This window comes from Notechis scutatus, chromosome 1, assembly GCF_049901735.1.
Source record: "Notechis scutatus isolate UNSWTSFEM ecotype Mainland chromosome 1, rNotScu1.2, whole genome shotgun sequence".
NCBI lineage: Eukaryota > Metazoa > Chordata > Lepidosauria > Squamata > Elapidae > Notechis > Notechis scutatus.
In genome coordinates, this window is record NC_142009.1 from 84,302,415 (window position 1) to 84,446,593 (window position 144,179).

Genomic DNA, 144,179 nt, shown 5'->3' on the forward strand with positions numbered 1-144,179 from the left:
GAGTGATTTCTAGATGTTGATATGGGCCATTTCTCACTACAAAGGGAATACAGAAGCTCCTATTTCTCTCCCTGCTCCCAGCAAACAATGACAGCAGCAACCACACATAAGGGGAAAATATGGAGATAAATGTTGATTCTCCAAAGGCAATTCCAGACAAAGCTTGGGCATATGTGTCTGTAATTGCACTGTTTTCTTTTTCGTGTATTTTGAAGAGTTGGAGAAATATGAATTTCTTTCTTATAATTTTTCCCTGCAACAGTTTTTCCTGTCTTTATGGAGAAAAAGTTCAAATGTTCAAACTAGAAGCACCCCAAAATAACGCTCAAATGAGCTTCCATTAAAATTGAATCCTATCCAGAATTTATCTTTCATTCTGTTCTGTCCGAATTATCAAAAGCTGACCTTATAGAAGAGATAGAATGGGTGTCTTGATGGATTGAAGTGTGAAAATGACAAAGAAAAAATGAACTAAGGAGCTTCCCTGCATTTGTTAGCTGAAGCTCCCTGAATTCCCTGATCAAAAGACAAGCTCTTACTTTTATCTCTCTTAATCTTCTACTACATAGATTGCAATTCCAATCCTCACTCAGATGAGGCGGCTCTCAGCCCAGTTCCAGGGAATATATCAGCATATGAGGGATATCATATGGAAGTGAAGTAATGATGAATTATTTTTCTAGCCCCAAAAGGTGCTTTTTCAAAAGGCAACTGGACTTTGTTTATCATTGAAGATGTTTTGCTTCCCATCCAAGAAGCTTCTTCAGTTTGAAAAAGCACCTCTGGGACAACCATGACCTGGACAACTGAGAATCTCTGTAGACAATTATTCCTTATATTCATGAGAATTCAAAGGAATTGTTTATATTAGCAATTGACTCTAAATGACTGCTACAGCCTTGGTATATCTTTGGTATTCAGAACTGCACAGAAGGATATGTAGAATAGAATAGAATAGAATAGAATAGAATAGAATAGAATAGAATACTTTATTGGCCAAGTGTGATTGGATACTCAAGGAATTAGTCTTGGTGTAAATACTCTCAGTATACATAAAAGAAAAGATACATTTGTTAAGAATCATAACGTACAACACTTAATGATAGTCATAGGGTACAATCAGCTATCAAATCATACTAGGAAACAATCAACATAAATTGTAAGTATACAAGTGACAAAGTTACAGTCCTACAATCACAAGTGGGAGAGGATGGGTGATAAGGAGTGATGAGAAGATTAACAGTAATAATAGTGTAGACTTTGTAATAGTTGAACAGTGTTGAGGGAATTATTTGTTTAGCAGAGTGATGGCTTTTGGGGAAAAAATGCTCTTGTGTCTAGTTGTTCTGATGTGCAGTGCTCTATAGCGTCGTTTTGAGGGAAGGAGTTTAAATAGTTTATGTCCGGGATGTGAGGGGGCTGTAAATATTTTCACAGCCCTCTTTTTGACTCGTGCAGTATACAGGTGAGTAGTAATTGTTTTTTCTGCAGTCCTAATTACTCTCTGAAGTCTGTGTCTGTCCTGTTGGGTTGCAGAACCAAACCAGACAGTTATAGAGGTGTAAAATAAAATAAAATAAAATAAAATAAAATAAAATGTAAAATAAGAGGTTGACAGAATGGAGAAGGCAAATATCATTTCACATTTTGTCATGTGACCTCCCAAACATACAAAATATATTTATTATGAGGGGTCCTTGGTGTTCTATGAGCTTGCTTGTTTCCTTGCAGACATTTCAATACCCTAACTCTTAGAAATCCCCGAGACTGCCCCCATCCACACAGACAGGCAAGACACCAAAATATAAACTGACAGTATACAGCACTTCTTACTAGCACTGATGATATTACCTAGTTAGGGCAATGAAACATCTGCAAGGAAATAGGCAAGCTCAGAGAGCACCAAGGATCCCTCATTTCAACCCTGAGCTACAAATATTCGAGTTTATTGGTGTACTCATTATATAGGTGATAGATGGGGGGTCTGGGAAAACTACCAGGTAAGGATTTTTCCATATAGATAATGCTTCATGGAAGGTGAGAAATTGAAACTGGACTGGGAAGCTAGCAAAAGGTTATTGTTCATAAGTTAGAGACGGAGAAAACAAAGGAAGTCTAAGGCTGCTAAGAGACGAAGGTTGCAAGGTGATTTAAGATTTAATTCTTCAAGGTGATTGAAGAATTAGCATTGAAGTCTCTGAAAGAATGGGATCTGCCCACCTGTCAGTCTTTCAAGGAGAACCAGATCAAGCAACAGCACAGCAGAGATGCCAGGAATGATTTTTTTTTTAAAAAATATTGTAGGGTTAAAAAAAGAGAACAATTTCTTTCTTTTTGCCTCACCAATATGAAGGAAGGGATGCTTTGAGTTTCTTTCTCCCAGACTCCTCTTTATCGGGACTAAGGAATCTTCTCCGAAAATGCCCCCTTCATCTTGTGCTATGTAAAGCTACATTTTAAGATGGGCACGTGATCATTTTAGTAGAGGTGCTACTATTGCTGATGAGCAGAGTTCCTTAATCTCAGATGGGCAAAGCATTTAGGATATAACAAAACTGGCTACATTTTATGGACCTGTGAGGATAGACACCAGGGGGAGGCAAAGGGTAAAAACTGTAGGATTGTTTGTGTGCATTCCTGGATTGTACTTGCATAGTTATATAACCCGAGCAATTGCAGAAAATACTGCCTTTGCTATACTTAGAAAAAAAGGAGGCATTTATAAAATGGTTTATAAGAAAGCACTTTTATGCTGCATTCTGTCTTCTCACTCCTGAGGCCAGGAGTGATGAAAATCAGTAATGTTTTAATGCAGCAAGAGACCAATCTAATAGTTACTTGTCACACTGCCATATCCTCCCGGCATCACGACACAGTGGGATTAGTTAATGGGATACATTGCATGCAAGACACCTAAAAAGTGGATAAGTTCAATGTCTGAAAGATCAAATTATTTAAATCTGAAGAATTTTCATTTAGGGTGCTTTGCACACATAATTGAGCAAACAGCTGAAAATGAATTTGAGAAAGTTATGAGCACAAGTTTTTGTCCCAAATTACCTGTTTTATTGTTGTTACTGTTGTTTACAAACAAATGGATCATTGTTAATCTAAGACACTAAAATGGAAGTAATCCTCTCTTTTCATTATGAACATGCGGAGAGGTCTGTGATTATTCATTTTAGTGCTGCCAGAGCTAGATTTGAACAGTTGTATTGCTACAGCTGTATTTTCCCTTTTCAAGGCAAAGCCAAACCATTTCTACAAATATTTGCTGCCATTGCTAATAGACAAGCTTTATTTAATTATGCTAGTCCATATGCTGTAGGATGTTTCTTTGATAACTAAAAGCAAATATATTAATCTGTTGTCTGTGATTATCGTGGGGTTATAGGACATATGTTAGGGGTTTAATGTATATACATTAAAGCCTTGTAGCTTTAACTAAGATGAAGGTCAGTAAATTTGATCTGGCACTATAGGAAAGTTATTCTTGAACAGCTTCCACATTCTAATTTTCAGAGCAATACAATCAGACCTTGGTAGATTGAAAAGTCAAACTTTGCTCCCAGCAACCACAATTTTTAATTTAAAACATTACATTTTAATTTTAAAATGCTTCATCAGAATTAAACACTGAAGTACCAGTTTTATCTCTGTGAGTTGTTAACAATGCAATGTTATAATTTAAAACAGGGATCCCCAACTTTTGGACCAATGGCAATGGCACCTTTTTAAGCTGGGAGACCACGTTACATAAGCACTGTCATCGAATGGCTGCCATTTTGGTGATGGTCAAGCATGACACATCCAGTTGCACCACACTGTCTACTCTTGCACTCCAGATCCTCTATATAGGTAGCCCTCAACTTATGAAGGTCATTGAGCCTGGAATTACAGTTGTAAGTTGTGCCAGTTGTTAAGTGGCTGACTTGATTTTCTGACTTTTTTTGCAGCAATCATTAAGCAAATGCTGCAATTCTTAAGGAAACATCACAGTTGTTAAGTGAAGTCATTGTTCACAATGGGCATTTTTTGTTGAAAACCAGTAAAAGACTTTGCAAATTTTGGTCATGTATCTGCAGGATGGTATAAATGCCGTAAATGCAGGCTGCTTGCTGAGGACTCAAAATGTGATCACATGACTGCCGAATAAACTGGCTGTTGGAACTTTGAATTTGAGTCATAAATAACTTTTTGGGTGTCCATTGTCACTTTGGACAGTTGCTAAGTCATTAAGCGAGGACTATCTGTATTGGTGTTTCTCCACCTTTGAAACTGGAATTCGTGGGTTGAGGTCCACAGATTTGAAGTTGTTTAAGGTTAAGAAACATTGTTCTACTCCACTGGCACATTTTTCGGTTCAGTTGGAAACACTTCCCACAAAACACTGGATTTCAGCCTCCACAAATTGTTTTCCACAATACATTTGAGATGCAGAAGGGACCCAGAATTACCGCTGGCAACAGAAAGAGAACTTGAGGCTGATCCTTGCTTTACTGTTTGATTTTTAAAAAAGGAAAAGAATGTAAGAACAATACTGGCAGGTGGAGTTGGCATTTCAGTAGGCATCAAAAGAGAGAATTGAGGCTACATTGTCTTCAGACATTGTCATACTAGAACTGAATCTTCCCATCCAGTGAAAACATCTCAGGACATTCTGATAAGAGTCAAATCAGATACCAAAATTGGCTTTATTTCAGCACTAATTTAGGATCCAGCTACCTATTGAACTCTTAGGTTTATTGATTATGAAATTATCATTTGATATTGTGGTTTTGTTGTGTTATGGCTTTAGGTCAACTGATTTTAATCTCCTGCTCCTATGTGCATTAGTTCCTGTATACAGTAATAATTTAATCTTGTATGCTTTGCTTTTCACTGCGTCCTACAGTCCTCAATGAGTTGTAGATCTGAAGATGTTTCAGTTCCTTGTATAACTGTACAAAGACATAGATATTATGTAATCTTAATTAAGATCAACCTGAGTCATCTTAGAATTTGATAAACAATTTGACTACCAATCAATACTACCTGCTTCACTTTTTTATGGCTATTTGGAGTTTGCAAAAGGAATGATATAGTTGATTTCAGAACATTCTGTTAGAAATTCTGTTTATATAAAATTCCACACAGAACAAACAAAGAGTACAGTCACCATGTATTTTACTGCTCAGCTATTTAACTTAAAAGAAAAATAGGAAACTATTTAGAACAAAGAGGATAGAGCAGAGGTGTCAAACTGGCAGCCCAGAGGCCAGATGCGTCATGCACAGCCACAAGCACCCTGGCTCTGCAAAAGCAAAAAATGTAGAGATACATCATGATATGTCATGTGACATTATTGAGTTTGACACTCATGGCATAGAGTATAAACCCTAGATCCAAACACTGCCATCTATTAGCTGGATACTACTGTAGTTGTTGCATAAAAATACATTCCAACAATGAATTCCAACACATTCTATTTATTCTTTTCATTAAATACTTCAGGTACTGAGGTGGTGCAGTGGTTAGAAACTTCACATCATATTGGCTGTGTTCACCCATTACTAATATTTATGGTTTCTTGCTTTTAGCTTACCATGATGTGTGGCTAATTTAACAAATGATGTAAAAATCAAGCTATGCCTTGCGAACTCAGTGACTGATGATAATGAGTATAATTATTTGCAAAACTCTCTTTTAATTCTGATGCAGATAGAGAATTATTCTGTAGCTCAAGGCTAGGCAGACTAATATCAGCATCCAATCAGAATGATGGAGCAAAACCTTAGTAGGGTCACAACTGCTGAGAATAGTGTTTGTTTTTGAGAAGGGAGGAATGATCTTTGTTGGGAAGGGTCAGCATAGAATTTGATCACTTGCCTGTATTCTTCATCAAATTTTAAAGCCCAACGTATACCAAATCAGGACTCAGGACTGATTATATATTACATTAAGCAAGCAAGTTGATCCAGAAGTTCTATTTGGGGATACACCATTGTCAATAATTAATACTTGTTTATCCATTGTTTGTATTTTCAATCATGGGGTGAATAATTATTTTTTTATTCCTGAACTTTTATTCAACCTTTGTGGGCCCCAAAGGCTGTGTAGTACAGCTGTTTTTATTTTCTCCTGCATAACTTGAAATTATTTTTCCAGTTTGGTTTTTTCTGCACACTGTTGCTGGGACAAATGAATCCTGTGCATTTAATAACCTGTGTGTTAGATTTTATATTGTATATCTATATGAAAATAGGTGATTTGTAAAGGAATAAATAATTTCCTTTTGTGTCATTGTTTTGAAGTTACTGACTTCTGGAAGATACTCTACCTCTTATGACTCCTGATCCAATCTATCTTATCCCATTGATTGTGTACCTGTTTCTGCTTATCCTGCTACATCAATCTCAAGGAAACCCATCTACCATATTCTTTTACTAATATGCTCCAGAACTTTCAGGAATTATCATCTCAATTATCTAGAGATAAGATCACAGCAGAGAAGAACATAGAAATCCACAGACTTACCCTGGTGTCCTAAAATATAAATCAAACCTGGATTTTTTTTTTCTCTTGATGCCTCTCATATTCTTTTTTTTCTCTTGATGTCTCTCATATTCCAGGAGAATACAGAAGTAGCAAATAATGAAAGGAATTTATATCTATTTGAAGTGATAATAACCACATTCGTATAAAACCAGTGTGGTGTAATGGTTAAGATGCTAGACCAGTACCTCAGAAGCCCAAGTTAAAATCTTGGAAGCTCATGAAGTGACTTTGTGATAGTCATTCTTTCTTAGTCTTATTACTTCAGAGCTTGTTGTGAAATAAAATAGGAGTAGCTAATATTACTACACTCTTCTACTCGGAACAGAATACCCTATATCACCAGGCCTGAAATTTTGGGCTTGGACAATCTTGAACTACGCCGCCTACAGTTGGACCTAGTGTAGTATACAAAATTATCTGCTACAATCTCCTACCAGTCAATGACTACTTCAGCTTCAACTGCAACAATACAAGAGCATACAACAGATACAAACTCAATGTTAACTGCTACAAACTTGATTGCAGAAAGTATGACTTCAGTAACAGAGTGGTCAATGCCTGGAATGCACTACCTGACCTGTTGTTACATCCTCTAACCCCCACTCCTTTAACCTCAAATTATCCACTATTGACCTCACCCCATTCCTAAGAGATCTGTAAGGGGCGTGCATAAGTGCACAATCGTGCCTATCATCCTTGTCCTATTGTCCCCATTTATTTGTACCTATTTCCTGTAGTCTTACTCATGTTTATACTTATACTTATTATCTTGTAAGCAATTGACAAATCAAATAAAAAAATAAAGAAAATATTATATATATATTACTTGAGCTTCTGAAAGAAAGTTAGAATGAAAAATATACTATATTCTTTGGCCACTGGTTAGTTGATTGGATGCTATAACTCAATATTGATTTGTGGTGACTGTGTAAGATTTTTTTCAGGATGCCTTGTCCTCAGCCAGATTTTTTACATTTCTCGGTCATACATTAATTGCTATTGTAATTGAATCTCTCTGTCCTGCTGCTGATTGTCTTCTTCATTTCCCTTTCACTTTCCCCTGTATTATTGACTTAAAGATATTGAGTTTTTGGATAATGGAGTCAAAATACTATCATTTGAGCCTCTTTGCATGTACTTTGATAGCCATTCTAGACTGATTTGTTTGATTGATTTATTAACCTGGCTCCCCATGGTATTCTCTAGCATTTTCTCAACTCCAAGATTTAAAAAAAGTGTCAGTGCTCTTTCTGCCCTGGTTCTTCAAAGCTCAATTTTCACATCCACAGAGTGTTCAGGGAAAACGCCCCCACATATATTGTCTACATGATTCCAATCACTGCAGGTATAGACAAATCATGGCATATGGAATATCTTCAATAAATATCTTTATTGCTAGCATGTATTGCTAATTTGTGGCCTACAGTATTTGTGGCATATTTCTTGATGGTTCATTTACGGTTGGTAATTAATCCTAAAAGGCAGAAGCAACCACTTCGCTGTCTTCCCTACATTTCTGGTTGCTGATGTCATTCATTTGACTTCTGTGTATTTCATCGCAAGGATGGGATTCAAATTTCTTAACAACTGGTTATGTGGGTGTGGCCTAATTTGTGGGTGTGGCTTGGTGGTCATGTGACTGGATGGGCGTGGCTTGCTGAAGGGCATGGCTTGGTGGTCATGTGACTGGCTGGGCATGGCTTGTATGTAAATATTATAAATATTTATGTAAATATTGAATTTTTTATAAAAAAAGAGCAACTTTTACCCAAAATCAGGCAAAGTAGGCAGGCAGATTGAGTTGCTTGCAGAATCATAGATTCACTTATAGATCTATCTTTCTGCAATCTGCTACCTGAGTCTGCACTGAAAAATAGAAGCTTCAGTCCTAAGGAAGGATCAGCTCTGCTTTTAGATTAGCTAGAAAGCAAGAAATCCAACAATTTCCTGCTTCCTAGCTAATCTAAATCTCTCTGCAGAGCAGAACAGCAGAACATTTTACCTCTAACAGATAAATTCCATGGGAGGGGAGATAAATGTTTAAATCTTCAGGATTTAAAATCACTCATTATGTCTGAATTTTGTGGTGTTGAGATGAAAGCAAAATGTAATTGGTCAAAAACATATTTACACTAGTTTTAAAATATTACTTGGTTCTGATACATTTTAACTATAGCAGATATATCACTTTTATTTTTATTTCATACCTATTAAAGTTTTAGTTTGTCACCAAGGTAATAATTATATAAACACAGTAATAGAGGAGTGAATGTTGTATTCCGTTATTTATTTTGCTGACAGAATAACAGAAAAACAGAGTTGGAAGGGACCTTGGAGGTCTTCTAGTCCAACCCCCTGGTCAAGCAGCAGACCCTATACCATTTTGGACAAATGGCTGTCCAATTTCTTCTTAAAAACTTCCAATGATGGAGCATCCAGAACTTGTGGAGTCAAGTCATTCTACTGGTTATTTGCTCCCACTGTCAGGAAATTTATCTTTAATTCTAGGTTGCTTCTCTTCTCGATTAGTTTCCATCTATTGCTTCTTGTATTGCCATCTGGTGCTTTGGAAAAAAGTTGACCTTTGTGGCAGTCCCTCAAATATTGGAACACTGCTATCATGTCACCCCCTAGTCTGACTTTTCATTAGACTAGACATACACAATTCCTACTACTGCTCTTCATAGTTTTAGTCACCAGCCCCCTAATCATCTTTGTTGCTTTTCTCTGCATTCTAATTAGAGTCTCAACATCTTTTTTTATATTGTGGCAACCAAAACTGGATGCAGTATTCCAAGTGTGGTCTTACCAAGACATTATAAAAGCAGTACTAGCATTTCATATGATCTTGATTCTACCCCTCTGTTAATGCAGCCTAGGATTGCATTGGGTTTTTTGGCGGCTGCAGCACATTGCTGGCTCATATTAAAGTGATTATCCACTAAGACTCGAAGATCTCTCTGACAGTATTACTATTGAGCCAGGCACTACCTATATTAAACCAGTGCAATTGGGTTTTCTTGCCTCAGTGCAGAGTCTTATTTTTCTCCACATTAAATTTCATTTTGTAAGATAGGGTCCAGTGTTCAAGTTTGTCAAGATCCTTCTGGATCTTGAGCTTATTTCTGGGTGTTGGCTATTCCTGCCAGCTTGGCGCCATCTACACATATGATGAGTCCCCCTTCTATTCCCTCATCTAAATTGCTTATGAAGTTATTGAAGAGTACTAGGCCTAAGACTGAACCTTGGAGTGCCCCACTGGTTACTCCCTCCATGTAGATGTAGTTCCATTAAAAACTACTTGTTGACGGTTATTTTTCAGTCAGTTATGAATTCATCTAGTGGTGATGCTGTCTATCCCACATTTGTCTATCTTACCAAAAAGTAGGTTGTGGTCTACTTTGTCAAATGCCTTACTGAAATCCAACTATACTATGTCCACAGAATTTTGCTGGTCCACTAATTTAGTTACTTTGTCAAAGAATGAAATAAGATTTGTGTTAACCTGCAAAACGACTTCAGCTGAAGCCATTCTTTCTCATGCAAACTCCTGCTTCGTTTCTTAGTTGCCATTCATGGGGAGGGGGGGAGGGGGGGAAATTTAGGAATGTTGGTGCCTCAGCTGCTAGTCAAAACATCTACCAGCCAGCATGTGAACCAAGGCCATGTCAACGGACACCTGTCGGAGCTGAGCAGGAACCTGTGGCTGAATTGATTGGCACATGTGAGCTAAAAGGAATTTCTATTTTTTTAACTATCCCTAAGCACGGGAACCCTTTAGAGCTAGCTTCACCTTTCTAAATGCCGATATGATATACTTAATAAAGGGCTTCTTGAACCTGAACAAACTGTCAGAGTCTTGTCTGCCTTGAGTTCATTACTCGGAACAATGACAATTTGTTTGGCATGATTTATTTTTGACAAATCCATGTTTGCTTCTGGTTATAACTTTGCTTGCTTCTTAGGTGTTCATAGATCTGTTGCTTGATCATCTTTTCTAGGATCTTCCCCAGTATTGAGGTCAGGCTGATTGATCTGCAGTTTCCTGGATCCATTCCCTCCCCCCCGCTTTTTTTTTTTTTTTTTTTGAAGACGGGAACATCAGCTCTTTTCCAGTCCTTTAGTAGTTCCACAGTTCTCCATGGTCTTTGAAAGATATGGTTCAATGGTTCTGGGATCACATCTGCCAGCTCTGACATCAGTTCCAAGATCAACCTGTTAGCTGTTAATATATTATTGTATTTATTTGATTTACAACATTTTGTTTGTTTTCTTCCTTTAAAGTTTTCTGTTGTTGATCAAATAAATATGACTGATTGATTGATTCATCATCCATTGCACAATTAACCCCTAGGCGCATCTTTCCTGTTCTAACTGAGCTCTTTCATGTCTTTGAATATAGTCAATCTTGTTTCTGTGTACTCCATCTGGTGAGATCCATGTATTTCATTTGGAATGTCATTTTAGTTGTTTGAAGAAACTGATTATTCTTCTCCTGCTTCATTCCTGTTTCCTAAAGCATACATTTAACTACATTTTCCTCATTGCTATTTGCAACTTCAGTGTTTCAGTTTCCAACCATATGCATATACAATATCTTCCTTGCATCTTCTGTCAGTTTTAGATTGAACCTGACTATAACTCATACACTTCCTTTAATTCTGCATCAATGATTGGGCCCTGAATTTGAATAACCATCATATTAAAAGGTTGTTTGCAAAATCTGATATTATCATTGACTGCATTGTACGTAAGTACTGCCTTTGGTATAAATATCCTTCCTGATTATAAAAGCAAAGCCCTTCTTCCTTTTTTGTGTGTGTGTCCTGAGTGGTAAAGGTACTACTAGTGGTAACAGTATTATCTTTTGACTGAAAGTATCCAAGTCCAATCTATTCCAATTTGTTAATTCCTAGGCTGTCAGTCTGTACTTGATTCCTTTCTTCTTTTCAAATATTGAGCTTTTACGCATTCCTAATCACATTCTAATTATATTTTTGGATTTCTTTTTATATGGTAACATAATAACTAGGCATTTTGAAATCTTTAATTGCTACTCAGCTCTCCCACAGTAGCCTATTGACTGCTGTCCAGCTTGAGACTTTCATCATCCAGCAGTATATTTCCTCTGTTGACATTAAAACCTTATATGTTCTTGGTGAGGTTTGGATTGGTTCTAATAAAGCTCTTGACTAATTGTGAATTTAGAATATTTTCTTATGGATCATAATTATTGTCCTTGCTTTTTTAAATTAAACTGACAAAAGGATATAAACTTTATAAGGGTATAAACTTGATGAAGTGCTTAATATAGAGCTATAGTTTTAAAAATATATTGTGGAATTTATTGAATATATAATTCGGTGAAAATATTATGAAATAATTTCCTCCATTTTGAAAAAGAGGGAATTAAATGGCATACATTTAAAAAGATGAGTATGCTTAAATGAGTAATTCATTTAATTCAGCATCAAGTATTCAAATTAACCTATCAGCATTAATAATTTTAACTTAACAGAATGTTTTGCTGTGAAAGGCTAATTGAGGCTGCCGAAACAAAATGACATCTTAGCAAAGATGAAGATATTTCATTGAAAGCATGTATGCACTGGCGGGCGACCAAACCCCATCATACTAAGCAGTGTGGAGTTTTTTTTTTTTTTTAAGCATCTCAACATCTACAAAAATCTGTACAAGTCTTAAAATGAACCAGCACTACTTCTTTGTATTTTGTATTTGAATTTGTAGCTTGAGTAGTTAAATCTTGTCTTCTGCCTCTGACACACCTGGTTCTGGGTATATTATTTGCACAATCAATGGCAATCCCAACCCGTTGATACATATGTTGTGATTCCTTGTTATGTCCTTTCCTTGAGTATTTCACTTTTTGATATTTTGGAAAATTGACCTTCCAAGACAGCTGGATAATAACAGGACTTGTCACTTCCCTTTTTTTTCCCCAGAAGCCAACTTCGCATCTGCATCTGTGTGAATGTGAACAAGGAACACCTATATTGTATTTATGTTGAATAAAATCTTTCGTACTAAGCAATTGTATATTATCTCCTGGGATAATATTGTTGCATTTTATTTAGTGTTAGATGAATACTTGGCTTGGATCAATATCCTTTTCCTGCATCAGGTTTGATTATGCTTTTGGGGGGTGAGCAGTAAAATCGATTTTAAAAGATATGTGCTTCCCCCCATGATTCTGAAACCCTGCATAATTTGGTTAACAGACAGCATTTGTAATCCGTTGGAAAAGACCAAAGGAATTATGGCTCATTGAAAGCAATGATACAGAAAAAATGCATGGTCCTTCTGGCTTTATTCCTTTGTGGGAGTAATATGGAAAAAGTAGTATCACCAGATGTGGACCACTGATTTTGTGTTTTCTAGCGTATAGGCACACATGCTGCAAAAGATGAAACTCAAATATCACTGACAACTATTTTCAAGAGCCCAAAGTCACAAGGTAAGAGATAAGTGAATCGCTTCCCTGAGGTCTTTCTGGTTTTGAAAAGTAGAAATTACAACAGCGTTCTGTGGAATATATTGTTCTAGTAAAAAGAGTTAAGCTCCCCTGCTGTAGACTTTTCAGTGTTGGTGGTATGTCTTCATTGGCTACAGAGGCATTTACAACATTGTACCACACTGATCAACTGCAACATGATTATTATCCATGCTTTTCTGCACACAGTTCCGTATCCATAAATAATACTCCAGGGATCTCTGATCACAAAAGAGAAGCTCTGGGCAGTAGTTGACAGTAGCTCAGTGGTGGTTCTCTAATTGACCCTTTTAAAAATTAGCTTCCTGCTTTTAATTAAGTAGAGTTTTATTGATTTATTCCAGGACTGGAATTTTAAAACCTACACACCAACTACATATAGGAACATCCTTTCCTAACTCAGTCTCTTTTTCTCTGCTATACATAATCTTTTCCTCATTTTAGTGTCCTCAACTAAGCTGGGACTCCAATTCCAAGAAAACTCAGATATGCTGAAAGACCAAGGAAAATCTGGAGTTGTAATTTCAACACACTGAAGGTGGGGAAGTGTCATGCCCCCATTGGAGCCTCAATCTGCAGAGGAAGATGAGCTGGAGTTGAGGGAGACTGAGGGGGTAGCCTTATTGGCTTCAGAGGAATTTGGGGAGGAGGCCCCTCAGGAGTGGGACAGCTTGCTAGCAGGCCAGGATGACCAAGAGAGGGAAGACAGTGGAAATGAGGAGTGACGGATCTCAGTCGATGAGCAAGAACTGCCCCTCTTGATCCCTGAGCACGGAAAGTGGAGAGGGGGGGAACAGCAGGGGTGGGATTCTACCAGTTCACACGTATTTGCTAGAACTGGTTGTTAACATTCTAAGCAGTTCGGAGAACCGGTTGTTAGAAGAAATTACTGGCCTAATCCCGTAAGGAAGGCAGGAAGGAAACATTCTGGTGTTGCTTACAGAAACTGCCTCTCTGTTAACCTTATTACATTCTTGGCAGAACTAGACTTCCTGTCTCAGGAACTTCTCTGGAGTTTCCCCCCCCTTCCTTTGCTGGTACTTTGCTTGTGTAGAGTGACCATTCAAAGTTACAATGGCACTGAAAAAGTGACTTATGACCATTTTTCACACTTATGACTCTTGTAGCATCCCCACAGTCATGAGAGGCCAGGTGAGGAGATACATGCCTTGATGTGACTGATATTGAGTCACCAACTAAGCCACGCCCACAGAACCGGTTGTTAAAAATTTGAATCCTACCCCTGGGGAACAGGCCAACCCAATGGCTTGGGAGGAGAGCACCCCATCCCTCTCTCCACAAGGCACACCTGGGGATTCAGACTTAAGGAGACGCTGTGGGGAGGGGCATTTGTCGGGAACAAATGCTGAATTCATGGGTGTTTGTGTGCTGCTGTCAATGTTTGGAGTTTCCTGGACTTCTTGCTTTATTTCTTGCTTCCTGGATTAATTGCCTTGTTCCTTTGCTTCCTAGACTCATTGACTCATTCCCTTCTCCCACTGGATTTCTTACTTTGCAGCCATTGTGCTCACAGCATTTTGCTGGACTACTTGCAGCCAGAGGCTGCTGGAGGTGTGTGTGTGTGTGTGTGTGTGAGAGAGAGACTTGTCATAACATGGGAGTGTTTGGGGAAAGTTGGAGCAATAAAGGGGCAATTTGAACTATCAGTTGACTGTGTTGCCTCTGTGCCTTGGCCCGGGTCATCACAGGAAGTCTGCTAAATATCTTAAGGCTTTGATGGTTTTCTGATATGAGGGCTCTTGCCACTACCCACATTACATGTGTTTCTACAATCTTCTGTCTTTTTCTCTATGACCAATTTTGTGATTGAAAAAAAAAAGAACATAAAAGAAAAAGGAGAAAAGACCATCTTCCACTGGTTATTCTTAGCTTGTGCATGTAATTTCAAAACCTCTTTTTTGGAGGGGAAGAAAGCCATCAGCTAATCTCAACCCTCTTTTCCCAATTCCTGATATCAAAAACATTTTTTTCCAATAGTAGTGTTGCCATGAAGACACAAAGCTTGACATAATTACAAAAGGTGAATTGCCAAATCTATAACTCTGGTTACAAAAGGTGAATTGCCAAATCTATAACTCTGGTTACAAAAGGTGAATTGCCAAATCTATAACTCTGGTTACTGGTCTCTTTTTTTTTAGGAGGGGTATCAGCTGAACAAGGGACACGGTGGCTTAGTGGCTAAGACGCTGAGCTTGTTGATCAGAAAGGTCAGCAGTTCGGTGGTTCTAGTCTGTAGCACCACGTAACAGAGTGAGCTCCCATTACTTGTCCCAGCTTCTGCCAACCTAGTGGTTCAAAAGCATGTAAAAATGCAAGTAGAAAAATAGGGACCACCTTTGGTGGTAAGGTAACAGCGTTCCTTGCACCTTCGGCATTTAGTCATGCTGGCCACATGATCATGGAGATGTCTTCAGACAGCGCTAGCTCCTCGGCTTTGTAACAGATGAGCACCATCCCTAGACCCAGAAACAACTAGCATGTATGTGCGAGGGGAACCTTTACCTTTATCAGCTGAATATTGTTAAAAGAAGAATGTCAGCCTTGAGGACGTGATGCTTTTTCTACAATATTTATAGCAACGGTTAAAAATGGAGCAAAAAGAACAGATAAATCAATGCTGATTAGCAATGAAATATTTTCCAGGGAAGGATTAGTTATTCCAGACCAAATGGACCATTATATAAAGATATTGATCACAACATCATTGGCCAAAGGAAGCAGCTTCCATTCAGAGTTTCCTATTAAGAGAGGTCGGTTGGGACAGGGGACTGTGGCTTCTTCCTGTCTCCATGACAGATCAACTCAGGTTTGTGAAGCAAATGAGCAGGGTTTATTGCTCATTCAGTCAGAGAAGAGAACTCCTTGCCTAGGCATAAAAACAGTATGCAGATGGCATTGTTTATCTTTTTATTTTAGCTATTTGTTTCAAGTGCTCAGATGGGATAAGTACTTACGCGTCTGCTTATTTTTGTTCTCAATATTTGCATTAAAGACTTGGTTGAGCAAGATGATTGGCTTTAGAAGGGATTATTCCAGCATCAGAGTTTTGTTTTTTTTAAATTGCCATCCTGGTATCTCCTGATATTTCTCACAGCATTGTTCTTCCTCATAACTGACCATGCAGTCTTTGTTCAAGTCAGTTTGTTGTACACGGTTTAGCAACTGCTCACAGTTAGGATGGTGTTCAAAACACAACTTTGCAACCAGTTTTATTTATTTAAAACATTCATATAGCTGCCTATCTTATACTAAACTCTGGATGGCTTCCGATCAGCAATTAAAACATCGCCGATACACCATTAACACATTCAGATATCTATTAAAAGCACAAACTTTAAAATTTGACACCATAGTTAAACTTTCACATGCAGTCTATCCGTAAGTCATTTTGCCAATCCACCCTCTTCCAGCACTTGGGAGAAAAGCCACATCTGAAGTGCTTTACAGAAGGTTGGCAGGGTGTTGGCCAGCCAAACTTCAGGAGGAAAGGTGTTGCATAGAGCAGGGGCTGCCATGGAAAAGACATACTTCCATGGTATCCATGGTAATATACAAGTAATGTGACTAGGAGCATGTTCTTGCATTTATAATTGTGGTGGGATTAATTTTTTTTTTTACTACCGGATCTGTGGGTGTGGCTTGATGGACATGGCATGGCTTGGTGGGCATGGCAGGGGAAGGATACTGCAAAATCCCCATTCTCTCCCCACTCCTGGGGGAAGGATACTGCAAAATTCCCATTCCCACCCATTCCCACCCCACTAACCTGCTTTCCAGCTCCGTTCTCCTGTGCAGGGCAACAAAAGAAGACCTAGACAATCAGCTGGGACTCGGGAGGCAGAGAATAGATGGGGGTGGAGCCAGTCAGAGGTGGTATTTGCTGGTTCTCCAAACTACTCAAAATTTTCACTACTGGTTCTCCAGAGCTGGATACCACCTTCTGATTTATAACCTTCAGAGTCCTTGTATTTATGACATTTGCAGGTCTGTAAAGCAAAGCAACATAAGCATAGTTGTGGTTTCATTTAACAACTGTTTCACTTAGTTGCTGGTCCCAATTGTGGTTGCTAAAGGAAGACTACCAAGACTGGACCATGAGATCACACAACATCTTCTGCACCTGAGAACATTTTTACCCAGAGACTTTGTCACCCTTTGCAATCGGCCTCAGATCCCGTTTATTCGTATGATCTGAGTTGAGTTCAGCACTGAGTCAATTTATTTCTAACTCTTCTGAGTTACTCTGTGCAATTGTACCAGTAGTGAAATCTAGTTTCTCCCTTTGAAATGGAGTCAGCTCACTCCATTTCCTAGGTTCTTCATTTCATGCTGGTAGTCTATCTTTGAAATTGACAACCATTAGAACAACCATGAGACAGTTTCATTTAGCTTTTTGTGGAACTGAGGAAGGGAAATGGTGATGTTTGGAAATATTGCCAATTGAACCCACAAAGCATGCATTTGAATATCACTTTTTGCCATGATACTTTATTTCATTGTTTCATTTATTTCATTTTAGTTCCATGGCACCTCCTTAAGCAGTCTTTTGACTATGGGGGTGGATGGATTTGTCTGTTTCTGAATTATACACACATTTTGCACATTAATTCACAAGCGCATTTCATCTTTTTTCCTCAAGTTATCAGGGATGGTGGTGGAACCCACGCTGAAATAAACAGCCCTGTACATTTTGTATCATAGATTTTGAATGGATTTATAGACACGTTGGCATGATTTTCAAATATAATGCAATGATATATTAAATATACTTGGATGACTTTGCTCCAGAATAATACAGCCAGAGGAGTTAGCTTTTATAGGCAATGGTCATTATATTTGCATGTGATTCAAATTCAGTTCAATATCTGTAATTATCAACACTATGCATGCAATTTTATCTATGCATAAAGCAAAGAATAAAGGAATAAATGAAAGCAGGATAAAGATCTGCCAGACCCAATAAGTGGTCCAAGAAATCAATTACACAAAATGCTAGACTACTTTTATTGAGATTGGCTATAATGACAGAATCTTGCACATCTTATTGTGCTGTACCTTTCCCCACTTTTTATATTCCAATGAATTATGGTGGTGTCTTCCTAAATGGCTTAATTTTCTGGGTTTCATTTAAAATGCAGCTTTTTATATCACAGAGACAGAACTAGAAACTTTTGGCTTGTGTTGAACCTTGCAGTTTCTTTGAACTAAGCTTTAAGGGCATTTTATAAACCACACTTGACACAATGCTAGCATATTTATACCTAGTGAAAAAAGGTGACACAAAAAGAATGTGGCAAAAGTATTATTTGCAGAATGCAGAAACTAGAGGGGGAAAAAACAAATTCTCACTCCAGTCCTGATTAAAAATATTGTTTCCATTATAGTAGCCTTGTCATGTTTTCCATTATGCCATTGTGAGAAAAGGGGCAAAAACCTGTCTGTATTGAAATCTAATGCTCTTGAAGGAAAATGTAAATTATGCCTTTTAATGCTGCCATATTAATTTAAATAGGCATGTGGCTCATTAAGGGAAGTTGAGAAAGTGTGAGTAGCACTGTCATTACTTATGTGGCTGAAAGAGATAATCAGATCTTTTTGATCATACATTAGCTTGGGCTAACTGCAGCTTCTAGAATGTTTCAGTAAATGCCTAATTACTAGGTAATTTGAAAGAACAATATTTGTTTTGGTTTTCCCTTTGCTTTGATTCTTCTTTTATGGCCTCTTACTAGCTCTGTTGATAATTCATCTCTTTTTTTCCTCCTCATCTCCCTTCATTATCCACTTACAAAATCTCATATTATCATATGGCTTCTTCTAGTGTAATTGCAGCTTTGGGTCCTGCTTAAAGTTTAATTGACAAAAATAAGAACTTTTCATTCAGTGGCATTTCAAATTATATAGGGCAGTCCTGTATTGAAAATATATGTGCGGTATTTGGTAGATATGTGTTAATGAATGCTGAAGCAGACTTATATAACCTGATATTTCAAAGAAGGAATAGCCTCTTGAGAGCCTATTCCAGGGTTATTAAATAAATATAATAGTAGGACAGACCCTCTTTTTTGCCATAGGTGAAGAAACATTATTTTTTCTCCTAGGGCACATCAGCTATGTTCTTGGACAACCTAGGAATTTTATGTCTATGTGTGCTATAAGACGCATAGAAGATAAATTCGTAAGTAGTTAAGTGGCAATTGCTTTAAAAACATATGTTGGGATTGTTCAATATAATAAAATAAAAAAATCAATGAAAATTAAGAAACTTTTAAGAAAAAAGAAAGGAAAATGAATCATGAAAACATAGAATTCTAATGTCTACCCTTCTTTCTATGAAGTAATTTCCTTGTTAGCCCTTTTTACGTTCCAAATCCATAAATCATCAATTCACACTTTTCCTTTATAAGCAAAAAGTCTATATAAGGTTTTCAGTCTTTTCTTAAAAAGTGTTTGGGTTGCACTGGAGGTTGGGGAAAATTCTCTCAACAAAGCCAATAATTCACTGGTCAGGAACTGCTTTGTACTGTGTGCAGGCTTGTGAAGCCAAGACTTTTTTCATGCATTATTTTTTCTTTTTAACTCATTCTAAAGAGAAGCTAGAATAACAAAATCATATCTTTAAAACCACTCAGATAGAAAGTAGAATGGAAATAGGATTTCAAGCCCCCGGAGTGGAGTCCAGCGCAGCTAAACACCTCTTGTTGGAGAGATACAGATGGGTTCCCTTGCCCCACACATGCTTCTGTTTCATGGAGACAATACCACACTATCCTCTTCCACTGTCAGTAAAAGTTTAGCCCCTAGCTAAGACTCTGTGGGGCTCAGAGAGCCCCCAATAACCTCAGAAAGCTTAATTGAACTTCTAGGCATTTAGCCAAGAACATTTCACACCTCGTAAAAGTGTTGCAAGCTAGATAAACAATCCACTCAGCACTTTTGAGGGAGAGCCATTGAGAAAATCAGATAACATAGCCACTAGCTTCCAAGGGGATTAATTCCCAAATAATAAGAATCATGTAACTCACCAGAAACTCCACCAAGACTCTAAGATCCTTCTCAAAGTCACTGCTAATAAGCCTGGTTTCACCCAGTCTTTTATTTAAGTATCAAATACATGAAATAATAAACAACTTTTTGATATATATCTTTATTTAAGTAATTAGGTCAAAGAAATGATGTTGTGTTGGCCACACCCACCCAGTCACATGACCACCCAGCCATGCCCAGCCAGCCAGCCATTAGGGCAGAGAGTCCCTTGCTAAAAAATTGGAAGCCCACCCTGAGTTTAGCCACTAAGAATAGAGCAGAACCAAGCTGGAAGGCAGCAGACTGTGATGCCTGTTGGTCTAGTGGTTAAGACACCAGGCTAAAAAGCCAGAGATCATGAGTTCAAATCCCACCTTAGCCATGAAAGCCAGCCTGGTGACTTTGGGCCAGTCATTCTCTCTCAGCTCACCTCACCTCACAGAGTTGTTGTAGGGAAAATGAAGAAGATGCATTTGATATGTTCACAGCCTTGAGTTCTTTGCAAAAACAATAAAGGTAGGATATTAAGCAAATAAAGGAATAAATGCTCAGTGACTGCATCACTACATCAGCATGGTGAGGCCCTTCTTGTTCAAACCTGGTAGGATTCCTTTCCATTGTTCTTTCCAGTCATTGTTCTTTTTCTTCTTCCAAAAATATCTTTCTTTAGCATCAGGCTCCTTCCCTTTGTTGGCTCAAATGTGGCCAAGGTTTCATAAACGTGGCTGGTGAAGAATCTGCAGTGCACATTAGAACAAAGCTATTCCTAGGAGCTGATTACCTTCGGACAGGTGTTGTTGCAGTTCATTCTTTTAAGTTTAAACCCTTATATGTCTCCAGTTTTTTCTTTAGCTTACTGGGAACCTTCGTCAGCCCTTCTCACCTTCATTGCTAGGTGGCAGTAGGTTACTGTCAGCAGTCCCATCTTATGTGGCTGGTTTCCTTTGAGGCAAATTTGTAAAAGATGGAAGATGATTTGTATGAGTCTGAAACGGCATTTGAAGAGGGAAAATTAATTTTAATTTCTCCTTTTGTGCCAACAGATGTTCCACTCTTAATCCTGCCTGGTTTACTGCCAATCATATTAGAGGAGCCAAGTCTGCTTCTAATATACTGATTAGGACACAAATGGTCAGAATTCTTCATATTGCCTCAAGGAAGCCATTGAGAAGACACTTCCCAAGGAGATGCATACCTATCCCAGCAGTAATATTACTATGCTGGTGTGGGGAAGAGAGAGGAAGTGATTCCTTGGGGCAAGTCCTATCAGAGCCATAATATCACCAAGAATGGATAATCTTTGTTATGTATATGTGAATAACATAGTTGGGTTGACAATATATACCCTACAAATATATGTGTTTGTAGCTTTAAGGAAAAATACTGTAATGAATTATGCTGTGTTCTGGTTGGTTGATTATGCTACAAGTTGCCATAAGAGAGAGCTATAGATCATGGTTTAATTCTCTTTCTCTTTTTCACTGATGATCTCTCTTGTTACTGACTACTGCCCGATACTGACTAACTCTGTTTATTTTGATATTCTGTTGATATCGAAGGTTATTTGTTGTATTATGGTTTGATATTTGTCTGCTGTAAAAGACATGGAACTGATAAGAAGACTTTATAACTAGATGTAAGAAGACTTTATAACTGGATATTTCTGGACTGTTAAAAATGTGTATGACATGGACTGTTTATTGGACTGTAAATAAACATATTGGATTGTAAGTAAACATTAATACAACTTGTTCAACTGTGTGGCTGTATATTTATTCATAATTGTTCTCATAAACAGTTTATTATTTATTCATAACTGTTCTCATAAACCGTTTCCGTGTGCATATCCTTTTTATACAAGGGTTACTCTGCACATATCCTAACAATATCCTTCCTTTTAAAATCTCCATGTGTTCTCACAACAGTTCACTAGGCAGACGAATGGCAAAGCCTCACAGTTTGATTATATTTGTCGGTATTTTGAAAATAACCGACAAATATAACCAAAATGTAAGGCTCTGTCCTTCGTCTTCCTAGTGAACTTTATGGAGATTTTAAGAGGAAGGTTATCAATTCTTGCATTGAGAACTTGTTTGTTTGTTTGGAGTCATTTCATTGGGAGGAAACTGTCCCTATGGTGGTCGTAATTTATGTTCCATCTCTGAAGTGAGAAATTGGTAAATGGATTGAACATTGCTTACCTTGCTCGAGCAGAGATCTGATTTCCCCAGTGCAAGCTCTTTAAACTGTTATTTTAATGAGGATCAAAGACTCTTGAAAGGTTTTGCAGCTTCTTTCATTCATATGAGTCCCATCGGAAGGTTCACACAACTTCTCTAACATGTTTGGATCCTGCGCAAATGACTCTGCAAATATATTTGATGTCAGTATGAAGAGCAAGTACAGCTGAGAAATCCTAAATTGGAATCATGCTGGAAGGGGTCACGTAGGTCATTGTGTCCTATCCCTACTCCATGTAGAAATGCAAATTAAAGCATCTGAACACATCCAATACAACAGAAATGGCACTACTTCTCTAAGCAACTGGTTGCTTTGTCAGTTGATTTTCAGCAAGAATTAAGTTCCTGGCAAATACAACCTCTGACTAGCCCCGTCCCCATCTATTCTCCGCCTCCCAAGTCCCAGCTGATCGGCTGGGACTTCTTTTGTTGCCCTGCATAGGAGAACAGAGCTGGAAAGCAGGTTAGTGGAGTGGGGAGGGAATGGGATTTTGCAGTAACCTTCCCCCAGGAGTGGGAAGGGAATGGAGATTTTGCAGTATCCTTCCCCTGCCATGCCCACCAAGCCAAACCACACCCACCAAGCCACTCCCAGAGAACCAATAGTAAAAAAAATTGAATCCCACCATTGGACAAAACCCCTCAACAGTTATGTCATTTAACAATAGAAATGTTGGGCTCAGTTATGGTCATAAGTCAAGGACCACCTGTAATGCATCTGTTAGTTAATCTGATATCTTTGTATCTGTATCAGCTCCATCACACAGCAGAAATATTTTTTTATCTTTTTCACATTGATCTTTTCAAGGAAAGCAGAAATTGAGCAAAGGATTCAAAATAAGGAATTCCAGTACATTTTCCAAGACTTTTTTTGTTCATAGAACTGTGTTTGGCTTCTTGAAAATTTGCCATTTTGGTGATCTTGCAAAGTAACAAAACATTTGCCAGACCAATACTCGAATACAGCTCATCAGTCTGGAACCCACGTTACGTATCTGATATTAACACAGTTGAGAAAGTCCAGAAATATTTCACAAGAAGAGTTCTCCACTCCTCTACTTGTTGCAGAATACCTTATGCCACCAGATTTGAAACTCTAGACCTAGAAAACCTAGAACTATGCTGCCTCCGGTCCGATCTAAATATAGTATATAAAATAATACATTGCAATGTCCTACCTGCAAATGAATACTTCAGCTTTAATCATAACAAGAGCACACAATAGATACAAACTCAAGGTTAACTGCACCAAACTTGATTGCAGGAAATATGACTTCAGCAACAGAGTGGTCAATGTCTGGAATACTCTACCTGACTCTGTGGTTTCTTCCCCAAATCCCAAAAACTTTAACCTTAGACTGTCTACTATTGACCTCACCCCTTTCCTAAGAGGTCTGTAGTGGGGTGCATAGGCGCACCAAAGTGCCTACCATCCCAGTCCTATTGTTTCTTTTATTTTTCTTATATGTACTCATTTCTTGTATTCGTAACTATGTTTATCCTTATACCTATTATCTTGTAAGCAATTGACAAATCAAATAAATCAAATAAATAAAGTAGATCTTGCAGAAAGTTATATCCCTTTTTAAATCTTTCAAAAACCAAAGTAGGGAGCTTGAAGTAAAAGTTATACAGCATAAATTTAATATATGCTGGAATTAGAGAGCATTCTAATTTTCTAGTGTATCAGAAACATACTAGTATTGTTTTTATTGTAACCAGAGGAAAAAGCAAAATATTGTGGCATCCACCAGAGTGACATAATCATGCATTTTGGAACAAAGGGATGGAGCAGAGGTAATGCCAGTAGTAACAAAAGCTTCAAGCAATTTAGCATTAATTGGAACGATTTTAGCAGAGCCAAAAGATGCATTTCCCGTCCCCAAATTATTTTAGAGTTGCCATTAAACCTTACAGTAAAATGAATTTCATAATACAAAGTTTCTGCCAAGATTGAAAACACCAGACTCAGAACAAATCAAGGCAGTTCAGAGTTGCTTTTCATTTACTCAAGGCAGAGTAGGTGGCTACAATTTACTTTGACTTCAGTTTATGAAATTCCCACTCAGATATGTAGGAACACTGTGCAAATCAAAGGAGGTAGTCTGTCATTTCAAAATCCTTCCTGCTTACTGTGAAGTTGGGACATGGTTTATTTCTTTTTTTTAAATAGCATTATTTATACTTTTCTGGTATGTTTCACACTGTTCTGGTAATGAGCGCCAAAACCACGGTCACTTTAATATCGGGACTGTGTGGATTTTCAAAGGTGTCTTTTCCTTCCACAATTTCACACAAATACTCTCTCAAAACATAAGATGGCTCCAGCCAGGTTCGCTTCAGAGTTGACAGCTGTTCCACAAAGCTGCATCACTAGCTCAGTTCTAGGAAGCCATGTTTTGCCAATCTGCTCCAGTGAGCCTGTCGGCGAAACCTCTACTGAGTATCTTGAAGGATGTACTACTGCTTGAATTCTTTGCTCAGCTTGCCAAAAGCTTTGGAGAGTGCTGTGAAAGAGGCAACAGTCTTTCTGCCTGCAAGGCTGTTACAAGTGCGCTATCCAAATTCTATATCTCTTTGTCTTTTCCAGGATTTTTTGCCAAAGTCCAAAGAGACATTTGCTTGGCGTAAGTCTTTTCTAGCCTTGTAAAGTTTAAGCGTTCCTGTTCACTGAAGGAACTCACAGATGCACTGAAGCAAAGATCTCAGTCAAGGCAAATTTAATTCACTTTGCACGAGCAAACTCATCAACTCAGATTTTAAGAGGACATTTCACAAACTTCTGACTATTTCCACTGAAATCCAGGAATCCCATTCTTCATTTATAAATTCCAGCATAACTCAAAGTGTTACAACATTCTGACAAAAAAAAAATTTTTACGGTTATTTTTTATCCCCCCACCCCCCCGGGAAGAGCAGGTTCCATTCCTCCCCTCCCCCCACCTAGCAAAGTAATGCTTTAGAATCCACACAGATTTGCAGACTGACAAAGTTGGGCTCCTTTCAAAACCAAAGATCCAAAAGCAAAAAATAGAATAGGCTTGAATAGCTCAAGGTTCTGCTTTAGCAAATTATCTGTGAAATGTTGGCAGATGTTACCAGAAATTAATTGAGATTAATAGCAATTCAGTATCAATAGCAATGGCACTTAGACTTATATACCGCTTCAAAGCCCTCTTTAAGCAATTTACAGAGTCAGTCTATAGCTCCCAACAATCTAGATTCCCATTTTACTGACCTCAGAAGGATGGAAGGCTGAGTCAATTTTGAGCTGGTGAGAACTGATCTGCCGAAGTGCTGGCAGTCAGCAGAATAAGCCTGCAATACTGCATTCTAACTACTGTGCCACCACGGCTCTTAAATAGGTTTCAAAATAGTTTTTTTTTTCAGAGTTTGAGCCTTGCCTCCACTAAATCTTGCTTTAAAAGTGACTCAAATCTGGAAATTGCTCTTTGGGAGGCAAACTAACAAAACACATGTTGGAATTATGAAGATAGTTGCCCTCAAACTAATCCCTATAAGGTCTATAAGCTTCTCTATCTTCCTGTAGATCCTATGAGCAAGTGTGTGTCTGATGGCTTATAATGGTTTTCTCCTCTTGACTGGATATATTGACTGGCTCTCAGTTTGGGTAGGTTTGGTTGTTATGGTTGCAAGGAGAGTAGTTGATGGGTTCACTAATATGAATGACCTTCTGCCAGATGTTATGTCTATAATCTGTTGTATGCAATCCTGGCCAAGCTTTGCTATCATCCCACCAGTATAAACCAGTATACAGCATGATGTTATTGATGCCTGCATGGGTGAATAAGAATGAATGATGATGATATGCTTGGTGAGATAGGTGATATGTGTATGGTTATGTGTAGATATTTGACATGAGACATGTAAAAGAATGAATACACACACACACACACACACACACACACACACACACACAAATCTCCTCTGACTCCTTTCTAACAAACTATGACGTTTAAATGACTGTACCACCCATGATTTACAGAACAGTGTGCAAGTTCTAGAAATAGAATACTACATTCTAATCCTTCAGAGAATCAAATTTAGTCATTGTCTTAGCAATACTTCATAATCATACATATAAGAGTGCAATGATATATATAGTGGCTTTCTATATTTCTTGTGCTATACAGATAAGCTCACATTTAAGACAACCTTTCCTAGTTAACACTGACTTGCTGTTTTAGCAGCAACAGTTGACTTTATCTGAGGTAATTTATAAAATGCTGTTCTAATGTTAAGAAATTGATGATTTGCATAAAACTAGCACAAATAACATTTTAATGTGATTGCTATTGATGGTATATATCTCTTTTTCAGATCAGTTGACTTGTGATTATTATTAAAAAGAACCACTGCTTGAATACCTAGAATGAAGAGTTGAAACATGCTTTGGTAAATCTTCTCATATATGTCCTTTCCTGCAAAGATTTATATCCTTATTACATATAACTTTGGGTCAAATTGCCAGATTACTTCATGCTACAGTTTTGTGTTGAGTTTTTTCAAAATGTTTTCAGTTATATTTGGCCATTTAAATTAGTAAAAAAAGATCTGATAATCTATATTTAGTTGTGACTTATCAAAGGGTGACTTCTGAATCTCTTGGAACCAGCAAGACTCTCAGACAAAGTGATATGGGAACAGTAGATGTTCCTGCTCTGAATGCCTTCAGGAGAATCCAAAATGGAATGAAAACTCAATTATTCAGAACAAATAATACTGTATATTTTTGATGTACTATGTAGATCTTTTGGATGTGTGAAACATGAGCTCTATAATTTTTTAACGCACTTCATTAATACAACTAAAGTGAATATACTACCACATCTAAACTTTTGTACTAATATTAAAAAAGTCTTCATCTTAGGATAAAAGATTATCTTCCTGTAACTCATTGGCAGCAGCAAAGAAAAGTAAAGATCTATGTATTACAAGGTTATTTTACAGAAATGATGCTGGCTACCCCCAAGTTTAGCTTTAGGTCTAGCTTTATTCTTTAAATATTAGTGATGCCTGTACCATTCTAAATTAAACTGTTTATTCCGTATATTAAACCAAATGAATGTATTTTGTTTCTGGTCTATAATAGCAAGAAACGATTTTTGCACTGTACAAAAGATTTCTGAAAAAAGGTGATATCTTGAATGAAATGCTAGTAAATGAAAGCAGTCACAAGTATGTGTAGCCTATCTTAGCCACAATTGAGCCTGTTATTTATAGAGTCAGCAAAGAACTCAAAGAGGTTGAAATTGCTGCCTTGGAAGTAATTGAGGAATCATTAATCTGCCCATGAAACTCATGTCAAAGTATCCTAAAATTCTCTATACTGAACTGCATGTCCAACAAAAATCATCAGACATCCCAGACAAATGGCTGTGCAATCGTTGCTTGGAGACCATTTTCATTTTCTTTTAGAAGTATAGGAGGAGGCATTCTTTTGGAAAATAGATCTGAGAAGATAATTTGCTTGAATTTTTATTGAAAAAAAAAGAAAGAAACATGCCTTCAGAGATCTCTATAAACCTGTTCCTTGACCTTTACAGAGATCAGGGAGCTAAAGAAACAATGGTTCTATTCAGTTTCCAGAATTCCCAGTTTGGAATCTGCTACTTAAAAATAAATGAATCCGCCTTTTTCTCAAAGAAAAGTTTGCATTCAGTTTACAATTTACAGATATAGTATAGAGTAGAAACAATGGAATGGTTGAATGTTGGCTGAAATGAAGAAGATGGAGGAGGAAAAATATTGGGTTTAGAAAGCAGCCATACTTTGAAAACAATTCCACATATGTACATTGGATTTTTAAAAATGCAAAGAAATTAAGATGAAAATGAAAATATTTAACAGTAATATTGTTATTGGGTGGGGAGGGGTGAAAAATTAAATAATTTTCTGGAATTTTTCTGGAATTGGTCAATGAGACCAAATAGAAATTACAATTTCAGTATGGAAATTATTCAAGCCAGTCTTATGTAACTTATTGTAGCCATAAAATGCAGTCAAAATTCAAAAGGAGCCAGGCTTGTTTTTATAAGAAAAGCTCAAGAGCAAGCAAATGTCAAAGTTAGACAAGAAAGAAGGTTCCTGAAATGGCTGCAGAGCTGGGAGTTAGATATTTACCTGGGCAAGATGGACTATAATTGAGCATTTTTCCAACCCTGTTCCATTTTCAAATAACTCCTTAAATAAAGGAAGCTTTCAGCTCCTGCCTGAGCAAACATGTCACAAATGAACTCTGGCATCAGATGGTTCCTCATCACAGATGAAGCCTCCGTGAAGCAGATCTTTCTAGGAGTAGCCGAGTATTTTTCCATTGTTTATTCTCTGGCTCTTGCAGAATGACCAAATCTAGGTTCAAAAATGATGTAGCTCTCCACCTCTGCTTAGATCAGAACTGTCTGTATCCATTTCTTTGAAGTCTTTCTTTTAATCTTGCTTCTCATCTGAGGAGGATTCCTCAGTCAGGGACATGACACTTAAGCTCATTTCCATTTAAAAAATAATAATTCTATTAAAGGTTATAATTACAACAATAAAAACTAATACAAACTTTTAAAAAAAATAGCCTGTCATTTTGAAATGCACTTTCAAAATCACTCTAAATCTTGGCAGATATTCTTTCTTCTTCCATTAACTATCTTTAAGCACACTGTATCTATAAAGGCAGACACTCTTAAAATTAACTTCTGGTCCATTGTTCAAAAATATTCTTCAATATGTTCCACTGTTAAAATATTTTGCTTCACTAGGTAATTGTAAGTCAAGCTTGAGTGTTTCTTTTCTTTAATTATAATCTTTAGTTCCTCTAGTTCCCTCTAGGGCCTAATTTTTAAAGTCTTTATCGTATTATGTTTTCTAAAGTCTTTATTGTATTATGTTTTCTTACAAAATTCAGAAGATAAACATTTTCCTATGGGTGGGATTCTGTATAATTAATTCCAAAAATCTTATTTCAAATTTATCTGGACTGTTAATCCATTTGTGGCTTTCTTCAATAAAAGTTTCAATCACGCTTTTGCTGTTTATTTTTTTAAAAAAAAGTCCTTAAATTTGTATTTGAAACTTCTTTCACTACAGACTGAAGGAAACTCTCCCAGTATGATAAAATCTGTCTATCCAAAGGTTCCTAATAGTCCAAAACAAGTTAGAACATTTCTGTGTTGTTGATCAGTACTTTTAACTTTGAAAGAAGCCTTTCAACTCTCTTAATATGCAGCACTGCTGAGAGTACGTCGTTATAATCACAGAGGTCACATATTAGGAAATTTGTTAAAATGGTATCATTTCCAATTTTATTCCTAGATGAAAGATCCCCTTCAAAGTAAATGAGCTACTTTGGGAAGAATGTCAATACAGGAATATGAGTTCTAAAATTCTCTGATGGCAAAGTCCTACCCTACAGACTTGCCTGACATTTGTAGTGTCAAGAAATTGAAAACTTGATGACATTGAAAAATCTCCACATAGGAACTTTGTTCATCTCTGGAAGGTGAAATAACAATTGTGAAGGAGTTTTGCTGTAATAATGGTCTGCATTCTAACTTAACTTTATGGTCAAAATCAGCTCACTCTGTGAAACTTCCAAATCACCGGATAGTTTTTAATACTGGAATGATTCGATTTGCATTCCTTTCATTTAAACTATTGATAATAGGTTCTTTTTCCAAGAATTTCTGAGTAAGTTACAAAGGTGTTCTCCCATGTCATATAGGAAAGTTAAAAGGAACTGTTTAGTTTTAGCACTGGATTTAATTTATATGTCTTCAGACTGTTATGATTGAGGGCATTGTGGATCACATTATTAGAAATCCAAAATGCTAAGAGCATCAGATAGGAGTAGGTGTGGGGGAATCAAGTATTTAAGGGATTCTTCTCCAAGAGCTTATTCCTGTTGGTATTGAGTGGAGGATTTAGAAGATGCTGATCCAGGTCCCTTCTTTGCAGGATCCCTTGAGGTTCTATGTTCTTCCAGCTCCCATTTAACATATATACGAAGCCATTAGACAAGATTATTTTCCTGCATCAGACTTGATAACATGTTGGTTTTTGCATCTTTACCCTGAGCCGACCAAAAGATGCCATTCATGATATCTGGCAGGATGGGGGAAGAATAAGCTTCATCTTAATTCTAGAAAAACTGAGTGGCTTTAGGATTTCTTGGATAAAAGGACTTTTCTTCTTTTAATGTTGATAGTGTAGTACTTCTCAGACCTGTGATTTAATTCATTCCCACTGAGTTGAATAGTTATTGTTTTGTAAAGTCGTTGCTTTATGTACCTGTATAAATCTGTTTGCACATATGGTTATTATTTTAATGGAAGAAGTAAGACATAATGCAGTGCAGTGTATGAGAATAAAGAGGCTTTGTCTGTTTATAATTAGAAATAATGGGGAATATCCATATACAGCCCCTTATTGGGTTATGCAAATATAGCGCCACCCGCTGGTGAGAAAGTTTGCAGCTGGTTTAATGTTTAAATAAGAATTACCCCCAAAAAAATTATTGGCAGGATTTCCCTTAAAGGTAGTATAATTCTTTTCAATTTAGGAGTAGCCACTGAGTAAAAGAATCAAGGCTACCTCCCCCAAACATATGTTTATGACATACTGCATACTTTTTTTGACATAAAGCAGTAGTAAATGAAGTGTTTTTATATTCAAAAGTTTCCAGACATAAGCCCAATATCTTAAAATAGGATAAAACATGATATCTGTCAAAAATATTGGGATTTTCTGTTACTCGGCAAAGAAATATTGATGGACTAATCACAATTCACTGTAAAGTAGTTTTCTAGGTTCATAATGGAATTTAATTATCTAGTGGCATGATGGCCTAGTGATGAAGATGCTTCCTTCCCACTCAGAAGGTTGAGAATTCAATACTACCATAGGTAAATGGCAAATATTTCTCTCCTAAGGCAAAAGGAAAAAAAATATTTGCTGTGAACTCCACATAGGCGTCAGGAAGGGCATCTGGCCAGTAAACGCTCGGCTCTATCCAGTCACCCCAACTCTACCCCAAATTAAGAGACTACAGGGTTATAAAAAGGGAGCTTTAATGGAATTTAGTCATATATTCATTCTTTATAGTTATAGATGTGTGAAAGGATCAATTTCACTTTGATAGAAAGATCAATACATGGCTCAACCTGATCAATTAAAAGTGTGACTTCTTACAGTTTTAGGCCCAAAATCACTTAGGGATAATCTGGAAAACTGTCTGAAAAGTCATATTCCTATATTGTAATTTAATGCTGATTTAAAAATATGTCTAGAAGCTCATAATTGTTAAGAAATAAGATTTTTCTTAAAAAAAAGGGGGGGAATACATAATACAAAAAAATAAACCTTCCAGCACCCATCCTTCTGAAGGAAGGAAGGAAGGAAGGAAGGAAGGAAGGAAGGAAGGAAGGAAGGAAGGAAGGAAGGAAGGAAGGAAAGAAATATCTGAGAAATGAATCAAGCAGAAAGGCTAATTCTGTTGATGCCTGCAACTTTCAGAGAAATGTTATTGCATCCTGATTAGCCATATAAATATACAGTATAATTTCAAAGTATGAAAGTCTGAAATTATAAGAAATTGTAAAATCAGATGTATGAGGTTAAAAGTAGGCGTGTTACTCGGTGGTGCAATAATATATTTATCTTTTCCTACAATCCTGCCACTGCAATTTAGGAAACCATCAGAGTAACAGTATTCTTTCTTTTCCCTGGATTGTAGATGTGTCTATTTTTATGCCCTCTACTCTTCACTGCTGCTACACATGTACCATTTGCAGTTTTAATCTTATGAAAGACTAATGTTCTGTCTGCTAGTATCTCAAAATGAGATCCACATAAAACAAAAGAAGCTATTCTAAATTTGTACAGTGAATAGGAGACATGGTATAATTCTGTCACTGAACCTCATTTGCTTGTGTGTTCTGCTTCTTTGGTAAATTTGTTCTTACAAATCTAGCCCATATCTATTTTTAAAGTTGCCAGAGTAAAATGCTTATCATTAGAGAATATTTATCAGACTGTTCTGGTGTCAAGCTTTGCATCCTCCAACCTGAACAAAGATATTTTTTATTTCCTACCCATGGCAACACATGGACATTTTATTTTTTATTTATTTATTTATTTAATTTTATTTGTCAATCGCTTACAAGTTAATAGGTATAAGTATAAACATGAGTAAGACAGAGGTGGTATTCAGCAGGTTCTGACCAGTTCTGGAGAACCGGTAGCGGAAATTTTGAGTAGTTTGGAAAATCGGCAAATACCACCTCTGACTGGAGATTTTACAGTATCCTTCCCCAGCCACACCCATCAAGCCACGCCCACAGAACCGGTAGTAAAAATATTTGAATCCCACCACTGGAGTAAGAATATAGGAAATAGGTACAAATAAATGGGGACAATAGGACAGGGATGGTAGGCATGATGGTGCACTTATGCACATCCCTTACAGACCTCTTAGGAATGGGGTGAGGTCAATAGTGGATAGTTTGAGGTTAAAGGCGTGGGGGTTAGAGGATGTAACAATAGAGTCAGGTAGTGCATTCCAGGCATTGACCACTCTATTGCTGACATCTGCAACACTTCCTTTAATTTTTTTTTGTTTCATGCACTGGGATTCTTAGCAACCATCATCAAAGCAAATCTTCATTGTGGTCAAAATTTTACAGAGGAACCTCTGCCTCTCCTACTACTGCTGAATTATAACTTCCAACCCAACTTATTACCGTTCCTGCTTACTGCAACAACTGAAATATGCAATTTTAGCAAATTCTGAAATCTTTCTATCTCAAATTTAAATGATTGCTTCACTTATAGGTGTCTGCAGGAGACACACAGGAAACAAATTATGAAAACATACACAATAATATCATTGTACAAAAGGCATAAATTATGATCTTGCATAAGATACTGGGATGCAAGTAAACATCTAATTTGAGTGATGATGTCACTGTAGGGATCTACCTTCATAGAAATGTCTAGATCAGATTATCTCTCCCAATAAAGGTTAACCCTAACTTTTTGTTATTGGAACGAAACTAAAGATCAGGCACCTGAAATAGAGGGTGATAGCAATACTAGAGCATTTCCATGGTTCTAATAGGTGAGGTGGGAAAATAAAAGGCTGTTATTTGCTTTTATGTTTTAAAATTTTCTCTTGTTTAATGAGGTAAGCTGTGAAAATTAACCCAGAAAACATGCAGAAATGGTTGGGGTGCTTTAAAATCAGCTTCTAAGTAAAGTTGGCAGGAGCTGTTGTTGAAAAAAGTATTCTGTTTATGTCAATGGGAGTTGGATGAAAGCCTGGAAGCTTATAGTCTTTACAAAGTTTTATAGAATAGAATAGAATTCTTTATTGGCCATGTGTGATTGGACACACAAGGAATTTGTCTTGGTGCAAATGCTCTCAGTGTACATAAAAGAAAAGTTACATTCATCAAGAGTCAAGAATCATAAGGTACAACACTTAATAATAGTCATAGGGTACAATAAGCAATCAAATCATACTAGGAAACGGTCAATACAAATCGTAACGTTACAAGCGACTAAGTTACAGTCATACAGTCACAAGTGGGAGGGGATGAATGATAAGGAATGATGAGAAGATTAATAGTAATAGTAATGCAGACTTTGTAAATAGCTGGACAGTGTTGAAGGAATTATTTGTTTAGCAGAGTGATGGTTTTTGGGGGAAAAACTGTTCTTGTGTCTAATTGTTCTGGTGTGCAGTGCTCTATAGTGTTGTTTTGAGGGTAGGAGTTGAAACAGTTTATGTCCAGGATGTGAGGGGGTCTGTAAATATTTTCACAGCCCTCTTTTATTGCTGCTTCCAGTACTTAGTAGAGTGATGGTTTTTAGCACCACTGGGGAGAATTTAGAAGACAATTCTATTAAATTTGGAATTGTCCATATTATTAATCAAAATAAAAAATACTGATTCTAAAGAAAAAGTAACTTTCTGATTTTGATATTGTGTAGCTTTAATCATGTCCTCTGATTATGCTTGGGGATTATATTTAATCCATCACGGGTTCCCCCAAAGAATTGATCTTATATCCAGTGATCCAAATCCAGTCTTATTTTTCCTAATATTTGCCATATGTTATGCCTGTACCTTAACATATTGCAAATTACAAATATTAGTTCATTTTCCAACCAGTACTAAGCAACATATGGGAATTGTCATGCAATTATGACTTAGAGTCCTTTCTATATATGTTGGATAATGAACAATAAAGGTAATTTGCTATTTGGCTATGGGACTGATTTCTCATATATTTTCACTAAAAGCTGGCAAGCAAAAGAATCTTTAAACAATAAAAAAAAACCTTGAGCAGAAAACATGATATTGGATGTGAAATCCAATATTGATTGTATTACAATCAATAAGTCAGCTTTTATATAATCACTCAATGAACCTGGGGATGTGTTCGCTGTTTAAAATAAATAGAGCAAAAACTCTGTAAACTGCAAAAGGGAAATACTTTTGCTCAGAAATACTAATGCTCAGATAAGTCAGCAGCCCAATTAAAATGCTTAGGATCCATCTTTTTCCAAAAACAGTCACCTGGATTTCTTGTATTTGGACCTTTAAAACAGAAGATGTAATCTCTTTGTCAAGAAGGAATTACAGTTAGTCTACTGAATCAAAAGCATTTTCTCATCTATTTATTTGACTTTAAGGTTACCAATAAAATGAGATGAAATGAAATAAACCTTATTTTTTTATAGAAAACGAGAACTATTCAAAAGCATTACAATTTGAAATAGATTAACAACATTCGTGTCATTTCTGAACATCCTGGGTTGAAAATTGTTAGCTTTGTATGCAAAAACACACTCAGAGTATCGGTATTATCTATTATCTGTTGTTCAGATTAAATAAATCTACCTTCAGGGTATACTGTAATACACCTTGCTAAGTCACATCACTCAAAAATATACTTTGTGGAGGCAAGATACTTCATCTCAGGAAAGCCTCAAGGCCAGTCTGAACATAAGTTACGCCCGTAGTTTCTCATTTATTGGGGCAGCATTAACCATCTTGACTGAGTAATCACACTAGTGAGCTAATTTTAAGGTTAGAGAATATTGCTTGAAATGATAATGGAAACTATAAAGTTCAAATCAGAGATAATGGGGCAAGCTTTGTTTCCAAGGCTCTTCAAAGTTGCAGAAAGGGAAGGTGCACCTCCTGTCTGAATTCAAATGCCAAAGTGTAGTGTGTTTCACTATCAGGTCAAAGTGACAGTTACTTTGATAAGGTTTGGTGTCTCATGACCTCCAGATACAGTTTCACAGCCGAGATTCTTCAGGGTCATTCTAACAAGCCATGAGTATCAATAAAACCAATTGATTACAGACATGAAAAAGAGACAAACAGTACAAAATTTAGATTGGCTGCTTAAGCAAAGCACTAGGTATATGAAAAGCACACCAAACAGCATAAATTCTGTATAATAAACAAGGAAATATAAAAGGTGCAGTTTTCTTGATAGGTTGCATAATCCAGCTATTGGAATTCATTACCTATCTCTATTCAATTTCTAATCAATAATTTGATTATTTTGGTCAGTTTTACAACCAGATAAGAAAATCATCAATATTTCATTAATCTTCAATTTAATCCTTCTCCAATGTTTTCATATTGTAATATGGAGTCTCTACAGAAAGATTCTAAGAAACCAGGTTTGAGCGTAACCTCTATTTCTTTATTGTCAATTATGAATTTTCAATTAAGAATGAGAAAATGTATTACTATCATCATCATCATCTCATTATCATCATCAATCATCAGTATTACTGTAGATAAATTTGGAATCATTGCATGCTGAAGCCTTCCTTAACTTTGTGGATGAATTCTTCAGCCCTGTCCTTTTCTTGGATAGAAAATAACAACAAAAAACAAACAAGGATGCCTGGCAGTATAATCTGAAAATAATATGTTGCTTTAGAAATTAGTCTTTCAGAAGAAACCTGATTGGGTCAAATTATTTCCCCATGTAAAATAAATATTAAATAAAATTATAATCCTGATTTAGGCACAAAACCACCTGAGTGGCCTTGGACCTATCCCTCTCTCTCATCCCTAGGAAGAAGATAATAGCAAACAACTTCTGAAATCTTGCTAAGAAACTGCAGGAACTTATCCATGCACGCACTAGGAGTCAACACTAATATGAACACACACACACACACACACACTGACAAGACATCATTCAATTTTGGCAATCTGAAATTAAATCCTTAAGATAATTATCTTGAAAGTGTACTAAATTCTACAAATATATTTTGGGATCTTGCAACATAACTGGGGTGGTGCAGTATTGCAAGCAGAGTCAATTGGAGAAGCTGGATTTGTTTAACAACCATGTGATTCACTTAACAACTGCGGTAAAAATGGTCATAAAATTGAGTCTGTTCACGTGATAACTTCCTTTATGATTGCATCAATTTATGATGGAAATTCCAGTCTAAATTGTGGTTGTATGTTGAGGACTATCTATAAATGAACAAGTGACCATTTATTTTGATGGAAGGCAATCCTTCCATCCTATTATGATATATGTTCTATATTGCATATGACATACTAGTAAATAGAGACTGGGTTTGGGAACTTCTGCTGAATTTCCTAGACTTTCTACAGTTATCTATTATAGAAATCTAGAGCATTTGTTTTGCTTAATAAATGTTTCTATAAGAGATTGTCAAGATTTAAATTCATAATGTGGAGGGCTAATGAGTATAGGCTGAAGTAGGAAAAGTGGGAAATGATTGACATTTTAAATTATGATAATATACCCAAGAGTACTATATTTAATTTTATCCATTTGTCTAAAAATGATTTTACATTTTTCATAAGTGGATGATCATTTATCAGCACTCTTTCTCCAAGCAATTTTCCTACTAATATCTCAATATATTTGAGAGAGAAAAAAATTGAATTGCCTTCCTGAAAGCTTCAGAACAAAATACAAGGTGTGGCTAGTATATGAATGTGGTGGAATCAAAGATGGTTTGCAAAGATAAAAGAGATAGAGTGGTAGAGAGAATGGGATTGATGTAACATACATTTGAAAGCCATTTTGGTGTAGTGATTAAAACACCAGGCTAGAACAAAGAGACTGTGAATTCCAGTCCTTGCCTTAAGCCTGCGTTAGACTTCTGCATCACTGCATGTCAGGAAACATATGCGTCTATTGTTCAGAGATGGTTGCATAGCTGTTGCATTTATACTTCTATGAATATTAATGTTTTGGGTAGGGGGGTACTCTAACAACAAAGCACAGAAAACATAGTCAGAAAAACCAATCATCCTTCAAGACACTCATCTGTGCAGAACACACAGTTGAGATTTGAGAGGTGTGTGTATTGGCCCATCTGCAACCATCTGCAACCATTTGCAACCTATGCTTACCCACCAACCCTTTCACAGCATAGATATGAATTGTCACTATGTGCAGTTGTAGACAAGTGTAAATCAAGCTTAAGACACAAAGCCAGCTGTGTGACCTCAGGCAAGTCATTCTCTCTCAGTCCCAGGCCACTTCTGAAAAACCTTGTCAAAACAACTTCTTGTTTTGGGGCTTGTCCAGGTAGTCACCAGGAGTCCAAATCTTGACTTAAAGGAAGAAGAAAGAGAAGAAGGAGAAGAAGGAGAAGAAGGAGAAGAAGGAGAAGGAGAAGAGGAGAAGAAACCCATACATTTAGCTATTTTTTTCTTTTCTTATTTAACTTTTAATTTCTTTAGCTTATTTTTTGTCTTTTCTGCATTTTACATAGTGTTGCACAGTCCAAAAATAAATGCTATGATTGGTATATAAGGATGTATCCTGAAATCTTTTTAAAATTGTTATTGCAAGCTTGATGATACTGAGAAGTGATCTTATTCTTCTAAAAAAGTGAGCCATATTGGATACAATATACCATAAAAATGGAACAATGGGTAAATATGTGGTTGAAAAGACTGAAATCTACATTATGTTATAATCTTAAAAAGAACTACTTGTATTTTAAACTGAATTGAATAGTTTATTTTGTGATTAGATACACAAGGATTTTTTCTCTGATGCAGAAGTTGTCAATGTGCATGAATAATGATAATGATGATAATGATGATAATGATGATAATGATGATAATGATGATGATAATAATAATAATAATAATAATAATAATAATAATAATAATAATAATAATAATAATAAGGAGTAAAGAAGATAATAAGAAGGATAAATAATAATATTACATCCATACTACATGGGTAAATATACTAGACATTAGACAGCACTGTGAGAATTAAGCATTCAGCAGAGTGATGTCACAAAATTGGTGTGTTGTTGTGTATATAATCAGGGAAATTGTCTCGCATGAATAAAAATAATTCAGATCTATGTTGGAAATGTGAACAATAAGAAGGAACATTTTCATCGTGCTTAGTAAACATTTTTAGATACATAAGATTTTAAAGATTGATTTGCAATTAAAACCAGAGGCTTTTCTTTTGGGGCTAATGGACAAACTTTTGGAATATAGTTTTGGAACTTTTACTTTTTACACATGATAACCGCAGTAACATTATTATATGCACAAAGGTGAAAGGATTCAATGCAACCCACAGTGGAGGAATGAATAGTGAAAATAATAGAATTTAAAGAGATGGCCAAATTGATTTTATTTTAATTTAGGAAAAGACATTATTTATGTTTATTGATGAATGGAAACTATTTACAGACTTTTTGTATGTAATAGAAAAGAATTAACTTATGATTTATGGTTTTGCTTACAAAAAAAGATGATAAAACAGAAGAAAGTTATGTTGTAATCACAGTATAAGAGGTAAATTTATACTTGTACTTATGACTGCTATAAGGAAAACCAGAAACTATTTTTTAAAATTTCTTTTTCTTTTTTCTGCACTTTTGATTTTGTCTTTTACTTTTTTCTCTTATTTTTATTCTGTATTAATTTCAGTGAGTTTTTAATCTTTCTTTTTAAATTTTGTAATAAAAAAATTATACAGAAACTGAGGTGGAAAAGGCACAATTGCTTGTTTATTTACAATCAAACATGCTAATTTGCCATGGTGGTGCAGTGGTTAGAATGCAGTATTGCAGGCTAATTTTACTGACTGCCAGAAGTTCAATCCTGACCGGCTCAAGGTTGACTCAGCCTTCCATCCTTCTGAGGTCAGTAAAATGAGGACCCAGATTGTTTGGGGCAATATGTTGACTCTGTAAACAGCTTAGAGAGAGCTGTGAGGCACTGTGAAGCGGCATATAAGTCTAAGTGCTATTGCTAGTTCCTGAAAAAAACAAAAAAAATGCTTTTTTGCTAAATTAGGAATAAAAATCAAATGTCATTCATAAAGGAATCACTCTTACATTCAGTGCAAATGTTGCAAGGGTTACTGCCTTGTTGGGCAGTATGACTTCAGATTATCTTTGGTAGTGATTCACTGGCAGCTGTAAAGAGGCGAAGATAAAGAGAACTTCCAGGCCTCATGACTCTTCTCAAAGCAATAACATGAAACTCTGAATATTCATTCTCAGTAATGTTAGTGAACTTTTGTAGGAATATTTAAAGGCTGAAATAAATTCTTCCTCAACCCTAATCTTCAAAGTAATTTAAAAAGTTAAATATCATCCCACTATACTTCTAAGAGAGAAAAACTGCAGGGCATCTTAGTGCGTTGGAGTAATGAGCATCATTGAATGCTCAATCAAATGCTTGTGAATCTACCATCTGCTGATTCAGCATGAAAACTCATTTGTTGGTGCGATGTAATTAGAAATAAAAGAATCGATTCTCTATGCAGGGACTGATGCCAACATCTCCAAATTATGTCTTAATAATATATGCAAGAATCCAATAATTCTTCATCGTTCCTAATATTAGAAATGCCAACAAATCTAAAAGTTTATCAAGTCCCTTAACCTCAACTTATTAGATGAACGGCTTTAAATGAGGTGTAACTACTTCTTTAAGTATTTATAGGACTCAATATTACACCTATTTGTGGTTATTCATTTTTCCTCTGGGGTTTTTAATTATAACAATGGCTCATTTGGCTATTAGATTGGTGAAAGACAACTAGCGCTGTGTTCAGTTTGACAAAGAAAATAATAGATCTTTCTAAAACCATTTAAAGCAGAGCTATAAAAACTGGGAATTAACAAGTTTCTAAAATGTATTGTTGAAGAAGTGAACAATCTCCAGTGCTATTTGGAAGATTATTTTTGCTTTTTTGTTAAATTTGCCCTCTAATTTTTTCCCCCCTCAAGGATCTGGCTAATCGTTTTCTCTCAATAGGAACACTGAATTTCAAATGTTTATATTTGAATTATTTAGTTAACTTTGCTTACAAAACAAAAACTCCTGTTGCATTCATGAATAGAAGAGGAATAATCAATGTTTTAAATTATATTTTTTCTTACTGATTCTGCGGTGTTTTGAACAAAAAAGAAAAAGCATTAACATAAAGAATTGGCAGACAATCAGATCAGGAATTTTCTTTATTAAAAATAAAATTCTCTTTTATATTACATGCAATTTGCAATTCACTAAGAAAAAAGTAACACATAATATTTAGAGGCATTCCAGGTGCAAGATGCAATCTTGTACATTGAACAAATGAAATAAAAGGATGTGATTGAGAACTGAAATGGATTACAATCATTTTTAAAAATAAAATAAAAATAAAGGGCAACTCATGGCTTATCAACACTGCAAACTCAAATATGGGGATATACAGTATTTCAATGTGCCTCATATAACACAACGAGCATTTTATCCTCCTCCCCTACCCAATCAGCATATTGTCTTCCCTTTAGATCAGGGGCTCTAAAATTTTGTGGATCAAAATTCCCTGTAGCATTGCAAACAAATTTGAACAGGGTTTCTATGAACTTGCAATGAGCTTGTCTAAGCAAAATATAGAGGAAGATATCATCTGAGAGGGCTCCAAGTTTATGTACCCAAGGCCTGTCAAGGTCTGTCTCTTCCTATCTTTAATGTCATGGTAAGTGCCCTGTAGCTGGGTCCACTTTGATTAATTGATTGATTATGTGCCATCAAGTCAGTGTCAATTCTTGGCAGACACATACATTTTCTCCATAACAATCTGTCCCTAACCTGGTCTTTTAATGGTGCACTCACCACCACTGTAATTGAGTCCATCCAACTTGCTACTGCCCATCCACTTCTTCTCTTTCCTTCTATAATTTCCCAGCATTTCACATTCTTTTCCACAAGGTTAGGACTTTTGATACTGTGTCTAAAGTAGGATAATTTGTGCCTTGTCATTTGTGCCTCCAGATTAATTTGTTCAACGATCCATTGGATCCGAAAGAGTCGTGGTGGCACAGTGGTTAGAATGCAGTATTACAGGCAAACTCTGCCCACTGCTAGCAGTTTGATCCTGACTGGCTCAGGGTTGACTCAGCCTTCCATCCTTTTGAGGTCAGTAAAATGAGGACCCAGATTGTTGGGGGACATATGCTGACTAGGAAAACTGCTTACTGATGGTTGTAAAGCACTATGACGTGTGCCATCACTCTTTTGAACCCTTAATTCCCACAGCACTGTATCATTCCTCATCTTTTCTCATCTTCTCATCTTTCCTACTATCTTCTATTGGTTTCTTATGATTTATCAATTGCTGTTTGTAACTTATGATTAATAATTGTAACTATGGTTTATGACATATGACCTATGGCTTGCTGTTTATATGTACATTGTGAGCATTGTGATCACAGTTGGCCAATAAAGAATTCTATTAATTATTATAATTCTAAGTGCTATTGCTATTGCTATTATTGGCTATCCATGGTATTTACAGGGAATCATCCAATACCAAACTTTAAAAGCATCAATACTCTTTCTATTCTCCTTCTTCAAAGTTCAACTTTTACTTCCACAGTGATACAGAGAATACTGTCCTGTTCAGATTTCTGATTTTTGCATTGGAGGTATAGGCACATCACAACATATATTTTTCCAAGGCCCTTATGACTGATCTACCAAATGCTAGTCTGTGAACAGGAAGCCCAGAAGCCACAAGGTCATAATTATCTGCTTACATTTACCAGATGGGGATAGTTGTGTAGAGACTATAAAGAAAAGAAGTGATGTCAGCAAGTTATCTTGACAGCAGAGCCAAAGGAAGCTGTCCAAGCATAAAGCAGAACTAGGTACAATATTGATCCAAAGACATATAATTTACTCCTCACCCTGCTTGATTTTATTGGCTGAGATTCTAAAATAGTGTCCAGTTTCAGATGTCCCCTGAAAACTAAGCTTCTACCATTCAAACATCTACCATTTGAGGAAAAGCATAAGCCTATGCTTATATTCATTCCTTTTCTTCTGAACCACATCCTTTAAGTCTCACTGCAAAAGCCTTTAGAATGGTGCTTCCCCCTCCCTTGCCCCATCCATTGTTGTTGTTAGTTGCGAAGTCGTGCCTGACCCATCACGAATATTTATGAACTTATGTCTGCTCTGAACTCTGAAGCTTCTGCTTGTATTTGGCTTGTCTAACCACATTGGAAGAATCTACTACCGGTATTGTACATTTAGTCATATATTATTATGTATATAAAGAAGTTAATGAATCCTTTCAAACTGGTTCGGCGACAGACAGGAATCTGCGATCGTGCGCATTTTCTGCCTGGGCTCACCGCTGGAGCGCCCCGAGCCGGCTGGTTTCAGGGCTAAGCCACCCTGTAGAGGTGGTGAAGAGGGGGGAGATTGCCAGCAGGGTCGAGGAGAGCCGCATCTTTCCTCCTCAGCTGGCCAAACTCCCTTTCCCGAAGGCGGTAGGAGTGGTGGTCAGAAATGGCCACTCCAAAGAAGAACTCAACCAGAAAAGAAAGTGCAGGAGGAAGATAAGAAGTGAAAGTTTTGGCTGACTGGGTTAAGTTGAAAAAGCAAAAACTAAGGTACCCTGGAATTTAAATTTTACAAAAGATAACATCGCTCCCAAAGAAGAGTCGGAAGCAGCAAAAGAAAGTGAAAAGGGAAAGGTTTTTTTTCTTCTTCTCTCTCCTTCCTTACATTGACAACTAAGAGATCTAAATAAGAAATCGGAAAAATCCGCTTTGGCATCAATAGGCAATTAAGCTGAAAATATAACTAAATGCCAAAGGGACAATAAAGATTTCTGGACATTAAAAACTTTTTCTTCTATAAGGAGGAAGGGAGAGGAAAAGAATAAGGGCAGGATCTGGAGGGAGGAGACTTCCTGGACTTCAAAAGAATCTAAAGTAAAATTTCAATAAGACTTCTAAAAGATACATTTTAACGGAAACTTTGCAACTAAATAGTAACCCCAGAAGAGAAAGTGAAAAAAAAAGTGTAAAAAGAAACAGCTTGTTTGTATTTGGATTGCTTGGTGACTTTTGGATTTTTGCTTATTATATTTGAATGACTAAAACCAATTGGGTGGTTGTTTAAAATTTTTATAATGGCATCACTTCTGGATGAATTGAAAATGAAACTTAAAAAATACAAAGAAGATGCACAAGAAGGGAGGGGCTCTTTTGGCTTCGTTTTTCAATTCTTAGAAATGGAGATCTGCAACTACGAGAAACAACGAGAAAAGACTGCAAAACAAGAAGACTGGGACAAAGAAGAAGCCATCTTTAATGAACAAGTAACTCTATGTGGGGAAGAAAGGGGAAAGGGGGGAAAGAGAATGGAGAATTTAAGACTTAAAAAAACAGCCAAAGAAGGGAAAAATAATTTGAAAAGTGGATATAATGTTGGAAAGCAACAGAAAAGGAGAATACAGAAGAGGGAAATGGAGGTGGAGAGACGGGGGGTAAAAAGGGGAGAGAGAAGAAGAGAGGGAAGAAGGAAAGGAAGAGGAGTTACAAAGGTTTGGAGCAAGATGAAAAGAAACAGGACCTATTTAGAGATAATGGGTGAAAATCTAACTGAAAAAAGGATTCTGTGAAGGTACATAAGATTGCATTGTTATATTTGTAATAGAAATAATTTTAGAAAATTGGAAACAACCTATGATTAAAAAGAGGGATAAAGTAGTTGGTGTGGTTTGGTGAAATGTTTGTGAATAAAATAAATTAAATAAAATAAATGAGAAAATTGAATTAGGAAAGAACGGGAACATTTTAATTAGTCAATGTTTTATAAAATATAAGTGAAGGGGGGGGAATTAACTATGGAAAGTTTATAATTGTTCCCATAGAAGTATGATATTTATTTGAAAAGTAATGTGTAAAATGTTAAGATTTAAATGAATATTAATATTAATGATAGAATTGAATTGGAATGGATTGTTGTTTTAATTATATTATACATTTATAATTTTTTCTTTTTTCAAGAATACAGTGTGTAGTTTTAGAATGTACCAAGCAGAATAGAAGTTATGTATTATATTAAATGTTATAATTTTAGGGGAAAGATACAAAGGCGTCATACTCCAATCAGTGATTACAGGAGAAATTTTGTTTAATGAGAAAAGATAGTAGACAGTTGAAACAGGACAGACAAAGAATATAAGTACAATGATTTGAATTGAGATGAAACAAATAAAATAAAATTAAGAAAGTTAAAAGAGGGGAGAAGCTATGTAGAAAATGTAGAATAGTAATAAGATATGGAATGGAATATAAAAATGAGCATGAACCTGAATTTGTGTCTGTATGAAGAGATGTAACCCGGGATTATGCTGCTTTCAAAAAAGATGTTTTACTTGTATTTCTTTTCTTTTTGTGGAAACTCAAATAAAACTTACAAAAAAAAAAAAAAGAAGTTAATGAATCCTGCTGAATCAGTCCTCTGTGTGTGCTTTCTGGATTTGATTTCTGCAATAAATTCTAACACTGTTTATAGTGAATCATCCATGAATATCAAAGTACAGATTGTCCTGTCTATCATCTTGATATGCAAGCATATGTTTATTGGTTGATGACCAAAATAAATTTTCTGTCTCTCTGTCTGTCTAATATACAAGCACAGTAAGCCTTACATACTGAAAAAAAAATGTTTCTGTCAAAACTTTGTTAATTTTTTCATCTCAGGCTGTGACGACCTGTTTCAGTCCATAAATGCTGTTTTGCAATTTGCAGATTAAATCTACCCCATTTGGATCTATTGATTTTGGAGTTTGTTTCATATATTGCTCACTATTATCTTGATACAGGAAGACTTGTTTTCACATCTAAGTGCTTCACCTGCATTTCTTTACTTGCACACTTTTTGTGTGTCCTATTTAAATACTGGGTTGAATATCTTTTCATAACCCTTTCCGAGCAGGATTTCTGTGAATATCCATTGGCAACTGCTCTGGCTTTATATCATTCAACTTCCCCATTTATTAATTGTACTTAACTTTAAATTTATATCCATTTATATCCAATTGCCTTCCAGTCTTGTGGCAGTCAGATGAATGTCAGTTTTGCTTTCCCTGAACCAATTCCATGACATCATGTGCAGCTTTCCCCTTTGTGATGGCCTTATTTATAGGTAGCTGTTCAGTCTCTCGCCAAGCATTAAATCCGCACACTTTGCAGGTTGTCACCATATATTGGAGTTTTCTAGATGGCATAGCCTTCATTGTCTGATTTGATTAGCTTCTATAGTATATCCAGCTGTTGGCTGAATATGCTACTTGGTCACCATTTTGTCTGATGCTTTGGGCATGTCTCCTGCTTCCACAATGCCTGTTTGGTTGACATAACCCCAGCCTTTCTGTTGACTGATTGTTCTATAGTGAAGCATGCTTCCTACTTCACAGCCCACTTAATCCATGATTCCCAGTTGCAGGGTCTCATTGAAGGATGCCTTGCTGCTCATGACCACTTTGTGTCAGGCTCTGGGTCTTCTACACCCCTTCCCAGACCTCGACACATCTGAGGGGTCCAACCAGGGGTGTCAGGCAGGACAGCGCACCAGTTCTGGCACAGACAACTCTCCTACGAATGATTGGGGTGGAACTAACCGAGTTCCAATAGCAGATCGGCTGACACAAACAGCATACAGCATCACCCATGATGTGCCACCATGACGATGGGACAGGACGTAAAAACACAAACATTGGGGGAAGACGATGGGGTGAACACACTAGGGGAGAACCGTGTTACAGAGGACGCACAATGGTTAGGTTCAGCAAAGAGGCAACGCACAGGGATTAGACACAGGGAAGAGGCGTGGGGGATATTAGGGGCTTCGGGCGGATGTTAGGTGAGCAGAGGCGAACAGGGGAAGATGGGGTCACTGGATATATAATGCACTGAGAAGCAGTCGCACCCAGCACCAATTTTGCGTGGGTCAACCGTTCGATCTTGCCAGAGTTTGGAATTGGGTTGCTATGAGGTGAATAAATCAAGTCGTGACTAAACCTGAACATGAGTGCCGACTTGTTTTTCCACACAACCCTTCCAGACCTCAGAGGTGGCTGAGACTTTGTATATCTTAGGATTAAAGAACTGTTACTGTATCCCACCATGATGTTCTCAGTGGCTTTGGTTACTCAGCTTTGAGCATGTGTCATTGGAGATGTAAATGTAGATTTAGCAGCTAATTATTCTTATAGGTGACCCACGCTTGACTTTGTGCAATCTCTTGAAATGCAATATCTTTTCTGTAGCATTTGTCAGAAGATGGTTCTATAGGTAGTTAATTGTCTTGGCCCTTTTCTACAGAATTTTTTGGGTAAGGTACCATATATTGGCATCTTCTCACAACCATTGTTGTGTTTCTCTCTGTTTCGTTATGGTACTCAATGCCTTGTTGTTCCAAGTATGCATTTCTCAGTTCACATGCTTTTCTGTATTGGAATTTGTTATTCTCTGCTGCCATTTACCCTTTGAGTTTTTCCAGAGTTTTGTTTTGCACTTCTTGAGTTATATCCTGGCATATCAGAAGAAGCTATTGATAAAGCTGATGAAAAATATGTTCTCCTTGGTTCCTATTCATATATATCAATTCCTGAGGATGACCTGCCTGGTTATGGTTGAGCTTACAACTTATCTTTGCTTGTAGCAGCACACACTTCAGCCTGTGCATGATCTTGTTGCCATAGGGGGCATCTTCAGTTTTTATCTGGCTTCAGAATTACCATTCCTAGTCATCTGTACAACATGTGGTACCTTTCTGCTCAATAGGTAGACTATCTTTCTACTTCATTGCTTCTGAAGAGTGTGGACAGATTGTCTTCTCCAACAACTTGAGGATGAATCTTTGGCCACACAGAAATTCACACTACAGCTATTCTTGATCAAATGCCTCACATCAATCAACTTCCATCTGTTCTTGACACATACAGTAACCTTTCGCAGGGATCATGCATTTCACAATTAAGACAGTGTGAAAGTCTATCAATTTGAAAACTTTGAGACACCATTTCCCCCCATGGCATTCCTCTTACCATGACTCTTACCACAGCAGAGCTGGTGGCCTCACAGAAGAGTGGCAATTGACTACAGCAGCTTTGGGAGGGTTGAGGCCAGGGATGGGCTTCAAAAATTTTAGCAATGGGTTCTCTGGCTGATTACTGGGTGGCCATGGCCATGGTGGGCATGGCCTAGTCAGCCTCCTGCACTTTTGTCCTCCACGGGCTCTGGAGGCTCTCTGGAAGCTGAAAACGGGCCCATTTCCACCCTTCCCAAACTTCCAGGAGGCCTGTTTTTCGCCCTTCCCGAGCCTCCAAGCACGCATGCCCTGTACTTACCTGCATGCAAAATGGGCTGCGTGGGGACTCCTGGAAGGGGAGGGCAGGGCCAGCCAGGAGTGGGATTTGGGGGTTCTCCGAACTGCACAGAATCTTAGCTAGGAGCTCTCCAGAACCCCTACTAACCCCCAGCAGCCCACCCCTGGATGAGGCAGTTTTGGTGCTCCCATTAAGCATGGAGGTAGGTCTTCAGGGGTGGGATGTAAATTTTTTAACAACTGGTTCTGTGGGTGTGGCTTAGTTGGTGGGCGTGGCTTGGTGGTCATGTTATTGGCTAGGCGTGGCCAACTCAATATCACTCACATCGAGGCATGCATCTCCTCGCCTGGCCTCTCATGACTGTGGGGATGCTGCAACAGTCGTAAGTGTGAAAAATTGTCATAAGTCACTTTTTTCAGGGCCATTGTAACTTTGAATGGTCACTCCACACAAGCAAATTACCAGCAAAGGAAGGAAAAAAAAAACTCCAGAAAAGTTCCTGAGACAGGAAGTCTAGTCCTGTCAAGCATTTAATAAGGGTTAACGGAGAGGCAGTTTCTGTAAGCAACACCAGAATGTTTCCTTCCTGCCTTCCTTACAGGATTAGGCCAGTAATTTCTTCTAACAACCAGTTCTCCGCATTGCTTAGAATGTTAACAAACGGTTCTAGTGAATAGGTGCGAATCGGTAGAATCCCACCCCTGTAGGTCTTGTTTCATTTTTTTTGCAATGGAAAAGACTTCTTTCTTGCTGGATCTAGCCTCCACCTGCTTCAGTGGGGGGCAGTGTCTGAGATTGAGAATCCACAATAAAGTCATGTCTTCTGTGAATGATCTGTTAAGGTCATGTCCTTCGGGAATGATCAATGAGCTGTCCTGGAGTTGGGGCCAGGAGGCTGCCAGATTGGGCAAGCAAAGCTTTGCAGCAGACAAGTCCATTGTTGTATAATTGCTGTAATAAAGAACTGGGTCATCTCCGGTCAGAGGATCCATCTCGTCTAACTTTACCTGACTTTCTTTTCCTCCTGTAACTGTACTCACCCATCTGCTTGTTTTTCATGACCTCTAGAACAACCTGGCCTTCCTGTCTCTCATCTAAAGTATTTTAAAAGGATTCTGGTAAGAAGCGTAGCAGCAAAGCAGCTTTATGCTTCTTGCTTTTCCTCTCCCCTGCTTCCGAATGGCTCTTCAGCTCTCAGCATTAAATGGAGATGAACCAGCATTTCTTGAGCTGTTTACAACCTCATTCCACGCAGCTTCCATCATAGATTCGATTTACTGTTTAAATTAGCCTACTCATATAATCTGTGTACAAAAGTCTACATTCCTTTGACCATTTGTTCTCATCTTCATTAATTAACTGGCTCTCTTCCATGGATAAACTGAGTCTAGCTGTAGCTTTCCTGTGTCTTTTGTTCTAAGCTGACAGAGCTCTGGCTTTGAAGGCACAAGCCATGGACACAGCAGAGAGGAAAGAATGACATGCAACCTAATGATTTATACATACAAAGCTGTGTTGCTGGCAGTTCTCCCTAGCACATTGTCCAGGCAAGCTGGTAGTCTGATTGTCCAAGAAAAGCCTAGAGTGAGTTCTGGAAGGGCTCCAGGTTTGGGTGCACAAGCCTTACGATCAGTTGGATCACCCACAGCCAGATTCACTTTCATTCTACCCATGCAAGCTGGTAACAAGGTCAGTTGCTGGTGTATCGTGGACGGAAAAAAAATGAGGAAGCTTTCTTAAAAGCATAAGGCAGATTTCAAGAAGGATACCAAATAAATATGAGTGGTGATCTTGTGTGTGCTTATTCCCAACGGTTTTTGGTTGTTTCCAATGAAAATGTTTTTGTTTTTATAAGGTTGCAAAGTTTTATTGTTTTAGATTGTTGTTGTCATTGTTATTTGGATTTAAAACATAGCTGACCACTCCAATGGGCTCTGGGCATTAGCTTACATTAATACAGTACTAAATCAAAACAATTAAAAATATAAATAAAACAACTCAGATTAAAATTCAAGCCTTAAAACAGGCCCGGGGGAGCCGGGTGGGGGGGGTGAGCGGGGAAAAGCGCGGCCGCCCAAAGGCGGGGGGCCAAGGGGGGCCAGGGGGGGGGGGGGGGGGGGGGGGGGGGAGCTGGGGGGGGGGGGGGGGAGGAAGAGGGGGAAAAGAAGGCGGGTTGGGGCGTTAAAACAAAGATTTTTAATAATTAGCAGCAAAATATACACACAACCCAAACAGCCCAGGCAGGAGAAGAAAGCCATATCTTGTTTTTTGGATCCCCAGGAGAGAGGCATCATCCATTTTTTTTTGGGGGGGTGTTCCAAAGGTGGGGGCTGAAACAGAGAAGGCACACTTCCTTAATCCCATAAAACAATAACATTTAATAGAAGGAAGGTGAAGTTCTCCCACTCTGCTGGACGCACCAGGTTGGCAGAAATAGAGACAGGTGTTTCCCCAGGTAACCAGTTTCTATGCATAGGGGCTTTAAAGGTAGCAACCAGCACCTTAACTTAACACCTGAGCCATCTAGTAGCCAATCTAATCTTCATAAACAGTGGTCACACATGAGCAGTATCTATTCCTGCTCATGCCATTGAAGCCTCCAGATGGTCTTCAAGGGCAGCCCTGTGTAGAGCACACTGCAATAATCTAATCATGAGGCCACCAGGATGTGGGTGACCATCTACAGGGCCTCCTGTTTGAAGAACAGATGCAACTGACACACCAGATGACCTGTGAAAAAACTCTCCTGACTGCAGCTACTACCTGCTCTTAGAGCAGTAGCTGTGAATCCAGAAGGACCCCTAAATTGCACACCAGTCTTGAATGGGAAAGTGCAACCACAGGCAACACCAAGGATGGAAATGTCCCTGGCCCCAGAGCTAGAGGGTGGACCAAACAGCCACAGCCACTCACTCTTTTCAGAACTGAGCTGAAATCTGTTTCTTCTCATCCAGGCCCAATCAGTCTCAAGACACTGGCTCAATACCATGGCAGTTTCATTTGTGCAGCCCAGAGTAGAAATGGAAAGCTGGATATCCGCAATGTATTGATTGTAGAGAAGCCCAAACAGACAGATGATCTTTCCCAGCAGTTTCAGATTGCTCAGCCTACAAGAGCCTGGTTACTTGAGGACTTGCCTGTCTCACAATATATAAGTGGTTCATAATTTACAAGCATAATTGGTGCCAGACATTTTGTAGCTAGGTGTTTGTGGCCTCTTGGCTCCTGGGCCCTCTAGCAGCCAAATCAGAGGAGGTGGAGGCGTGGAAATCAGGGTCAGCATTAAGGCAACCTGAGAGCTCTGAGGGGGAAGAGGGAATGGAGCTGGCAGAGAGAGAGAGAGAGAGAGAGAGAATCTGGGCTGTCCGTCAGTCCTCAGATGGAGAGGTCTGGAGTGGCTGATGAACAGAAGGAACAGCTGGGTCCAGTGCCTGACACGCAGATGCACAGAAGGCAGAGGAGAGGAGAGGAGAGCAATGGAAATCTATGAGCCAATCCTTGGGAAGGAAGAGCCACCCTGCTAGCAAAGCCCCACCATAGCTCTGGAGATAAAAGGCAGTGGGCAAAGATGAATAGATGTGACAGACAACTATTCATCTCCTAGCTAGACGGACTTGTTAGCCTGTGGTGAGAGATAAACTTTTTGCCAGGGCTCCTGGCACTCCTAATAAAGGAATATTTGAGTTAACTTCAGAGGGTTTATCATGTTTGGGCAGCTGGGTCAGAACACTAGGTAAGCCAGTCGTTAAGTAAATTGCACCCGATGTTATGACTTTTTTTTGCCATGATTGTTAAATGAATCACTGCCAATTTCTCCCATTGACTTTGCTTGTAGGAAGCCGGCTGAGAAGGTTGCAGATGGGGATCACATGACTCCAGGATGCTGCAACCATCATAAATACATGGCAGTTGCCAAGTGCCCAAATTTTGATCGTGGGATTATGGGTATTGTCAGAAGAATAACTTGGGGTTCCAACTCAAACTGGAATACATAAAAATGAGATCTGTGAGGAAAGCTATGAGGGAAAGAAGAAACATTTATTCCTAAAAGCAAAACATTTATTCCAGAATCAGAGAAATGGGATACAGCAGATTTCTAGGTTGACACTTGCAGTGAGAAATCTCTCATCTGATTCTAGGTTGACACTTGAGGAGTATCCCTCCTCTCTCTCTCTCTCTCTCTCTCTCTCTCTGTGTGTGTGTGTGTGTGTGTGTGTGTGTTTGTGTGTAAATATGTATTCTTGTGAACATGCAGTCCTGCTGGGAGATCTAACTTAATTAACTCTGTGCTTGTAGATCTTATCCTTTTGATATGTGGATTAGATCTGGATAACTTCTTTTGGGATTTGAGGAAGTTTACTGATTTGATTAATCTGGAGACACTGATTATCAGACCACTGGCATCTTTCTTGGTGCTAACTGTGCATGTGACTTTTCCCCACTCTTTCTTTGTTTTGGGGGTAATTATACTGAATATTCAGGTGACCATGTACAGGATTTCACATTAATGAGGTTTTTAGACTGTTTGGTTTATAGAAATCTCAACGCTCCACAAAGATAAAGGTACGAAGCCTTCATTTAGTAAAGCATAATAGATTAAGGTAAACAACTATTGTTAGTTTGTTTGAGCTCTTAATTTATTTATGCAGGGAACACCAGTCGTGTGGTAATGCAACCAAAGAAGAAACAGTCTGTAAAACATGGCAGGTAAAATACCTTCCTTTCTAAAGTTTATTACTTGTATTTTCCTGTCATTATTATACCATCAGTTTTAGTAAAAGCCATAAAATGCATCATGTCCATAAAATATCATTTACTGGAGGCTTCTGAATCAAATAGAAGGCCCTGAGATTCCTGGCTCTTTTTACTTAATGAACCATACATCCTGGAGTTATGACCCATATTGCTTGGCAACGGCAATCCCAGCCTCCATTGCCATTGTAACCTGAGGATCACCTATAATGACTTTTTGGTAAGCCCTTTCTCTTCAACCATCTCTTTGATCCCATAATTTGTGTGGTGGGTTGGGCTGAGAGAGAGTGACTGGCCCAAAGTCACCCAGTTGGCTTTCATGCCTAAAGTAGGACTAGAACTCACAACTTTCCAGTTTCTGGCCTGGTATCTTAATCACTAGACCGGACTGGTTTAGATGCTCCATAATATACCTGAATCCTTTAAAGCAACTTTTTTGGAATCAAATCAAAACCATTAAACAGCCCTGGTCTTCAAGAAAGACCAGCCAAACAATACTCATATCAAATTAACAACTTCAGTGTTCCTATCACAACTACAGTATCAATACAAATGCCATAACTATAGACAAGGTAAGAAAATCACAGTATTCAGATCCAGGTAAGATCAGGATCAAGGAATGCTACTGTAAATCTTTGAGGATTTTTTTTGGGGGGAAGGGAGCAACTCAAGGCTCTTTGGGGGTAATAATACCATGATTCCCAGCCTTGGTTAGGTCCTGGACTTTTGGAAAATACCCTGTTTAAAAACTGTGATATTAGTTGGATAAGTAGACAGTGCTAACCATAATGTTCTTTGGTCTTTGGCCAAATGATCTACATACTTGTGCAATACTTTGCCAATGGCATATGTTATTAATTCAGGTAATAATTCAGGTAATTAATAATGCAACCAAGTTTCTATTTTTTATCATATCAAAGAAGAAAGAATTAGTCATCCATATTGATTGGACCCTCCTCAATACGTTTTAGATGAGATTGCAATCCAAGCAGATGAGAAAGCTACAACCTGTTTCAAATACTTAGGCATCCTTAATATTCCCTTATAAAGATATTGGACCATGATGATTAACAGATCGGTTTAATAGAATATATAGTAATATAGACTGTAACTCTGAAGGAAGCAAAGTGAGAGTTGTGAAGCTATCTTAAAAGATGGCATTTTTATTTCCTCTTGTTGTAATAGGTTTAGTTGCCTGCTGAGAGGAAGCAGAAAAACTAATCTTATTCCATATACAACCTTAAGAACTCAGCTTTGCTTTGCTTTTCTTTTTTTTAAATAAGAGCACAATTATTCAAAGTGCTGTGAAGTATCTTAACAGCAAATAAGAAAACACTTCTTTATTGTTTCAAATTATTCTCCAATTTAATCTCAAGGAAAACAGAAGCCTATTGATTTTTGAAACCAGTTCAACACAGTAATTCACAGCCCAAAAAAGAACAACTTTTTTTTTAACAAATAAACACTACTGTGTATGTATACAATGTGATTAAAGGTCTCAGGCCAATGGTTGGATTGATCACAATGTATTTTCTTCTAGGGAAAAAAAAGAGTTAGATTGTTCAGAAACCTGTGGTATATACACGATGTCAGCCATTTAGATGGAAGACAATAGAAACACCAATAATGGAGAAATGGATTGTGAAGATGTCTGGGTTTGCAGAATCAGCTAAATTGACTTGTTTGATGAAGAAGGCAACTACAATTACCTTTATAAAAAATGGAAAACTCTTTATAGACTTTTTGCTGAAAATGGATAAAAATGAACTGCTGTGTTCATGGTTTACTGGTTTAAAATATTGGTTTATGGGAAGAAGGAAACTGTGATAGGGAGCATGGGAGGGTGAAAGTGGTAATTACTATATTTGTAACTCCTTCAAAGAAGATGAAAAGTCACTTCTTTAGTGTTTTTACTTGCTTTTTTGTTATCCTCCACTTTTTCTTTTACCCTTTTGTAATTTTTCCTATTCTTTTTTCTGTATTCCTGTACTTTTTAAAATCTTTGTCAAATCCAATTTCTGATCAAATGTATTGCAGTCATAATCTTAAATCTTTGCAATATATATTTTTAAAATAAAAATTACTTTAAAAAGCCAAGATGTCAGCCATTTAATATATCATTTCCACAGTAGCACCAGACTGGTGTTTTAGGGTAATGTAGGATAGAAACTCCCTGTTTCTGCTTATCAGGGCCATTCTTCTTTGCTAATATTCATCCATCCAATAAAATCAAAGATGGCAACATTTGTCATCAGTCAGTCATAAAGGTTTCATGGATATTTGTGAAATATATACTTTTTTGAAAGATGCCATGAAAAGTCTGAATGGCTGTGCTGTTTTAGTTTTAATGAGCTACATTCAATCAGAATATAATGGTTAAGAATTTGCTCTGGAAGAATTAAACATGTTCAACAATCATACAGTCCTAATCATGTTTACTCAAAAATTAGTGGGATTTGTCTTCCAGATAAACAGTGGTGCCATATGAATTTTTTTCTCAGTCTCTACAGTTAAAATGCATGAAATCAGCAAAAAAAATATTCAAATATATTTAATTATTGGTGTAGTTTGCACATATTTTCCCCATTTTTTTGGCAAACAATTCAGTGCACAAACATCTGATAATATCTACAGATAACTGGATTCAACTTTCTTCATTCTGGCCAGTATGTCCAATGAATGTTATAAGAGTGGGCTATCAAGTGTCAATGTGGGATCATTGACATCTTTTTGAACCACAATTTTGCTAGAAGCCAACACTGGGTAACAAAATAAACTATTTTCACATTCATTACAAGCAAGAGATGTATACAAAGATATGCCTGGCTGTGTCCACATACCTTCTCTTCAGTGTGTACATTTCTAGATTAGGTATACTTCTGCCAGATAGTTGATAGATAGAATGATTACTTTTTTTAATGCATTAATATATAAGAATTCCAAGCATCCGTCTACATAGTGGGAGATAAGAAAATATACACTGCGATAAAAATCATGGATGATAAGAAAAATGCAGCATCACAATATTGGGATTCGGGGCTTGCAAACACCTTGAATTTATTTCTAGCATTTCTAGTTAATAGAATTACACAACAGTATTGGAAAAGATAATGAAAGATAATTTAGTTATATTTTCTTTTCCAACTTCTTCTAATTTACATTTTGTACAAGAACAGGAAGAAAAAGAACCTGATTAATGTTTATTTAATCACCATAATTATGTATGCATTCCATACTATCTAATAATAAATCTGAGTTACTATAATAATAACTCTGAGTTATTATAGATAATTCTTAGTACAAAGTTACCGATCACAAAATTTCACAGTTCCACTTAAGCATTGCCAAAATGTACCAGTCAGAGTTGTCTGTTGATAATATACCACACAATGTGAGCTGATTCAGTAAGGACTGAGTAGGGAAAAAATTCAAACCAGAAAGAAGTGAATAATTTGATTGTTTTTCAATACCAGTGTCCAACAGAATATACATGCACGTCATTTTTCCTCCTTTTCAGTGAGTAGTGAATATTTCAAGATGGCTTTTTTCTGTACTTAGATAGATGAGAAGCGATTGGCTTTGTAGACAAATAACATGATTCATGTGCAAGAAAAACAACCTGTCCATTAAAAGCAATACCAGCTTCTATTTGCATGGGAGATTAATATAAGTAATATTCACCCTAAGACAAAGCTATATTTCAACATGAGCTGCAGTAACATTTATACAATTTAGAATTTATTCTTTCTAGCTTTTGCATTTTCATAAGAATACTTTTTACAAACAGTGGGGGATATTTACCTCAATCTGCAGAAATTAACCTGTTATAATAATTTGGTTTTCTGTTGGACATATTATTATCTTAATTTTCTTATATTTATTAACATAAACTGCTCAGGATTCTACTCTGCATGGAGATTTCATAAGTTGCATTTAAATAAATGAATAAATTTAATAAATAAGTGAATACATTTAGAGATATGTATGAGTGTACATATATTAGTAGTGAATGGGGGACATCCAACCAAAAAATAAGCAATGATGATTGTTGAGGTATTCCCTATTAGAAGAATGAGTGCACTCAGGGAAATGTAGTGAGAGTGGTGAATAACACACAACCAGCATAAAGATACACTGAATAGTAAAATGTAGGTTTCCAGTAAATGGGTAAACAAAGTCCAACAAACAGTCCAAATCATACACAGTTAAAGCAGGTAGTATTCAATACAATCAGTCCAGGGATAATCCAAAAACGAAGTCCAGTATCATAAACAAAGTTCAGTAAATGGAGTTTTCTAACTGTTTGCAAGACTCACAGCAATCCAAGCAGAATGATGTTCAGGCAAAAGGCAATAGGGAAATGCAAGAAGAGAACAAATCAGGTTTCTGGCTCCATCTTATGGCCACCGGAAGAACTTCAGCCAATCACAATTACAGCATTCTCTTAAAGATACAACAGTATTAAATGACTATCCTGGTTTATATATTGCCAACCCAACTGTTAGGTGACTATCATTCCTAACATAAATTATTATTATTTGATGATTGAGATTCAGTGTAGTAGACCAGACTAAAAACTGGGAGATGGTGAGTTCCAAACACGAAGCCAGCTGGGTGATCTTGGGCCAGTCACCTTCTCTCAGCCCTAGGCAAACCACTTCTGAAGAAAGTTCACCAAGAAAACTGAAGAGACTCAAAGGTGCAAACACATACAAAAAAACAACAACAATTAATGTAATATTATGGACTGAATTTATAGAAATCAATACAACTAAACGTATTTCTGAGTAAGTATTAAATCATACCTCTTCAACTGTAAAGTAATTTAACAGTGGAACAGTCTCTTGTTTTTCAATTTATTTTTAACTCAGACTATATAAGAATTGAATTTGCATTTGACATCCTATTGCTAAACCAAAAACACTTGAAGCCAATAACTCTTTGCTCATAATCTGTTTCTTAATTCTGGTCTAAAACAATGACTTTAGTGGGTTGGATTTATGAATGTTGGTTTATATCTGCTTTGGAAGATGCTTTGTCCTTGAAAAGGCTATGTCTATCAAGAAAATCAGTGCAGTCCTTTAGATAGTTTGACAAACCATATAGAATTATTTCAAGATTGGTAAATTGAATTGCAAATCATCTTGTTATGAACACCAGGAAAAAAAAAACATTCATTGCATTTTGAATGAGGAGCTACAGCCATACTGGTTTACTATTAGACTACAATGCACAGGAATGGATAGAGCTGACAAGATTATTTATACATTTGGACCAATCCTGTTCATTAATATATTCATTAACACCATTCAATAATTTATAGTGCCATGTTGGTGTGGTGTTGGGGGTTTCCGGTTCAATGTGTGAAGGGTGAATGATATGTGTTTGTGTTTATTTTCATGGTCATGGTCATGATGTGCACTGAAGATACTGTTTGATTTCGTTGTACAATAAAGTAAACTAAATTAAGTTGGAACTGTATCTCAAGCCTTCTACTAAACAGAATATGCTTTTGAATTATATGAGATCATTCTGCTATCATTTGAGCTGGGAGGGAGTATCTTTAAAACTATAGAAATGTTTTATAATACTTTTACCATCTTCAATTGATCAGCATTGGAGAAAGACTTTTGCACTTTCTCCCCATGCTCAAAATTGAGGCATAATTACAAAAATGCACATTAATTTCACATTTGCATTGAAATATTGGATCCTGAGCTTGATAGAAATGCACTAGCACAAAAAAACATTCCCTCATCATTATTGAGGAAAACAGTTAAGACTTATATGGATGAACTGAATTTAATAGACCCTTGGCGTTTGATGTACCCAATTAAAAGAAAGCATACTTTTTATTCAAGTGTGCATCAGAATCTTTTTATGCTTGAGTATTTTTTTTAAATATCAACTTTCTATCATCAGATTTAAGAATGCAATATTGGCATTTGCTATGTATCTGAATATACTGCCATTACCTTGAAATGTGTATTTCAAAAACCACTTAACATATCAAGGCATTGTATTTCAATGTTTCCCTCCTGAAGGGAAAGATAAAGATTTGCACAACAAATGCAGCTAGAGACTTTAGGATATTTTTATTTGACTTCAGAAACATCAAGCCCCTAATGTTTTGAATGGAAAGTGTTATGTCGGGGAGCATGGGCGCAAGAACGGAGACGAGGCATTGAAATAGTGACTCCAACTCTTTATTAGTGACTTCAGAACAGAGCGAAAAAACTTGGGCAGCAGCAGCTCCTTTTATAGAGCTGGCTGCTGTCACAACACCCAATGGTTTGAGTTTGCCGCGCTGGGAGAGACGAATCAGCGGCGACCCACTGTCAGCCAATCAGATCAGCCAAAAAGAAACCAATCACGATCAGCTATCAGCGAGCCAATCAGAAGTGCAGGTTTACAAACCTGTCGTGGAAAGAAAACTATTAGAATTGCAAGCCAGCGAGCTTGCTTAGTTCAGAACAGAAAGCATATAAATCACATATTCAAGATAGGAGGTAGAATTATTGCTTATGCATCATATAAAAATAAGATTAAAAATAAAAAGAGAAATAATTTGAAGCTTGAACTGGAACATTTATGTTCAAATGGTTAGATGCCCATTCCTCTGCTATTATAAACCTTGTATTTTCTTTGAAGGATATACAGGCACAGCAGTATCCTAGAATCCTAACTAAATCCCTAAGCTTTACTTGACTCCTTTGCAAGATAAAGATTATGAAGCAATTTTTACATTCCATTCCATTCCATTTATTGTCCATCAGGCTATTGGAAGCATCTTTTCATCCCTAATTTATTAGAGGCACTTAATTCAGAAGTTTGTTCAAGTATCCTTCTTTAATATTATATGATTCTTATCAAAAGGTGACACTGAGTTCAAAGAAATTACTCATCAAGCACAAAGACAAACCATAGAACTGTTTTTATCGCTTAAAATTTGTAAAGACTTCTCTTGCATGACATTTTATAGCTAATTCCATCTGAAACTTCTCACTTGATAAGCAGTTTCCACGGTCTTTAGTGCCTGCAAATATTATCCCATCCTGTTGGATAATAAGAACAGTTATAACGGTTCCTGTAATAGTCAACAGGGAGATATAAAACTCTGTCTTTCCAAATCTCACTTCAGATTTGACCTGACTCAAGTCAAGTGACCTCCAATAACTGTGAAATACAATTTTTCTAAATGGCCAAATCAGAAACTGTGCCAATTTCTGTAACTTATTTTTAAAATATCTTTCTCTTGCTTGTTTGTTTTCTCAAACAGGTACAGGTAGTCCTTCACTGATGACTGTAACTGAGCTCAGAATTGATGTTGCTAAGCGAGACTGTTGCCCCGTTTTAAATCTTTTCTTGCCACACTTGTTAAGTGAATCACTGCAGTTGTTAAGTTAATAACCTGGTTGTTAAGTGAATCTGGCTTCCCCATTGACTTTGCTTGTCAGAAGGTTGCAAAAGTTGATTACATGATATTGACACATTGCAACCATGATAAGTATGAGTCAATTGCCAAATATCTAAATTTTGATCACGTGACGATGAGGATGCTGCAACAGCCATAAGTTTGGAAAACTGTCAAAAGTCACTTTTTTTTCCAGAGCTGTTGTAACTTTGAATGGTCACTTAATGAACTGTTGTAAGTCAAGGACTACCTGTACTTACCAAATAATTAGCCCCTGATAATTTGTTACTTGCCTGCATAAATTGATAGGAAATATCATGACCCTGCTGGCAAGCACTTTTCTTAGCTTTCCTATTATATATATTAAGTTTAACCAGTTCAAGAAACACGAATCCATATCCATTCATCGGCATTGTGGAATCATGATAATTTTCAACTCTGTGTGTATTCTGCCTTTCAGATACTAATAGCACAACGATGGGGAAACTGCAGTTTTAACATTGCATCCAACATTTTGTTGAATTTCGTGAAGTCCTAAGTGGCATAGAGTTCTCCCGATTCCTCCAAACTATTAGGAGTCACTCTTGTCTACCTATATGTGAATGATAGGCAGATGAAAAAAGATGAAAATCTATGCAACATGCTATGTTTTTTCTGTAGCATCACCCACCTTGGCATTTGCCTGCTTTAGCAGTACCCCTGATTGGCTTGTCTCATAGGTCACTGGCCCTTTCAGGAGAAAAATCTCCCTTCTGTCATGTTTTAATATCATTAATTCTGGGATTAAAAAAATCATGGGAGGCATTAATAGTTCTGTGTAAGGACAGCTTGGATTGACCTTTATGAAGAGCTTTGTACATTTTGTATCACTTTAGTTTTCTTGAGCCACTTCTTGCAAAAAGAAAAAAGATTTATGGGTACATGTGGTACATACGTTGCCAATTTCAAAAACCGATACAAAAATCTATGCCACCAGATAAAGACCGAATGCACCAATTATCACATTAAACAAGAGGAAAACCTTCTAAGCACCAATTCCACCCGCGCTTTTTACAATTTTGTAAACAACAAACTAAAAGACTCAAGGTCCATCCCTCCCTTGATAGGACCTGATGGTAAAGACTGCAACGACGACACCATTAAAGCCAACATCTTTAACACATTCTTCGGCTCAGTATTTGTAAACAGCAATGGATCATGCCCAATATTTCCTAGCCGTACCACAGATAACAACAATGATCTAATACATATCGATTTCACAGAAGACAATGTTGAAAAAGCAATACGCAACCTAAAACCATCTCTATCTATTGGACCGGATGGAATATGTGCCTACTTCTTAAGAAAGCTATCCACTGCCATAGCCAAACCTCTAAGCATAATCTTTGAAAAATCTTTCAGAACCAGCTCCTTGCCTAACCTATGGTCACAAGCCACAGTCATCCCCATCTTCAAAAAGGGAGACCCAAGCCTAGTTGAAAACTATAGGCCAATCTCCTTATGCTGCGTCACCTGTAAAGTCATGGAATCAATTATTAACCAATCCATCATCCTTCACTTAGAGACAAATAACCTACTCTCCAATAAACAATTTGGTTTCAGGAAAAAACTATCCTGTAATCTGCAACTCTTACACTGCAAAAACATATGGACGACACAACTCAACCAGGGCAAAACAATAGACGCAATCTACATAGACTTCTGTAAAGCCTTTGATTCAGTGGTACACGACAAACTACTCCTAAAAATAAAATCCTATGGTATCTCTGGACAACTGAATAACTGGATAGAAGCATTCCTGTCAAACAGACAACAAATGGTCAAAATCGGGAGCGTCCTATCAAATCCAGTACCTGTCAATAGTGGTGTTCCCCAAGGCAGTGTTCTAGGACCAACTCTCTTCATACTCTACATAAACGACCTCTGTGATCATATTAAGAGCAATTGCGTTCTCTTCGCTGATGATGTAAAGCTGTTCAATACCACAGACAATACTGCTACCCTACAAAAAGATCTTGACTATGTATCCGAATGGTCAAACAAATGGCAACTTCAAATCTCAACAAATAAATGCTCTGTCTTACATATTGGCAAAAAAAATCAGAAAATAAAATACAACTGAATAGTCAAGATCTTGTTGATGACCCAAGCTCTGTAAAGGACCTTGGAATACTCACCTCTAATGATCTAAGTGCTAGAGCACACTGAAACTACATAGCCAAAAAGGCATTAAGAGTTGTTAACCTAATCCTACGTAGCTTTTTCTCTGGTAATATCACACTACTAACCAGAGCATACAAAACATTTGCTAGACCAATACTCGAATACAGTTCATCAGTCTGGAACCCACACTACGTATCTGATATTAGCACAATTGAGAAAGTCCAGAAATATTTCACAAGAAGAGTTCTCCACTCCTCTACTCGCTGTAGAATACCTTATGCCACCAGACTTGAAATTCTAGAACTAGAAAACCTTGAATTACGCCGTCTTCGGTCTGACTTAAGCATGGTATACAAAATCATACATTGCAATGTCCTACCTGTCAATGAATACTTCAGCTTCAACCATAACAACACAAGAGCACACAATAGATACAAACTCAAAGTAAACCGCACCAAACTTGATTGCAGGAAATACGACTTCAGCAATAGAGTGGTCAATGTCTGGAATACTCTACCCGACTCTGTAGTTTCTTCCCAAACCCCAAAAACTTAACCTTAGACTGTCTACTATTGACCTCACCCTTTCCTAAGAGGTCTGTAGGGGGCGTGCATAAGCGCACCAACGTGCCTACCATCCCTGTCCTATTGTTTCTCTTATTCTTTTATTTTTCTTATATGTAACCATTTCATGTATTCACAACTATGTATACATTTATACTTATTATCTTGTAAACAATTGGCAAATCAAATAAATAAAATAAATAAATAAATATTGGAAGCAATGTGGCCACTTCAGTTTGCTCTTAGAAACAAGGGAGCTTTATTGCCTCACAAAGCAGATTAGGAGCCCTGCTCTGCTCGAATTTTAATCAAGGTGAAGTGTTCCTCAACAGTCACAATTCAGTTCAACACAACATAACAGGAGATACTACATGTTGGAATGGTTAAAATGCTCAACTAGGGAAGGGAAGACTCAACCCATCTGATAATATGGACAGTGAGGTCTATAAGATTTTTTTTTACAATCAGTTTGTGTATCCCAACTAAAGATATGGGAGGGGAAAGGCCTGCAATGCCTTCTTAGCCAGCCCTATATGTTTCTTTTGTGCATCAGAAAGAATTGGCAAAGAAATAGAAAAAGAAAGCATTGATATTGGTGAGCTGAATTTTCCAGAATGGCATTGCCAACACAAATTAGCATGCTCTCCTATTCCCCTCTGCCCCATATTTCATAACAACTCCTTTGCCTGTTTCAAATGTTACATAGATGGGGAAAGAAAGGCTTGGAGATTTAATAACCACAAATGAGAATGTCAAGGCAAAATTCATGTTTAATCAATAGGGAACATGAGTAGTAGTTTCATGACTGTAATCCTAAACACATTTAATTTGACCTTCTAATTAAATGAATGAAATTTATTCAATCAATATATATGTGCCATGGCTAAAGTGAAAGAGCAATGTAAAATCACTAATTGAAGACTTATTTAAAAAAATAAAATTGAGAGTGCTAGAATTCTAACATTTATTTCTGTGCAACAATGGTATGTTTCTTAGATGTAAAAATTAGATGCCCATCCCACTAATTTATCTTTGCAAATGGTTTCCCTCCATTCAGGAAGAAGCTCGAGGTGAATTGCTGAAACATGAGTGCATTCATGAATTTGTAAGTTATCATGAATCAAAAACACCACGGTATTTCTTCCGACTAAATGAAATGAAAAAAAAAATAGCATTATACCACTACCAGTTTGTACCTGTATTTATTATTGTATCCATACTTATCTACATCTACATCAATAGGATTCCAGCAATCGCTCTAATTATCATCTTTCTATGATGCTGTGATTATTCTATTGGGATCCATCCTGATATTATGTTTCAGTGTTGTAATCTTATTTTCATTTTTGCGTTGGTAAAGCTTTAGGTCCACAAGAGATCATGGATTTGATCCAACCTTAGGACTTCTCTTCACTGTCTGAATGATTTTTTTGCCCCACAGGCGGGCAACTTAATTCTGGGAAGCAGTGAAGAATAAGGTTTTCCTCTATTAATTCACTACTCTCTGTCAAGGTGTCCTCAGGATGCTGCTCTATTTCCAAAATAAATTTTCATGTTATGCAGTCTTGAATACTCCTGTCTACTTGGTAAAGCACTCCAGGAGTTTTCGAGATAAACTCCAGAAGTTCACTGATTATTTTGAAGAGAAAGAAAGCTGCCATGTATTCTTCAGTTCAGGTGAGTGGAAAAACAGTAATAAGGTGTAGGGTTTCTTATTAAAAGAAGGGAAAGAATGAGGAAGGGAGCAGAAGGGATAATAAGCAATCCAGATAAAATGATAAAAAAGTAATTAGAAATATTTTTCTTGGTTTCAAACCAACAACTTTCTGTCTAGAAGAGAAGAGTTACAGCTACACTGATATTAGAGGACTCTGAATCAATTAATAGTCAGGCTATGTCTAGGTTTCAAATAAATAAATACAACAAATGTATATATGCTTAAGGAAACTCATCTTTCCTGGGAAGATATTATAGCGGGAGAATTGTCCTGTACAAGAACATGGTAACCTCTATTCTGGGCCTACTGTTTTACAAGCTCTCTAGACAAAGTATCTCAACCTAGATTGGATTTTCTTAAGTCAACTTTGAATGAAGCTGATATGAACACTGGACAGGAGCAGATATTTTAAGTGCGAAGACAGGTTTTAACCAATTGCAATAAGAATTCATCTTATTGGCTAAGACGCTTTTCATTTTTAATTGAGTTAATTTTAAATTTTATTAAATTTTAATTCCTGTTAGGCACCGGGAATTGCATTGCTGAATACGAATGGCCATATTAATATAAATAATAAATTAATTTATAAAATCTAGTCCAGCTGAGGCCATTTCAACCAGTTGGATGGATGCGGTTGCTTACTAGGCAAGTGTTCATTATGCCAGTCTTCCCACCAACCCCTTGTCAGTCCAGATGGAATGATGGAGCTCCATATTTGTAGATTCAATAGCTGTAGAAAAGAAATAAACCACACACTCTGAAAACCTAAGGTTTTTTTATGTCAATGGTTTAACATCCCCCTTGCCCCGGTATGTCCATTATAAAGCAAGAAATTTTCCCAATAAATCAATAAACAACATTCTTTCTGTAATTATGTATTCACAAGTAGATGGACAATGACTTGAAGTGCCAAGATTTAGAGCAGAATGTAGATCCTGCTTTCCAAACATACCTTTGTCAATGGATGTCTTTCTTTTCCCCGTAGGATTACTTGCATTTTCTCCAAATGGAAACAAGTCAAAGGGAACATTACACTGCTTGAAGACAATTTTATTACCCTATAAATCATGCCTTGAAAATCACTACGAGATCAGATCTGAGTCATTCCTTCTCATTTGCTTACTTTATTGTTTGTACCCACAGAGTAGTCAGAACTGGTGAGAATGTTCCATGCTGGAAAATTATTCATGTCCTACCAATTAAGAAGATTAAAGTGGGGGATGGGAGAGAGAGATAGCTAACAAAGGAGGGCTTGATTGACAACAAAATTGAACTATTAATATAATTAGTGCTAGTGAAATGGGATCCTACCAGCAGGCTGTTAGTGAGTGTAATTATAAAATTTTCCCCCAAGATAAAATGATGCCAAGGTTGAAGCATAAGTACCCTAGGCTCCTGAACTAGCCTGTTACTTGGTATGTCTACCTAGCCAGCATCACTATTTAAAGTGAGTGAAAAAGCATTTAAGAAAATAAACTTCATTCAGATATTGTCTATTGTGTTAGTGAATTACCGAAACATGAAAACATTAGAAGCCGTAGATTCTTCTGTTATATACCTTGTCAGTTTAGCTTTTTTATCATCATGCAGAGGAAGTCCATTTGCCTCTCCTTTGGGTTCAATGGACCTTAGGTAATAAATACCCAAAATCTCTGGACCATAGTCCAGCGACATAAACTACTCTTTTTGGTAGCTCTTGGTTCAATGCATGAATAAGATTACAGTGGACATTTTATTTGCTCCATTTGGAGCAGCTTGGAAGAAGGTATTTGGAGATGCCACCAGGAATCAATGCTGTCTTGAAGGCACATATCCTAAACAGTCTGCTAATACCTTTTAATAACATATATGGAAAGCAGAAAAGGAATTACAAAGGCCCACCAACCAGCATATTCAACTGATGCCCCTCCATTCAGTAGAAATACAGGTAGTCCTCAGTTTATGACCACAATTGAGCCCAAAATTACAGTTGCTAAAATGAGACATTTGCTAAGTGAATTTTGCCCCCTTTCTTGCCATGATTGTTAAGTGAATCATTGCAATTGTTAAGCTAGTAACACAGTAGTTAAATGAATCTGGCTTCCCCATTGACTTTGCTTGTCAGAAGGTCACAAAAGATGATCACAAGACCCTGGAACACTGCAACCGTCATAAATATGAGTCAGTTGTCAAGTGTCTGAATTTTAATCAGGTCTACCAGTATTATTGACAGTCAGACATCTGATACTAGTTCAGCTGATTTTTCATAATGTTTAATATTTATGATGGAACACTAGTAATGAATTGGGAAATTTCTTAATAGCACACTGTTTGTATACACACTGCAACTCTATATCTACAAATATGTTTCTTCTTTATTCATTCCCTTTTTTTCTTCCTTTGCATCTCTTCTCTGTCTCTTTTTTCTGAGTTTAGATTGCATTGCCTTTTTAAAAATTAAATCAATAAAATTATTAAAAACAACAACAAATCACTCTGACTTTTTCACTAGGATATGGATGGCACTGGATGGATGCCAATCCACTGCTCAGTTTGGAACTCCTTAATTCCACTAGCAATGATGACAGAAACATCTTCATTCTCCCATCTCACTCCATAATCAATACTTCTTAGGGGATCAAGCCTTATTCTCTTCAGATCCACAGTTGCCCAGCCTGGATATAATAGGACCTACCGATTTTTCCAAAACAACAAATAAGAACATTCAATCTTCATTGTCTTGTTTATGTATGTAGAAGCTTTTACTGTGAGGGTATAATTTACAGTACTATCAAGTCAGCTCTTATGTTAATCATTTATTTAAATTCTCACCAAATTGCAGAGGCTGAGATCATTACTGATTTTTAACATCAATCTTCAAGAATGAATTAGCATTGAACTGCAAAACCGCATTTATCCATTTTCTATTTACAGTACTATTCATTCACGCACAATAACTGTTTTCTCTTTTTCTCTTGTATGAACACAGGCACTGCAGATTTCCCGTCCTGTTTGTTACTATTGCTACAAAGCAGCTGTGTTTACCCAACATATTTGATCAGGTCAGTTAACACACCTGGTGGCTTCATTCATTTAAGAATCTATGCCTGGTTAGTACTGTGTGTGTATGCGTAGTATGCTTGAATGTAGCCAGTTTGATTGGTTTACAGTATTGCACAAACCCTGTGTTAATTTGGTAACCATGTCAAATATGTTGTGTGAACCCAGCCTTCATGTCGAGGAGGACTTTGATTAGGCAAATTGTCTCATTGCTCTCAAATGTAAGTCATTCCAAAACTGTCAGGTCTACCAGCTATTTTGTCTACTAGTCCAAACCATGAAACGTAGCATCTTTAGTCAATATTCTCCTTTATTATCTTTGCTGCTACTTTCAAAAGGTCCTTTCTGTACAAGTCTACTGCTAAAGTGTTGTGAATCAATAAAAGTTACTAGCATAAATGCAAATCAGGGTTTGGAAACTTGCACACCTGATTGGCCCTTATACAACAACTAGGGATTGGTCCATAAGTAGTCCCTGATTGGCCACTATTTTGACACTTCTCATTGGTTATAAGTTTGAACTTGTTGCACATGTCATTGGTTAATAAGGTAGCAGATAACCCTATAAAAGGGTTGCTGTTGCCCATAGCCTTGCTCTGTTCTGTTCTATTTACGATTATTAAAGAGTTGAAGTCACTGGTCAGATGTCTGGTCTCCATTATTCCCCAAACTTAACACTGGCGACGAGGATGGGATACGGAGACCGAAGAGCTGACTGAGTTACAGAGCAACCAACAGAGCACGTGGTCGAACACGCACCATCAACGGCAACATGGCCAGCGGTGCCGTACCACCCGCTCCATTCAACCCAGAAACCAAAGACTGGGAGGCATACATGGATCGGTTCCAGATGTTTCTGGAGACCAACAATTTGAAAGATGCAACAACCAGCAAAAAAAGAGCTATCTTTCTAACTCACTGCGGGCCTACCGTGTTTAAAATGGCAAAATCACTTGCCAAGCCAGCCGAGGTAAAAGAGATGGACTGGGACGTCCTCGAGGCTTTACTACAGGCTCACTACGCGCCCACCGTGCCAACCTTAGTCAGAAGACACGAATATTACCAGAGGGACCAACGGAAGGGCGAAAGCCTTGCCAATTACATCGCGGACCTCCGCAACCTTGGAGGCCTCTGCGGATTCGCCGACTTAGAAGAAGCCCTCCGGGACCTCCTGGTTCTGGGCCTAGAAGACGGCACGATCCAGAGCAAAATTATGGCTAAGGGGGACATCAGCCTCACCGATGCCCTTAAAGAAGCCTCGGCAGCGGAGGCGACCAAGAAGTCGGCAGCCCGAATGCGCCGCACCAACGCACCGCACGTAAACTCGCCAATGATACCTCGCCTTGCTCAGAGAGACACCCGGTATCGACTCACCACGAAGACCTAGAATCCCCATCAGAAAGCGATGAGGAAGAGGTCAACCGACTCGAACGGAACGAGACCAGTTCACACAACCCTCATTCCGACCGTGTGCAGGATATGGGGCTAATCACCCACAATCCAGCTGCAAATTCCTCGACGCACTCTGCCGCAATTGCGGGAGACGAGGTCACATCGCAAAGGTTTGCAGAAGCAAACAAAACTCCAAACCCCGACAGGCCGAATGCCAATCTTCAGGATTCTTCAGCACACACCGAGAAAAACTGAACCACCAATGGGGAAACCACTCCTACAGAAACAAGCCATTCCACCACTTCCACCAGGCGTGAAGAAACCAGGCGGGAAGAGACCCACCAAACAATCACCATAGGCCTACAACTACACCTTGCAACATCGCCCGGGGAAATCAATTCTCCACGCTGATGCATTGAGCAGAACACCGCTCCCAGACTCTGTTGTAGATCCAGCCCCAACCATCTCAACACTACAGATCGAAGCTCTACATGCACCACCCTTGACGGCTAGAGACATTGCCTTTGAAACGAAACGTGACCCAGTTCTGCAACACATCCTACGCTGGGTTGAACGGGGGTGGCCGACGGACCAAATAGCACTGGAATGGGCACCTTTCAAAGCCCGCCAAACCGAACTGTTTTCCCAAAAAGGCTGTATCTTGTGGGGCGATCGAGTCGTAATCCCTGGCAAATTGCAACAAACTGTTTTGGCGGTATTGCATGAAGGACATCCGGTATCGTGCGGATGAAAGCACTCGCACGCAGCTACGCTTGGTGGCCGGGAATCGACAAAAGAATCGAGGCCTGGGTCGCTACTTGTCAACGTTGCCTGGACGTCAGCAACGCCCGCCTAAAGCAAGCCCAACTGAATGGGAAACTCCGAGGGGACCTTGGTCCCATATTCATATTGACTTTGCGGGGCCTACCAAAGGACACACTTTCCTTATTACTGTCGACGCCTATTCAAACTGGCTCAAGATTCATCGAATGAACACAACTACAACGGACTCAGTTATCAATAAATTAAACAGACTATTTGCCACACATGGGTTTCCGGACGTGTTGGTCTTGGACAACGCCCACAGTTTACTGCATTACCCTTTGAACAATATCTTGCTGATCAGGGCATCCGCCATGCGCTAACCTCGCCGCGCACCCTGCGGCGAATGGACGTGCAGAACGCATGGTACAATTTGTAAAAAGACCCTTCACAAAATGGAATTTGGCAACATCGACAGAAAATCAATCGAATTCTCTTGTTGCAGCACATCACGCCCCACAGCGTGACCAACAAAACACCCGCTGAACTTCTTATGGGGCGAAAACTACGATCGCACCTTGACCGGCTCCACCCCGCATTCGCACCGGAAAAGCCCTTCGGCTCCAGCAGCAAATGCCGGGAATTTAAGGTAGGCGATTTAATCTTTGCCAAAAACTTTTCCGGTGACCCGTTATGGATACCCGCAACCGTTACCCACCTTACCGGGCCTAGATCTTACCGCCTGCTAACGGACGATGGGAGGGTGTGGAAATGCCACATAGACCAACTCCGATCGAGATTACCACCCAGCACCCATGACTCCCGGGTTCACCAACTCAAGGGGGAGGAAATATCGAGGAAATTGACTTTGATATGACAAATAGCAGGCCAACGGAAACCCTACGGCCCAGCGAAACACCGGAACTTGAAGCGGGGAGGGAGTTGAATTTTTCAGGGAACTCTAATACGAGGGAAACCGAACTGCAAAACCCCGAAGAAACACGGAGTAGCAGAGACAACCACAGTGGAAGCAGCACGGAATCACCGTGCAGCGAAACTGAATTTAATAAAGATCATCCAAACGCTCCACCGGAACCGGATCCTTAGACCAAAACCGTGGAGCCACGGAAATCATCCAGACAGACCAAACGGCCTGTCTATCTTGAGGATTTTATTACAGCTCCTCAAACGGAACCCAAGGGGAGGGGTGTTGTGAATCAATAAAAGTTACTAGCATAAATGCAAATCAGGGTTTGGAAACCTGCACACCTGATTGGCCCTTATACAACAACTAGGGATTGGTCCATAAGTAGTCCCTGATTGGCCACTATTTTGACACTTCTCATTGGTTATAAGTTTGAACTTGTTGCACATGTCATTGGTTAATAAGGTAGCAGATAACCCTATAAAAGGGTTGCTGTTGCCCATAGCCTTGCTCTGTTCTGTTCTATTTACGATTATTAAAGAGTTGAAGTCACTGGTCAGATGTCTGGTCTCCATTATTCCCCAAACTTAACATAAAGCAAGTTTAGAAAAGAAGTAGTCATAAGGTAGGCAAAAAGAGAGATGTTTTCAAGCATTCTCAATTTTGTATGACTCCAACTGTTTCTCCTCAGTACCCTATCTCAGTCTTCAATAACATGCTCCTGATTAACATTGCTATTTTCTCCTTTCTGATTAGAAGTTGCTATGTCTTATTCTCTTTCATTTTTGTTTATACTGCTCTTATTTTATCTGTGAAGATGCCCCTGCAGTTTTAAATAAAGTGCGAGTTTTTATTTATTCATCAAATTTATATACACTAGCTATCCATCTCATGAGAAGTGACTCTGGGCAGCATACAAGAGTTAATTAAAACAGTAATACACATATTAAAAGATATTTAAAAATAGATCAATTAGCATTGGAAGTGGAAATAATTATATATATTGAATTATATACATACATACATACATACATACATACATACATACATACAAAAGGAGAGAGAGGGGGAGGGTGAAGGTGAGGGGGAGGGGGAGGGAGGGAGGGAGGGAGGGAAGGAGAGAGAGAGAGAGAATCCATCTCAATAGTGGACCTATCTAAACAGTCCCTAGGATTGATGGCATAACTAGGTCTTGAGGAACTTTCTGAACATCAAATGTATAATTCCTAAAAATATTAAATAAATAAGAACTAAAGGCTAGGCATCTACTTGAAAAATAATATTTTAGACACACTAGACACAGTAGACTGAGTCCTTACATTCAGTCATTGGTTTCTATTGGAGGAAGGCATAGATCAAAATAGGCAAGATGGTGGTTATTGAATGTACAAATGCTGACATGTATAAAGAGGCAGGACTTCAACAATGTGTCAATCATAATTTGCCTGATACCCCATCCTGAAGCTGACATTGCTGTAGCCAATGTATACCACATTCCCACGACATTACAGGATTAGGAGATTACATAGAACATGGGATTAATGTATCCAGATTCTTGCAATACAGAATTCCTGGTGTAGCTGTCATTGTCAATGAATGAATTTCACGGGCCTTAAATGACAGAGTTAGATCAAGCTGTAAACTTGCTATCTGAAGAAAAGTGAAAATCATTTTAGAATATAAAGACCATCTGTCTGCATCATAAATATTATAATTAGTTAGAGAAGCACACAATTCCAAAGTTTACAACCATTCATTTCCCTCATAATCTCTCTCTCTCTCTCTCTCTCTCTCTCTCTCTCTCTCTCTCTCTCTCTCTTTTATTTTGCATATCTAGATGTAGTAGTTTATTTAACTCCTGTTTGGCAACAGCACCACTCATGCATAGTCCATGCACAATTTCACATAAAATTCAGAACTAGGAAGGGATTTAAATTGGATTGGGGTTTAAGAATTTTCAAGTAAATGACAGACCTCAGTCACATGTTAAACAGCTCATCAAGTTATTCTGATGTAAGAAAGCCTAAAATAGATAAGAAAAATTGTGAAATCATTTGACAAATGATCACACTTTGATGTGTGCTTCATGGCTCATAATCTTCATGAGCTTTTTACTAAAAATGCGATTCTTTACTGAGAAATATATTTGAGGGGAGAAGTGTTCCGAACAATATTTTTAACTAGTAATGACATTAAAAGGGAAAGAGCAGATTCATGAATTCCTTTACTTAGGAGCAAAATGAATAATTGTGATAGCGACAGATATATGTATCATTCAAGTGAGAATAAGAATCAAGTTTATTTTTAGATATTTGCTAATAACTTTTGTTAGTATGTTTTGCTACCAGGAGAACACAAATGGACACATCTGATCATGTGTGTGTGTGTGTGTGTGTGTGTATGCATGTGTGTCAGTGCATTTTAAGCAATATTCCGGAATTACATTGTAGAATGCTAAAGGACATCTCTATCAGCAAGTACAGGCTGCTTATGGTAAAGTGTTGACAGTCATGTGCTGACAGGAGTACTATGCATCACTGGGTCAAATATATATATAAAACGTAAAACTGGTGAACCAAAAAGAGTGGATGTGGCTGATCAGAAATAAGTGGATCACAGCTTCCGGTTTGCAAGGCTTCGGCGGCGGCAGAAATCCGCGATCGTGCGTGGTTCCTGCTGCACTTGCCGTCGAAGTGCCTCCGATCCAGCTGGATCTGGAGGATATGGTTGCCCTGTAGAGGCAACCGAAGATTGAGGAGATCCGGGTAGGGGTTTGGGGGGTATTGCAAACCCCCTCCTCAGCCGGCTAAACTCCTTTTTCCCAAGGCGGTGGAGCGGTGGTCAGCAACGGCTGCCACAAAGAAGCCTGCAGCCGGGTAAGATTGTGCAGGAGGAAGTAGGAGAAAGTGAAAGTTTTTTGGCTGAACTGGGACAACAAGGAACTTTTAAACACCCTGGAATTTTAATTGCTTGAATGATACATTGTTTCCTAAGAAGACTGGAAAGCGACGGAAGAAAATTGAAAGGGAAAGTTATTTTCTCTCACTCTCCCTCCCCATGGAAATAGCTGATGGAAATCGGAAAAACCTGCTTGGGCACAGAAGGTAACTAAACTTGAAATTTAAAGCCAAGGGGATAAAAGATTTCTGAACATTGGAATTAAAAACTAAAACCTTTTTTGCTATAAGTGGGAGGGGAGAGGTAAAGAACTTATTTTAAGATTGTACTGAAGGAGACTGCTTGGAGTTTATAAGACCAGAAATAAATGGCAATAAGACTTCTAAAAAATTACTTTGGAACTGTGTAATTGAACTCTACCCCAGGAAGAGAAAATATAAAAAGAAGAAAGTGCTAAATGAAACAATTTGTTCTGATTTGGATTGCTTTGTGACTTTGGGATTTTTGGGAACTATTTATTGAAAGATTAAAAACATTTGGGTTGTTCTTAAGAAAAAAAATGGCATTATCTGTTGAGGAATTGCAAATTGAATTTCAAAAGCTAAAAGAAGAGGAACAAGAAGGCAAGGGCTCTTCTGGATCTATTTTTCACTTTTTAGAAATGGCGATTTCTACCTACCAAGAAATACAACAACAAGAAGGCTGGGATGAAGGAGAAGAAGCCATCTTTAATGGACAGACAATCTTACTTGAGGAAGAAAAGAAAAAGTGGGGAAAGAAAATGGAGAATTCAGAACTTAAAAAAGCAACCAAGAAAGGGAAAAATAAGATGAAAAATTGATACAATGTCAGAAAGCAACAGAAAAGAGAAATACAACAGAGAGGGAAGATTAAGAGAGGGGAGTTTGAGAGATGGGGGGGCAAAAAGGCTAGAATTGATAAGAAAGGAAGGGAAAAAGGAAAGAGAAGTCATAAAGGTTTAAAACAAGATGTTAAAAAACAGGTTTTTTTCAGAGACAAAGGGTAAATCATAACTTAAAAAATGATTCTGCAAAAGTACATAAGATTGTATTGTAGATATTAGTATTTGAAATTGAGTTAGAAAACTGAAATATTATATGAGTTAATAATGCATTAAAGGGAATGTATAAAAATGTTTAAGATTTAACAATAGAGTTTAACTTTCTATGGAATATTGTTTTTACTATCTTATAAATTTAATTCTCTTTTTTTTTTGTTTTATTATTCTAAAATGTAATACTTAGAATGTACTAAGCAGAATCAGTATGGAATGTATGTATTATTTTAAGTGTTAAATTTAGGGGAAAGATAAAAAATTGTCATACTTCAACCAGTGATTACAGGAGAAATATTGTATTAGAAAGAAAAGATAAATAGATAATTGAAAGAGAACAGACAAAAGATGCAAGTATCATTATCTAAATTGAGATGAAATAAATAAAATAGAATTAAGAGAGTGAATGAAGAGAGAAAATATATAGAAAATATAGAATGTTAAATAAGATATGAAATAGTATATTAAGTGAGCATGAATTTGATTTATGTCTGTACAAAAAGATGTAACTTGGGTAAGCCGCTTTCCAAAAAGAAGTTTTATGTATTTATGTTTTGTGTTTTGTTTGTCTATGTTTGAATTAATAAAACGCTAGAAGAATGTTGGAAGAGAATAACGAAATTGTAAATAAGACAGATGGATACAATGAATATATACAATTCAAGGCAAAAGAAATATAACTGAATAGAAGGAAAGGGAGAAATAAAGAGAAGTTGGGAAAAGATATGAAGTTGAACAGATAAGATAAATATACATATTAAACTGTGCTTGTATGGAAATGTGATAATTTGGAATTATCCTGTCTTTAAATAAGATGTTTTATTTGTTTTTCAGAAAAGATGTCTTATGTTATTATATTCTACGTTTTGTTTGTTTGTGTATTGTTTTTAAAAATTAATAAAATTTGTTTAAAAAAAAAGAAATAAGTGGATCACATTATTGATGTTCTTCAGCATTGGAAGATTTATATAAGATGGCCTTATCACATATAATATAGACTGGTACATTACTTCTACTTTTCTTTTTTCCAAAATAGAAAGAATAACTTCAAGGGCATCTGTCTGACTCATGTAAAGTGGTGGAAAGGACAAAGTGCAAGAGACAAAGTGTGGAGGCGTTTTGTGATGGCTTTAAGAAGTTTGACTTTAATTAACAGAAGTGTATAGCAAATGGCGGAGATTATGCAGAGAGGTAAATGTTAATGCAGTAACAAAAAAGGTCATTTCAGGATTTTTTTGCTCTTTCATTCATTAAAATGTACCTATTTAAGTCAACATTATGTAGATAGAGACATTTGTGTTTTTTTTTTCATTCCCACCCATCCTTCTATATTACATCTCCTAGCAAAAAATAGGACAGTGACCAGCAACAATAAAGATTAAATTTACATTAAACTAAATTAAAGTCAACAAAATGCACAGTTAAGATGCATGATTGATTTTACCTTTTTAGTAGAATAGCATCCACATTCTTTAATTTAGTTTAATGTCATTTTCATTTCAGAATAATTGTACTCGAGATGTCATTAAAAACATATAGTCACTTCTTTCTTAAAAGTTTGCAAATTAAGATAGGTCTTCCAGACAGTATCCAATTCCTTTACACTCTTTCCAGTGTTGTTTTTTAAAACGAATTAATTTTTTGTTCTGAAATGCAGCTTTGTGCTTTTACTTTTGAACACAATAATGTAACCAATGGTTTTCTTTAGTAGGCTTCCACATTAGAGCCAATGTGCATTCTAGATAAAGTATCAACTTCCGATTATGGCAAATGGCTAAAATAGCCTTTTAGCTGAAAAATGCAATAGCAACTTACTCTTACTATAACCTACTCTACAATAGTAGGAAAGAATCCTATGCATTCAAAGTTTCCTAAATATCAGATAAGACATACCTAAAAATGCTTGCCCTCATCATTAAGAAAATTGTTTGAATTACTTCAGGCATAAAATTATTCTTTATAGTCTCTTTATTTTATACACCATGTAAAATGCTGTCTTGGAAATTAAAGGAGAGTAGTTTCTATTTCCTCTTAAAATATCTACTTTGAAGCTTTTTATTAAAACATGTCATTCTTTATAATTTGAACTAGGATAATTTCTAAATGGTTGAATCTAGAATTCCTCCTTTCAGAGAATGTTTGTAAGTCACATCTTCTGAAATTAATACACAGGATGGGTATTAACCAGTGGTGGGCTGCTGCTGGTTCGGACTGGTTCCAGTGATCCAGTAGTTTCAACCAACAGCTGGCCCCGCCCACCCACCCCCTCCCTATCCTGTCACGCCTCCGCCCTATCCTGTCGTGCTTTGAGTGTGCGCTCACAGAACCGGTTGTTAAACCAGTTGCATCCACCACTGGTGACAACCCATGTAAGAACAGGTTCCAGACAACCTTGGCCCAATGGTTTACAGTCCAAAATAAACACCAAGGAAAAGAAGGAGGCAGGAAGCCATAGGATGGCACTCAGAAGGAAGCTGTGCTAATGAAGTCTCTTTGTATGTGCATAGATGACAGTTTTGGGTGGTAGTGTAGGCATAGTTAAAGAAAGTTGTGGGGGGGTTCCCTTATGTTTGATGTTCCCTCTCTTTCTGTGATAGTTTGACCAACAGTATTTTACTTCATAGCAGCACTTTTATGTTGTAGAGTTCAATCTCTTAGCTACTGACTGGATTCATTGCACTCCTTATCATGGTATCACAGACCCATGTTGGAAAGGCCCTAAAGCAGAGGTGGTATTCAGCAGGTTCTGACCAGTTCTGGAGAACCGGTAGTGGAAATTTTGAGCAGTTCAGAGAACCAGCAAATACCATCTCTGACTGGAGATTTTACATTATCCTTCCCCTGCCACACACCCCAAGCCACACCTGCAGAACTTGTAGTAAAAAAAATTGAATCCCACCACTGGTCTAAGAGTCATCATCTAATCCAATCCCCTGCACATTGCAGGATTATACATATCCCCAATAAATGGCTTCAGTTGGAAAATCTCCAGCGAAGGGGAAGAAACCATGCAGTAACTTATTTGCAATAACTTTATTATTGTCAAAACATTCTTCCTAATTTCTAATTGTGTCTGGAGCAAGTGAGAATAAATCCAAACCTTCTATACTTTCATATTTTTCAAGATAGCTATCATATCCCCTCTCAACCTTCTCTTCTGCAAGTTGAACATACCTAAGTCTTTTAACCATTCCTTGTAGATCTTCCAAACTTTTGTTGTCTTGGTAGCCCTGCTCTGAACAAGCTCCAGTTTATCAATGTTCTTTTTAACCTGAGGTGTATGGAATTGAATGAAATATTCCAAGTGCCTAATCACTACAGCAAGACAATAACTTCCTGGACTTTGGTCCTCTTGATGCTCTTCAAGATGTCATTGGCCTTCTTTTAAGCTGTGTCACATTGCTGGCACATATTCACCTTGTGATGCAGTAGTATGCACCTTGTGATCCCAAAGTCCTTCTCACCTATATTGCTCTTCTGCCAGATTCTTCCCACCCTATACATAGTTCTTTTGTTTCCTTATCTAGATACATTACTTTATATTTGCATTACATTTCTATTTGTTTCTGCCCACTGTCCTAGTCTAAGTCTTTTTTTTTTTAATGTTTTCCTCTCCTCCAAGTATTAGCTAATTTCTCCTAGTGCTGTATCATGTACAAATTTGGCAAGCATTTCCTCAACTCCCTCTTCCATATAATTTATAAAAATATTGAATAGAACTGAACTCAGGAACAGCCCTCTGGCATCCAACTCAAGACGTCTCTTCAGGTAGATTTGACACTATTTATATCTACTCTTTGAGTATGACCCTTGAGCCACTTGTGGATCCACCTAAAGACTGAATTGTCAAACCCCATTTTATCATTTTGTTAATAAGGATGCTATGAGATCCTGTCAAAAGCCTGGCTAAAGCCAAAATATACAATATTAATGGCCTTTCCCTGATCAACCAAACCAAAAAAATGACACGCAATTCTTCCAAGCTAAGTTCTTTTATTGTTTCATACCGATAAAACAAAACCTTGGCAGATTGAGCACTCTACTATTTGTATCTACAATATACTCTGTAAGCTATTAGGGAGGAGATGTCTTCATCCTCTTCCTCTCATACATAATATCTGGACTGAGTTGCTTCTTACTGCTCTGGAATGCACCCTACTCTCCCCACCCCCAACCTGGGGATCCATCTCCTCTCTACATTCCATCACAATATTTCAGAAAAAGAGCTGAAGTTAGTTTGGCATAACTTGTTTTGCATACATCCATGTTGGCTTCTGTTCACTGATGAATTCCTAACTAAGGGCCCACAGGCTTGCTGCTTGATAATCTTTTTTGAAAAGAAAAAAAAAATATTAACCCTCCAGCAATCTTCTGGTATTTTGCTTGTACTCAAGCACTTCTCAAAGATTACATAGAGTGGTTCTGCAATTATCTCTGCTAGTTCCTTCAATACCTTGGTGTGTAACTTATCTGGACCTGGAGACTTTAATTCATTTAGATTAGATAAGAACTCCTTCATTTTCTCTTTGCTTATCTTGAGCTTTACTTCCCCAGTGGCACAATGGGAGACAATCAAAGGTTTATTCATCTTCCACAAGAAAAGAGATGCAAAGTAGGTGTTGACAAGTTCTGCCCTGTCATACTCCACCTTAATCATTTCACCATTCTCTGTCTGCAGAAGACCTATTGTATCCTTGACTTTTCTTTGATCCTGACAATTCCCCACTCCCCTCAAAAAAGTTTTTGTTGTTGTCTTTGCTTGCCTAATCTTGTTCTAGACTTTAGCTTTTCTCATGCTAGATCTACCATTTTTATAAAGGGCTCCATATTTTTCTTTGGATATATTCCCCTCTTGTACATTTCCTTTTTCTTCTTAAGCAATTGATAAAGTTCTGGGTGGATCCATTTTGTCTCTTTTGATGTTTTCCATTCTTCCTTGTAGGAATTGCTTGGGTATGGTCCCCACAATATCGTCTTTTGCAGAAGCTCCCAGGCTACTTGGGTATATTTTCTCCTTATGGGTATCAAGCCATTGGGTTCTTTCTACTCTTCTTAGTTCATCAAAGTCTGCTCTATATCAGGGGTGGGATTCAAATTTCTTAACAACTGGTTCTGTGGGCATGGCCTAATTTGTGGGTGTGGCTTGGTGGTCACATGACTGGCTGGGCATGGCTTGCTGACTGGATGTGGCTTGGTGGTCATGGGACTGGCTGGGTGTGGCTTGTATGTAAATATTGTAAATATTTATGTAAATAATGAATTTTTTATTTTAAGAATAATTTTTACCCAAAATCAGGCAAAGCAGGCAGGCAGATTGAGTTGCTCACAGAATCACAGATTCACACAGAGATCTACCATTCTGCAATCTATTACCTGAGTCTGAATTGAAAAATAGAAGCTTCATCAAGGAAGGTTCAGCTCTGCTTTTAGATTAGCTAGAAAGCAAGAAATCCAACGATTTCCTGCTTTCTAGTTAATCTAAATCTCCCGGCACAACAGAACAGCTGATGGTCTGGACAAAAAAAAAAGGGGGAAATAGCAATTTACTAAATGCAGACAAGTTGGATGGCACACATGCCAGGTAAGGAGTGAATGGGCAGGGTGGGGACAGCCAGTGAAGCGATTTGCTGGTTCTCCAAACTGTGCAGAATCATAACAACCGGTTCTGTACAACCAGACCAACCAGGTAGAATTCCACCCCTGCTCTATAGGCAGTTTTTCCATCTTGGACTATCTGAAATTTCAGGATAGCATGATCATTGCCTTCCAAGTTGTCCTTACTTCCCCAACTCTTATGTCCCCATCCATTTCAGTCCACTGATGAGATTTAGGTGCAGAGTAGCAGACCCGTTTCCTCTTCTATCTTTTGACAAATGAAATTGTCTGTAAGAGAGGTCAAAAATTTATTGAATTTGTAACCTTCAACAAGCATAAGATTTCCAACAAATGTCTGCATAATTAAAATCCTCCATGCTCACTATCACATGCTTCCTTGAAGGTGGGGGTCATCTGGTACAGAAGAATTTCATCTTCTTCTTCAGCTTATCTTGGAGGTCTATAATAAATCCTCACAATTGCATCCATTTTAATTCTCTTTTCTTTGTTCTTGCACAGACGGTTTTAACATAACTTCCATGTTCCCAAACTTGAATTTCTGTAGATTCACATTTTCCCCATTTACAAGCCAACACCCCTTCATTTTTGTTGAGCCTAGTTCATTTGTGTAAGTTATAGTCTTCCAGCAATGTGCTCCACCTGTATATATAACCCCATCATGCTTCAGGAATACTTATGACACTAATGACTCTGTGTGGTGGTGCAGTGGTTAGAAACAGGGGTGGGATTCTACCGGTTCCATCCGGTTCTATAGAACCGGATGTTATGATTCTGCTCAGTTCAGAGAACCGGCATATCATGCCCCTGGCTGGCCCCGCCCCTTCCCCTCCTGGCCACTTGCCTTTGATGAGGCTGAAGATATGTTGCTGGAGCTGATGGTCTTTAAGCCTGGAGCAAGAATCCCTTTCTCTCCCCCCCCCCACCCCCAGCCTATCCCATTTGGAAGATATTGAGTTTTGCTGTTGCTTCCTAAATGAGGTAGATCGAGTGGGAAGTGGCTGGCGTGTGTGAGTGTGAAATTAAGCCTCCTTCCTATAAAATCCATTCAGAAAACAAAGGAGCAGATATTGTTTAATTCTGCTTCAGCCCAGATTGCTGGGAGAGAAAGTAGTTTAAAAGTATTCATTGGCTTCCCAGCACTTGTAATACTGAGGAGCTGCTTGCCTTTTAAAATCCAGCGCTGAAGCCCAAGAGTGCTGGATTTCAAAATAAAAGCCAAGGAGCTCAGTGCTACAAGGAGAAGTTCCAGGAAGCGTTGTTGGAGCTGAACTGGGCTTTAAAGCATTTTAAAGTAGCCCGGAGCACGTATCCCTTGGCGGGAGGGGGGGAACGGGACGGGGACGGGACAACTTTAATATCTTTAAAGCTGTGTCCTTGTGACATCCATTTGAGGTCAATCCATGCATTTAGGAAGGAGGAGGAGGCAATATTAAATCAGAGCCTTGGTACAAGGGGCAATCCAATAGAAGTGCCTTGATGGTTCTGTCCAAGCAGAGACAGGAGTGTGGTAAGATGGAATCTTACTAAATCAATTCATACAGAGATACAATGCTCAGTATCTTTAAAGTTGGTAATTCTTTCATGTTACTGACTTGGGAGTAATCAAATGATCAGGTCTCATGCTGCCTGGGGAATTCTGGGAATTGAAGTCCACATGTCTTAAAGTTGCTAAGCTTGAAAAACATCAGAAGTACAACTTCTTCTTGGCTTCCGGTTTCGCAAGGCTTTGGTGGTGGCAGGAATTCGTGACTCTCCGCGATTCCTGCAGCGCTCGCTGCCGAGGTGCCTCCGATCCAAACGGATCTGGAGGATATGGTTGCCCCGTAGAGGCAACCGAAGAGAGAGGGGATCTGGATTGGGGTTTGGGGGTACAGCAAACCCCCTCTTCAGCTGGTAAAATCCCTTTTTCCCAAGGCAGTGGAGCAGCGGTCAGCAATGGCCGCCACAAAGAAGCCTGCAGCCGGGTAAGATTCGTGCTGGAGGAAGTAGGAGAAAGCGAAAGTGTTGGCTGAACCGGGACAACAAGAAACTTCTAAACACCCTGGAAACTAAATCGTTTGAAGGATACATTGTCTCCCAAAGAAGATTGTAAAAGCGGCGGAAGAAAGCTGGAAAGGGAAAGTTACTTTCTTTCACTCTCCCTTCCCACAGAAACAGCAGACGGAAATCTGAAAAATCTACTTGGGCATAGAAGGTAATCTAACTTGAAATTTAAAGCCAAGGGGATAAAGGATTTCTGGACATTGGAATTAAAAACCTAAAATTCTTTTTATTTGCTATAAGTGGAAGGGAAGAGATAAAGACTTATTTTAAGATTGTACTGAAGGAGACTGCTTTGAGTTTATAAGATCAGAAATAAAAGATATTACGACTTCTAGAAGACTACTTTGGAACTGTGTATTTGAATTCTACCCTAGGAAGTGAAAATATAGAAAGAAGAAAGTGCTAAATGAAACTGTTTTCTTTGATTTGGATTGCTTTGTGACTTTGGGATTTTTCTGAACTATTTCTTGAAAGATTAAAGATATTTGGGTTGTTTTTAAAAAAGAAAAGAAAAAATGGCATTATCTTTTGAAGAATTACAAATGGAATTTCAAAAACTGAAAGAAGAGGAACAAGAAGACAAGGGCTCTTCTGGATCTATTTTCCACTTTTTAGAAATGGCGATTTCTACCTATCAAGAAATACAACAATGACAGGAAGGCTGGGATGAAGAAGGAGAAGCCATCTTTAATGGACAAATACTCTTAGTGGAGGAAGAAAAGCGAAAGGGGAGCAAGGAAAAGGTGAACTCAGGACTTAAAAAAGCAACCGAGAAAAAGAAAAATAAGATGAAAAATCGATATGATGTCAGAAAGCAACAAAAAAGAGAAATACAACAGAGAGGGAAGACTAAGAGAGTGAAATTTGAGAGATGGGGTGGTCAAAAAGCTAGAATTGACAAGAAAGGAAGGGAAAAAGGAAAGAGAAGTCATAAAGGTTTTAAACAAGATGTTAAAAAACAGGTTTTTTTCAGAGATAAGGGGTAAGATATAATTTTATAAAAATGATTCTGCAAAAGTACATAAGATTGTATTGTAGATATTAGTATTTGAAACTGAGTTAGAAAATTAAAATATTATATGAGTTAATAATGCATTAAAGGGAAGCTATGAAAATGTTTAAGATTTAATAATAGAATTTAATTTCCTATGAAACATTGTTCTTATTATATTATAAACTCAATATCCCTTTTTTGTTTGTTTTATTATTACTTATTAAATTTAATACTATTTGCTTGTTTTATTATTTTGAAATGTAGTACTTAGAATGTACAAAGCAGAATCAGTATGGAAAGTATGTATTATTTTAAGTGTTAAATTTAGGGGAAACATAAAAAGTTGTCATACTTCAACCAGTGTTTACAGGAGAAATATTGTATCAGAAAGAAAGGATAAATAGATGATTGAAAGAGAATGGACAAAAAATGCAAGCATAATTATTTAAATTGAGATGAAATAAATAAAATAGAATTAAAAGAGTGAAGAGGAGAGAGAAAATATATAGAAAATATAGAATGTTAAATAAGATATGAAATAGTATATTAAGTGAGCACGAATTTGATTTATGTCTGTACAAAAAGATGTAACCCGGGGTAAGCCGCTTTCCAAAAAGAAGTTTTATGTATTTATGTTTTGTGTAATGTTTGTCTATGTTTGAAAGGATGTGGAAGAGAACTAATGAAACTATATACAATGAATATATATAATTCAAGGCAAAAGAAATACAATTAAATAGAAGGAAAGGGAGCAATAAAGAGAAGTTGGGAAAAGATATGAAGTTGATTAGATAAGATAAATATACATATTAAATTGTGTTTGTATAGAAATGTGATAATTTGGAATTATTTTCTTTTTAAATAAGATGTTTTATTTGTTTTTTTTAGAAAAGATATTTTATGTTACTACATCCTATGTTTTGTTTGTTTGTGTATTGTTTTTAAAAAATTAATAAAATTTGTTCAAAAAAAAAAGAAGTACAACTTCTTGTGAGCCTGGGTTATTTTCCTGCATTTTGGGAATAAGGAAATTATCCTATGTGCTTGGTGCAGAGATGCAGCTGAAATTTAGTTAGATGCTAATTGGAAGGTTAAAGCAGCAGATACAGATAGTTTTTGATTCACAACTGTTTGTTTAGCCTCCATTTAAAGTTACAACAGCACTGAAAAAAAGTGACTTATATTCCCACCACAAGGGACAGCGAGAGACAGAGAGAGAGAGACAGAGGGAGGAAAAGAGAGAGACAAGAGACAGAAAGAGGGGGGAAGAGAGAGACAACACACACACAGAGAGAGAGAGAAAGAGAGAGAGGGGGAAAGAGAAACAAGAGACACATACAGATAGAGAGAAAGAAAGAGAGGGAGGGAGGGAAAGAGAGAGAGAAGACAGAGAGAAGACACAGAGAGAGAAGGGGAGAGAGGGAAAGAGAAAGAGAGACGAGACAGAGAGATGAGAGAGAGAGAGAAAAGAAAAAGAGAAAGAAAAAGAGATGAGAAAGAGGGAGAGAGAGAGAGAGAGGTACCTGTTTAAAAGAAAATAGAAAAATGGCTCTTTGAGTGTTTAAGGTTGCAGACCCCAGGTTAGGCAAACACCATGGTCATTAAGTGAACCTTGTGGTCATTAAGCAAACACTGTGGTTGTTAAACAAGTCCATTTTCCCCAATGGGCATTTTTAACCAGAAACCAGAAGGAATTGTTGGAAACTGGCAAAAAACATAGAAAACCTCAGTCACAAGACTGTGTGGAATGTTGTAACTGATCATAAGTGTGTGTGTGCGCGCACGCGCGCATGTGCATGGCTGTCAAAATACCAAAAACAGGTCAAGTAGCTCTAGGGAGGTCAATCATAAATTAGAACACTTGCTAAGCAACTGGCCATTAAGCAAGGACACTTATATTTGCTTCACTAGTCACATGGCCACCTAGCCACACCTACCCCAGTCACATGATCAACAAGCCACACCCAGCCAGTCACATGACCACTTAGCCACACCCACAAATTAGGCCATGCCCACAGAACCGGTTGTTAAGAAATTTGAATCCCACCCCTGGTTAGAATGCAGAACTGCAAGCTAATTCTGCCAACTGCCAGGAGTTCAATTCTCACCAGCTCAAGGTTGACTCAGCCTTCCTTCCTTCCAAGGTTAGCAATATGAGGACCCAGATTGTTGGGGGAAATATGCTGACTCTGTAAACTGCTTAGAGAGGGATGAAAGCACTGTAAAGTGGTATATAAGTCTAAGTGCTATTGCTATGCTATGATTTACTGATCTTGCATGTTTCACTTACTTAATGCTTTGGCATACATGCTTTTTAGTTTGTAGTTTGCACTCTTTACTAGGCTGAGTTTTGTATTTTCTCCCCCCCCCCTTTTTTTTTTTGCCTGGTTCTACCTTTGTGGCTGTATGACCACTTTCGCTGTCCTCACACAGTTGTCACACTTCTTACTACCCAGAGTTGAGTACACAGTATCCTTGATTCTATAGTTCCTCAAGTTACGTTTGCCTTACAAGGTAGACCAGATCAAGAAATAGATTTCACATAGACTTAAAGCAAGTTTGATTAGAATGACAAGCAGGGGTCTTCAAACTTGACAGCTTTAAGACTTTTGGACTTCAGCTCCCAGAATTCCACCTCCAGTCATGTTAGCTCAGGAATTCTGGGAGTTGAAGTCTACAAGTCTTAAACTTGCCAAGTTTGAAGACCCTTGGGCTATATAGCAACAGAATCTTGGAAGTCTGAATGTGCTTGCATTCCTTTCTGTTTTATTTTCATGTAAATGAGTGACAGGGTTGCCTGAAACACTTTCATAAATTTCTATCTTGGTATGGACTTAAGTCACATCTATCAGTTCATAATTTTGTAACAGATCTTCCCTCTCTCCATCAAGAGCATCCTATCTAGTCTCTATAGCTTACTGATCATGTTACTGTTTTCACAGGTTAAGAAAACAACGTGCATACAGCTTCTTGGCTCAATGTCTATGGAGAATCACAGTCATCCAGGTTATTCCAAGAGTGCTGTTCAAAAGCAATTGGACTCTATATGTGTGTGTATGTGTATAAACACACACATACACACACTTTTCACCCAAGAATCTTCTTTAGTTCTCACTGAGTGATAGAGAATGAAAGGATTTATATTCTGACTGCAAAGAATATAAATCCTTCCATGCACCATCAGTCAATCAGAACTGAAGAAGCTTCTTGGATGAGAATTGAAACTTTATTTTTTAAAAACCAAGAAAGTTCAGTTGCCTTTTGAATAACACCTTTGGGATTTTCTTGGCTTGTTAGAGACACCCCCCGCCCCCCAAAAAAATCATTTGCAGAATTTTAATATTAACTATTCAGGTTTGTCTGATACCTGTGATTCTGTGTCATTTTTGTAAGGTTATGTAACATGGCATGAATTAGCTTGTGTGTCTTTTTTCATCAAATTGTGAAATTGGTTTTATGTGGGGTGGGGAGAATACTATGAATGAACATTATACCCAGCATCCATTTGGGAACTATCAGCAGTAATATAGAATCCTGAATTAAATTTAATTTTAAGGAAAAAAACTACTTATTGTCACTTTCTGCAAAACAATAATAGGAGCAAGAGAATGTATGAGCTTGTTCTAATGGTATTATAGTTAGATCTGGAATGATAATCCCCAAAGTCTATTATTTTGCTGCACAAACATAGATATTATCTTTTGGTGCCTTATTCAGCCTCACAGCAATCTTACAAGTAAAGAAAAAATAACAAATAATTGGCTTGATAAAAGAGTTAATGGGTTGATTCCAAATAAACCAATGTATTCCTTACTCTGGATTTGAGTGCAGAAAATTGCAGTTGTTTTACTGATTTTATTTAAAGAACTCCTTGCCTTAACAATCTTTCCTCCGTTATGATTCCACTATAAATTTCTACCAGTTTAATTTCCCTTTCTTTTTGAACCAACCCGATTCGTTATTATTTTGTCTGCTGAATTTGGAGAGTGTTCTTATCATGCATAATCAATGTAGAACAAGTCTGCCTTGATTCCTTGTCAAAACCATTTTAAAATTATTGCCACTTTATTATTTTTAGTCCAATATATTGTTTTCCTATTTGTAGATCACTTGCTACCATGTTTCTCATAAAATAAGGCCAGGTCCTTTTTTTTTTTTTTTTTGAGCCCCGAAAAAACGTCTAGGCTGTCTTTTCGAGAATGTCTTAATTTTCCTCCCGTGCGCAGCCTGGTGGTAGTGTGTATGTGTATTTATACCCTTATCAGTGAATGTCCGTGTTCCCACGACACCCACGCAGCCAACCACTTTCTACCCTGTGCATCATGCCAGCTCAGCCTGTGTGGGTAGTTCTTGGTCCAGTGCATTGGCAAACCTGCAGAGCTCCATTAAACGCCAAATTCGGCATGCCATGTGGACATGCTCGAGCTGGGATCAAGCTGCAGCACTCGGAAATGTTACTCAGGAGACTGCTTTCTTAACCTGCCCTGCTGACTGCTGGGTTACTTAGAGCCCCCGGCCCCAGCAATGCCCAGCTTCCTGCCACTGCACGAGAGACAAAGGCAAGTGGGATGCCTTTCTGGCCCTCCCGCTGCGGCTGGCGCTCCGCCAGCTCATCTTCCCCCAGTATGAACACCAGCCAACTGGTCTCATGCGCCAATTTTGTTCTACCCTCCCTAACCTCCTTGCTCTGCCTCCTGGGATTTTCCCAAGTCTCTCAGCCAGAACTTTCCAAAAGAATGTAGTTGTGCCATTCAGGTGTGGTGGCCACGACCAACCTGCCCCAACTTCTTCCCTCGACAAGTTATCTTCGGAAGTCCAGGGGTTGTTTTCCAACCCATGGACTCCAAGCTCACAACAGGGCATGGGACCACCAAAGGCCCATGCAGCCCTGTCAAGTTTCAGGCACTCCCAGAGATGCACAAGATACAGACTCTCTGCCTACAGAGCCGCCGCTGAAGTATACACAACGGTGCCTGCAGGTGCTCGGAAGGCTGAAAGCGCAGCCCAAGTGGGGGCTGCTCACTGTCACCCTGGGGCCCAGCAAAGCTGGAATCTGCTGCCTGCTGTGTGAACCCCAATGAGTAGCCTCGCCCCTGCTTGGGGGAAAAGGAGCTGGCAGAGCGCAGCTTCTCTTCCCCCGAGTGTCTGGCAGGCGGTGGATTCTGGCTCTGCAGGGTGCAGGGGCAAAAGTACGCAGCCCCTGCTTGGATGCCACAGGGCTGCGCTTTCAGCCTTCAAGGCATGGCCAGCAGGAGGAGGCGCTGCTGCTGTGTAAAGTAAGAGCGGCTGGCGGTAGTGCTGGAAGCCAGGCTGAGCGGGGCAAGTGAGCTTGCGGTCCCCGAGAGGAGCGGGACATGTGGGCTGGGCTGGGTTGCCTCTGCGCCCACTCATGCCGAGAGTGAAGCATTGGTAAAAGGTTGGCATGCCAGCAGCAGGCTGGGCAGCTCACTCTTCTGCAGTCCTGCCGGAGGCATCTCTGCCAAGCCCTGCTCTGGCTGCCTGGGGGGACATTGATGGAGTCTGTTTTAAAGTCAGCTCCTGCGCCCTTACCGGGGCTGTGGCAGGAGATGGGGGAGCCGGTGCCCTTTGAGCAGATGGGTAAGCGGAAGCATCTGCCTCTTGGTGTGGCCCGTCTTTCCTGTGCAAGAACCCCCGGCAGCAAAGGTACTTGGCAGGAGTAGGGAGCTCTAGTGCTCTGCCATGATCGGCCATTAGGAGCGGCTGGTGGTGAGGCATGGCTGCCTGCGGGGCACTCCTAATGGCAAGTTCCCCCCACCCTTCCCCCCATTTTGCATATTTTAAACTAGGCCTAAATTTGAGGGGAGGGGCTTAATTTAACCTTATGCCTAGAAAACATGCTGGGTCTTCCTATTGGGGGGGCATATTGTTGGAGAAACATGGTACTATCCAAAGCCTAGGTTTTAATCTCCTGTCAAAAATTCTTTGCCTTTTGACTGACACCTTTGGCAAGAAACCAGCCCAACAGAATAACAGAATTGGAATGGACCTTGCAGGTCTTCTTGTCCAATCCCCTGCCCAAGCAGGAAACCTTGTACCACTTCAGTCAAATGGTTGTCCAATTTCCTGTAAAACAACTTCTGGAGGGAAGTTGTTCCACTGAGTTCTACTTCTAACTGTCAGGAAATTTCTCCTTAATTCTAGGTTGCTTCTCTCTTATGACCTCAGGTGTTGCGATCTGACTGCGGTCGTTCAGTATCCCATCACATTCAAATATGGGCGGTAGTGGGAACCAGGAACTTCTATCCAATGACTCTATGTAGCTAGTAGCTCTCCTTCCTGCCGTGCTTCATGGCATGTTGATACAGTGAAGGGAAGTTTGTCCTGTTGCACCTCAAAGAAGTTGAAGAATGCAGGTTTGGCCAGGGTGCAGGTGCTTTGAGTGTCTATCCGCATGTACATTTTCACGGCATCTTCAGGGTGTCCTTCAGGGTACACTTTGGCTAAGCAGATAAGAAGACATGAACGAGGATGTGGTGAGTTGGTGCACAGTGCTGTGCAGTTGACGCTCAGCCTTGGTTGTGGTTGCAGTTTGGCAGTCTGCTGAGGAGCCCTGCATGCTTCTGTGTTACGTTGAGGCTCCTTGTCTGAAGGAGGGTTACGAGATATCTGCAGTGGCAGCTCGGACTCTGGATGCAGCACGGTCGGGTGTTGGTCACTATGGCATAAGTCACATTGCACCTTGGCTCTGCAGTACTTGGATGGGTGTTTAGATTTGCAACACTTGTAACAATATTGGTACTCCCTTAGCAACTCTTTTCGTTGGGTCAGTGGTTTCGCTGCAGCTGTTCAGCGAGTGACAAGTGTTGTGCATAGGACAAAACTGTATTCTCCTTGTGTTCGGAGATCTAAATTGGGTTGTATCTGATGCGTTCTCTCCCCAACCGTGTGTGAATGAGGAGTCAATCTCGTTTTATGGACAACCATGAAGGGTCTTTCCCTGGTAGTGTGCATAAGGCCTGAGGGTGACATATGGTTGCTGTGGTATCTTCTGTCATCAGGAGGACTAACAGCTCTGAGTCCATGGGCCCGGTGTGTGTTGCACACCGTCGCCTGGTGGGACATGAATTCTTCAAGAAGTGTGAAGGGTATAAAGCGGTGGCGACCCTTGGCCATGAAGGTGTCAGTCAACTGGAACCACTTTTCAATTAGCACCTGTGAAAGTTTTCGAACAATTTTGTTCTGCGTGTTGATGTGATCGAGACAGGCGAGTGCCGGTAAGTTGGGATCCCATTGTGCCATTCTCATCTGGACAAGTATGTTAGCAAGGTCTATGATTCGGCAAGGCTTCTCGATAGGAATTTTAGGAAAACTGTCGAGGCTACCCAAGAGTGTTGCTTCTACGTCCTCAGAAGCACCACACAGTTCGTCAAGCCTTTTCCATGATAACCGTAGGGCAGCGGCTGGGTCATCTAAGTGGGATGCCAAAAGTGCCTTTGGTATGTCAGCAGACTGTGGCCCTAGCCATGCTATCAAGTGTCTGATTATTTCAGCAGGGTTCAGGTGTGCCACCTGAACCGGGCGCAGGAAAAGTTTCTTCCATACTAGATATTTGCCACCTGGCTTGTCAGAGAATCTGCGAACTCCATTGGCATGCAAATTTAGCTTTCCACTCTGTACAGCCAAGTTTCTCCAGTAATCTTCAGCATTTGCTTAGTTGGGGGGAGGTATTGATGTAGAGGGTTCTCCCCCTGGATTCTTGTAGGGTGGGTTTGGGTTGTAAGTCAAGGACGGGTTGTAATCTTCCTCCCAGTACTTACAGAGGATGTCGTTCTCCCATACTGGGGACAATGGTTGAGCATCACACTGATGTGTAGGCTAGGCATGGTTACCTTATGGTGCCTGGGAGCTGGATTGGTATTGAGGTTGTGGCAGGAACGCTGCTGCCTGTGGATTGAGTGTGGCAGTTGTTGTTGATGGCATGTTGACTCATGTAGAAGTCGTTGTAGGCACTGGTGGGCTATGTTGCTCGGCCAGCAGGGTGTGAGACATTGCAGTAGGGTTGCTGGTGCTTTGAAGAGAATCTCGGACCTTAGTACGTACAACATCAGTTGGGGAAGGTTTGCTGTTGGTGGGAAGTGAATCTCATACTTTAGGTTGTACGTCAGTTGCATAACTGACATGTAAAGTCTGTGGTTGAGATTCATCCCTGTGCATCTCTGGTTGTGGGAGACTGCTGGGCAACTGAGGCAGTTTCATAGGCTCATTTCGAAGTGAATGCTGCTCATCCACGTAGGCCTTGATCCGTGTATCTGGGCTCTCTTCTCCCAACTCTTTGAGGTCGAAGTTGAGGGAGACAGCATTGGCCACCTTCTGCCATGCTGCAGCCTGTGCTGCTTTCTCTGCTGTCTCTCTTTGTCATTCGAGTAACTCCACTTGGGCCTGAGCTTTGGCTATTTCTGCCTGTTGATTGGCCATTTCTGCTTGTTGATTGGCCTGAGCTTTGGCCATTTCTGCTTGTTGATTGGCCTGAGCTTTGGCCATTTCTGCTTGTTGTTTGGCCAGTTCAGCCTTCTGCCATATCACCTTTGTTGTAATACATAAATCTGCCTCTGCTGCTGCAGCTTCAACTTGGGCTTCTACAGCTCGTTTGGCATAACTTGCTGCTTTGGAGGCCTGAGATGCACTGCTACAATGGGAGAATGTTGTGGAAGCATGGTGAGAGCCAGCAGCAGAGAATTGGCGCAAGACACTAGAACCTGCCTGCGATGAAGCCGATTTGGGATGGAGGGAGGAGGCTTTCTTAGAATGGTAGGAAGAAAACACATGTGATCGAGGAGCCATGTCGGAAGTGGCCTGCTCCCTTGATGCTACTTCCTGCTGAAGTGCATTGTGAAGCGCTGTCTGGAGGGCTGTCTTGCTTTCCTCGACACAGTCTTCGTGTTCCTTGTGAAAGTTGTCGAAGTATTGGATGTGTGTTAGGAGTTTGGGGTCACACAGTCTTGACTGGATGGACTTGAGATTGTTTTTGCTGCGTCTCCACTGTGCGAAAAGGGCATCTAGATCATCTAGCAATGTGCAGAGTTTCTCGGGGGGCAGCTTATGTTTTGGGGCATCACAGATCTTCTCAAGCTTCGCCCATGAGTCTGTGTCACAGCAATATTGCTGCTGCTAATCGTTCCTCAAGTGTTCTTCCATGGGTTTGGTAAGCTTCTTACTCTTTCTGGGGTCATAGGCTTTCAGAGGTATCGCGGCTTCTCCAGAAGGTTGGACATCTAAAGCGGTTGTTGGGAACCAGGCTCCATGTTTACAACAAGGGTGGGTGGAGGATTCAGGTCTTCTGGTACATCAGAGACATCTGTCATGGCTGAGGAAGTTGCCATGATTCAAATTGGTAAAGGGAGAATTTTGGAAAATTTTAGTGGTTTTCCGTGCAATTCCCTTTTTTGTACTAGGGGGTGCTGCAAGCAGGTAGCAGAAAGTAGAATTGCTGCTGAATTTAATACTTGACCAAGTAGGTGGCACTGCAGAGTCTGGGCAATGCTAGCACAGCACATAGTATGGCTGCTTCTAGGGTGCGTTGTCAGCTTGCAACACAAAGGGGCACTAGAGGTTGCATCGCGAAGTCTGAAGACTAGAGGGCTGAATGCAGAAATATGCCTATAATATGCTTCACAAGGTGGCACAGAGGGTCAGGAAGATGCTGTTGCTATGCTCATGTTAGGTTGCAGTTACTCATGGGACCTTTGAATTAAGTTGCACAATAGTTGCAAAAAGGGGTTTATCATTGGAGAAACACTCTGGTCAATATTTGAGAAACTGTGTAAAAAAAATCAAAGTCTGGGAAATTTCTCCTTGAGCCTCAAATGTAGCTGTGGGCTTCATTGCTTAGGTCTCACTTCTTTGTGGAAGAAAAAAGAAGGGAGAGAATTTCCTGCCTACTCTTGAAAAAAAGGGGAAAAAAAGGTAAGAATTATTTGACTTCACTGTAAATCTCTACTTGACCACCAGATGGGGATGTAGGCTGCTTTACTTGAATCTGATTTCTCTCTTTAGGGGGGTGAGCCTTGTTGCTATGAAGTTTGCTGATTGCCCAAAGGAATTTATTGCCTACTTTGGATGGTTTTGTAGGCTAATACGGTGTCAGCCGATTTCACTGGAAGGGAAAAATTCATTAGGAAAAAAAACTTCAGTAAGTTGCATGCACATGTGTTATGCTTTTAATTTTTTAGTAAAGAGAGAAGGAGATGAAGAAACGTTAGGCTTTAAACAAAAGAAATTGCTCCTTGAATTATTTTGTTCAAATAGCTTGCTTGAATCAGCCTTGTGACTTGGGGGAAGGAATGTGCTCCATTGCTTTGAAGGTGGTCCTTCACTAATGATTTATGACCCCCAATAAACCGGCCAGAGTGGTTGTAAAATAGCTGGAGAGGCCTCCTTTATTGCCTCTTCGAAGCAGCCGAGAGCATAAGAAATGCAAAGCCTTTCCTTTTAGCAATACATGCAAGATTTCTCAAACTTTCCATTGCATTTGGAAAGGATTTGTAACTGGAGAGACATAGATGGGGAATACCTGGCCCCTTCCTTCAATTCCAAACAGGCTGTAAGGTTACTTTGGCCAACAATGGGAAGACGCAGATTATGTCAGAGAATAGGATGTTTGAAAGTCTCTTGTTGCATTTGTAGAAGGTTTAAAGACAGAGAACTAGGGAATATCTGACTCTCCTTGTTATGCAAATGGAGTCTTTGAGATAGCAGGAAGACAAATTGAGCAAAGAAGAGGGGGTGGGTGGGTAGTTCTCTTTGTTTGTAATGTGGGAGAATTCCAACCCCTCCCACCATCCAACCAGCATGTAAAAAATTCCGATGCAGAGAGAGAGAAAGAGAGAGACAATGATACATGCAGGTTTAGATTAATGTTGCATATTAACTCCTGGCTTCAATATTACTTTGCTTTATCACAAATCCAAATTAACATCCTTTATATTGATGGGTTAGGGATACATCTTTTACTTTCCTGCCTTCTGCACAGAGGTGGATTTGAAGCTGTACAGGTGCAGATAGATAACTCAACAAGACATCCATAACAAATTACATTTATTGGTTCATCAGATATCCTCAAAACTCATGTTTGTGATGAAGTTCTTCTTTAATGACCAATCCTTTGTATAGCTGCCTTGTAGTAAAAGATGGTTATCTCCTAACCTATCTCGTAGCGATAGAAGGAAGCTGCCATGAGTTAGAGAGTTCAGACAAAGAATGAAGGAAACTCCCCCAACCCATCGAGGGTCAAACTAGTGACCAATCAGGATTACAGATGTGGCCACGTGACATGAACTACATTTCCCAGGATACCTTTAACTACATTTACCATGATGCATTCCCTTAAAGGGACAGCTCATAATTCCTAAGTAACTATCAAATTCCCATAGACTGGCTGGGACAGTACAATGGACTATACAAATTTTAAATATTCACAAAAAGATCAAATATGTTTTTGGAAGAATGTTCTTTACAACACAGCACGATAAATAAATTAAAGAACTAATTTTAAGAAAGATTATTATCTTTAAGATGCAACATTCAGCATCTAATTAACTAGCTTTGGGGAAACATCTAAAAGAATCTAATAATTTTGGAAAATTCTCCAAGAAACATGCTTAAAAATAATAGAGGATGAGAATTGTATCCCAAAATATGAAATAGACTGCTATTGAGAAATTTTATATGTATGAGGAATTCTGAACCCTAAAGGATTCCTCTGTGTGTTTGTGTGTGCGGTAGTACAAGTTTAAAAAATACAAATTTCCCAATTCTTGTAAGAGAACAAGACTTACTTATACAATGCTGTTTAAGAATTGTAGTAATAAAAACTTTAATATCTTTGCTCTGCTCCAATCTAATTTAACACCTATTTGCTGTATACCAAAACATACTTTATGTTCACACAGAGCGATTAATTTTAAGTTAGTTCTGAAATGGTTGAAATATATATTATAGGTGTCCTTTATTGGACTTGAAAATGGATGTTCAGGAAAGCAATAAGTGCAGAGGGACAATGTTGTTGGATGCATTTTGCAAACTTCTTGTCAAGATGAATGTTTAATTTGTGAAATTGATGACTCTAGGTTTGTGAAACATGAAATTTACCTCTTATTCTATTTCAGTACCTTAACAGCCTCTGCAGCAGAAATGACTATCTCAAGAGTTCTTACTGTATATATGAACAAAAGCACTAAGCTGGAGAATTTACATACTCATTTGAATTAACAGTACTCAACTTTAAATGAATTCATCTAGAATCTACTGAAAAGCCTGAACAAACAGTAACCTTATAGCACAAGGATCAGGTTGTAATTATAAATGTAGAGTATGAAGTGGTGCTAATAAAGCAATGGCATTTAAGCTTTTGTGTGCTTCATTACATCATAAAGAATAGTGATTAGCCCTGCTAATTAAGTGTGGACAGAAATGATCACTTCCTTCTGACAACATTGCAGGGACATAATTGAAAATGTTTCCAGTTCCAGATTCTACGGCACATTCACTTATCTATGAGGTTTCTAAATGCATGGACAAACACCCAGAATTGTTCAGTCAGCTGAATATTCAGAGTTAAACCCCACAAACCTGGAGATGGTGCTCAATAGGAAAGTAGAAAGAGACAGGGAAAGAAAACAAGTTTTTATTGGTAAGAAATAGTATTCAATCATCTACAGGAAATTTGTCAGGAGTGTTATGTAATATTTTCCTTCATCCTTTCTTCTGTAAATTAGAACGCAGTGTTTACCCAGTTGGTCAGTACTACTTTTGCATATAACCCAGCCCCCCCTCAACCAGGGACGTGGTGGCTCAGTGGCTAAGTCGATCAAAAAGGTCGGCAGTTCAGCGGTTCTAATCCCTAGTGCCATATAACGGAATGAGCTCTCGTTACTTGTCCCAGCTTCTGCCAACCTAGCAGTTCGAAAGCATGTAAAAATGCAAGTAGAAAAATAGGGACCACTTTGGTGGGAAGGTAACAGCATTCTGTGCGCCTTCGGCGTTTAGTCATGCCAGCCACATGACCACGGAGATGTCTTTGGACAGCGCTGGCTCTTCGGCTTTGTAACGGAGTTGAGCACCTCCCCCTACAGCCAGAAACGACCAGCACATATGAGCGAGGGGAACCTTTACCTTTACCCCCAATCTAGAACTCTCCAGAAATGTAAAATCCAGATTCTAGAATTTTCATGTGAATTAACCTTTCTGGGGAGATCTGAGTCAAATTAGAGAAGGCTGAGAAGTCTTTTTCAATTTCCATATTTCCCCGAATGTTAGAAACAAGAGGAAAGCATAAAAAGTTACACTACTACTGATAAAGTGGTCCCCAACTTTTATGGCTTGGCAGCCTGGCAGGGTGGAGGGAACTGGTCCATGCAAACAGTGGGCAGGTGCATGTCTGTGCATCGCGTCAGCCCACTACTTATGCAAGTTGAGCTGCGTACACACACCTACCTGCTGCTTATGCGGCAGACTACCAAACCAACCACTTGTATGCCATTTCCTTAATCTTCATATCTTTGTATATAACCAGTAGTTGAAAATTGCAGTGGAAATTTGTTTAAGGTTATAGTTGAAAAGATAATTACATTCTTAAAAATATGTTCTGGTCAGATTATAGCATATTAATTTTGAAAATGCAAATATAGCGACTTATTTGAATTTCTCCCCTATTCCTATTATAAATCTTAGGATATGCCATATGGCCTGCAGCATAACTCAGGCACCGAAATGGTTTCTACTGCTGCATTACAGCATTGCCTTTATTAATTCATCTTGCAAAATATCTTCCAATTCTAAGCGGTGGAAATCACTTTCTTGGAGAAAGTGGCTTATGAGAATTTTTTTTCCCCTGGACACTGCTCTTTTACTTGGCACATCACTATGATAGGGAAGATGATGCCTAGAGAAGAATATCAAAGGCATAAAATGAATTTCACAAGTAGTCCTCATTTAGGGATTGTTTCATTAAGCAACCATTGGCAGTTGCAATAGTGACGAAAAGGTAACTTTGCAACCAATCATCACATTGATGAAATGTAAAACCCCATTTCAGGTCTGCAAAGGAACTGCTTCACTTAAAGAACCAAGTTGCCATTCCCAGTTGTGGTTGCTAAGCAAAAACTACCACTATAGCTGGAAGAACAGATCTCAATTCTTTCCAAGCAAGGCAAGATATTCCCTGGGAGCCCTTGAATTATTTGATTCCTTTGCCTTCTTCTTTTTTTAAAAGCAAAGTAAATCACCATCTTTTCCCCCCTGTAAAGGGAGATGGTGGTAGATTCATTCTTTTCCTCAAGGATTTGCAAAGTGATTTCAACAAACATATTTGGAGGGAAATGGATCTGCAATATTTTGTATATGTATGTCTAGGATGCTTCTTGGAAAGAGCTTTGAAAGAGGAAGGATAAATATGGCCTGACTGACTAGGTTTTTCTTATATACCAGCAAAACCTAGGCTTGACAAATTTCATCAAACTAAATGTTTTAATCTCTCTCTATATATATATACTTCATTTTTCAGCTTCGGTCACTTTCTTAACTGCAAGAGAGTATGTCATCATCTTATTTCACTTTTAGCAAACCCTGAATACCACACTAGGAACTTATGGCACATAAAAAGAAAATAGAGCATTTTTAGTGGTTGACAGGGGTAGAAATTAAATGGAAATTATCATCAGTACAGCTCTGAAGTATAAGAACATATTGTGAATAAAGTTCCCAAAACAGTATCTCCAACGTTAGTCCCAACAATGTCTGTATGCGTATGTTTGTACACACACATACATGCAGAGCAATTCGTAGCAGAATATTTAGCTTGGTACAATCGTCTGAAAAAAATATTGAAACTGCAATGCCCCCCCTCCCCCCAGGCATTCCTGAAAAATGACATATTGGCAAAGTTGGTAAATTAGACATAGGGAATATCAATCTCATTTCGTAGCCACTGGTAAATTTCATTTTAGTGAGGGGGGGAAAGTAGCAGTGAAGAGCCATACAGTCACAGCTTCCAGATATTATATTTTGGGGGATGAAGCTGGCAGCTTTTCTGAAATGCCTGCGTCAATCTACACTGCAGCTGAGTCATAGGACCTGAAGTTGCTGTTGGAAAACATGAACACAAACATGAAAGAAATAACTGGAATGGCATTTGAGGGCCTGTGAATATGAAGCAAATGGAGTATTTGTTTCTACTTATTCAGATGGAGAGAACCACAAGGTCTGGCTCTACACAGACACAAGAATTTCCCTCAGGACTGAAATGAGGTTCTTTCTACCCAGCTATGAAATATTTATGAAACAATCTTAACAAAATTGGGAATTGTCTCATCACAGCCCAAGAAAGGCAAGCAGCCAGTCAGATTGTTTCAGAAGTCCGTTAAAGTTTATTTGATTATTATTAGTAGTAAAGAGACATCTGCCCTTTACTGTGGAAATACACAGCCCCGCTTATCAGAAAGAGTTAATAACTGGACCAGATTTTGGCTCAGGTTCAAAGTACCTGAGCTTGTCCAGGATGTAATTGGATGACTGGATGAGTGACTAATCACATTTGTAGGTTGTTTTCTATTAAAAATAAACAACAACTTGAAGTGATTTGTAACAACGTTCCTGGTTAAAAGAATTTAGAAAGATCTACCATTAAAACCTTATCATGTAGTCCATGACTTACAACTACGATTGAACCCAAAATTTCTGTTGCTAAGCAAGACAATTATTAAATGAGTTTTGCTCCATTTTACAACCTTTCTTGCCACCGTTGTTAAGTGAATCATTGTAGCTGTTGTTAGCAACATGGTGGTTAAGTGAATCTGTCTCTTCCATTGACTTTGCTCATCAGAAGGTCGCAAAAGGTGGTCACATTACCCACCTTTGCAACCATCTGCATTCCAGTGGTGAAGCATCTGAATTTTGATTACGTGGCTATGGGGATGCTGCAACAGCCCTAAGTGTGAAAAATGGTCACAAGTCACTTTTTTTCAGTCCATTGTAATGTCAAATAGTCACTAAATGAATTGTTGTATATCAACATGAAGCAAGCGTTAAAACAGCCTTATCGAAAAACTGACTGACTTGGATTTTGCTTCTTCCATCTGTGACTGGATCAAAGACTTTCTAAGGGACCAGCCACAAACAGTGAGGGCTGGATCTGTCACATCCACCTCCCTGAAGCTTAGCACTGGCTCCCCACAGGGCTGTGTGCTCAGTCCCTACCTTTATTCATTATACACACATGATTGTGTATCAACTGACCCATCCACTGTGATCATTAAGTTCGCAGATGATGCCAACATATTGGGTCTCATTACAGGTGGAGACAAAACAGTGTACAGGAGGTTCAAAAATTATCCTCATGTTGCCTAGAAAATTACCTGCACCTGAAACATCAGCAAGACAAAGGAGATGGTGTTAAACTTCCGGAAGAAGAGAGAGGAATCCACCCCACTTTACATCAAGGGGGGCTGTGTGGAGAGAGTTTCCTCCTTTAAATTCCTGGGAGTCTACCTCGGTGAAGATCTCACCTGGAAAATCAACACAACCCAGGTGGCCAGAAAGGACCAATAGAGACTCCATTTCCTCAGGATCTTGTGAAAGAACAAATTAGAACAACAACTGATGACCTCTTTTTACTGGTCCACAATAGAGAGCATCCTCTCATATTGCATTACGGTGTGGTATGCCGGCTTGACAGCCGTGGATAGAAAGACACTATAGAGGGTGGTGAGCACAGCACAAAACATCATGGGCTGTTCCCTCATATCACTAGATGACATCGCTAGGGCTCACTGCCTTAGAAGAGCGAGGAAAATCCTCAGGGATGACTCACACCCTGGTCAGCACTTCTTCACTCTCCTACTATTGGGTAGGAAATACAGAAGCATAGCCAGCCGCAACAACAGGCTAAAAAATAGTTTCTACTCGTGGGCTGTCAGACTCCTGAATGGAAAATAACTTCATGTCAACATAGTATGGTAGACTTGCAGGGCTGGCACCTTGTACAATAAGTTCACATGGTGTAATAAGATTGTGTGTTTGTTAGTAGGATTCACTGGGTTAGGGACTTTCTGTCTTCACTGTGAGTTCTATTGGGGGTGTGCACGAAGGGAGGCTCAGCCAATCTCATTGTACACATGGTGTACTCTGACAATAAAGGTTGATTTAGAACAAGGAAAATGTTGGTACTAAAATAGATGCCTCACCATCTAAAAGAAAAAGAAGTCCCCTCCTTTTTTGATTGAAAAGCAATATATTTTTCACAAATCATGGATTAATGTCAAAAACATATGTTTTATATAGAGTATATAGTATCTTTTCAGATAGATTCCCATTTGATATGCCAAGCAAACTAGTAACATTACATCATAGTTAATTATATGGAGGAACCAGGATTGGTGAATTCAAAATGGGGATGGGTAAGTAGTTTTGAATCAAGGCTTTCTGATTTTTCTTCTTCTTTATTTGTTATTCTTATTCCTATATACTTTTAATTCACTTTTTGTATACCGCAATGCCTGGAAAAGCCACCTGTCTGCTTCTGTTGCAACTCTGTAAAATATAAGGTACAGCTCAAAAATGGAAAAAAGGGAAGAAGACATAGCATATACATGCAACACTGCTTTGAAGAGGCACTTGATTTCATCTTCCTGATTGTTAAATTAATATAAACTTATATTAAATTTATATTGTGGCTATTTTGCAGCTTATACACAATAAGATGCAAAGGAAAACCTGGAGCTGGGTCCATAGCTGAGGAAAACCTGGAGCTGGGTCCACCTATGCTTACTCAACTATCTTAACAGCAATACAGCTCTGGAATGGCTTGTGAGGGTCTGAGGTGAAGTATTTAATCATCTCACCTTCAAATAGCTCTGATTAAAAAAAACAAAAAACTCTCCATATACATTCAGGAGCTCAAATTCATTACAAGGTTCAATTACCAATCTTTACAAAGTCATAAATGAACAATAATATGAATTTTCAGTGCAAAATCTAAGCTACACACAAAAAACACAATACATTTTTAACCAGGAGCCTTGTTTATTTAGCTAGCTTCAATATTGAATTACACATTGTGTTTATACCATGGTAAATATGAAGCCCAAACTAGTGAGCAATATTAATCATAATCAAAATTATAAGGAAGGCAACCTGAAGCAATGATACAACCAATGCAGCTTTAAATGGATTAGAAAAGATATTGCTTATAATGTATCTGTATTAAAATACTCTAATATTCTGCATGCCTCATATTTTATGAGGAAGATAATTGGGGAATTCTCATCTCTGTCCCTTTGAGATAAAATTAAGGCTGCCTTAGTAGAGTTCAGAATCTAATTTGTAACTTCGCACAAATCCTCTAAGTGAATCCAGATCGCAACAGTGTGGTTTTTATATATTTACTTAGCTATTGTGTTTGATTTTTGGCTGACAAGAATCCGTGTAACAGGAAATATACATAACTATTGCTTGTTATGATCAAATTAGCAGATATAATTCCTGTCTGAACTCCACTTTTCCTTTATCTAATAACCCCCAAATTTTACCATTTGACACCAGTTAAAGAGGCTATTTTATTGCTGTGTGGTAATTAGAATTATAGAAAAATGAATGGCTGTTTCCCACTGCCTTATTTTATATCAAACCAAATCAAGATGAGATTAATCTGAGCTTCTTTCTCACCCTTTCTAATTTTCCAGGACTGAATTACCATTTTCTAGATAGGAATCTGGAACGTATTCAGAAAGTATAATGGCAGTATTATTACTTGTGTCGAATCAAATGTAAATAAACAGATTTATGACTAACCATAATGTGTGTCCCAGGTCAACAGAGGTATCTGGACGGTGCCTACAAAATTAAGGTGTTGATTGTGATTTAATGATTGAAAACCTCTCTTATATGCATTGCCACCATCTTGATGCTTACTATGACCACATTCCCATCCCCAATCCTTCCTTCCTGTTCATCAAATGTGCTATTTTTTTCCTCACTGCCCGATTTTGTGGATAAATATGGACATCTTTAGTAAGTTCAAGGCAGTATGGAAAAATCAAGGAATTATATATGTCTTTCTTAAATTCTCTTTCTTTTCCTGATAAATTGTAACACTTGAATTAATGATGTACTTAATGAGTAATTCAGATTTGGTTGTTCTGTGGCTGTACGCAATTTGATAAAATATTGAATTTAGCAGAACACAATATCAGATTAATATTACTCTGTGATTGTGTAAATTAATGATCCAAAACAATCAGTTTGCTTGTGGCTACTGAGTTAAATAAAGTCAAGTATTATGATTTGGAGGGCTTTTATAACCCAGAAGAAAAATATTAGTTGCTTTTGGAATCAAAACAGCAATTTGAAACTAAATTACTGATCATTTATGACAATATTTTGGATTTTTTTTAAAAAAAAATCTGATAGAGAAATTCATAATTTATTTTAAAAAGCATACTGTCAGCTAAAAAGACACAAAAATGCTGAAATTCTATACTCTAGCTTTTCTTCAGATTGTATAAAGCTTTTACTTTTTACTAAAAAAAAAAAAAAGCTGAAATTCAGACAAATCAGCCATCAATAGACATAAACTAGACAATAGATACATAAGATAAGCCAAATTTACACATCATTCAAAAGAAACAATAAAAAAAAAAGCTAGGAAGGAAACCAAAAGAGAAGACATATCCTGTCCAAAAGTAGCTTACACCCAGATAAGCAGGGATTAACCTCAGACAAATAATAAAGCAGAAAAGAACATCCTAGCCAAAGAATTACCAAGGAGAAAACCACTTCCCACTATCATTGGCAGATCAAGCTACTGTATATAAAGGGGAATGGGACAGGACTCCACACTCATTAGCACTGACAATATTATCTAATTAGGTAATACAACATCTGCAAGTGAACAATAAAGTTGCAACAGCACCAAGAACTCCATTTGACATCTGCCTCCATAGATTTTAAGTGCTGTTTCTAAAATGCTGGATTACATTTAAACATTGTCATCTAAAATGATTGAAGAGGCTACTACTTACTCCATAAGTAATGGAGAAATTAATCCAATAAGAGGATTTCAGGCGTTTTGATTGCATCCCTAATTAGAACATAAAATAGCTTCCTTGAAAAAATACTGAGGGTACAAAAGAAAGAGCCCTATTGTACTAATTACAAGTAAGATGCTATACAGATATAAATAATATGATTCAATCATAACTGAATTAGCGCATCTTTAATTGGTTTATCAGAAGATTACTTTTTATATGAAATTAATTCTGAATGTTGAAAACCCTGTCTCTTTCTTGGGATAGCCTGGACCTTCTGGCTTTTTCTCCTTCCTCCATTTTCTTCTCCCCTTTCTATTTTTCAATCTTACTTATTTGTATTATGTCCAACTTATTGAAAATTTGGAAAGAAATTATATCAAGGGAATTAAAGTATGGATATTTATTAGAAATTAAACTAGAAGAAGAACAAGTTAAAGAAACTATGATTGCTTGGGGGAAGAACTTTGGATATGGGATCGATTTAGAGAAATGGCAAAAATTGTGGTCTCAAAATTATAAAATGACAATGTCAACAGCTTATAAAGAAAATTTGTATAAGATGTTTTACAGGTGGCATTTCCCCCCAACAAGAATAGCAAGAATGTTCAAGAATAAATCCGAAAAATGTTGGAAATGTCATCAGGCACCTGGCTCATATTACCATATGTGGTGGACTTGTGCGGACGCTAAAAAATACTGGACTAAAATCCACATGTGGTTGGAAAAAATGACAAAAAAAACATATAGATTTGAAACCAGAGATATTTTTATTGGGAATTTTACCTGAAATATATAGTCAAGACTTGAAATACCTGATTGTAAACATGTTGACTGTATAGGATTGTATTTGCTAAAAACTGGAAAAATGAGAAAATACCATCACAGGAGGAAATCATTAAGAAAATATTGGAATGTGCTGAAATGAGTAGATTGACATTTGAAATTAGAGAACAAGAGGATAAACAATTTTATAAAATTTGGGACCTTTTCTATCAATGGTTAGATAATAAAATACAGTAATGAAATATGTAGATTTTTAGAAAATAATAAATATATAAAGATGTACTTCTTTTTTATTATATCTACAAAATGTTTTTAGGATAGATTTGGGAGGATAATATGAATTGTTATAAAATAAACAAAGTAAATTATGGTTATCTCATAAAATATGAATGAATAAATCTATAGTCAAATGATTGATTAATAATGATATTAGGGTATTTAATTTTTGATTGATAATATGAGCTTTTATGTAATGTAACTGTAATTGAAGACAACGAAATGGATGCACAAAATGATTTGTAAACCAACCGGCACACTGTTTGTATATCTATGGAAGAAAGTTTGATGTTTTTATGTTTTGTTTGTTTATGTTTGTTTTTAAAAACCAATAAAATTTACAAAAAAAAAAAAAGAAGATTACTTTTTATATGAAATTAATTCTGAATGTTGAAAACCCTGTCTCTTTCTTGGGATAGCCTGGACCTTCTGGTTTTTTCTCCTTCCTCCATTTTCTTCTCCCCTTTCTATTTTTCAATCTTACTTATTTGTATTATGTCCAACTTATTGAAAATTTGGAAAGAAATTATATCAAGGGAATTAATGTTCTTTCTGTTTATTCATAACTCATTGAAAACTGATCACAATAGTGGAGCGTGAGAAAGCTGCAATTGAAAGATTAAGTTTGAAAATGACTTGATAAGGCTGGGGTTTGCATAGAAAACAAATTCAAAATGAATTGCTATGAATGCTCTATTATAAGCCCCCCTCCTTCCTAGTCATATAATTCAAAAATTAAGTTACTATTAAGGTACTGGCAGGCAGGCAGACATAGATGATAAATAGAGAGAGAGAGAGAGAGAGAGAAAGAGAGGGGGCAGGCAGCTATAGATGGTAGGTAGAGATAAATGATATGAAATTCAGTGCATTGTATGGAAAACAAAATATCAATATTGTTGCATAACGTTTTGCAATAACAGGAACCCTGTTGTACCAAAGCAGTTATAAGAAGTACAATTCACCATCTCAACAGATGGAGGAGAGAGAAAGAACATGGAACCAAAATGTTTTGACAAGTGGACTATGAGGAATCAAGACTGACATAACAGAATTGTAAAACCATGAAAGGTATACAGTTCGGAATATGATTTTATTTCATTCTATTTTATATTTATGGGGGAAAACCCCACTTGGACAGACTCATTCTCAAATTTATTTTGTAACTAAAAACATGGAGTTCAAAATACAGCTAGGTTTGTTAATAAATAGGTGGCGAACTTAAGGTAGTTTATCTTATCTCATATAATATGACCTATATGGAATATTGAATGGAAATCAAAGGATCGTGCCTTTTAAAATGATAATAAAGTTCTTCATGTGGAAGTCTTTGTGTGTAAAGTTTTTTTTAAATCTCTTCCTCAAGTTCATCTGTTTCTCAAGCTCAGTTCCCTTCCTGGTAATTATATGATACATCATGATAAAACATGGTATTGGCTTTGGACTCATTTTGTACACTTCAATGTTTATATCAGATGCCTACTAATGCTATTCAGCATTTGACAGATTGTAGTATGAGATCATTTCATAATTATTATGTAATTATTTTAAATTTATGATTAACTTGCTCGATACCTGTGCTTTGCTACGAAACTATGTGGTTTGGCTTAGTTTTTTGGGAGGAAAATAAGAGGAAAAAATTCTGCCTCTGCCTACCAGCATCCATCGGTATTCATCTAACTAGCATCCTGTCAGTGTGTGAGAGAGTTGAGGGCTGTTTGGAAACTAAAACAGCTTTCTGCATGAGCAAGAAGGAGACAGCAAGGAGCCTGGGCGTGGCTTAGCTCAATTGTTCTGTAGTAAAGCTGCTTGGTGCTGTGAAACTAAAACTGAAACTGAAACTCATCTCCTCTGCTTGTGTTTTACATTTGGAACAAATTTCTTTTCAGGTGGGGAGGAGAGTAGAACTCCTTAGCATCAGAGTGTGTTAATGATAATAATATACGAAATATGATCATTTCTAAAAATCCTTTCTTAGTGAGCACCTAGAAGCCAAGAGGAACTTGCGTGCCAAATTTCAAGTTTGTAGGCTTTATGGTTCTGGAGATCTTGTGATGATGCATGAGTGGTATTTCGCAGATAGATAGATAGATAGACAGATAGAAAGATAGATAGATAGATAGATAGATAGATAGATAGATAGATAGATAGATAGATAGATAGATAGATAGAATACTGCACAAATATGTTTTATTAAAAATTAGATTCATGTCATATCAAAGAATATTACTTCCTCAGACCTAGTTAATATGTGGGTGAGTTAGCTAGTCTGATGGAAGAAAGATAGTTCTCCTTTCCAGTCTTCCTTAAACCTGTTTCAGAAACATTTCCCAAAAACTCTTGACATCAATTTTCTGGATGGTTCAGGGATGAAGGAATTACTTTGCCACAAATAAGCAGAAATACCTGTTGGATCTAAGCCACAAGCAATTTATATGAAGCTGTACACTTAATTGCCTTCCTTGAGTTTGTTATTGCTATGTACCTGTTGGCTGATGGTTCTCAATTTGATTGAGTAACACATCTGTCATTGCAAATTCCATTATATCTCCTCACAGGTGCCAGAGTGTCTCACCACCAATAGTTATTTTGTTTAACTTATATACGGAACTGTGACAAATCCAGACCAGAGCTGCTATATCTCACACTTCTATTGAAGGTGCTTAATTTCAGCTGTGCTATATAATAGTTGTAGTCATTCAATAATAATGGAAATATATTTTACTGCCTGGCTGTTATGGGACAAAAGTGACCTTCAGTTAGGAATCAAACCTAATTAGATAGATAGGAGATAAATGCCACAAACTGTCTTTTATTGGCATGCACAACTGCAGTGATCACCATCAAAAACTTGCAGAGAAGCCTCAATGACCATACAAGTTATGTACCCTCTGAAGTGATACATAAGAGTTACAAAGGAGATGTAAACTATAGGAGGGTAGCATTTTATAACAACTTGGAATGATCTTGGTATGGGCTGACTCATGGCCTCTATATTTTATATTTTTAAGGAAGCTCCAAGTATTACTAATATTAACACCTTCTGACATAAGCAACGTCCTGGGGTAGGCTTACTTGTCCAGTAACTTTTGGGAAGTGTTGAGCTTCAGGAAGAAACACAAAGAACCAGTCAGAGACCAGCCTTCACCAAATCAACACCAAAAATGTTTCTAGGAAGCTAAAAGATATTTCCCTTTTTCTTTGCCAGTGCCATGTTCCACAAATGAATCGTTAATAAACGGTATCAGGTTTAGCATTCAAAAACTAGATGAGATCTTGATCTCAAACATGTTTGCATGAAAATCAGATGTTGGGATATTGTCTCAGTAGCTAGGATTGTATGTCATCTATCTTTAGGATATGGACAACTGGCAGCAAAATGTCCAATTGCTTGGATAGGGAAGCAAATGTGGACCAGATAATCCTGGGCAGGAATTGAATGTTCTAAGCAATTTGCAAATAATTTGAACAATGAGTGACAGCTGTTGATAATGGAAAGTTGTGTTGAGAGCCTCCATATGTTTTACACATCCACTTAATGAATATAACGTCGTGGGCTTGTTGTATTCCTCTGAAGTTCTATGGAATGACCTTGCTGAATATTGGCACTTCAAAGCCATAGTTTTTATATCTCTATAAGGTCATGGACCTAAGAGTCTGAAAATGAGAAATGGCTGATTATATTTTATAGTCTGTTATTAGCATTAAATACATTAACTTTCATAAGTGATTTGAAGTCAAGGATGAGCAAGGAGACACCTGATTTGTAAGTAATACCAAATTATGGTAGAAGTTCATGCAGATGAAGAGTTGATTTCTGCCAAGTGACTAAAGAAGCAACACATGGATAATGCAGTTTATTTATATGTATAAATTTATATGGCAGCCATCTCATTAATTCAACTGTTGATGGCTAACAAAAATTTTAAAATATAATATAAACATGATATAAAAATACTTATCTTGACCAACTAACATTTTTTATGTACACTGAGAGCATATGCACCAAAGACAAATTCCTTGTGTGTCCAATCACACTTAGCCAATAAATAATTCTGTCCTATTCTATCCTATCCTATCCTATCCTATCCTATCCTACCCTACCCTATCCTACCCTACCCTATCCTATCCTATCCTATACAAAGTGACTGCTGACGACACCACACACCAACAATATGCTGTCAGGTGAATCAAACTATCTATTTCACAGTATAATAACCCAAATACTTAATTGTCTAATTTCATTTTAGATTTTCTGTGTAAGAGTGATGTTTCAACACTTCTTATCCTACTCAGGTGAACTTCATTTGGCAGGCTATAATGAAATTTCACTTCCTGTTTTTTTTTCAGGTATAAACAACCTGTCAAATCTTTGGTATTGGTATGGTTAGAGAAAGGGTCTCAATTTACATTACACCATTTAAATAAAAATAGTTTAATGTATCTTTAATGCTTTGACATTAAGAGTCACTTCTTTGCCATGTATGTGAATAGACTTATATTTTAATCATAGATTTGAGATAAATTTCTATACTTTTCCTATTTTGTTCCCACCATCCATTTGTGTTATCTTCATTCACTTTCATACATTTTCTCTAAATTCACTCTTGATTCTTTCATTAGCACCATTCACAAAAGTGTTAATGTGCAACTATCACCAGCCTGTAGATTTTTAATTTCATACAAAGCAACATTAGCCTAGATGACATCAATTCACACTTCTGACATATTTTAGCCCTTTCATTCAGAATTAAACCTACAACTTTACTTTTTTGCTTACATTCAGCTCTACTCCACCAGATCAGACCACCTTCATTAAGATTCACTAAATGCTTCCCCCTTTTCTTTCTTTCACAGAAACATAAAATATCTTATTTTTCCTTTTGTTTGAATAGACCCACAGATAGAGTATTGAAACACCAAGATATTTTAAGTTTTTTACTTGCTTGAGGAATGTTCCTTCCTACAAGTTTGCCAAAAGTGCAGTTTCTGCTTTTTTCAGATCAACTGAGTCAGGATTTTTTTTTTTGATCATCCAATAAAGCATTGATCCAAATCCAACAGGAATGGACTAATTAGCTTTTCACCTGAACCTGATGTCATGGATTGAGAAAGAGTGACTGACCCAAAATTATTCAGCCAGCTTTCATACCAAGGATAGGACTGGAACTCAAGAGTCTCCAGGTTTCTAACCTGTACCTAAACTACTAAGGCCAAATAGGCTCTCTCCTGCTTGATGACCATACTGTCAATCATTGACTGATGAGTTTATATTTCCTAAAAAAAATACCAAAAAAATGTCTTAAAGAATTTTATTTCAATATGCCCTCTAGACTCTAGAGCAATAAAGTGAAACTGAGAAAGAAAGAAAGAAAGAAAGAAAGAAAGAAAGGAAGGAAGAAAGAAGGAAGGAAGGAAGGAAGGAAGGAAGGAAGGAAGGAAGGAAGGAAGGAAGGAAGGAAGAAAGAAAGAAAGAAAGAAAGAAAGAAAGAAAGAAAGAAAGAAAGAAAGAAAGAAAGAAAGAAAGAAAGAAAGAAAGAAAGAAAGAAAGAAAGTTAGTTTGGAGGTTTATTTTGGTTATGGTTGCATTAGCAGCATAAAGGAAAATATGTAGAAATCAAACAGTGGGCAAGAGAAGTTTAGAAATCTGGCCTACTAGTATCTCAACAATATTGTTAACATAAAAGTTGAATAATAATGGGGTGAGGACACAGACTTGCTTAACACCTATAATATTGAAGATGAGTTCAATTAGATCACCAAGGATATTTCCCTTGAATGGTTGTGTTGTAGTGAAAACTGGACTCCCCACTACGTATATTAAGATGTTCCCCAAAAGGCTCTCTATCAGACTGAAGATTTTGTCTTGGCAATTATGTTAGATAATCACAAAAGCCTCACAATCTATCACGCATTTCATAAAATTATGCTTTGCAACAACACAAGCTGTCAACAGTTTCTCTTAATTGCAGAAAACATTAAATAAATTCACAAGGAATTTTCACTGAGTCAAACAAGTGAAGTTTCACTGGGTGCGACAACCTGACCCCCAACTACCTCTTTGCCAAAACCTCAAGCATGTTTAAAAGTTGTAAACAGCTGTCTCAAGGTACTCACTAATCCATCTTAAATAATAATAAAAGGATAAAAATATCCTGAAGCTAAGCTTAACTCATAATTATTCTATCCATACAGTTTTTGGGCAACAACAACAACAAAAGCTTTCTTCTGGATTGTTTCTTTGACTTCTCTATCTAACCAATAATTCTAGATTTTCAGTTGGTTCCTCATCCAGGTGAGGGCCATCACTGCTTAGCTTCTAGGATTAACTTCACTTAGCTAGATGCTCTTTCCTGCTGAAGTTTATTAATCATTCCATCCCTCAATCCACAATAGCCCACCAATTGTATTAAATGATGTTTCAACTGAGTGAAAAACAAAACTATAATCTTTCTCACCTTACATATTTCACTGTCTACTGTGTTCACATACATATACCCATATACACAGTCATCTCTGCAAAATCAGATTCTGAGGTGCTCCAGGTGAATTTTCCCATACAGATAATCCTGAGCAATAGCAACAGCACTTTGATTTATATACTGCTTCACAGTGCTTTACAGCCTTCTTTAAGCAGTTTACAAAGTCAATATATTGCCCCCAACAATCTGGGTCCTCATTTTACCAAACTTGGAAGAATGGAAGGCTGAGTCAACCTCGAGCAGGTCAGAATCGATGTCATGCCCTTGTTGGAATCTGATTCTGAGGAATCGGAGATTGAGCAGTTGACAGGGAATGGGAGTGTGGCTCCAGTGGCTGTGGAAAAAATGGGAGAAGGGTACAGTCCAGCTGGGCATTCAGAGGAAGACCCAGGGCCATCCCCTCTTCATCCTAGGGCATGCAGGGAGAAATGGAGATGGGAGCAATGGCTTATGGGAGAGAAGAAGGCCCTGATCCCTTTCATTATTTGCAGCTGGGAGAACAGGATATAAGTGGGGCATTTGCACACAGCTCCTTGCTGGAATTATCTTTGCATTATCTTTGTCAAAGCTTATCTGGGTTTTGGCATCCTCCCTACTATGGGTGCTGTGTTATCCTTTGGAAGTCTGCAATTTATCATCCTGGCCTGCCATGTTAATTACTTCAGTGGGGTTTGTGTTGGCTTTTTTTATTTCTAATTATCTTTACTTTGGGTTTGGACTGCATTTCTTTCCTTCGTAGATAGTTTTTTGAAGACTTTGATCTCCAGCCCAGGATAATTGGACATTGGGGGCCAAGTTGGAGGCATTAAAGGGAATTTATTCTACTTTTGTGACTTTGTTATTTTTGTGTCACACCCCGGGTCATCACAATCAAACTGCTGGCAGTGAACAGTGAGTTAGCCTACAATACTGCATTCTAACTACTGCACCACCATGGCTCATAACAGTTACAATAGTTTCTTTAGTGAGATTCAAAATTACAACACACTGAAAAAAGTTTTTCACACTCACAACCATTGCTACCTCCCCATGGTCACATGATCAAAATTCAGGTACTTGGCAACCAGTTCATATTTATGACTGTTACAGTGTCTCAGAGTCATGTGATTATCTTTTTTGAGCTTCTGACAAGGAACGTTAATGGGAAAGTCAGATTCCCTTAACGACTGTGTTACTAACTTAACTGCAGTGATTTATTTAACATCTGTGGCAAAGAAAGTCACAAAGTGGGACAAAACGTACTTAACAACCATCTCACTTAGCAACACAAATTTTGTACCTCTACTTTGTCACAACCATTCTACCTCACACACATGTCCAACATCTACAACTCAAGAAACGGAATACAAGATTCTTCCTAGCAATGAAGTATTAGATGCAAAAACTAATTTTGCTTTGTTTGGGTTTGGGTTTTGTTATTTTAACAACAAATGTTCTCCAAAACTGTTAACAAATGAACAATAGCATCTTATTTTGCTCCCTCTGGGAAGGCAGTGTTGTTATTCAATTCAAAAATTAGAAAGTAGCACTTTCTGATGTCAATGCCATAAATAGGGGAGAGAGAAGAGTAATTTTAACTCGCAGTGATAATCAAATTCCCATCAATTCATTACAATTCATTCCACAGTACCCCAAGTAGCTGATATACTGATGTTGGAATGAAATAGCACCAGATACACACATACTGCATGATTCAAGACAGCAGTAAATTTTATTTCTTTGGTCTGCACTTCAAGATAGCAAATTGAGTACAATATCTCCTTCCCCTTCACTTTTTTTGTATCAGATACGTTTTACTTTAGAGAACACACAGTGCTAGAATAAATGGTTTTCTTCCAAAGTGTATCATAAAATGACATATTGCATTTTACTCAAAAATGTCTACTTTTCACTGGTCCTCTACAACTCTGGTCATTCTTGTGCAAAAAATGTTGATCAGGTGGAGACATTAAATCAAGAATTGCATTACAAAAACTCTTTCAACTGACAATGTATCAGAATTCTTTTCTTTGGAGGACATAAGAGTCACTTGCTTTATTGCTGAGAATAATTCCACCTAAGGTTTTCTTCTTCTTTTAAGATGGCCACTATTTCTTTGGGGGGAGAAATCTTACCAGTTTGTTGCTTCCTTTTCTCTTGACAATAAAATGTGATTATTTTGGGGTAAAATATTCTGAATGTTTAGAAGGCTTTTATATGCTATATAAATGATCATCAAAAGCTACTTATTCCCAGGTGAGTTAGTACCTTCAACTCATTATTATTGTACACATAAAACTTGATTTTTTAAAAAAAAATATATCTGCCAGGTGGCAGGAATGGTAAAGTTTGAGCATATTAAATGCAATAAATACACCAGGGATTAAAAAAAAACACAAATATATTCAAAATCTGATGTTTTGAACAGCAATTGCCAAAGTATTAACTAAAGCTGGCTAAGGATTATAGGAGGTAAAAAATTCTTAACAAAGTCTTAGGAAGAAGACAAAGATATTTTTAACAAAGAAAAACTCCAATAAACAAGTTAAACTGGCCATGGTCATACTCTGGTTTGCATCAGCATAAATACTAGTTCTTCTACTGTATATTTTCCAGAACAACAAAAATAGAGAATAGTGGGAAAGAGCAAGCATATATTCATGACATTTTCTCCCATATCTCATTATCCCACAGCATTCCTAGAACCAGTTCACTACCATTTCTGCATTTCTGAATGTTCAGATACTGCAGGAATTCAATAGGTAGAAAACATCACCTAAGCCCATGAATCCAACTCTTGTCTACTGCAGAAATTCAAATTAAAAGCTACTTGACAGATAGCTCTTCATCAACCCTAAAATAGAGAACTCATGACCTCTCTGAGGAATTGCTTTTACTAGTCAATCACTTGTCAATCACAGTCCACTAGTCAATCACTTTATTATGGGGAATAGTCAGAATTCGATTTTAAAAAGTTAGAAATTAAAATTAATAAAAGTTAAAAAAAATAATTAAATAAGGAACATGATTTTAAACAAATAATTAAACAAACAAATAATTAAATAAACAAACAAGTTTGACCCTCTTCAATGAAACAGAATCATATTGGTCTGCTAACAACAACTATACATAAAATAAATCTGAATGTTTCAGAAGTTCAGTTAAGAAGGGGATATAAACCTAGCCATACATTTTTATAAAATGGGTAATGCAACAATATAATATGTTATTTTCAATTGTCCCTTTCTCACAAGGACAGAGTGTTAAAAATTAGGGTTATTCTTGCTTCAAGGACAGCTGTTAGAAGTACTGCATGTTAATAAATCTAAGGTTAGTCCTCTCATACATTTAAGTATGGATATTTGGTTTAAAAATCTTGCTGGTCTAAAAAAGGAAGTTTGGCTACTCTACACACACACACACACACACACACACACCTACTTTAGGGAGGGCAGACAAATATAATTTCTACAGCTATAACATGATTTTAGGAATCATGTGGAATGATTCCTAAAATCATATTATATAAATCATGAAGAAACAAGAACCAGGAAGAATCCAGCTTAATCCATGACATGTTCATCTGAGGACAAAAATCCACACTCCATACACACAGCATCACTGCTGAGATTTAGGTGTATCTGCATTTGTTAATTGTTATGCTCACCAGCAATTCAACATTGCTTATTTTGTATTGGGTTCTTACTGTATGTATTTCTATCTTTCCCAGTTTCACCCATTCTCTTCCTTTAATATAGCATCCAGATCTGTGCACATGGTCTGTTTTATTGGAGGGTAGGTGGGTTTAGCTACATGGCAAGCTGCACATAGAGTAACATGTAGCAAGGACAGAACAATCCTGCCTAATCATCAGAATTGTAAATCATAAATTCATTTTTTCCTGCTTAATGTGAAAAATCCATAAGGAGTTTCCAGTCAGCAATAAATGTAAACTAAAGAAGTCAATTTAACCACGAGTAAATTCCATCAGCTTCAACAACCATTCCTCCATTGGGGGAATGCTGTATCTTTGGAACAATGGAAATCGGACTTGACCATTTGAATGAAAGCCTCTCAGACAGTGGTGGGATTCAAATATTTTTACTACTGGTTCTTTGGATGTGGCTTGGTGGGCGTAGCAGGAGAAAGATACTGTAAAATCTCCAGTCAGAAGTGGTATTTGCCGGTTCTCTGAACTACTCAAAATTTCCGCTACCAGTTCTCCAGAACTGGTCAGAACCTGCTGAATACCACCTCTGCTCTCAGATATTTAGGAATGTTATCACACCTTCTCACTTTTTTCTTCTTTTCCCAGGATTCAGAATTTCCAGTTCTTTCCATTGCTTTATTTAGGTTGTAGTGTTATGATCATCACATCCTTCTTAAAGTGAAATGCCAACTTGGAAATAGCAATTGACAAAACAGTGATATATTACTTCCTATATTTTGGAATTTACTCATCTATTGGTGAAGGAGTGGTTGTTGTTTTTTTAGAAGCCTTGTCATGTTGTTTTATTTACTCTTCCTTTTAAAATGTGTCTTCATCTCAGTGCTTATAGATTTTTCTCTTCAGTTCCCATAGATACAGTTTGATGTCCTCTTTGATCAAGCTTTGCCATATTTCAGCCAAACCCATTTTGACTAGTCCTTGGGAAATGTAATCTGGCCATTTTACAATCGGTTCAAGACTAGGACAGCCATAGAATGTAAAGGAGGCTGTAAAGCACTTCTGGTCAGAGTTAATGGTTGCACACACACCTCCCCTGCAGTCGCAATACAGCTTGTTCGGTAGGTCAGCCTTATGACCTGTCGCAGAGCTCCAAGGGCATTATGTTTTTTTGCTGGGTTTGAGTAGGTTCACTTAACTGTGGCGTTCGCCTAGTGACCACTGGGAAAAGTGTATTATCAGAATATTAATTATAATCACATGCATGCCATGCCTTGACCGACTGTAATGATGTACGGTTGTAATTCTGGGCTCATTTATGGTGGTAAATCGAGAACAACTTGTAGGCACTTATAGTATTCTTCTTTCCCTTTTAAAACATTTTTCAAAGGCTAAAAGATTTTGAATATGCTCTGTCACATCTGGAAATCTATACTTCACAAACTTGTGGATTTGTTTATGGGTCCCACTGTAGTAATAGTGAGTTACCAACTTCTATAAGACATCTCTGTTTTGTAGGAGCATTCGTATCTTGTTGCTCTTTTGAGATCTTCTTCCTACCTCTTTTCAACATAATTTCCTTTTTCTTTTCCAAAAATCATAAACATGCTTATTGAATAAAGGCCTCAAGGCTGGTTTCTGAGTTCCCATAATGCAGAGGTTATTACTTCTGGTTCTCCCATCCACTGGGCTTGCTCCTTTGCCTGATGTTTTTTTTTTTTTTGGTTGGTTGGCTTTTGTTATAATGCTTCTACCGTTTGGTGTAATAAATCTGAACAAGTTGAAACATGGCTGGTGACTGTTCCAATCCTCTTACTGTTTTTCCTCAACTGCTGCTACAAGCTTGCATTTGCTGCAAATATATGGTAAGTTTCTTAAGGCAATAGTAGGAGAAAGGCATTTGTCTTAGCTCTTTCTTTGTTAATTTTAATGTACTATATCAGAGGTGGTATTCAGCAGGTTCTGACCAGTTCTGGAGAACTGGTAGCAGAACTTTTGAATAGTTCAGAGAACCGGCAAATAGCACCTCTGACTAGCCTCACCCCCATCTATTCTCTGCCTCCCGAGTCCCAGAGGAGCTGGGTCTCCTTTTGTTGCCCTGCATAGGAGAACGGAGCTGGAAAGCAGGTTAGTGGGATGGAGTGGGAATGGAGATTTTGCAGTATCCTTCCCCTGCCACACCCACCAAACCACGCCCACCAAGCCAAGCCACACCCACCAAGCCAGGCCCATAGAACCAGTAGTAATTTTTTTTGAATCCCACTTCTGTACTGTATGTATTGTTTTACTCTTTCAATCTTTCATAATTTAATTTTATCAATTTGTGCAATGCTCAGAATTGCAAGACTGTGAAATGGGCAGTGAATAAATTTTATAAATAAATAAATTTTTTAAAATAAAATAACATTTTTCTTGTTTCTTTCTTAAGTTCTCAGGTATACAGCAGCAGCAGCAGCAGCATTTAGACCTTACAGTGCTTTATCGCCCTCTATAAGCGGTTTAGAGAGTCGGCCCTATTGCCCCCAACAATCTCGATCCTCGTTTTATCGACCATGGAAGGATGGAAAGCTGAGTCAACCTTGAGCCTGGTGAGATTCAATTTGCCAAATTGCAGGCAGCTGGCTGTCAGCAGAAGTAGCCTGCAGTACTGCACTCTAACCATTGTACCACCACAGCTCTTATAACACAATCAACATAAGTTATATGTTGATTAGGCTAAAGGCAAAATTGTTGGAATTGTCAACTGAATTCTGCTACTAAACATCTATTAGTTCTTTCTATTTACTTATTCTCATTTCTGGAAACTGAGTACCTTCAATTTCTTGCAAAGACTTATATGTACAATCTTAGCAAGAAGTAATCACTCAGTCACTGTCTGTGGGCAATAAGCAATTCTTTTTTTTTCTTTTCAATCAGTAGCTATTCAAGACATAAGTCCTATAGAATGCACGGCAGTCTGGTCCATCTCCCCTTTATCTGTAACTCCCACAGACAAATTCATAGTAGATCTTATTCGTTGCTACCTGAATGAGTTCTCTTCCTTGAAACTTGGTGCTACTCTGTTATTCCCAAATCAGTGTTGGAAAAATGTAGTCATTCAGCAGCTGCCCAAACTTTTGCATATTTGCTAATATTTAATCCTACATTTTCTGAAGCAGTCTGCTCGCTCAGCAGGAAACATTCAATTTTGCTTCAGTTTATAGAAGCAGAGTCATCATTTAAGGAAAAGACAAGACAGACTGGATTCTTTTGCTAAGATATTAAATGCTGGAAACTGAAGAATAGTTATAGAAATCCAGAGTTATCTTGTTAAAAGTAATCAGATATCTGAACTCATATATGGCTTAATGTCAATAGTATATTTTTGTGTTTTTGGAATTGTTACTGGTGATCTATGAACTTTGAACTGCCCTTTTTAAATTGCTATTCCATTTTGTTTGCTCAGAGTTAATTAAATATCACTAAAGAAAAGCTGAATCAGATGAACATCTGGATATTGTGTTCCATATGCTTATATACTTGCACATTTCTCTTCATACAAAAAGATCACTGTTTTGAATGATTTCAGATTGTAATTTAGTTTATCTGTTTAAATAATTTCTCATAATTTAACCATAACTTTTTGTAGTTCTGTCTACAAAACATTTCTCCCAACCTTTGGCAAGGATTATTGATGCTCCCTTTGGGTTCCTTGCTTTGTTATTTTAGTTCCTGTCCAATTTACTTTACTTTTTCATGCATTATGGTTTTTCCCCCTCTTGTTTTTAATGCTTTTAATATGTGAAACACCAAGATTCATTGGGAGTCGGGTACTATATAGATTAATAAATAATAGAAAAAATAGAAAAATCCATTGTAATAGTTTCAAAGTTTTATTTCAGTCTAGTCCAATCAAAGAGAGGTTTTAGTAGCACATAGATAAATAGGGAAAGTTATTCAAGGGGTATGTCGAGTCTCTAACCTTCCTCCCTGTACTTTCTCCATTCACACGACCAGAAAAAGACATGATAGATATTCTACAGAGCACTAAAACAGCTGTTATTTTCTCCTTGCAGTGGAAGAAATTGTACATAATTTCAAACTTAATTGGAAAAAGAAAAGATGTAACCCTTATTTATTTTGATTTGTGTACAGCTACATTGTGAAATCTGTTGTGTTGCCAGTAGTTTCTGCATTTTAAAAATGGTTCCAAAAAGTAAATTAACATCGACAGCCATTTTAACAAAGCACTGATCATTAATATCAACCCACTGTCTTCCTCAGACTGCTGTATTTGAGCAAATTATTAATTTACAGTTATAATGATAGTATGCAGGGAACGTGTAGGTGTTCACAGCCAGTTTGGACACATGGCTAGTATCTGCAATAAACAGAAGTAGTGGTTTGGCCATGAGGGTATAGTTTTGAGAAGGAAAGCAAAAAATCTTTATGAACATGGCTTCACTTTCAAGCATCTGCCTTGATTGAGATTCAGATTTATTAATGGAAAACCAGTCAATTTATTTGAGCCAAGAAAAAAATGCTGGATGGGAAGTCAGTTTCAGCACTGCTGAGCCTCTTGATCCAGAAAGTCCTAAGCTGAATCCTGATAGATTCCTGAAGCACCCCAAAAAATCCTATCATTCCCCTTAATGGTGAGAAAGACAAATGCCACACTAATCTGGTGTCTTTGGGCAAATATGAAGCCTGACAGAACAGTGTCCTCAGAGCACATGCATAAAATAATGTATACAATCACCACAACCAGCATTGTTAAACCAACTACTTTGTGAATTCTTAAGGCAAAATGTGAAAAAAGTGTTCTGAATTTAAAAGGAAGAAACAAAATAATGAAATCTACCAATAATGTGTATTCTATTTGTTCATAAAACTCATACATCGCAGTTAGTTAGTCCTTTGAAAGTTGCCATTATCACACAGTGTCCCATTTTTTTTATTCCAAAGTCCTTATTATTTATTTATTTGTATCCGGTGTTTATGGTTTTTTTTTTTTTTTTACAAATAACTCAAGGTGGCAAACATATCCAATGCACCTTCTTTCTCCCATTTTTTTCCACAACAACAGCCCTGTGAGGCGGGTTGGACTGAGAGAGAGTGACTGGCCCAAGGTCACCCAGTTGGCTTTCGTGGCTAAGGAAGAACTGGAACTCATGCCTCCCACTTTCTACCTGTGCCTTAACCACTAGACTAAACTGACTGTGTTTAGTATTTTTCCTAAATAATTTCTATCAACATGTATTTTCTCAGAAAAGTACCCACAACAGGAATATATATATATATATATATATATATATATATATATATATATATATATATATATATATATATATATATATATATATATATATTGTTTTCTGAGATTCTCGGTATTTGTATGTGGATCTTTGGTTATTCGGGTTTTCTCCCGCATAAGATTGGAAGTATCTAGGCAACGTTTCGATGAAGTCTCATTCATCATCTTCAGGCTTCTGTCTTCAGCTCTGTGCTTCTCAGAGTGATGTGAGCTTGCAGCTGCTTCTTCCTTTTAACTGCTAGTGGGGGTCAAATCCCCCAGTAACTAAGACCAACCTGAGCACAACCAAGCCCCCACCAGAACAGAACACACCTCCAGCCAATCAGAACATGGCCAACCCCCAACCAATCAGAACACAGCCAACCCCCCAACCAATAAGAACACACCCCCACCCAATCAGAACACAGCCAAGCCCCCACCCAATCAAGTCACACCCCACTAGCAGTTAAAAGGAAGAAGCAGCTGCAAGCTCACATCACTCTGAGAAGCACAGAGCTGAAGACAGAAGCCTGAAGATGATGAATGAGACTTCATCGAAACGTTGCCTAGATACTTCCAATCTTACGCGGGAGAAAACCCGAATAACCAAAGATCCACATACAAATACCCCGAGAACCTCAGAAAAAATATATATATATATATATATATATATATATATATATATATATATATATATATATATATATATATATATATATATATATATATATATGGCCTTCAGCTTTGTTCGGGTATTTTCCCACGTCATTATAGTTGTGCTTTTAAAGTTGTAGCAACGTTTCAGCAGAATCTCATCTGCCATCATCAGGCTTCTGTATTGTGTCCGTCTGTGAGTCAGACTTTTACAGTGGTTTCAGATTTAAATTTGGGGCAGCTTATTGCTGTGCCAGAATGGTTTTTTCTTCATCCTGATTGGTTGGGAGTCTTGGTCTGTGTTTATTAGTCTCGGAGTTTGCTGTGTTCTGCTTGATTGGTGTCTCTAATATCTTCTGTCTGTTTTTTGGCTCTTGTTGTATCTTGATTGGCTGGCAGCATTGTGTTACTTTATTGGAGGTCTTTAGTGCAGCTTGGCTTCGGGTAAATGGACGGCTATCATTAGTTAGGAAGCTGGGTTTCATCTGGGTGCCTGGTTGGGATGTGTTTGAGCTGGAGGTATCAGAGGGGAACTGTTTGTGCCCAGGTGTTTGCCTGGCTTGTGGTGTGGAGATTTTTTTGTTTGTGAGTGCAGGCTTCCAAATGATTGACAGCCTGGTGGAATCATCTCTTCTGTTCATGCTTTCTGATCTTTTTTCAATCTCTATGGCTTCTCTGATGATTCTGTGGCTGGAATTTTCTATAGTGGCTAGGGTTTTGGTGCCATTGAAGTTGATGCTATGACCTGTGGCTTCCATGTGTTGGACTAGTGAGGAAGTGTGTTCCAGCTTTTTGACTGCATTTTTGTGTTCATCCAGGCGGGTGCTTATTCTTCTATTGGTCTGTCCAATGTATGTGGCCGGGCATGATGCACAGGGGACTTCGTATATGCCTTGGTTTTCCAGGTCAATTTTGTCTTTGGGGTTTCTGAGGATGGCTGCTATTTTTCTGTCTGTTTTGAAGGCAGTCTTGATGTGGTGTCTGTATAGTATCTTACTAATTTTGTCTGTAGTGCCTCTTATGTAGGGCAGGACAGCTGTAAAAGCACAACTATAATGACGTGGGAAAATACCCGAACAAAGCTGAAGGCCATACATGTAAGTACCCGCGAAAACTTAAGAAAACATATATATATATATATATATATATATATATATATATATATATATATGCTAACTAATTAACCGCAGAAAATATATTTTTAAAATTTATATTCAAATAAATATATTTGAATATATTTTTGAAATTTAATGTAATGTATCCTCCAAATTAATAAGCAGAACAATTTAAAAAGGGACTGAAAATCATATTATAAACAAAAGAGAAAAAAACATATTTTTTGAAATTTTAACCATGCTGTATATTGTTGGAAAAAAAGTCAAATCCAAACATTCATAAACAACACATATTTACAATCTTGTGCTTTAGATCAGGTATAGATTTCTCCTTCAAATGTTGCTTAATAATATTTCTAGTCAATACCCATGTCAAAAAAAGGTCTACAATTCTTAATGTCTTCAAATAGATTTCAAATACTAGAGACAGCCACGAAGAATATATGCATCTTTAATCCACAGAGATTGATCCCATTAAATTAACATTCCTGTGGACTGCAGAATAAAAAAAAAACATATAAAAGTTTAACCCTAGCTAGATCTTGCATTTGTATTCAGTGTTAACTAGGGAAAATACAACTTTGACAAAATATGGATAAGATGTTTTGGCAATTTTAGAGAGCCAATTTGGTCTAGTGGTTAAGGCACCAGACTGGAAATCAGGACACTGTGAATTTCACCTTAGGCATGATAGCCACCTGGGTAATTTTGAGTCAGACTCTCTCTCTCAGTACAACTCACCTCACAAGGTTGTTGTAAGGAAAGCAAGAGGAAGGAGTATTAGATATGTCATTTATAAAAACAATAAAGGTAGGATAAAAAAAATCAGTGAACTTTTCTAAAAGGTAATTTGTATTTTTACCATTTTGTATAGATTAATTTAGTATTTTAATTATTGTGTTTAAACTATAGGAGTAGAAAGAATGCTAAATTCCAAAGTAAAGACTCATTTCCGAAGAGGCATAATACAGACAAATATTTCTGGTCCTGAAGGAATAGAAGGATTCAGTTTAGTTCTACTCTTAATTGGTGGCACTCCAGAGTATTACTTTACTTTGCTAACTTCTCTTCAAGACCAAGACCAAACTTGATCTCTATTCAATATCCAAAGCAACAAGAGAACAAACATTTTGAATGTTAGTGTGCTATATCAGAATTTTAGGTCTTTTAAAACAGGAGAAAACATGACAATGCTTATTGACAAATAGCAAGTGCATGAATGATTTTGATTCATTCCACCTCCTACAAAAGTCCTGGAACCATTTCATCTCTCACAGAGTCTGGATCATGTAAAATTTCACCATATAAATCTGGGAAGTGGACCAAGCAACCAATCTGTCAATGTAGATAACCTTTCTTAAACTTTCCAAAGGCAGATCTTGACGCTAATCTATTACAAGAGTCTTCACACATTTAACCCGCCCAAAATTACTTTTGTTGTTGTTGTACTGCACTTTGAAATTACACATGTATAAATTCCACCCCAGCAAAGGACTGCCAAAAAAAAAAAAAAAAATTCAGGTAATGTCAGCAATATCAGCAGAGACACTGTTTCTCAAGAGATTTTTCTTAATGTATAGATTTCTGCTGACAATTGAAAATTTCAGGTTATGCTGCACTCCTTAATTATTTACCCTAACAAAATGTCATGTTGCTTGCTCAGTAGAAGTTTGCTAAAACAATTATCTTCACGGAGTTGTTGTTCAGTGAGAAGTTGACCCACATGTGCTAATGTAATTAGCTGTTTCTTCTCTTCACGTATAAAAACCAAAAAGTTTACAGTTCAATTATTTCATCTTGAAAATTTGTTCATCATGACTGATGTTGAGTTGGCCATGCCCCCTGTAGCTATTCTGTCTTGGTATTTTTCCATAGAACAAATCTTGCTTAACACGTATACCTCTCAGAGCAAAGTTCACTAAGCTGACAGGAAAAAGGAGCTGATAAGATTAACTTCACAGAGGTCTGTGTCAGATAAAAGATGTGTATTCAGTAAAAACATGTTTATCAGTCACAAAGTTCGTTACTTGTATCACGTAGCCTGGTCTCAAAGATTAACTTTGTAACTTCTTTGTCTTCCTGCAATCCCTCTCACCCCCCCTCTTTGATTCAGTACAATAAAAGGGGACAGCGCAAAGCAATAGGGGCTGCCTGAACAATCCCATCTGTCTCAGGCGCAGCCGGGACAATCCCATCTGCCCCAGGCGATGTGCTGCCTCACCTGAAGAAATCATTTGTTTCGTGTCTTTCTTTCTTTGTGCTTGGCACTCACTCTTGCGAGAGTCCTGCCTAACCTTACCCTTTCTAGGGTCCTGCTAAACCTCACCCTTGCGAGGGTCTCACTAAATTGCTTTCTGAAAGGGATTCAGCAATCAAGCCAGAAGATCGAAACAACAGACCGGTCGCTCGACGCGACAGCCCCCCCCCAGTGAAGCACAACCCTGATGCAGCCCTCAATGAAATCAAGTTTGACATCCCTGATCTACAAGTTATAATTGGTGCAGAATACAACCCCTCTGCCAGGTGAGGATTCTCAGCCCAGCCTATCAAATCTTACATAGTTCGGCTCCCAAGGATTGTGCGACCGTCTCTGCTAAATAGAATCAACCTGTCTGATACATTTGTTTTTGGATGGGATATATGGAACCTACAAAGTACAAAAAAAAATTATTGTGATTACTCCATTTTTTTAAAAGTATGTCCTTCGTGCTCCTGTTTAGGAAACTGATAAAAGTTATTTGACCAAATTTTTAATTTGTAAGGATTGTCATGCCAACACTTGGATTTTGGACTTTGTGTTCAAAGTAATCTAATAATCTAGATTACTCTAGATTATGTTGCCATTTTATTAAATTAAATAGGATTTGGGTATTTTAGTCATGTTTATTTGTAAATCACTTTAAGTAATTTAGGACATAACAATCATCAATCAATCAGTAAAGGGAGGAAGGGAACAGTTATAAAATATGCAGATGGTATTTAATGGGTTAGAATAAATAGCTAATGATCCAAAAGGCAGCAATAAAATTCAATATGAACTCAGTTCATTAGCTATTAATTAATGCATAGAAAGCAAATGCACCTTTCTTAATATAGGAAAACTATGCAAAATATAAGTACAGGTCAAGGAACATCTACTTTTTGATAGTAGGTGTGAGAGTTAGCTTTCAAACCATAATCATATATTAGTTGTGACTACTATCAAAACAAGAGACAGAAGGAATTGGTCTTCTGCCTCAAAGAGAGATACAAAACCTGGACACTGACATCTGTCTTCTCATGCACAACAGTCACTGGATGACCTTTCTACAATAAAAAAATCTTAACAGAAGTTCCTGGATTCTTGTGAACCAATCTGTTGTTTCCAGCCTGCTGGGGGAGAAGCTTAAATGTGTCTTTCAAAAGCATCTTAATCCTTCATCAATAGATATAGAGCTTCTGGACCTTGGGAAGTAATTGTTCTGTAATATTATGTAGTATTCAGTCTGCATCTTGAGTAATCTGACCACATCTTAGCTCTAAAGATGCAAAAAAAAAAAAAAAAAAAGGCCTCAAGGATTGAGGAAACCAAGTAAATTAAGCTTGAGAAAAGACAAGGGGGAGGGGATGATCGCATTTTTCAAGTACCAAAAGTGTCCTACATAAAAGGGCAAGATTTGTTCTCTGGTAGCTCTTTGACAGAGTAAATTAATGATGCTTCTATCTAATCATATTGTGGAAATAGAAGTGAGTCATCCAAGGATTTTTTTTTCCTGGTGCTTATGGCTTTTTCAGCCTCTTACACAATGATGCAACTTTCTTTCTTAAGTGGACAAAGCTAAAGTGGTTGACTGAACTGATGAGCTCTTGAACATTGACGTAAGTCCTTAGCCAGCCAAAGCTAGTTTGAGCTCAACCAGTTCTGCTTTTTTAGGAACTTATGGGAAACACATGCTCCAGGTGTTTTATGTATCTGCCCTCCTTTTCTGACTCATTCTGGCATTAGTTATTCTGGCCAATCATTTTCAGAAAAGCTCTCTTTCTTTCCACGCCGATCAGCCAGCAGCCCACTGAAGCCAGTCAGCACACAATGGATTCTTTGCTAGGTAACCTGGACACTCTTATGCTTCTTCTTTCCTCATCATTAAGGCCTGCTTTCAAAGAGTTCTAAATGGGGGAATATTTTAAATTTTATTACAGTAACACAGTAAGTAAACTGTCTGCCAGAAAGGTTGCAGGATAAAGTCCTCAGACACGTCTAACGCCATCTTTTTTTCATCCAGGGCTTTCTCTAACACGAAAACAGCCTTTGGATGACTTTCTAAATGATCTCAAAGTTGGGTCTCTCTGTTGACCCATAGTCTCCCTGAATTTTTAAATTTATTTTTATTTTATTTATTTATTTGATTTGCCAATTGTTTACAAGATAATAAGTATAAGCGTATACATAGTTGTGAATACATGAAATGGGTACATATAAGAAAAATAAAAGAATAAGAGAAACAATAGGACAGGGACGGTAGGCACGTTGGTGCGCTTATGCACGCCCACTACAGGCCTCTTAGGAAAGGGGTGAGGTCAATAGTAGACAGTCTAAGGTTAAAGTTTTTGGGGTTTGGGAAGAAACTACAGAGTCGGGTAGAGTATTCCAGACATTGACCACTCTATTGCTGAAGTCGTATTTCCTGCAATCAAGTTTGGTGCGGTTTACTTTGAGTTTGTATCTATTGTGTGCTCTTGTGTTGTTATGGTTGAAGCTGAAGTATTCATTGACAGGTAGGACATTGCAATGTATGATTTTATATACCATGCTTAAGTCAGACCGAAGACGGCGTAATTCAAGGTTTTCTAGTTCTAGAATTTCAAGTCTTATGTGAAATGGAATTCAGTCTTGACACTATACAATCTTGAATCTCCAGTTAGAATCAGATCATGGGGATGATTCATACCAGAGGTGGTATTCAGCAGGTTCTGACCAGTTCTGGAGAACCGGTAGCGAAAATTTTGAGAAGTTCAGAGAACCAGCAAAAACCACCTCTGACTGGAGATTTTCCCCTGCCCCGCCCACCAAGCACACCATGCCCACCAAGCCACGCCCATAGAACCAGTAGTAAAAAATATTTGAATCCCACCACTGATTCATACCCCTCCCCTGTTTTTCACTGGCTCCAAGTCCAGGACAGAATCAAACTCTTAGGTTACAGGTAAGAACAGTTTCACATTCTCTTCACTGGATGCCTAACAGCAGAGACTAGATAGTCATCTATTGAAGGTATTGCATTCCATATTTTTACATGGTTACAGTCAGAGGTGGTATTCAGCAGGTTCTGATCAGTTCTGGAGAATCGGAAGTGGAAATTTTGAGTAGTTCGGAGAACCGGCAAATACCACCTCTGACTGGCCCTGCCCCCATCTATTCTCCGCCTCCCAAGTCCCAGCTGATTGGCTGGGTCAACTTTTGTTGCCCTGCACAGGAGGACGGAGCTGGAAAGCAGGTTAGTGGGGTGAGGAGGGAATGGGGATTTTGCAGTATCCTTCCCTTGCCATGCCCACTAAACCACACCCACTAAGCCACACCATGCCCGCCAAGCCACACCCACAAAACCGGTAGTAAAAAATTTTGAATTCCACTACTGGTTACACTGCCTAGAGAGGTGGTTCACCCAATCAAAGTGTCTTTTTTCAGCTCAATAAATCTGGGATGTTATTATCTGTACATTAAAATGTGTGTGACATACAGTATATTTCCTTGATACATAACAATGTAAGCCTGAGCCCTCTGTAATAAAAAGGGGAATACAAGCATATATTCATTTGGTACTCAACAAGAATTCCAATTACATTTCTGCTCACCCTCCCCCAAATGATATCACCACTGCTTAAGGCTACTGTGTCAGCCATATGCAAGTTAGACTGATAAATGTACCGGAGGCTTCAATTCCCAAAATCTCTAGACAGCAGACTGCTGTAAAACCAATCCATTTGGGGAACATCAAAAGGAGGCTGTATATTACTATATATTTATATTAGCTACTATGTCATGTTTTACCCCCACCCCCACCCAATAGTGGGGGGTTTACAATTAATAACTCCATTCTTGATGTAGTTGATGAACATTGTTGTGCCTTCTAGAGGCATTTTGTAAATTCTAATCATTGTTTTGAAAAGCAAAAGTACACCTCTGCCATATGTTTTAGTCAAACTGGAAACTGAAGGCATCAATCAAATCATTTTTATGACTGTGAAATGATTGAAGCAGGCAAGTGATGTTCTTGCTAGATTCATATACCATTCATTTAGGTTTCAGACGTTAGCCAGATTTGTAAGTTGTCAGTAGAACTGCATTATAGTATTTTCAGATTCTTCAGAGACCTGGAAACTTTTCCAGGCAGACATATACATCAAAAGTAAGTCCTACCAATATCAGTAGAAATAAACAGAGAAAGGAATGGTTAAATTCAGTGGTTTCAGTCAGTCTATTTCCTCTTTTTTTGGGACATTCATAGAAGAAGTTCCAGTATTGGAGCCATCCAAGAACACTTTCGTCCCTGAAAAAGTATAGATCAGAGATCTGTGTTCTCCTATATTGAACGATCTAAGCCAGGGGTGTCCAACCTTGACAACTTTAAGACCTGTGGACTTCAACTTCCAAAATTCCTCAGCCAGCCATACTGTTGTCAAGGTTGGATACTGCTGATCTAAGCAAAACAACACTGTACTTTCCAAGTTAGTTGCATAATATATTGTGACATGGATTTTAGAAGCTTAACTATTTCAAGAGAAGAATGCCAAGAACTGATGTAGTGAATTAATATCTGGAAAGTATTTGGGAAACATTCAAACCCCTTCCCTTTATACTATTGCATTCCACATTGTGTTCCCTTTAAAATGTAACAAAAAGAAAAAAGAATGTATATGAATAGACTATGCATAGACAAAGTTGTTCACATAAAAATTTCATTGCAACTCTGTTCACATTCTGTTCCCCAAATTCTGCTCTCAGTGGTTGAAGTGATTTCATTGGATTCCATAACCTGGTGCCTTTTGGATTGTAACTACACTATTGTCAAACACCAGCTGTTTCCCTAAAACTGAAGTCATCCAGGTAAAGTATTTAGACTTGTTGAGAAACTGAAATAAAGCAATGTTCAGAATAACAATGTTCCTCAATTATAGTCATTGCTGGAAGGAGAAGGGGTAAAATCCTCACACCCTAAGCCATGATGGTGAACTTATGGCAAGGGTGCTGGCATGTGAGAGATCACCCGGAAGAGCCCCACTGTTCATGCATGCGCGCCGCCTGCCCGACATCTGATTGTCGGGTATCTGTCTTGCAGGTGGGGGGGCCCACGGGAGATGCACACGCATGCGCAGAGAGGTGCAGAGCATGCAGGGGGATCTCGCATGCATGTGCAGAGACGCATGGCTTGAGAGGGGATCAGGCACACATGCACAGAGATGTGCGGCATGCACAGGGGGGGATGCACGCACATTCGCAGGGGGCGTCGGGGCCCCCCATGTGTATTGCCTTTTGGATGCTGGCGCACATGCACAATTTTTGGCACAGGAGCCCAAAAAGGTTAGCCACCACTGCCCTAAGCTGTATTAATACAGACATACTGTATGTGCATTCAGTGTGGCTTTTCTTAATGAAACAGACATGTTGTGTAATCTTATGCATGCCTATTCAGGAAGTCATATCAGAGTCAACAAAGTTTATTCTCAAATAACTATGTGTTAAATGTTAGCCTCATATTTTCTTTGATATTTACATATATGTTTTTCTAACACATTCTGGTTCTAAATTCTAGAACATACTACATGCTCAGTCTCTCTCTCTCTCTCTCTCTCTCTCTCATATATATATATGTACATATACACAAACATATATACAAATGCACACACACACACACACACACACACACACACACACACTGCCTACATTTTGGAACCACAGACAGTACAGCTGAATATAATAGTAGGAAACTGCATTCCTATGCCATTTCTTTTTTCTTAGTGAGTAGAAAAATGGGAAACTTTTTTAAAAAAGAAATGGAGAAATATTAGTTCAGTGTCTTCTTCCAAATTGAAGCCTTACTTTGATTGCATTTTAGTTTTAAAAAAAGTCTGGATCAAGCACACTTTATTTTAGACTTCTGAATTTTATAGACAACTGATTTTAACATGAAATAGATCAATTTGTTAATGTTAACATATTCAGTTTAGTAAATTTCATGTGCATCCCAATCAACAGTAAACAACATCAGGAGTCTAAAATTATGCAACTTGAAGGAAGCAATATTTACAATAGATGCATTGGCATTCTTGGACACCATATTGTAGATTCTTGAAACAGGGCCACATCTGTTGTGTTTATTATGAAGATATAATTCAGAAACTGAATATCTACTTAACAATTCTTTCTTTTTTTGTGAAAAGCTAAGATCAGGTCTGCTAAATCAAACACTTACCTCATTTTGTTAAAAAAAAAAAGTAACTTCTAAATAAAAAGTTAATTAACTACAAGATAAACTTGAGAATAAAGCATTTTATGTAAAATACAACTCCCTATAGTTTTATATGCCATGTCTCCTTAATTATACTTAATTCTAAGGCTTACCCATCCAATTATTTTGCTAAAGTTCTTGTTTGATGTAAACACATGTTCTGTACCAACATTGCAAAGATGCTAATTGGCTCTGATAATAATTATGTCTCTCTTTAATTTAAACCTTAGTCAAAGTCTAAACGCTATATTGCTCTGAACTAAAACAAAGAGTTTTATCTTCATCATGGGCCAAAAATTGTCTTTATAACTGTTTTATATGCAAATAAATCAAGAGTCAGCCAATCAAAATACTCTGATAATAATGAACTGATATTTAATAGTGGCATGCAATTTATATTGATGCTATTATCTAATTTTTACAAATAAATGTCATTCAAATGTGTGCCTGTTTAAACAAAATGTTTCAGATTAGATAGAGAAGAGAACCTGTACATAACGAACATCAGTGAAGACTGTTGTGATGTTCTTGCTCCTCCTTGATTTATCAATGGCTTTCAAAAACATAAGTCAAAATAGCCTTCTAGACCAGGGGTCATCAACCTTTTGGACCTCAGGGACCACCAAACTCATAATTTTAAATCCCAGGGACCACTAACTGGTTCTGTGGGTGTGGCCTAATTTGTGGGTGTGGCTTGATAGTCATGTGACTGGCTGGGCATGGCTTGTATGTAAACATTACAAATATTTATATAAATATTGAATTTTTTATAAAAAAGAGCAACTTTTACCCAAAATCAGGCAAAGCAGGCAGGCAGATTGAGTTGGTCACAGAAACACAGATTCACTCAGAAATCTATCTATCTGCCATTGGCTAGCTCAGTCTGTCATATAAAATTTGCTTGCAAACAAACTCACAAAATTAACTCACAACATGCCATGTATGTAAATATTGAATTTTTTATTTAAAAAAGAGTAACTTTTACCCAAAATCAGGCAAAGCAGGCAGGAAGATTGAGTTGCTCACAGAATTATTCAGTGATCTATCTATCTGCCATCGGCTAGCTCAGTCTCTCAAATTTGCTTGTCGTGAGTCTGCACTGAATAATAGAACCTTCAGTCCTAAGGGAGGTTTGGTTGTGCTTAAAAGCAGAGCCAAAGATCTAAAGACTAGCTAGAAAGCAAGAAATCCAACCATTTCCTGCTTCCTAGCTAATCTAAATCTCCCAGCACAGCAGAACAGCTGATGGTCGGAAAAAGAAAAAATAGCAATTTAGCAGGCAAGTTGGCTGGGTAAGGAGTGAGTGGGCGGGGAGGATTCCCGCAGGCCATTGGGCAGTGCAGCCTTGTATTTCTGCGCAGCCTGGATTAATTGCTTGGGTGGGTGCTCTGGGAGTGAGATTTCTCTGCGGCCCACCAAAACTTTCTCATGGCCCACCAGTGGGCCATGGCCCACTGGTTGGCGACCACTGTTCTAGACTGGCTCAGAAGGATAGGAGTGAGAGTTGTGATGGTTCTCCTCTTTTCACCAAGTTCAGTTCTAATCAGTGTTGGGAAATGGAGTGGCATTGTCATAAGCCTCAGTTTGCAGGATTCAGCAAGAAGGTACTATCTTTCCAGTCTAGTTTAACATCCACCTGAAGCCATGTGGGGTCATTAGATGGCAATGGCATGATATGTTGGTGATACCCAATTATGTATTTCTACCCTGGGCTAACCAAGTTATTTCTCAGTATATGGAGTCTGTGAGGAGTTGAAACAGGTTCAGATTCAACCCTAACAAAACAAAATGGCTAAGGGTCTTAAATTTGGAGACTTTCCTTGATAATGGATGGGTAGCAAGCTCCCAGACAGAGGTAGTGCACAATAAGGGAGAGCTCACCTAAACTCTGTCCTGCTCAAAGATCAGTTGACAACACCTTTGCAGAGACTCATATTATGCTTTGCACCTATTCTTAGGCTGTGTGGCTCCATTTACAACCTCACATTTGATCATCTTACATTTGGATTATTGCAATGTGCTCACCATGGGATTGTCCACAAAGTCCACAGTGGGTATGGTTATACTTTGGTGCCCCTTGTAGTACTTCTGTTTCTTAAGCTACACAGGCTTCTGAAGGAATGAATTTTTATCAGCCAAGTGTGATTAGACACACAAGGAATTTGTCTTGGTGCATATGCTCTAAGTGTACATAAAAAGAAAAGATACATTCATCAAGAATCATAAGGTACAACACTTAATATAGCCATAGGGTACAAATAGGCAATCAAATCATACTAGTCAATATAAATCATAAGGATACAAGCAACAATGTTACAGTCATACAGTCACAAGTGGGAGGGGATGGTGATAGGAGTGATGAGAAGATTAATAGTGATAGTAATGCAGACTTAAATAAAGAGTTGGACAGTGTTGTGGGAATAGTTTGCTTAGCAGAGTGATGGCGTTTAGGAAAAAAACTGTTTTTGCGTCTAGTTATTCTGGTGTACAGTGCTCTATAGCACTGAGGGTAGGAGTTGTTATGTCCAGGATGTGAGGGGTCTGTAAATATTTTCACAGCCCTCTTTTTGATTCATGCAGTATTCAGGTCTTCAATGGAAGGGAGGTTGGTAGGTAACTGTTTTTTTCTGGGTGAAGTTCAAGGTGCTGATTATCACGTATAAAGTTCTTTGTGGCACAAGGCTCAGTTATCTGTGGGACTATCTATGTCTGATCATATCTGTCCAGCCTACATTTATTCCAACAATATCTGTCAGATACACAAGTTCCAGATCTCTCCTATCATTGTGGGACTGATGACATCAGTCCAATGTCATCTGATGGGAACAAGAAGGTGCCTATCATATGGAATAAAATACTTCATGAAACCCAGACAGCCTTTTAAAAAGTATTGAATACCTGATTCTTTCCTTGGATACCAGGTGAGCCTATATTTGAGGAAGTGATTCTGTAGATTATAAATCACCCTGAATGCAATGTGTTGTTTTAATCCATGTCTGTTTTAATGGATTGTTAGCTAGCCAGAATCACATGCTAGATGGCAAGCCACATAAATTGAATTAATAAAATGCATGAATAAATAAATAAGAATACTGTCTACAATCATTCAAACAACTACTAATGGGGCAGATAGAGGACATTCTTAACTAAATATAGCGTACCTATTAAGATCACAAAATACGGTGTGTTTTTTTTAAATTTCTCTGGTGGTACGTAAATGACACTTTTAAAGAATTTGATAAATGGGAAAGATAATTTCCATTAGATTTTCATTTGAGCTACAGAAACCTAAACCAATGTGATATCATGATGGAATAGAACCAAAGGAACTGCAGAGATCCCTGAAGCTCACACACTATATTTCCACTTAATTACTTTTTATGAGAATAAGATGAGAGAAGGAAAACCCAATATCTTGTCTTGGGCTTCTGGAGAAGAACTATACAACTCTGGCAAATAAATAAAATGAACATTATTTCATAATATCTAGCTCTCTTCCAATGAACACATGAGAAGAAAGTTCACAAGAGCAACATTTACACATTTCTATCTTGGAATAATTATTCAAATGCCCCTCTCCCCAAAAGCATCTCTCTCTCTCTCTCTCTCTCTCTCTCTCTCTCTCTCTCTCTCTCTCTCCTCCCTCCCTCCCTCCCTCCCTCTCTGTGGTTTAATGTATGGTGTGATAAGAGTTTCAATACTTCCTCATCTCTCCAAATTAATGGAAGATTTCACTGGTCAGTTCAAACTCAGGACTCTCAGTTATTATTGCATTAAAGTAGGGATCAGAATCTGATGAACACCAAAGAAAAGAATAAATTCTAAGTAATGATCTGGCAATAATTCATTCTGCAGCTTATCTCCCACTAAGCACATTCTGCTGTCCTCCTTTCCACACTGGATCCTTGGGAAAAAATAGCTACCATTCGTAGTGGGCACTGATAAAAAATAATAAGTATGACTATAATTTTATAATAGAGATGGTTCCAAAGAATTTCAAAATTCAACCAAACTCTATTCCTTATCTGAAAGAACAGCTGACTTATTATAGTCTGTTGAAATAAAATTGATAACCTTGATGCACCTTGAAGACCATTGCTTCTATCATTAAGGGAGATACTTTCTTGGAGAACATTCCACTTCAATAAATCAATGCTGAAGCAAATGGTCATTCACAAAAGGGATGTTATAATAAATTATGAATTATAATAACCATACTGTACGCCTTAAGGCTGCCATTTTTATTTCAAAAAGAAGATACACAGGTCTCATTGTGCAAAAGATTATCCACACTAGCTTGGAAGGCATTATATAGCAGAAACGAATAAGACAGATGTTTGCTGTAGGAACATTAAATTCATACACAATCCAGCCAACTGTGCAAACAGCTCATGCTGTCTGGCTGCTGTTTCTTTAGGCCTTTCTGATATGCTCTTTTTAAATGTTCTGCTTTGGGAAACTCAGCAGCACTTCTACCTCTCTTCTGTTTTTTTTTCCAGACAGAATATTGGCAGGATTTATTCAGAATAAAAGCACCTTCTCTGGAGAAAGAGAACAATGGTAAGAATGTGGAAGATACATGCTATTTCTCATACATAAACACAAGACCTGGAAGACCACAGAAGCATTGCTTCTTGAGAGCTGGACATCATTTGAAGGCATAGGAAAATTCCTCTCATTCAGTCAACTACAGCTGCTAGTAAAACAATTAACCCTTTCCTTGCAGACTCTTAATACTACCTCATTACTTGAATCAAACACTGATTAATTCATTACCTCAAAACTTACAACTTTTCTACCTCATCACCTATATCAACGATTAGATAATCAATTTCTATAAAATATTTTATTAATGGTTTAATTGATTTATTGTTTTAATTGATTAGTGTGATTAGAGTGTTTAGTGCAAATAGTGTGATTACTGACTAGTTTAAAAGATTTTTTGTGAATTTAAATGAACAGTGTGATTAATGATTAGTGTAATTAATTGATTAGTGATTAGAGTAATTAATTGATTAGGCTGATTGTTGCTCAGGAATATTATCTGACTAGAGAGATTACTGCAATTGATTGTTTGATGTGATATTGGCTATATAGATTACCCAAAATTGTTCCTTTAATTAATTCAATCAACGTACTATCTTAACAAACCTACCATGCCAAAAAGAAAATCCAATGTCAAACCACAACCTAAAGAGAAGATAATCCCCACCAATGAACCACAAGACTCCTGCACATGCCTTAAATGCTACAAAAATCTAAAGGATAATGAAAACTCCATCAAATGTTCTCTGTGTAAAAAATACGTTCATCATGACTGCTTGGGATTACCTGAGCAAATGATTCAATACCTAGAATCATCCAATGAGTTTCCATATCTCTGCAAATCATGCAGACCCAAACTGGATCTGTCTGAAAGAGTTGATACCATCGAAACCATTAAAACATCCCTTAACACCATAGTAGCATCCCTGGACGCCGTAAAAGAAAGAATATCCAACCTTGAAAAAAAAAGACACAACGCAAAAACCTGAACATCCAATAGCTACAAACCACATCTCTACCCAACAACCACAACCCAATCCAAAACCCAATCCACAAATAAACACAACCCAGACAAATATTGATATCCCAATCCTCATCAGAGAAGCCGTTGAGCGTGAACGGAAATGTCCAAACGCCATCTTATTTGGTCTAGAGGACATCAATGACAATGATGACATCACAACTGTCCGAAACATCATCAGTGATTATCAAGTATCAAGCATCAACCATCTCCGCTGATGAAATACTTGACATTTCCCGCATTGGCCGAGAGCTCAAAAACAGAGACGGCTCTGTGGCCCCACGCTTGTGCAGGGTCATTTGCAAAAATGAATCAAGCAAACGTAAATTCATTTACACTATAAATTCACTTGCCAAAACCAACACCAACCATAAGAACCTCCGTTGTCGCCCTGACCTAACCATACAGCAACGTGCCCGCTCCCGTGTACTCCGCACTGAACTCAAAAAACGTCTAGACAATGGAGAGAAGGACCTGTACATTGACTACCATGCTGACTGTATCAAAAGTAAGCCACACAACCCGCAACTCAGCTTTAACCCTCAACCACAACCCTACCTCAACCGATCCACCATCACCCAAGACTAGGCATGCACGCCCCTAACTACCTCAATTCCAACTACTACTGGCCTTAAATGCAAACTACTCAATGCAAGAAGCCTCGTGAATAAAATACCTGAATTTTTCCTCCTACTAAATATGGCTAAATTTGACATTATATTTGTCTGTGAAACATGGCTCAATGCATCTCTCCCTGACTCCATTACCACAGTAAGGGACTATCATGTTTACCGATCAGATCGTGAAATTCGTAGAGGAGGTGGTGTTGCTATCTTCTATAAAAAGTCCTTACATCTAAAAATATCCAAATCTGGGAGCTGGCTCTTCCTGAGTAACCATCAACACTAGAACTATCCTTAACTATCACTCGATCATCTTACTATGTTACAGAGCAATAGATTATGAATCGAACATGAATACTAACATGGGCTGCAAAGCCATACCCTTTTATCTTTCTTGGTGATTTCAATCTACCTCATATTGACTGGACCCTAAATGAATGTACAACTGAAATCATTCAACCTTTACAATGCTATTACAAATCTGGGACTGAACAACTATAACCAACAACACTAGACTAAACAACTGCCTCGATCTCATCTTCTGCAATAGTTTGAATTTAATTTGGAATACAAATTGAACCCTTTTCCAATGACCACAATATGATTGACTTTTGTCTCAATCGCCACACAAAATACCACAATGATGTAATCCCAATTGTAACTTCAAAAAGGCAACTATGATCTTATAGACAACGATCTCTCATCCCTTGATTGGCAATCTCTATTCACTGGATGCAATACTGTTGAAGACTATTACAACATATTTTTACTTGAAGTCAAAAGAGTCATCAAACTATATGTACCAACAACATCTCCCAAAACAAAACAAAAAAGCAGACTACCCATAACAATAAGGAAACTTCAATCCAAAAAGAGATCACTCTGGCTGAAAAAGAAATCTGGTCACGTTGCCAATTTCAAAAGCTGATACAAAAATTTATGCCACCAGATAAAGACCGAATGCACCAATTATCACATTAAACAAGAGGAAAACCTTCTAAGCACCAATTCCACCCGTGCTTTTTACAACTTTGTAAACAACAAACTAAAAGACTCAAGGTCCATCCCACCCTTGATAGGACCTGATGGTAAAGACTGTAACGATGACACCATTAAAGCCAACCTCTTTAACACATTCTTCGGCTCAGTATTTGTAAACAGCAATGGATCATGCCCAGTATTTCCTAGCCGTACCACAGATAACAACAATGATTTAATACATATTGATTTTACAGAAGACAATGTTGAAAAAGCACTTCGCAATCTAAAACCATCTCTATCTATTGGACCGGATGGAATATGTGCCTACTTCTTAAAAAAGCTATCCACTGCCATAGCCAAACCTCTAAGCATAATCTTTGAAAAATCTTTCAGGACCAGCTCCTTGCCTAACCTATGGTTACAAGCCACAGTCATCCCCATCTTCAAAAAGGGAGACCCAAGCCTAGTTGAAAATTACAGACCAATCTCCTTATGCTGCGTCACCTGTAAAGTCATGGAATCAATTATTAACCAATCCATCATCCTCCACTTAGAGACAAACAACCTACTCTCCAATAAACAATTTGGTTTCAGAAAAAAACTATCCTGTAATCTGCAACTCTTACACTGCAAAAACATATGGACGACACAACTCGACCAGGGCAAAGCAATAGATGCAATCTACATAGACTTCTGTAAAGCCTTTGATTCAGTGGTACACGACAAACTACTCCTAAAAATAAAATCCTATGGTATCTCTGGACAACTGAATAACTGGATAGAAGCATTCCTGTCAAACAGACAACAAATGGTCAAAATTGGGTGCGTCCTATCAAATTCCTGTACCTGTCAATAATGGTGTCCCCCAAGGCAGTGTTCTAGGACCAACTCTCTTCATACTCTACATAAATGACCTCTGTGATCATATTAAGAGCAATTGCGTTCTTTTCGCTGATGATGTAAAGCTGTTCAATACCACAGACAATACTGCTACCCTACAAAAAGATCTTGACTATGTATCAGAATGGTCAAACAAATGGCAACTTCAAATCTCAACAAATAAATGCTCTGTCTTACATATTGGCAAAAAAATCAGAAAATAAAATACAAGCTGAATAGTCAAGATCTTGTTGATGACCCAAGCTCTGTAAAGGACCTTGGAATACTCACCTCGAATGATCTAAGTGCTAGAGCCCACTGCAACTACATAGCCAAAAAGGCATTAAGAGTTGTTAACCTAATCCTACGTAGCTTTTTCTCTGGTAATATCACACTACTAACCAGAGCATACAAAACATTTGCTAGACCAATACTCGAATACAGTTCATCAGTCTGGAACCCACATTACATATCTGATATTAGCACAATTGAGAAAGTCCAGAAATATTTCACAAGAAGAGTTCTCCACTCCTCTACTCGTTGTAGAATACCTTATGCCACCAGACTTGAAATTCTAGAACTAGAAAACCTTGAATTACGCCGTCTTCGGTCTGATTTAAGCATGGTATATAAAATCATACATTGCAATGTCCTACCTGTCAATGAATACTTCAGCTTCAACCATAACAACACAAGAGCACACAATAGATACAAACTCAAAGTTAACCGCATCAAACTTGATTGCAGGAAATACGACTTCAGCAATAGAGTGGTCAATGTCTGGAATACTCTACCCGACTCTGTAGTTTCTTCCCCAAACCCCAAAAACTTTAACCTTAGACTGTCTACTATTGACCTCACCCCTTTCCTAAGAGGTCTGTAGGGGGCGTGCATAAGCGCACCAACGTGCCTACCGTCCCTGTCCTATTGTTTCTCTTATTCTTCTTTTATTTTTCTTATATGTACCCATTTCATGTATTCTCAACTATGTATACACTTATACTTATTATCTTGTAAACAATTGGCAAATCAAATAAATAAATAAATAAATAAATATTCTCAAATTTCCAAATATATCCACCTCTAGAAGCCAACTTCATCCAGGTTAAGGCATGTCAGAAAGGAAAGTTACCAGAAATAGGCCAACATGACAATAGAAAAAAAGAAAAACTTTCTTCCAATACTCAATTGTTGGCTCAATTATATTGAAAAAAAAAAACACAATTCATATTAAATGAGTCTTTACAGTGGATGTTTTTTTCCTGTTAGTGATTTCATTTTTAAAAATAAAATTACAGAAAGAACATATAGAAAAGGAGTGGATGGGGGCAATAAGCATTTAGAAATGAAGCAATGGGAACCAACAATAATACTAATTTTACCAAAGGCATATCATGTATTTTTCAGGGATTTTCTCCTAGATATTTTTAAATAGGAAATCTATTACTAATTACTGCAGTCAGGGAATCAATGTAATTCAGAACGTGTAGCTTTTATTGATTCTCATGCCCAAGAGAAAGCAAATTCAAGAGCACTTTTGTGATGTGAACACAAGGCTGAGCAGTGATGGTCTCTGATGTTTTAACTGCCCATTGTCTCATTTAAATTAATGAAATATAGTTTAGTTTAGCAATAATGGATAACTGTTCTTATGGATTGGGCACTTAGTTACAAGTTGGCTGAGTGGCATAAGTGAATATCCTTTTTTTTTTCTTCATGATATAATCATCTCTCCAATCGTTTATTGCCTCCCTGGTTTTTCATGCTTTGGTCCCAGGGAAAGACAGCATGAGGAAATTTATTTTTCACTTATGGTACTGTTGGAAGAATTATCCTTCTGGGTTCAGTTCCAAGTGGGGAAAAAGACACTGGAAACATGGAGGCTGTTTGGGAAGATGGTTTAATGGTGGACAGGACCATATGGCTTAGAGCTCCAAAGTGAAAAGGATGATCACCTGCTCCAAGGTGAAAAGAGAAGATCAAGAAGGGCTGATATGCTGAGAGGGCCTGGGTTTTATAACCTTTGTTGGGATTTGAATTGGATCTTGTATTCTGATTGGTTGACTCCTATGGGGTCATGCAGGGGCAACTCTGTAGGCTGTCCTGAGGTCCAGGCTTGGTTGAGCCTTGCTGGATGATGATGCACTGAAAGGGCTTTTGAGCAATTGCTATAATTTTACCTGAAGATCTTTGTTATGTAAAGTATTCTGGCCCAGGCCTTAATGGCCCAGCCATTAACGAAGGTGGGGGTGAGCTTCTGCTTCTGAGGTGAGTTTCTGCTTCTGAGTTTCTACTCTTTTTAGGGGAAATATTCTGCCTTTTTAATATTTCCTAGGATATTTCAATTTTGTAGGAGAGGGGTGGGTGCTAACTTCCTACAGTACTCTTGTCATCACTGAAAGAGAGAAGAAATTGTTGAAGAATCTCTCCTTTTCATGGAGAAAGCTAAAAAAAGTGACAAACTTGGAAGGAGAATTTAAAAAAAAAAACACATAGGAGCAACATTTAACCCTTTTACTATTGACATTCAGTGATTTGATCTTTGAGAGGAGGAAAAAATCACCTGCTGTCTGTGTTGCCCATCTCTATGTTACGTGCTTTTATCATGTTTTGTGCCCTGTGAATATGTTGTCATTTTACTTCATTGCTGTTTGTGTTTTGTTACTCTTGTTATAACAGCCTGTAAGCTGCTTAAGGTTAGCGAGCATTTAGCAAGAGAGAAGACTTAATGAATAGATAAATAAAATGAAGTCCATTGATGCAGGAGTCTTCCATCTCTGTAGGTGAATATTATATCTACTACTAAGAAATGGTATGAAATAATATTCAGAGCATCCCCACCCAATATTTTAGGCCCTATTGTTGGCAGAAAGTGTCCAAGAGTACCTTTTAGTTAATTTGTTGCAATGTGAAAAAAGACACAAAATTTTCCAGAGTAACCATTTTATGATAGGCTAGCTTTTTATAGAACTTAATCACATGTCTAAAATGAGAACCAGAAAGAGGGTTTTTATATGGACTTGAAGCTTGTCACTGAAGGGAAAGAAAAGAAGAAAGAGAAAGGGAAATGTTTATTGGAATGGCTGCATGAGTGTTATGGATGTGATAATCAGCAAAATCTATTTTTGTATTTCAATAAACATCTTTAAATGCACATGAATTCTGCTTTTCTGTTGTTAAATATAAAGCATATGTATTCTACTTTTGTTTATAAACTAAGTTCTCAGAAAATATTTGCTAGAGGAGAAGAAACAAAACACTGCTGTAAACAACTGTAAAATGCATTCATAATTATATTAACCATCTGAAATATATATTGCTGCCCTGGCCAAAATTTAAATGTTGCCCTCATACTTTGTATTAACATGTGGTGTGTGCAGCATATTAAAAATAGCATGCTAGACTATCTACACAAACCAGAAATATTGTTTTCATTTCTCTGTCATTTCAATTACTAATTCTCCTATGATGTAAATATTTTGAAAGACTGATGAAGATCACAAGATCCCACATAAATGCAAGGAAAATCATCCCAAGAAAAAAATTGCTGGAAGCGCGTCTGTCTTTTTGTTCCCTCAGAATGTAGAAACTTTCTTTTGTGGGATTGCATTGATCCATAAGAAAAGTCGATCAGTTTCTATTTTTGGATGGAATCAGAGTAAACATTTCTTTCTTGCTATTTCCCTCTAAGTTTGAATAGAGGTTTGAAAACACCTGCTCTAAACCAGGATTTGGTTGGGTAAAGTATAATACGGTGCATATATCGATTGTTCTGTTCTCTGATCAATATGAACTTAGGATAATAACTATATATTATGTGAATGCTGGATTGATATACCCTTCTTTAAATTTAGGCATATGTGTCTAAGTGATAATAATGGACTTGTTCCATGTCACAAGCACAGTTGGAAAAAAGGGTCTAATTTATTTCCAGCAGAATACAAGTTGCCAGACAGGGGGAAAAAAGTGTGGGGGACAAATGTTTTCCAATTTACTATCTGCCAGCAACACACATGTTTACAGAAATTTGACAGAAACTTCTGAGACAGATAATGGATAAAAGATAAAAGAAACACAACTGAGGTAGATAATGCAAAGAAATGAACACAGCGGGGTATTTCTTTTACTTTTCTTTACAGGAACGTGACATGGTACAATATAAAAATTGGATCGCATTTTCATAATGTATTCATACTTCACTTGTTTTTAAAATATTCCAGCAGAATTAGATAAATACTGTAGTTTTCAGAGCTTTGGTCTATTAAATCTCAGCAGAAGCTATAATTGAGAAGACTCTCTCGCTAACTGATGAAAGCAAGATCAAAGGAAGAGTCATAAAAAAGAAAACTTTACCTAAAATTTTATTACAGTCTAGACCAGCCAGGAGGTAATTAAGTAATGGATCATCACTGGTGTCTTAGAAGTAGGTTCAATTAGTACATTAGTCTTCCTTGTGTAAATGTATTCCATGTCTTGCTAAAACTTAGGCACTTTCTCTGACTGGAGATCCTAATTTACAACCAAGATTTTCTGTTTAGCTTGGAAAGTATATATGCATGTGAGAATGACTACTAGAGTTATCTATATTATGTTTTCATTATAGAAAAAATATCCAAATGGCTTTTTCCAGATTGCTGTATTATACTTTGCAATCATATTTTTGTCCTGCCTAATATTCAGAGGGGCCTGTAGTTCTCAATTTGTCAACATTTTTGAAAGATGATTTTTATGCATACCTGTGTATAATGAGTTATTATATTACATTTCCTGTAGCATAAATTCCAATGCGGCCTTGAATGAGATTACCTGAAGCAATAGAAAGAAGATGGTGATTACATTCATATTTTGCTATAGATTTTCCAGAAACAGTTAGTTGGCTCTTCCTATAGAAGAGAATACTCAGTTGAATGAGGAATTGATTGGAGCCTACGCAGCTCTTATTCTGATTGCAAGCATTTGGGGCTGTGGAATTCTATTTCCCCTAAACAATGAAGAATAGATAGTTAAAATGGCTGGCCAGCTACTGCATAACGTATTTGTCATGCATATCTCCAATGATGTGTCCCCCTTTTTATGGTATGTTTCTGCAATGCTTTCTTTTGTTTCTCCCTCCCTATTCTGCAGGAATCATGCATCTATGTGATAATATACATAATATATCTTATTATTTTAGAAACACAAAGATTCTTGTTTTATGTGTACTACTATAGCAATAGCAATAGTACTTAGACTTATATACTGCTTTACAGAGTTTACAGCAGTTTACAGGGAAAGCCTATTGCCCCCAACAATTTGGGTCCTCATTTTATCTATCTCAGAAGGATGGAAGGCTGAGTGAGATTTGAACTGCCAAATTGCAGTCAGCTGGCAGTCAGCAGTAGTAGTCTGCAATATTGCACTCTGACCACTGCGCTGCCATGGCACAATATGTCAGTCATTGTTGTACTGTTGCTTTTTTCAGCCATTCAATAACTTTCAACTCCTTGTGATGCATGGACATATTTTTACCAGGGGGATCCATCTATAATTGCGTCTTGTAAGTTTTTTTAAATGTGTCCTCTTAACATGAGCAATGCTATCTCGCCACCTTGCTTTCTCTTAGTTTCCTTTTTGATTACCATCAATGTTTCTAAACATTAGGGTCTTTTCCAGTGTCTCTTGCCCTCACATTATGTGTACAGAATATTTAAGCTTTAGTTTTATTATCAGAGCTTCCAATGAGCAGTCTGGTTTAACTTCATGTGGGATTTATTTGAGATAATATCATTTTTATCTTTTCTCATTCTGATAAAATGGATATGTGCTTAATGATCTATAAATGAGATAAACAATAATTGCATACTTGAAAATTAAGATATAATCATAAAGGACTTTGGATAAAAGATTTTGGTAATGATACATTACTAAATACATACACCATTTCCAAAATTGATTGGAATTCCAACAATAGTAACAAAGAAAATGATATGTCACTTATAAAATATTTACAATT